Source organism: Manis javanica, chromosome 4, assembly GCF_040802235.1.
Source record: "Manis javanica isolate MJ-LG chromosome 4, MJ_LKY, whole genome shotgun sequence".
NCBI lineage: Eukaryota > Metazoa > Chordata > Mammalia > Pholidota > Manidae > Manis > Manis javanica.
This window is the reverse complement of record NC_133159.1, coordinates 111,002,293-111,146,471: the sequence shown is the minus strand read 5'-3', so window position 1 is coordinate 111,146,471 and position 144,179 is coordinate 111,002,293. Positions and strand designations below refer to the sequence as shown.

At 41.8% G+C, this 144,179-nt stretch overlaps 1 long non-coding RNA gene across 1 annotated transcript; it reads left to right on the top strand.

Moving 5' to 3' along the window:
* The first annotated feature begins 42,116 nt into the window (after nt 1-42,116).
* Nucleotides 42,117-84,595, top strand: LOC140848730 (uncharacterized). The gene is made up of 4 exons (XR_012129842.1): nt 42,117-42,252; nt 43,605-43,701; nt 46,523-46,619; nt 82,078-84,595. It is a non-coding gene; the product is annotated as an uncharacterized lncRNA (long non-coding RNA).
* Nucleotides 84,596-144,179: the final 59,584 nt, after the last annotated feature.

Genomic DNA, 144,179 nt, shown 5'->3' with positions numbered 1-144,179 from the left:
AGATCCATAAGTAATGAGCATACATGATAAGATTTGACATTTCCTTGCAGGGGCATAGACGGGAATTGGAGGAAATTTAGAGAATGAAATTGGTCAATATACATGTCTTCCAAAGAAATGTGAAAGGAAAAGGGGAGGTTAAAAGATTAGTTAGCACCTTTTCGAACAGGTTGAGAAGCTAGTTGGAATAACAGTACAGTAGACTATTTTAGTGATGGGCTTTATAGTCTGACACACCTGGGGCAGATTCCGGCTCTCTCACTTATTGGATGTGTGATCTTGGAAAGGGCACCTGTAAGTCTGGGGAGACGAAATCCCAGGGCAAAATACCTCTAAAAACCGAAAGCAGTCAAAAGGAGAAATAAAGTTTAAAATCCATTTATTGCTCACAAACTGCAGTCCCGTGCCATCTCTCTGTTCTGCTCCAGCAGAAGCAAAACTGGCCCTCCTCCTCCCCTCTCAGGTAAGCCCTCCTTGCCCTGGTAATTACCCATTGATATGGAGATGAACTTCTCCACCCCTGAGGAATGATGCAAATGCACTAAAGCCATACTTCTTTCCACCTCTGAACACCTGTTGATATGCAGATGTACTAAAGTCAGGCGAGATATTCTGGAAATGTTGCAATTTTACCCACAGCATCTGACCTTCCCAAATTTTTATTTCATCATTTGTACACTGAAAATATGTTTGTGATTTAAGGATTTATAAGAAATATATATCTGGTTATTCAGATGACCAAAATATATTTCTCAGGTGTATTTGGTCTTCACCCATAGTTCCTGAAATGCTGCAGAGCCATAAAGGTGAAAAGGGTGTCACGCTGTTGCCAAAGGTGACTTCTGGGCCCCACCCAGGGCAGGGCTGGTTGCCTGGGGGCCAACCACACGATTAGAAGACTGGAACAGTCAGGGTCTCCCTGCCACATCTTGGAGGGGGAGGTGGCCTGGAGGTTGAATCAGCCAAAGGCCAAGGACTTTGTCAGTCATGACTGCAGCGAGGCCTCCGTGAAGACCCGGGAGGACAGCCCCTTGGCTCTCTCTCAGAAAGATCCATGCTTGGGGAGAATCGCACGCATTTAAGGCAGGCCCCAGACTCCACAAGGACAGAGACTAGCTTGTTCAGGACCTCTCCCTGTGTATCTCCTCATCTGGCTGTTGATTCATACCCATCATTTCCTTAAGCAAACTGGTAACCCTGAGTGTCTCCCTGAGCTCTGTGAGCCACTTTAGCAAGTTAATTGAGCCTGAGGAGGAGGTCCACTGGAGCTCTGATCTGTAGCTGGCTGATGAGGGGCACTTGTGAGTGGCATCAGAATGGCGGGCTTGGGGGCAATCTTTTAGGACTGAACTCCAAACATGTAGAATCTGATGCTATCTCTGGGTAGACAGTGTCAGAACCAAGTTAAATCCTCAGACACCATACTGGTGTCAGAAAATTCCTTGGCATTGTGTGTGGGTAACCCCCGCCCCCCCCCAGTGATGGAATTGGTCTAGAGAACCCTACAAGAGTGGTGTTGTGAGACTCACATGAGAGAAGTGATTTAAAACCTAACACAGTGCAAACCACATAGTGAATTATTATTTTCCCTTAGGAAATATTATTACTATTATTACTGGTATTAAGTCTGGAGGTAGCCAAAATTCTGTAAACAAATATTTGCTGAGCACCTTTTATTGCATCCAGCACTCTGCCAGAGTTACCATTACTATGTCAAAAACAGCAAAAATTAAAGTAGATGGGAGAAGTTTGGGTACTGTTGTGTAAACCCATGGAGCTCACAAAGTAATGATGCCATTGCATTTTCTAACCAGACTTCAAGAAGGGAGAATGGAAAGGTGTTTATTTAAGTATGTATCTAATATTTCAGGGCATGAATATTTACAAAAAAGGAAGTAGACCGAAAGACTTAGGACCATGAGTGAAAAAGAACTGTGGCTATAGGAATGTAATATGAAATGAATGCTGTCTCTGATCTTGCCTTGGCAATAAATGAAATAATTTCTCAGGTACTAGAATACTTTTCCAAGAATACATAGAGGATAAAAAATCTTTTTTGAACATGAGAAAATGTTAGCATATGATTTAAAATTATTAAAGGCAAAATCTCATCTCTTTTCAAGATAGTATAGAATGGTGTTATATAACAATAAGAAGTATTAATTGGCACACAAAATTAAAACACTATTTAAGATATAATTTTGTGACAAGGGGACTATTCTCTGGTTTTCCATTCTTGGTGCCAGAGTATTGATGGAAGTATTTATGTGTCTCTTGCTGAAGACAGACGGGATCCTTAACATACCATTTTATGAAGATGTAAAAATCATTCTGAATGTCTGGTGCGCCTTCTGTAAAGAGAGACATATTTTTTGTACATTTTAAAAAACTTAAGTCTATACATTGACAGTATATACTTTTGAGTGGGGTTCTGATGCCAGTATCATATCTTTTCATGAAATGCTGGATGACCGTCCTTACCCAGGCTTCCAAGAGGAGGGCTGTGCTCTGGATCGCACCCCTCCTTGTGCTGTCCAAATTCTCCCTGTGTCCTATTACTATTCCCTGTCTCACTTGATTGTGGACCAAAGGCATAGGCTTTCTGTTAAAACCACCTAGATTCTGTTACATACATACTGTGTGATTGGGGCAATTTACTTAATCTCACTGAACCTGTTTCCTCTTCTGTGAGCCTGCTAAAATGATTACTTGCTTTCATAGGGTTGTTGTGAAAATTAATTAATATAATGCTGCAAAGTACTTTGCATTTTGCCCAACACATGGTAAACACTCAATACAGTGGGGGGGTTTGTGTTTTCTCTCCTTTCAGGGCTCTTATTGGTTACAAAATGCCTGGTCAATGAGTATTCAAATGAGAACTGCTCACTTTAAGTGCAGTCTTTACAGAGGTTTCCTTCACTAAGCTCTGCCAACTGCTAACTGCCTCTCTTACTGGAAAACTGTAACTTGAAAAATTTCCTTTTACTGTTAGGCCCTATGGAAGCTCTCTCTCTAACCTGGGTATCCTCCTTTAGCTGGGTACTAGAGTGAGTCTTGAGTGTTTCTTTTTGATACAGGGTTGTTTTTTTTTTTTTTTGCTAAGAAGTTTATCTTCCTTGAGGTTTGAGATAAAAATGGATGTCCACTGCATAGACTCTAAGACTTCCTGATCACAGCATTAAATGGGAAGAGAAATAAATAAAAACACTTTAAAATTTAAAATGTTTATTCTCAGCTACAGAAGCATTTATGGCAATGAGGGGTGGGGTAAATCAACGTGATGAAATTTAAGTCAAAAATAGCAAAAATTAAAGTAGATGGGAGAAGTTTGGATAAAGTCAAGGACATGCAAAGAACGAGAAGTTGGGATAGTAAAGACACCATCCCAAGAGCATGGCAGGCGCGGAGAAGAGAAGGCGGTGATTTAGAGAGAGGAAGGGGAGGTGAGGATGGTACCAGGTGCGGCCGAGGCAGAGGAAGTGCAGGACAAGTGCATGGAGCTGAGGCTGGTGGGCATCTGGGGGGACGGAGCCATGAGCTATAGATGTCAGGCGGCTCAGCAAGTCGCAGATGGGATGGGGGCTGTGAGTGTGATGATCTTGTAAACTGTGTATATGCTTTCTCTTTTGCATCTCCTCCCCTCCCCCCACTGTCTGGAGAGCGTTCTTCGCCTTGGGTGGGGGGGGGCCTGCAGATGAAGATTGTTTCAGTAGGAATACTAGGCGGGAGTGCCAGTGGAGGGTGGTGTGCTGAGGTGGTGGTGAGGGAGGGGCGAGAGTAGGTGAGGAGCAAGATGAAAAGAGAAGGGAAAAGAAAAAGTATTGTTTTAAATTAGCTCCTGGAATCTAAAGTAGGGTTTTCCAAGAAGACACAACTCTTGAAAGAGACTTTTTAAGACAAGGTAACTTTCTGATTCTTTCATTTACCATTATTGTATGAAGGCTCAGTGGACTGGCCCACAGAGGTGCATTTGATTGAAGTCCCCGCAGACGGGAAGATAGGCCTGAGTTCCAGTGAGAACCTGGGTCCTCATGTGAACTGGAGTCAATAAATTCCTGCCTGGTCCACAGGAGGGGCACAGGGGATGTTGGTTATGGCCTCAAGATGCCACTGGGGTACAATGATCAGGCCCCGAGGATGAAGACACCCAAGAACAGTTTGGGCTAGGGATTGGGTGGACTATTATAAACATGCCTCTGAGATTGTACAGGCTGGGTTAAAACAGCCTAGGCCACAAGTGCACCAGACCCTGTAAAAACCATAAAACCTATGAGGCTGGCCACACAAACCTTTAGTGGCTTTCTAAGTGGCATGTAAATGAGTGGTGAATGGCCAAGACAGCAGAGCAAAACTCTTTACAGTGATATTGTTTTAAAGAGCAAAGGTGATTTTGCGTTGATGGATACTAGTTTAACTAAAATCTACTGTCTAGATTTTCACAAAAATTGTGCTTCAAAGATAAATGTCTGAAAATACAGAGAGCATGGTATGTGAGATACAGCTGGTATGGTGGTAAAAAACAGGAATTAATTTAGGAGAAACTCCAGGATACATCATAAAATTAAGGCATACATTTTATCTATAACACACAAAGGCTTTGACTATTCAAAAGTATTTTTCTCTTTTAACCAGCCAAAGATACAGTATGCATATCACCTGAATATACAGGTGTGTTAGACCCATCAGCTCCCTATACCCCCAAGCAGCATTGCATAATGAGAACATTGCTTAGGGGTAAAATACAAGTGATGAAGGGAGAACTGAGAAACGAGGCCACCTATGGAACATTTACTGTGGGCGCTTCCATGAAAATGTTAACATTGAATCTGAAGGTGATAAGAGTGGAAGAAGTACAGGGAAAAGCAAGCTGAAGATGGAACAAGTCACAGTGTGTGCTGACACCCTCAATGGTAAAAGCCAGAGAAGGGCTGACACCTAATAACCAGCCTGCTCAACCCATTTGCTACTGAAAAATGAGCCTCAGTGAAGGACAGGTTGATGCTCACAATGGGCCTAACAGGGCTCTCCCTTTACGGGCACCATGCTCCCTTCTGGAGCTTTGATTGGTTCACGTGCTGGACTGCCAAACAATGGAAAGAAGAGGAGAAAAAACCTAACTACAGGGAGCCAAGATGTAGGTGTGAGTAGAGCAGTGGAAAACCCCCAAAACCATATATATTTTTGAAAATACAACAAATACAACTATCCCTAAAAGAGAGACCAGAAGTCACAGGAAAACAGCCAGACTACATACACACCAGTGAGAACCCAGCACCTTGTGAAGGGGGTAAGATACAAGCTGCAGCGTGGCGGGACCCGAGCGCCCCTCACCCCAGCTCCCAGCAGCAGGAGAGGAGTTGGAGTGGGGAGGGAGAGGGAGCCCAGGACTGCTAAACACCCAGCCCTAGCCATCCACACCAGAAAGCAGACACACAGTGCATGCATGGGGTACTGGAAACTAAGGAAACAGGACAGTAAGACCTGTGAGTGGGTCCCTGCAGCTGGTGCCCTGGGACAAAGAAAAGCGAGTGCTTTTTGAAAGTCTTAAAGGGACAGGGACCCCACAGTTGGACAGAAGTGCCCCAGCACACTTAGCCCGGCAGTTGGGAATCCCAGGGAATTCCGGGCACCCCAACACCTGGGCGGCAGCACCGCTCAGATGCCCCTCATGGAGATAAACAGCCTCCTGCCAATTCCCCCTCTGGCGCAACTCCGCCATAGCGGCAGTGGCCATGCCCAGCAACCACGGAGCTTACTCCACAGTGGCCGGGCAAGAATCAGACATCCTATTTGCGCACAGCTGCCAAGCACAAGCTGCTAGGCATCACCGTTCTTCCACGAGAGGAAGGGCACAAACCAGCAAGAGAGGACGTTCTCCCAGCTGACACACATGCCAGCTCCCCACAACTATCTCTTTCACTGTGAAAAGGCAGAAGAATTTGATACAGACAAAACTAACCCAGACATCCTGCCCTGAGAAGGAATATGGGGAGATAGACCTAACCAATCTCCCTGAAAAAGAATACAAAATAAAGGTCATAACCATGCTGATGGATCTACAGAGAAATATGCAAGAGCTAAGGGATGAAGACTGGAGGAAAATTACAGAAATGAAACAATCTCTGGAAGAACTTAATAGCAGACTGGATGAGGTACAAGGGGCTAATAATAGATAGAAATCAGAGAACAGGAATGCATAGAAGCTGATGCAGAGAGAGATAAAAGGATCTCCAGGAAAGAAAGAATATTAAGAGAACTGTGTGACCAATCCAAAAGGAACAATATCTGCATTATAGGGGTACCAGAAGAAGAAAGAGAAAAAGGGATAGAAAGGGTATTTGATGAAATAAGTGCTGAAAACTCCCCCAAACTTGGGAAGGAAATAATCAATCAGACCACGGAAGTACACAGAACTCCCAACAGAAGGGACCCAAGGAGGACAACACCAAGACACATAACAATTAAAATGGTAAAGATCAAGGACAAGTATGGAGTTTTAAAGGCCGCTAGAGAGAGGAAAAAGGTCACCTACAAAGGAAAACCTATCAGGCTATCATCAGACTTCTCAACAGAAACCTTACAGGCCAGAAGAGAATGGCATGATACATTTAATGCAATGAAACAGAAGGGCCTTGAACCAAGAATACTGTATCCAGCATGATTATCATTTAAATATGAAGGAGGGTTTAAACAATTCCCAGACAAGCAAAAGTTGAGGGAATTTGCCACCCACAAACCACCGCTACAGGGTATTTTAGAGGGACTCCTCTAGATGGGAACACTCCTAAGACTAAGAAGATGTCATCAGAGCAAATAAAATCACAGCAAAGACAGCAGACCAAACAAAAACTAACTAAAGACAAAAAATAAAATCAACTACCCACAAAAGCAGTTAAACGAAACACAAAAGAGCACAGAATAAAACAACCAACAAATAAAGAATGGAGGAGGAGGAATAAGAAAGGAGAGAAATAAAGAATCACCAGACAGTGTTTATAATAGCTCAATAAGCGAGTTAAGTTAGACAGTAAGATACTAAAGAAGCTAACCTTGAACCTTTGGTAACCACGAATCTAAAGCCTGCAATGGCAGTAAGTACATATCTTTCAATAATCACACTAAATATAAATGGACTGAATGCACCAATCAAAAGACACAGAGTGATAGAATGGATAAAAAAGCAAGACCCATCTATATGCTGCTTACAAGAGATTCACCTCAAACCCAAAGACATGCACAGATTAAAAGTCAAGGGATGGACAAAGATATTTCATGCAAACAACAGAGAGAAAAAATCAGGTGTTGCAATACTAGTATCAGACAAAATAGACTTCAAAATAAAGAAAGTAACAAGAGATAAAGAAGGACATTACATAATGATAAAGGGTTCAGTCCAACAAGAGGATATAACCATTATAAACATATATGCACCCAATACAGGAGTACCAATATATGTGAAACAAATACTAACAGAATTAAAGGAGGAAATAGAATGCAATGCATTTATTTTAGGAGACTTCAACACACCAGTCACTCTAAAGGACAGATCCACCAGACAGAAAATAAGTAAGGACACAGAGGCACTGAACAACACACTAGGATAGATGGACCTAATAGACATCTATAGAACTCTACACCCAAAAGCAACAGGATACACATTCTTCTCAAGTGCACATGGAACATTCTCCAGAATAGACCACATACTAGGCCACAAAAAGAGCCTCAGTAAATTCCAAAAGATTGAAATTCTACCAACCAACTTTTCAGCCCACAAAGGTATGAAACTAGAAATAAATTGTACAAAGAAAACAAAAAGGCTCACAAACACATGGAGGCTTAACAACATGCTCCTAAATAATCAATGGATCAATGAACAAATTAAAATAGAGATCAAGGAATATACAGAAAAAATTGACAACAACGCAAATCCCCAAATTCTGTGGGATGCAGTGAAAGCATTCTTAAGAGGAAAGTATACAGTAAACGAGGAATATTTAAAGAAGGAAGAACAATCCCAAATGAATAGTCTAACATCACAATTATCGAAATTGGAAAAAGAAGAACAAATGAGGCCTAAAGTCAGCAGAAGGATGGACATAATAAAGATCAGAGAATAAATAAATAAAATTGAGAAGAATAAAACAATAGGAAAGAATCAATAAAACCAAGAGCTGGTTCTTTGAGAAAATAAACAAACTAGATAAACCCCTCGCCAGACTTATTAAGAGGAAAGAGAATCTGCACACACAAACAGAATCAGAAACAAGAAAAGAAAAATCACAACGGACACCACAGAAATACAAAGAATTATTAGAGAATACTATGAAAACCTATATGCTAACAAGCTGGAAAACCTAGAAGAAATGGAAAACTTCCTAGAAAAATACAACCTTCCAAGACTGACCAAGGAAGAACACACAAAATTTAAACAAACCAATTACGAGCAAAGAAATTGAGGCAGTAATCAAAAAACTACCCAAGAACAAAACCCCTGGGCTGATGGATTTACCTCGGAATTTTATCAGACATACAGAGAAGACATAATACCCATTCTCCCTAAAGTCTTCCAAAAAATAGAAGAGGAGGGAGTACTCCCAAACTCATTGTATGAAGGCAACATCACCCTAATATCAAAACCAGGCAAAGGCCCCACCAAAAAAGAAAATTATAGACCAATATCCCTGATGAACATACATGCACAAAGTCAACAAAATATTAGCAAACCGAATTCAAAAATGTATCAAAAGGATCATACACTACGACTAAGTGGGGTTCATCTCAGGAATACAAGGATGGTACAACATTCGAAAATCAATCAACATAGTCCATCACATAAACAAAAAGGACAAAAACCACACGATCATTTCCATAGATGCTGAAAAAGCATTTGACAAAATTCAATATCCATTCATGATGAAAACTGTCAACAAAATGGGTATAGAGGGCAACTACCTCAGCATAATAAAGGCCATATATGATAAACGCACAGCTAACATCATGCGTAACAGCAAGAAGCTGAAAGCTTTTCCTCTGAGATCGGGAACAAGACAGGGATGCCCACTCTCCCCACTGTTATTCAGCATAGTACTGGAGGTTCTAGCCAGGACAATTAGACAAAACAAAAAAAACAAAGAATCCAGATTGGTAAAGAAAAAGTTAAACTGGCACTATTTGCAGATGACATGATATGGTACATAAAAAACCCTAAAGATTCCACTCCAAAACTACTGGAACTGATAACGGAATACACAAAGTTGCAAGATACAAAATTAACACACAGAAACCTGTTGCTTTCCTATACATTAACTATGAACCAATAGAAAGAGAAATCAGGAAAACAATTCCATTCACAACTGAATCAAAAAGAATAAAATACCTAGGAATAAACCTAACCAAGGATGAAAGACCTATACCCTGAAAACTACAAGACACTTAAGAGAAATTAAAGAGAACACTAACAAATGGAAACTCATCCCATGCTCTTGGCTAGGAAAAATTAATATTGTCAAAATGGTCATCCTGCCCAAAGCAATATACAGATTCGATGCAATCCCTATCAAATTACCAACAGCATTCTTCAATGAACTGGAACAAATAGTTCAAAAATTCATATGGAAACACCAAAGACCCTGAATAGCCAAAGCAATCCTGAGAAGGAAAAATAAAGTAGGGGGGAGGATCTTGCTTCCCAACTTCAGGCTCTACTACAAAGCCATAGTAATCAAGACAATTTGGTACTGGCACAAGAACAGAGCCACAGACCAGTGGAACAGAATAGAGACTCCAGACATTAACCAAACATATATGGCCAATTAATATATGATAAAGGAGCCATGGACATACAATGGGGAAATGACAGTCTTTTCAACAGATGGTGCTGGCAAAACTGGACAGCTACATACAAGAGAATGAAACTGGATCACTGTCTAATCCCATACACAAAAGTAAACTAGAAATGAATCAAAGACCTGAATGTAAGCCATGAAACCATAAAACTCTTAGCAAAAAAAAATAGGCAAAAATCTCTTGGACATAAACATGAGTGACTTCTTCATGAACATATCTCCCCAGGCAAGGGAAACAAGAGCAAAAATGAACAAGTGAGACTACATCAAGCTGAAAAGCTTCTGTACAGCAAAGGACACCATCAATAGAACAAAAAGGTACCCTACAGTATGGGAGAATATATTCATTAATGATAGATCCAATAAAGGGTTGACATTCAAAATATATAAACAGCTCACACACCTCAACAAACTAAAAGCAAATAAACCAATTAAAAAATGGGCAGAGGAGCTGAACAGACATTTCTCCAAAGAAATTCAGATGACCAACAGACACATGAAAAGATGCTCCACATCTCTAGTTATCAGAGAAATGCAAATTAAAACCACAATGATATATCACCTCACACCAGTAAGGATGGCTACCATCCAAAAGACAAACAAGAAGAAATGTTGGTGAGGTTGTGGAGAAAGGGGAACCCTCCTACACTGCTGGTGGGAATGTAAATTAGTTCAACCATTGTGGAAAGCAGTATGGAGGTTCCTCAAAATGTTCAAAATAGACATACCATTTCACCCAGGAATTCCACTCCTAGAAATTAACCCTAAGAATACAGCAGACCAGTTTGAAAAAGACAGATGCACTCCTATGTTTATAGCAGCACTATTTACAATAGCCAGGAATTGGAAGCAACCTAAGTGTCCATCAGTAGATGAATGGATAAAGAAGATGTGGTACATATACACAATGGAATATTATTCAGCCATAAGAAGAAAACAAATCCTACCATTTGCAACAACATGGATGGAGCTAGAGGGTATTATGCTCAGTGAAATAAGTCAGGTGGAGAAACACAAATACCAAATGAGTTCACTCATATGTGGAGTATAAGAACAAAGAAAAACTGAAGGAACAAAACAGCAGCAGAATCACAGAACCCAAGAATGGATTAACAGTTACCAAAGGGAAAGGGGCTGGGGAGGATGGGTGGGAAGGTAGGGATAAGTTCAGGGTAGAAAAAGGGGATACTCCGATTAGCATGTGTAATGTGTGGGGAGGGCTGTCCAACACAGAGAAGGCAATTAGTGATTCTACAACATCTTACTATGCTGATGGACAGTGACTAATGGGTTTTTTGGGGGGTTCTTGGTGAAAGGGGGGCCCTAATAAACATAATGTTCTTCATGTAATTGTAGATTAATGATAACAAAAAAAAACCTAACTGCAGATCTGCACCAGTCTTGTTTGTGAACCACTTGACCCCCTGGGCAGAGATGGGCATTATGCTTCTGCTGGTATTTGCAGGGCTGTAGGAATTCAATAATCATTAGCCATTTCCTGTTCACTGGACTGGATGCAAAACAGAATCAAGAAAGGGCTAGGTGCCGTCCCATCCTAAGAGTCTTGGGAGTTAACACTGATCTGGGCAGTATTTTTCCGTGAGAGCAGCTGGAGGTTTTTGGTTGTCTTTATGTTTTAGTTTTTTTGCTGAATAAATTACAAGGCTCATATTTGTAGTGACTGAGGATGGGATTTGGTGGATCCCCAAGTGTGACAGGTGTTTATTTGTGTTAAGCTAGGATAATTTGTTAAATGAAGTGGCCCTGGAATATAAAAATGGCCTTGATTCAACTTTTAATGAAAATATATGCAATTTGAAGTAATTAGCAGTTAGGACAATAACATCTGGTACTTTTGCAGGCTTATTTCCAGAAAATGTATAGTCTTCAGCTCTGTGACATGTACTGAACTCTATTAGCTCGGTTGCAAATAGTATCCCCCTCTCACTCTGCTGAGTAAAACACAGAGAGAAAGAGGGTAAATTATCTGCTCTGGACCAGTGATGTTAGCGGCATGGTTAGGATTAGAATATAGGGAAGCTGAACTGGTCCCAGGGATCTGGTCTTTGAGGCATAGCAGAAGCTACATTGCCAATGCCAACCCCTATTTGCTATGACTGATACCTGGAGAAATCTGTGACTTTAAGATATGATGTTGCTTTCATAAAAAATTTTTATCAGGTTATTCATTCATGGGTTATAGGTAATTCATGGGTTATAATTGTGAATGAAACCATTGGAGCTAATCATCTGTGATGATTAACATTAAATTAATACATGAGATGACCAAATAAATATGAGCAAATTTTGTCAATAGAAGAGGATACCAAAGCTGAATGGACAGCACAGCTTCTGGAAAACAGAGGACTTGCCAGTTGTCTACTGTAGGCTTTGCTATACATTAGGGAAGCCTGAGCACACAGGGAAGAGCATAAAATAAAGCTGCCTGTAAAGTCAGTTGATTTCTGTTTTGCAACAGAAATAACTGACTATATTATGAGCTAGAAGACTTGAGAGAGAAGCTTGCATGTGGATAATCTGCACACTCAAATGCTCCAGTGTGCATATGTTACACCAAAACCTTTGCTTCTCTCATCCACCTATGGAGGAAACCTGCATACATTATCAACTCAATGGTAATTTCATCGTCCTATAACACATGAAGAGCATATTGACAAAATACACCACAGGGTGTTTTGTTAGAAAAATGGAGGCCATCTGTGTTGTGGTATCTGGGTAGCACTTTTTTCTTCTTTGTTCTGAAGAGTAAATCGCTTTGTACTTTCTCACTTTCAGTGAAAAAGCACTCTGTAAATGGACTCAAATGCTCTGGTGAAGTTGTAACTGATGAAGGCACTGAGGCGAAGACGCTGTAGTGAAAAATGGGGCATGTCAAAGAAAAATGATTCATCATCACAAAATGCGGAAAAGCTGGTGTGAATCAGTGTGTGTATTGCAGGCTGTCAGTTGCCCACTTCCAGGTTTGTCCACAGCCTGAGGGAACTATATCTTGTCAGAAATGCTAGAGGATGCTAATCTGTCAACACGTGTCCAATGTCAAATTGTATCAGAGGGTTCGGTCTCCTTTTGGACTTCAATACTTGCCTGCTAGCTCTATAATATCCCCTTTGGTCAAATGAACTTTCATTTAAAAACTGTCAGGCTTTTTTGTATGTGTCTTTTCTCATAGAATCGGGAATGTGGTCTGATTCTCAAAAGCCACGTGTACTATTTACTTCTTTTTACAGTGAGCTTATTTTTTATATAAAATTCCAGTCTCTTTCCAGGCAACACAAAATCCAGCACACCCCATCCCTTCTGTGCTCCTTTAATAAGTACTTCCTGCCTGTATCAATGATTTTTCCCTTCAGCTGTGAAAGCCAACAGTTTTACCTTTGCCTGTTGTGGATTCTTTTTTTTTTATGTGAAAATGATATTTGGAAAGGGGTTTTATTTTGCAATTATTTCATTAACTATGACGCTGAATATTTATGTGGATTTATTAGCCATTTACTTTCTCGATGCAAATTGTGCTAGTTCTTCTGGTTTTGTATTGTGGAGTTGGAATTTTTTTTTAATTGACATGTCATTGGTACACAATCTTTTATTTGTTTCAGATATCTGGGGTGGATTCTTTACAAGTGCTACTCTCCTGCCTGGAGTGACATTTTTTCCTTCCTTCCATGCATGTTCTCTTTCTCTTTATCAGCAAATTAAATCCTTCTTTTAAGATTCATCACCTCACAGACCTTTGCAATTTCTTTCTACCAAGACTTTCTTTTCAGATTATATTTATATGAAATACCCAGCACATTCCCTTATGACAAAATATATTCCACACCTGGAAATTATAATGAACATTTTTTAAGCCTCCCTTTTAAATGCATGGATGAGTTCACAAAACACAGTATTTAGGGAGCAAGTGAATAAAAAGCCATAATTGACACTGTAGCATCTACTGCTCTGTGTGTGTGTGGGTGGGAGTCTGCATGCATGCACATGCATTCACACACCTGCATGTAGAAGCATGGGTGCCAATAGTCAAGATAACCTAGAGATTTAGATAGTAACACCCTGGAGGGATGGATGACAGGTCTTGGGGCCTGTAAGAACCAGAATTGGACCCATGTATAAAGTGGGACTCTTGAAGGGCAAATTCATCCATAAAAGTGAACTAGAACATAAATCTGCTCACCCACACAAAGACCAGGTCAGGCTTTTAAAATTAAGTCTGGTTGCTGAGGGATGAAATCTCTCCTGGAGAATTTCACGATCATTGGCTTCTCATTGCATGGACTTGTGGCTCAATACATACTCTCCATATGATTCATGAGCCCCTGATCTGAGAGTCAACAGGAGAAGTGGCTATGGGTCAGTGAAACCCACAGGTACCTGGAAAAAGCAAATAGCTGGCCAGGATACAGAGATTTTCTGCAGAAACAGATACTCTAAGTATGACCTCACAATCTAAAATTACAAAATTTTTAAGGAAAAATTCACTCAGAGCCAGAATCAGCAAAGACAACTATGAGGTTCATAACCTGAAGAAATTCAGATGTTATGTTTATCTGTCAGATAAACAGATATATTAAAATGATGAAAAAGTATAAAAGAACAAGATATGGATAGTACCAAAGAGACATACAGAATATCTGGAAGTTTAAAATGCAATTTAAATGAAAACTCAGTTTATTATATAGCTGAAAAGTGAATTAATGAAGTGTAAGATAGAGCTAAGTGTAAGAAGTAAATAAGAAGAAAACTATTAGCAATGTAACTCAGATAAAATTATGGATGACATGAACTAGAGATAAACATAAATAATAGACTGAGAGGCTCTAACATATATGTAATATAATTTCCAAAAGGAAGAAATGGAGTAGAATTCCCTTTAAAAGACCACACACATTTCTTTGCTATTACCACACATCCATTCATTCATCTACCTTTTATTTAATTCTTCCCTTCCATATATCCACTCAATACACAATCATTTAAATATATGCTTTACCTTTTGTATTATGTTATGTGCTGTGTACACAGAAATAAAAATATGATCCCACATTTATACTTCTGAAAGAGTTGCTTTATATTGTACAGTCATCCTTGATTGTTCAGAAACTCTCAAAGGGAGGGAAATAAAATTTATTTAGGATCTCAATTAGGGTACCATCTCAAATTCTGCAATACAAGTACAAAACAGTAAAGTTAACTATCCTGAAGGAAAAGGAAAGAATAGAGAACGACATTTGTGTACATATCTAGGCATGTATACAACACATCAAGGAGAAAATGTGCAGCTGGCATGAGCCATGGTGGACACAGCCAAGCACCTCAGGTTGCTGGGTTTCTCACTGAAGCTTTCACTCCAGAGGAATCTGAACTCTTGATTTCCAGTCTTAGACTGCAGACCCCTTATATTCATCTTCACCTCTTGACTTAACAGAGGCACCCTTGGGATCAACTGGGTTCTAACCATACTCCTTCAGGCCTCCATTTGTAGCAGTCACTCTATTTTCTCTAGGGAGACAGGACTAAATACCACCTTTTTGTCACTTCATAGTTCCCAGGACTAAGTGGACAGATGGTAGTTGCTCCAATTTAGTGGGATTATTGTTAAATCCTTTGATGGAAACATTTCTCCTTTGAATATTGAAAAGTCTGTCAGCAGAGTAAAAAGTCATGGGGATTGGAAGCAAATATTTTGTTGATGAGTTGCTGGGTATTACCGTAAGAAGTGTCAACCCCAACCACCCTTGGTGGTGGGAACCTTGTCTTACAGACATAAACTGATTCTTCTTCAGAACATTTACAGTATCCTGTAAAATATCATTTTAAGCTTGCAAAATACTATGTACTGGTTGACATGGTAACTGAATATTTAATAGGCACTTCCTGCTATATCTGGGTGATGGGGAAGCAGACATGACCAGTGAATTTTTTTGCATTGACTTATTCCTTTTTATAGTATACAGAAAGGACTTTCTTGGCCAAAACCAATGTTGGGTGGCATTTGTTGTAGATGGAAAAGCCAACCAGTCAGTCCATGGTTGGTGTTACTTGAAACTGTTCGAATTAGTTATTCTACCATACTGGAGCTTTCAGGTTCCATCACTGATGATAAATTTGCCAGCTGACTGGGACAGTAACCAAGATAATTGTAGTGAGAGCAGGTCTTTGCTGATGAGGCAGTGCATTATCTCTGTCCCTGCCACTGCAGTCAGTTGTTCAAAAGCCCATTGAACAACGATGGGCTGACTGGAGACAGCGGCTAATTGTTAACACAGGTTAGTTGAGCTCCTCTTACTAAGAACCGTCTCTTCAATGAAGGTGTTATAATCAGGGTGAATGTGAAACACAAATATTCTTGTCATCGATCTTCTGATCCTTTCTCTTCTAAGAGCTTGACAACCCATTTACACCAACCATCAAGATTTTCTCTTGGGCAATGTGGACAAAAAATGTACTTGAAGGTCTGCTAACTGGGAAGATCTCTCTCCTTCATGTCTCTTCAAGGCCACGCCAGAGTGGGCTCAAATATTGAGGTGATCCACCTCTGCTTGTGAGCCACAGATTTCTCTTCCATATCACTTAGTCACAGGGAAACTATGAATAAGTGTAATCTCATGAAATAAGCTGAGGGAGAGATGACAGCATGGGACATATAGCCCTACTGGAAAAGTGGACAATATTCTTTTCCAATTTTTTCCTTGAGGATCTTTTAAGGCAGGTCTCTAATATATCAACTTCTTCTTGATTGTGGAGTGTTATGCTTATAGCCAATTTTAATGCTAGGTAGATCTGAAAAGTCCAAGTTTATCATTGTCAACTGAGGTTCCTGATCATCAGGTGTTCCATGCTTAGCAGGACTCATCAGGTGTTCCATGCTTAGCAGGACTCAGCAAGCTGCTGTTTTCCAAATGAGTAATAGTCACACACCAAAGAGGGTGTGGCTTTCTTCCAGATTCTTGGGAGCTTTCACAGTGACTCTTCGACTGGACTTTCCCCAGGTTTAATGCGCTATCTTAATCAGCCCAAGGTATTTAATCTGCCATTGAATTGAATTGGTGAGTCATGGGTATCAAAGGGCAGAGCTGTTTGCAGTATTGCTTGGACAAGATGAAGATTCTTTTGCTCTGGGCTTTATTCAAACCAGATAGAGTATCAGATAATCAAATAAACAAGTTACCTTGTAATATAGTATATATAGCTTCTAAAATGCAAAGACACCACTAAGAATTATATGTACAAGATAATCCAACTTATTTTTAATTTTGGAGGGAATATCCTGTCTTGTGCCAGTCTGCTGCTCTGCCAAAAACTTCACTGGACTTTCAGATTCCTCTAATTTTCTGGAGCATATCTCCCATCTTCTGATGAACCTTTGCCTAACTTGGGCCTCTAGGCACTTGCTACTTTCTGCTCTTCAGATTATATTATTGTTATCATTAGTAAGGTGAACGAGTGAGATACCTTGTGCATTGAGAAAAAGTCAAGATCCCTGACAATTAAATTGTGGCACAATACTGGGGAGCTGATGTTTCCTGAGGCGGGATAACAAAGGTGTACTATCTTTTTTTCCAGTGGAATCTAATGGTTTCTAGTGTTTTGTTTGTTAAGATTGAAAAAAATATCACTGGATCAAAACCTCATTATCAGGTGCCATTTAGATATAAAATTAAAAAGATTACATCTGGAACAGCAGCTTTTGTTGGCATGATCATAGCTAAAGAAAGAGGAGATGGAATAACTAAAACATGCAAGATACAAGGCACTATTTGAGATTTCTGGATGTATATAAAAAAGTACAAAATACAATTTTTAGAAATGAAAAATTCAGTTGTTGAAAATGGACTGATGGGTTAAAGAGCAGGTTAGATAGAAGGGAAGAGAAATAAGTTAACTTGGAGATAGACCTGAAAGTAATTAACTAGAATGCAACACAGAAATAAGGAGGTATATAAAACATGAAAGAAGTGTTAAAATATATGGAGAATGGAAAGAGAATGTCTATGCCATGTTATTTGAAGTATGACATACAGAACAGTAGCAAGAACATCACTTGGGAGATTGTTAGCAATTGAGACTCAGCCTCGCTACTGACCTCTTGCATCAGAACCTACGTTGGTCAATAAAGACTCCCCAGGCGATTCATATGCACCCAAATGTTTGAAAAGCATGGGGTAAACAAATGTATACTCAAAATCCTGGAGAGATAAAGAGAATGGAGAAGAAGTGATGTTCAAGGAGATAATGATTACACATTTTCCAGAAATGATGGATGACATGAATCTATTTATACCAAGAAGAATAAACCAAAACAAACTTACACCTAGAAAGATAATAATGAAACTGTAGAACACCAAGACCCAAAAAGAATTCCCAAATTTCCTACATAGAAAAGACAGACTACTGACTTCAGCAGTGACTTCAACAGCAACAAGAGAAGCAAAAGACCATGGAAAAGTGTCTTTAAAGTGCCAAAAAAATAACTCATTTGTATCCACCAAAACTGCCTTCTAAGAATAAAGGAAAAGTAAAGGCATTTTCAGACAGTCAAAAATGGAGAGAAATTATCAACAGATTTATACTTAGGAACTTCAAAAGGAAATATTTAAGAAAAATGAAAGATTATTCTAGAAGGAAGGTCTGAGATGCAACAAGGAATTTGACTATTTAGCTACCTTATGTAAGTGGAATTATACAACATTGTCTTTTTGTGATTGGCTTATTTCACTTAGCATAATGTCATCTGTGTTGTAGCATGTGTCAGAATTTCTTTCATGAATAATATTCAATTGTATGTACATAACATATTTAGTTTATCCATTCATTTGTTGATGGGCATTTGTGTTGCTTCTACCTTGACTCATGAATAATTGAATCCCTTGTTAATAAGATGAATAATGGAGTCATAATATCAAATTACAATCTTCTACTGCTTATTTGATACACATACAAATGATTTTCCTTTATTTCTAGTGGGCAAACAATAAAGTTAGCAAACAAGCCTAAATCCTCTGACCCAAAAAGCAAGTTAGAACACTTTCATACTTCCATTTCCTTCTCTTGTTGAATGTTTACAAATTATTTGTGGGGAATAAAATTAAATAGTCACGCCTTTGAGATGCATAACTTTGAGGAACACTGATGACAGTTGAGCAAACTCAAGATTTTCCAAATGAAAAATTTCACGTGGTTGAGAAGTCTCCTAGTCAGCAATGCTTGCTTTTTGTATTTATATGTCTCCTAGCATAGTACATTACTAACTACACTACATTCTTGAAGTATGTGTTGACCTCCTCTGCTGCAGTGAATAAATCTTATCAGTCCTTGTTTTTAGTTTGCTATTGCTGCATAACAAATTACTACAAATTTAGAAGCTTACAACACATTTATGAGTGCACAGATCAAATGTCTATGTGGGTTCAACTGGGTCCAATGTCTCACAAAGCTGAAATCAGGGTGTTAGCTGGGCTGGGTTCTTATCTGGAGGCTCTGGGAAATAATCTACTTCCAAACTCATTCATATAATCAGAATTTATTTCCTTGAGGCTGTAAATCAAATGTCCCTGTTTCCTTGCTAGCTGTCAGAAGGCGTTGCTCTCTGCTCCAAAGTCAGCTTGCATTCCTTCTCATGGATCATCTCCATCTTCTAACCAGCAATGGCACATTGTTTTCTCCTGCCTTAAATTTCTCTGACTTCTTCTTGTGCTATTGTTTGGAAAAAGCTCTCTGATTTTCAGGGCTCATGTGATTAATTAAGGCTCACCTGGATTATCTTCCTATTTAAGGTCAACTATGCCATATAATATAACATAATCACAGGAATTCATAGATTCTGGGGATTATAGCAGAGAAATTCTGCCTACCTCAATCTACTTTCTCATCTCCCTCCCAAAATTCACATTCCTCTCAAATGCAAAATACATCCATTCCATTTCAAGTTTCCCAAGAATCACATCTCATTATAGCATCAACTCAAGAATTGAAGAATCTACTGATATGGTGGATAGTGTGGAGGCATTGAAGGCTTTTGAGAACTGGAGTGATACAATAAGAATTGTTCTTTAGAAAGTTAACCTATGCCAAAACCTTAGATTTCACACAAAATCTGACACTATCTCATGATAAGAAAAAAACAGTCAATCAATGACCTCAATCAATGAAACCCATTTATGAAAAACCAACAGCAAACATCACACTAAATTATGAAAGTCTGGAGGCCTTTTCCCTAAAATCAGAAATAAAATAAAGATGCTTATGCTCACCACTTCTATTCAACATTGTACTGGAAGTCTAGAGGGGACAGTTATGCAAGAAAAGTGGGGAAAAAGGCATACAGATTAGAAAGGAAGAAGTAAAACTATATTTGAAGGTAACATGATTTTGTATGTAGAAAACCCTGAGAAATCCACTAACATTATTAGAGATAATAAATGAGTTCAATAAGGCTGCAGGAGACAAGATCAATACATAAAATTTAATTCTATGTCTATACTCTAGTGGTGAGCAATTTAAAATTGAAATTAAGAAAACAATCCCATTTATATAGCCTCAAAAGAATAAAATACCTAAGAATGAATTTAGCAAAAGTGTGAAACTTGTACTCTGTAAACTATAAAGCATTGTTGGAAGAAATTAAAGAAGATCTAGATAATGTAAAGACATTTCATATTCATGGATTAGAGGACTTCATATTAAGATGACAATTCTCCTGAAATTGACCTATAGATTCAGTGTAATAGCTCTCAGTGTAAAAGAGCTCAAAAGTCAAAATTTTCTTCAGGAATTCACTAGCCAATTCTAAAATTCATATGGAAATTCAAAGGACCCACAATAGTGAAAATATTAAAAAGAACAAAATGAGAAGACTTCATACTTCTTGACTTCAAAACTTACCACACAACTATAGTAATCAAGACTATGGTACTGGCATAAAGATAGACATGTAGATCAATGGAATACAGTTGACAATTCAGAAATAAACCCTTACCTTTATGGTCAACTGATTTTCAACAAGGGTAACAAACAATTCAATAGGAAAAGAATAGTTTTTTCAACAAACGGTGCTGGGATAACTGGATAACTACATGCAAAAGAATGAGGCCGGACACTTACCTCACATTTTGAGTAGTACACAAAAATTACTCAAAATGGGTCATAGACCCAAATGTACAAGGTAAAGCTATTAAACCCTTAGAAGCAGACATAGGACTGTATCTTTATGACCTTGGATAGTCAATGGTTTCTTGGACATGACACCAAAAGCACTGGCAACAAAAGAAAAGTCAGATAAATTGGAATGCATAGAAATTAAACTTTTGTGTTTCAAAGAACATCAAGAAACTGAAAACACAAGCGAAAGGATGGGAGAAAATGTTTGTAAAACATTTATCTGGGAAAGGACTTATATCCATAATATATAATGAACTCTCACATCTCAAAAATAAAAAGACAAATAACCCAATTAAAAAGAGAAAATGATTTGAATAGACATTTCCCCAGAGAATAACCAAATGATCGATAAAGCACATGAAATTAGTCATCAGGGGAATACAAAGAAAAAATAGGAGATAATACTTGATAGTCATTAGGATGGCTATAATAAAAAAGACTGTATAATAATAAGTTACTGATGAGGCTGTGACATTAGGCAAATCCACAGAGACAGAGAATATTAGGGATTGTCTGGCTGAGGGTGGAGGAGAACAGGACTGCCTGCTGATGGGCATGAGGGTTCATTGGGTGACGGTGGAAACCTTTTGAAATTAGATAGTGGTGATAGTTGTACAAATCTGAGTACACTAACAGCCATTGGAATGGTACACTTTAAAAGTGTGAACTTTATGGAATGTGAATTATAACTTAAAGTTGCTAGAAAGATAAAAAGAAAATTTGACATGGCATCAGGTATGAGTGGGTTGGGGTGTTTGAAGGAGGTAGAGTAACAAGGTCATAGATGATTGATGGACTCTTTCTTAAGTTCAGGATTAGTGATGGCAATAGGGAGAAAAATGCAAGAACCATAATCAAAGGTTGACTTAAAGGAGGTGGCCCCTCTGGCAAGAGGAGTGAAAAAGGGAAGAATCTGCAGGCTTTGCCTCTGGGTAACTCGGAGAATGGATATGTACAGAGAAGCGAGTGAGAAGCTGATAGAGCTTGGGGTAGGGAGGAGTGGGCAATAATATGATGCTGGGATTGGAGATCTCAGTGGAATGTGAAAGTAAGAGAGATGGTTAAAAGTCACTGAGTACCCTTACTTAAATAATTTATATAGAACTTGCAGCTTGTCAGGTACCATTCAAAGCACTGAACACGTATTAATTCAACTTAACCCCGAGGTTAAGGACTACAACATACTTACTTTATGAGGTAAAGGATTACAGATATCTCCATTATACTGATGAAGAAACTGAGGCCCTGAGAATTTGAATAATTGCCCAAGGTAGAACTCCCATTCTTAACTTTGATATCCATACAGCTTTTCTAGATAACAGATACTAGTCACTTTAAAGTAATATTTGTATCAATTCACAATTATCATTCATTAGCTGTTCGTTTTACAAACAACAAATTCTCACAGAGTATATTGGTCTTGATGCATGTAACTTGTATCTGGAAATGAAGCCAACCATCTTGGTGGCAAATGCGCTGTCACTGGAGTTTGGCACTTCAGGCCAATGCAGATGGCAAGTTTTAGAGAAATCCCTGTATCAGCCAAGAGGACTGATGTCTTCTCATTTCCCATCTGAGACACTGCCATCCTTGGTGAAAGAAATTCTACTCTGTTTGTCTCCCTCTGACTTACATAATATATAGAGGATTGTCTTTCTGGAGAGCTTGAGATTTTACTTCTACCAGGGATTACAGTTGACCCTTGGACAATGCAGGGACCAGGGCTCCAAACCCTGTGCAGTTGCAAATTGATGTAACTTTTTACTGGCCCCAAACAGAACTACTGAAAATTTACTGTTGACCAGAAGCCTATGGATAACAGAATTGAACATATATTTTTTACATTATATGCATTATGTATAGTAATCTTGCAATAAAGTAAGTTAGAGAAAATAATTTTTTTGTCACAAACCTCCAAACATTTTTCCAATATATTTATTGAAAAAAATCCATGTACAAGTGGACCTGAGCAGGTGAAACTGTTTTCAAGGGCCAACTGTATTAATTTTGTTGTTTTCTTTTTGGTATAATTTCTAAAATCTAATTTGCAGAAGTTATTCTTTCTCACTGTATTCCCCCTGTTACTTAAAATGACTTACCTCTATCACTATGAGATATTTATATTTTCTTTACATTTTTTCAAAAAGAGGTTACCCTGTCAGGTGTGTATCCCTATGAATGATTTGGGGAAAGGCAGTCATGCACAGCCCGCTGAAGCTTGCAGGACAGCTTAAGAGTGTCCCTTGGACTGGAACTTGTCCTTCCCCAGAGATAAGAAACCATCGCAGCCTGCATTGGGCATATCCCCTTGTTTGGGAATCTCTTTCCCTGTTCTGGGTGTGATGAGTCTTCCTTGTTGTGCTCAAAGCATGTGCACGTGGCTATCCTTACAGCTGTATTTTGTCCTGGTGGGGAGAGAAGGAGGCTCTTCACCTGTGGCACAAGAAGGATGCAAGCAGACCTGTGTCAGCTGTGGGGCAAGAGGCACTGTGCAGGACCATTGTTTACTATTGAGGCTGATCTTGTTCTGACTCGTGTCTGTGTGAATAAAGTGTTGCTCCATCCAGTGTCTGTGGGAACCATGTCTTTCTTGGCATCTCTAACACCTACAAACCACACAGTGGACTGACATTCCAGGACTGCCATCCCAGTGGTGGGATCCTCACTGCAGTGGGGCTCCATCCCTGGAGGTGGTAACAGGTATGACCTGTTGAACAAGGGCTAAAAGCCCTAGCTACCTGAAGCAGCAAGAGATGGAATGCTGGAGAGTATTAGGCTTAATGTCCAGCCTTCAAGAGCTGAAAAGCAAAACCCAATAGCATTATTTTAAAAATGTAGATGAGCGAAAAGAAAAATCACCTGAAATCCGATCACTAAAACACAACTACTGATAAGTTTTGGGGCATACCTTTCCAGTTTTGTTTCTTCCTTTTCAAATATACTTTTCTAAAAGTTTTAAGTTTACAGAAAAGTTGCAAGGATAGTGTAGATATTTCCACATACCCCATTACCAGTTTCTCCTATTATTAACCTCTTGCATTAGTATGGTGTATTCGTTATAACTACTGAACCAATATTAATGTACTATTATTAATGTAATAATGTTCTTTATTCAGATTTCCTTAGTTTTTACCTAATGTCCTTTCCCTGTTTCAGGATCTCATCCAGGACACCACATTATATTCAGTCATCATGTCTTCTTAGGTCCTTTTTGGTGGTGATGGTTTTTGATGACCTTGGCATTTTTGAGTCCTGGTGGTTCATTTTGTAGACTCTCCCTTAACTGGGAACTTGGATGATGTTTTCCTCATGATTAGACTGGAATTATGGGTTTTTGGAAGGAAGACCACGGAGGTAAAATGCCATTCTGACTCCACCATATCAAGGACACGTACTATGCACATGACTTATTACTATTCACATTGACCTTGATTGTCCAGATGAAGTAATGTTTTCCAAGTCTCTTCATTGTAAAGTGGCTCTCCTCTCCTCCTCCCCACACTGTACTCTTTGGAAAGACGTTTCTATGAGCAACCCAGAGTATGGAGTGGGGACTTATGTTCCACCTCCCTGATGGTGGGGTGTCTGTGTGAATTATCCGGGATTCTTCTGCATGGGAGATTTGTCCCCTCTCTCATTCATTCATTTCAGTATGAACTTTATACTTGGGGTTGTAATCCAATTCTACATTTATTTGTTTGCTCAAAACTTTCTGGTTTTGGCCACTGGGAGCTCTTTCAGTTGGGTTCTTGTGTCTTTGACCTTTGACATATCCCAAAATCATAAGCTTTCTTTCTTTTTGTACTTTCTTACTTTCTGCTACTGCAAGATGGTTCTAGACTCATCTTCCTGGCCTCAGTCCTAGTCAGCCATTTTTCCAAGGAACCATGGTCTTTTTATTAGAAATGGTATTAGACAGCGAGATCTGGGTGTTAGGTGTCCTCTTTGATACTGCAGTGTCATTGATTTTAGACCCTTTCAGAGGGAGGACATAATGGTCCAGTTCTAGTATCCATGTATACCAGAATCAGAATTGCTAATGGCTACTCCTATGGGAAATAACATTAACTAGACTACAGAATTTATAAGTAATTTCTTTTGCCTTTATTCACCTTTATCTTACTGTTTTCACTCATTTCTAAAGTTACTTAACAAACATTTTTCCTCCCACTCCTTTTAGTGAAGTAGTTTCAGACATTTGTAAAACCCATGGATTTGTTTGTCACATTCTAGATCCCCTGCTGGGATCTCGAGACACTGTAAGTGATTTTTTAGGTTTGCATGAATTGAAGTTGCCTCTTTGTGCTGTGAAGTTCCATGGGCTTTGACAAGTGTGTTGTGTGTCCACCATTACAGTTTCATATAGAAGAGTTTCACTGTCCTAAAAATACCCTGTGTTCTACTTTCAACCCTCCTACCCTCTCCTCAAACCTCTGCCAATGACTGATCTTTTCAGAACTGTTTTTTCTTTTTCAGAAGGTCATAGTTGGAATCATGTAGTATATAGCTTGTTCGTCAATGACTGATCTTTTCAGAATTGTTTTTTTCTTTTTCAGAAGGTCATAGTTGGAATCATATAGTATATAGCTTGTTCAGATCGGTTTTTTTTTCCACTGAGCAAAATACATTTAAGAGTCATATTTTATGTCTTGATAGCTCATTTCATTTTATCACTAAAAAGTCCACATTTTGTCACTGAATATTTGACCAAAATTTGTTTATCTATTCATCTACTGAAAGACAAGTTGATTGCTGTCAATTTTTACTTTAAAGTTTCTATAAACATTCACATACAGGTTTTTGTGTTAAAGCTGCTATAAACATTTCCAATGCAGGATGTAAGTTTTCAAATCTTTTGGATATGCATCCAGGAGAGCAATTGTTAGCCTTGTAAGAAACTCTTCCCAATGGCTATACCATTTTGCATTCTCACCAGCATGAATGACAGTTCTTGCTGTTCCACATCCTCAACACCAGTTGGGATGGTTAGTTTTTAGGATTCTAACCATTATAACAGCTGGGTGGTGGGATCTGATTGTTCTTTTAATTTGTACTTCCTTCATGCAAACTGATGTTGAGCATCTTTACGTATGCTTATTTCCCATTTGTACATCTTATTTGGTGAGGGTGGCTGTTCAGATTTTTTGCCTATTTTTTTGATTGGGTTGTGTGTTTTCCTCTTGTTGAGTTTTAAGAGGTCTTTGCATATTTTGAATACAAGTCCTTTATGAGATATGTGTTTTACAAATATTTTCTCCCCCTCTGTGGCCTGCCTTTTAATTCTCTTAGCAGTACCTTTGGCAGAGCAGAATTTTTTGCTTTTAATAAAGTCAAGCTTTTTTCTTTTATGGATCCTGGTTTTGGTTGTGTATCTAAAGTCATCTCCAAAATCCAAGACCACAAAGACTTTCTCTTCAGTCATTTTTTATGACTACATATTTTACCAACATGAGATTATACTGTTCTGTAATTACTTTTTATACTTAATAATATATGTGAATTTTTTCAAGAATGTTTATTCTTCTAGAGCATCCTTGCATTGACTACTCATTATTCTGTTACACAGATTTACTAGTAAGCATTAAATTAATTCTCTAATGTTGAAAATAGTAAATTTTCAGATTTACTGAAATATTATAATATACACATTTCTCAAAGGTTGTTTCAGGTTTAAACTTGTTAGACTAAATAAGGAGTTCTTACTTTCTGGATTGAAGAAAGTGTCTTCCTTTTTCTCTCCTCTATTCCTTCCACAAGTATTCAATGAATCTAAGATAGTGTGAGGTTCATCAGAGGCTCACTCTTTTAGACTCTAAGGATGCCTCAATGAGCTGCAGTCCTTGCTCTTAAGGAGGCTCTGTGCTAGTGAAAGAGTTATGAAATAATAAATAATAGGACTTTTGAATATAATCATTATAATGAAGGAGTCAAGGGAGGGTAAGGGGTGATAGACTGTGGTTCCAGGGACTCAAGACAGGAGAGATAACAGACACACTAGAAACCAATAGGTCAGCAGAAGACGGGTGAGGGGAAGGAAAATCTGGCTGAGATTGCTGGACTGTGGCTGTGAGGGTAAAGAAAGGGAGGGCTAGTAGGTTATGGAAAGTCGAGTGTGAATTCAGAAGCTGTGGGTGAGCAGTATCCCCAGTGTGACCATGGGAAGGGGCAGATGGAGGGCCTGAGGCTGCAGTCGGTAGAACTCTGAGGTGAGTCATGAGGCTGGAGCCCTGGGTCAACAGCCACCTAAGGCACAGGGCATTGGGGCTGTATTTGCAGTGCTGGGGAAGAATTTGAGCCAGGTCAGTAAACTGTTCAGAATAGGGTGGAGTGACTAGAAAGCAGATGTCACAGAGGTGAGGAAAGGTAAAAGTGGTTTAGTGACAGGGCAGGGTCCATCTGAGCAGGGATTATCATTCAGTAGTGAAAACCAATGGTCTGGAAGTGGCATGAGTAGTGAAAGGAAATGCTGCCATAACGAAACACCACAGACTGAATGGCCAGATGCTGGGAGCTAATTTTGCTCACATCTGGAGGTCCAGGAGCTGGCAGGTCTGGTTTCCTCTGGGGCCTTTCTCCTGGCTGGCGGCTGGCTACCTCTGCCGTGTGTCCATGGCCTTCTCTACATGCACACCTCCCTGTCTGCTCTGTCTGTCCACAGCTCCCCTTCCTGTGACAGCGCCGGTCAGCCTGGAGCAGGCCCACCCCACCACCTCATTTTAACTTAACCACCTCTTTAAAGGCCCTATTTCCAAATAAACTCTGAGGTGCTGAGGGTTAGGACTTCCACCTGTGAATTTGAGGAGCACATAATTCAGCCTATGATAGCCATCAATGTAAGGAAATTAACATGAGTAAGACTCTACCACCTAATTTTTAGGCCCCACGTGCCAAGTGTCCCAATAATGTCCTTTATAGCAAAAGAATCCTGTTCAGAATCTGGGTTGCATTTAGTTGTCATATCTCTTTAGTTTTATTCCATCTGCAACAGTTTCTTAGTTTTTCCTTCACTCTTATGGCCTTAGTACTTTTGAAGTTACAGGTCAGTATTTTTGTAGAATGTCCCTAAATTGGAGTTGTCTGGTGTTTCTTCATGATTTGATTCAGATCATACATCTGCAGCAGGAATAGCCAGGAGGAATGCTGGCTTCTCCTCATGGCATCCCATCAAGTGGCCCCAGTCTGCATCTGTCCCATCACTGGCCATGTTCACGCTCATCACCTGATCATGTTAGTGTCTGCCAGGCATACCCATAGTCTTGTTCTTCTTCCTTTTGTAATTACCAAATATTTTGTTGGGATGTGCTGTGAGACTATGTAAATACCAGTTCTTCACCAGATGTTCAATCTCCTTGTTTATTTATAACTGTATTGCTTCAGGTTTTCCTAGCTCAGTGGATTAAACTCCCTTATTACTATTATTTATATCGAGGGTCTAAATTGTCTCAGATATGACCAGTAGTAAGCTCTTCAAAATGATTTCCCAGGTCTTTATGAAACATCTCACTGATTCTGTGAGTGTTTCCTGGCCCAAGATGCTCCAGGCTGATCTCACGTTTCCTGTTCCAGCCCTGAGATTGACTGTTTTACCGGAGGGCCCTGGTTCTTCTCAGTGAGGAATGGTGTTTAGACATGTTTTGAAAATAGTATGTCTAAACTGATCTGTATTAATGGTATTCTACTGTAACAATATAAATACCATTATTTATTCATCCTTGGCCTCTATAGAAATTTGTGATTTGAATTGATTAACAATAATCTTTCTGTGATTATTCACTTTAGTATTTTTACAGGAGAATATACAGATATAATAATGTGTATAAAGGAAAGAACATAATCAGATATCTATATAGAAATTAACACAGATGAGCCCTAGTTCTACAATTTACTTCTAAGAAAGAAATGAGATTCATTTCTTTACAACAGGGCAAATTAGATAAGAAATTCAATTAGTTTCCTAAATCTTGCTTTCATCCCTCAAATCAGTTCATCAGAGATGTCACCTTGCTTCTCTCTGAGTCCACTGCTTGGATTTGGAAGGAGGCCAAATGTCAAGCAGGTTTGTATGGCCACTCCTCAAACTATAATATGAAATGTGGTCTGTGTTTAGAATGCAATTGGAACACATTGATCTGGAGTGCCTCTCCTCACAGAAGCACAACTGCATCTAAGTTAAAAACACTTGATTCTGAAAGGGTGCCTCTTTTATTATATTTACCATCTTTTACTGAGAAAGTATTTCTAATTTTTCTTGAATTCTCTTTGTATTGAAGCAGTTGGAAAAATTACTTGCTTATTTCTATTCTTGGTTTTGAAACTGCTCTTTTTCTCTTTCCCCATCCTCCACTATGCGTCCCACTTCCGAGGGTCCTCCCTCTCATGCCTTTGGGGGTTAGCTCAGACCCTCTCTGGACACGGCTGGAGTTGTCAGTGGTGGGAAAAGGGTGACTGCCAGGAAGCCTGCCTTCATTTTAAGTCTAAGCAGCTTGACATTCTTTTAACTTACAGTCTTGTCAGAGATGGCATGAAATATTTAAGCTTTGTTACTGATTTCTGAGATCAAACACTGTCAAATTGTGTGGAAGATGATGAGACCCAGGAACTTCTTTATAATACATGTTTTTTTTTAAAGTTTTTCCTTTGGGAACTGTGACCAGGACCTCCTAGAAATGGATTTTATTGAGAACTATAAAAATATGTGTGTAGTCCATGTGAAAAATTACCTATATCTGGACAATTGGACAGTTAGAAAAAGCCTAGTGGGTATGTTATCAAAAAATGTGACCTTCAAATCCTAATCCTTACGTATAGTTTTCTCATAGTTTGTGATAAATGATGTGATAAGAATGAATTTAAAAGGGAACAGACTGTCAAATAACTTTCCACTTGTACACTTCTTTGGACTCTGACTCAGGAATCATCTTTCTCTTATAAGGTATATGATGAACTTCACTGTTTATGCTGTAGTTAATATCCAACATTAGTCTGGTTCTTTTAAGTTGTTTAGGGATTTGTCTAAAGAAATGCTCAAAATATACTGTCTGATACATAAACTGCTTAATTTAAAAGTCAATGGGAATTAAATCATCCAAATACACAATAGAAAGTATAATTAAATAGCAAGTCAGAATTTATTTCTTCTTATTCTTCATTCTTATGAAATACAAACCAGGTCCTTAGGTTAGCAGATATTTACAAGCTAATGTGTGCGTGAGATTAGCAAATATACAAACCTATTATCATGCATTAAGATCCTTTTTTAATTTCAACAAAGAAAGTTTTTTGTCTACATCAATTCAGGTGCTGTAACAGAATTCCACAGACTGGTTCATGAACAACTGAAATTTATATTTCACAGTTTTGGAGGATGGAAAGTCCAAGCTCAAGACAGCAGCAGATTGAGTGTTCACAGATGGCCACTTTTCAATGTGCCTGCATATGATGCAAGGGTCCAGAGAATTCTCTGGCATCTCCTGTATAAGGGTACTAATCCAATTCACAAGAACTTCACTGTCATGACCAAATCGCCTCTCAAAGGCCAAGACTCAAAATACCAAACGTGGGAATTAGGTTTGACATAAATTTTGGGAGGAAACATTATTTAGAAATGTTTTTTATTTAGAAATCATGTCCTTTTTTATAAATAACATTTAATATATCTAATATAGCCTGTTCCAGAAGGCTGAATGATAGCTACTATAGCTCAGTTCTGGCTACCATTCACTGAACATATACTACTGTCTTGCCAATGGGTTTCAGCCCCCGGCAAGTTCACTATGGATTTAGTGTGACCAAATAAATGGCAGTAAAATCTTTCTTTGAGGTGAAAGGGTTTATTACCTGGCTTGTTCTACCTCTGCCTCTACCCAGAGCAAAGGGCCAAGCTCTCTGCTGAGTGCAACAATAGCTTCTTGCCTAAAGTTGAGGAAGCAATAGCCTAGCAACAGGCCAGTTACATCATAAAGTGGTTTAAGTTCATTGAGGATCCTGGCTATAGGAACCCCAATTTCCCCACACTGCACCCCTCCAGGATTCTTGCCTTCCAATATACATGCTTGTAATCTTCAGCAATGGTCCTTGTGCGAGAAAGCTGGAGCACTGTACCCAGATTCTACAACAGCAACAGAGGATAACAACAACTTAGAGATAGTAACAAAAAACTAATATACAAGATTTTGATACAGGCAACAAAAATTATAATAATCGTCAAGCCAGAGGAGATTCCTAATCTACAAAGACCTTAGGGGCAATAATGAACAACAAATTAGAGATAGTAACAAAAATTAAAATGCAATCTTTTGAACAAAAAGCATAACAAACCTCAAGTCAGAGGAGGTTCCCAATCCACAAAGACCTTAGGGGCAATTAGACACTTTTTAATGACACCCACATAGGCAAATCTTGTCCATCAGGTAGGATGCATGAGAGACAGTGGTCCTGTGATAAGACTGTAGCAGGAAGGGGGTCCCTTCCAGGTCTAGTATATCATACTTTTACTCCTCTCCCTATGGGGGCTACTGAAGGGTCTATATATAGTGCTATTGGAGGTGCATGCACTGGCCATATGATAAAACAAAGTTCCCAGGTAAAATGCTCCTACCTTCTGGCCATTCAGGATATACTACTGTGACCTTTGGGGGCCACACTGCTGTTATTTTAGGAATACACAGGAGGCCAGCTTCCAGGCCTTATCCCCAAGGTGCCAGGAGAGCCAGCCATCATTGGTCCATGTGTCAAAAGGTCCAAGGCCACATCCACTCACTGGAGTCTCTGGGGTTCAGTGCAGGTGGCGCTGGCAGCAGGATGTTATTATGGTGGCCGCACCTTGGCTTCAGTGATTCTTCCTTGCTTTGTACTTGCGGTTGTATAGGGGAGGTAGCCATCTGTGTTAACATGTCTATGGGGCTCAGGGCTCCCTTTCGGGGTCTCTCTGCTACAAATGGTTCAAAAGCAAGTTCTTTCTACTTTCCACTAGTATATGTCACTGGCCCCAACAAACGCTGATGTTCTTTACTCAAGGGGCTACTAGAGAGGGCACTATGCAGCTGTAGGTAAGCACCCCATTTGGCTAGTGTGGGTGTTTGTGCCACACCACTCCTTGGGGATATTTCAGATGCTGGGTCTTTATTTTCTATACAGCCACTGGGTGTGCTTTCAATACAGGAGGAGCCAGTGCCTCTGGCACCACCCCTTCATCCTGCTCCAGCTCCTCCATTTCTGGGGCTGATGGCACCTTTCTCTCCCCTCCCCCAAGTGCTTCCTCTGCTACAACCTTTACATTCTCTACTGTGCCTCACAACAGTGCTACTTCAGTCTTCAGAAGGTCTCTTACCTACAGTTCAATGCTTTTCAGCTGACGTTCTCATGCCACCTCTGCCTGTGCATCCTTTTCCTTGATAGCCTCTTCCTCCTTCAGAGCACCTGGCAGTGCTTCCATCTCACCTCCAATGGCACCTTGCTGCCAGTGCTCTCGTGCTGCTTCCTCTTGCATCAATGCCGTTTCCCTTCTCAGGGAATCCACAGAAGAATGTAGCTCGTGTTCTCATGCTGCCATTTCTTGGGTCTCCTCTGTAGACTTTTTTGAGACTGTGAGAAGCAGCCAACCCACAGGCCCTGCTGCCTCAGGGGCACTCTGTCTCTCAAAAGACCTATTTACTATACCAAGGGCCACTCCTACTGCCTCAGGTGTCACCTCAACTTGCCTCCAGTCCTGGGGTGGGGCCCAGTCCTCTAGAAGGCAAGCCACCTCAGACCACATACCCATTGGGGGATGATCCACTGCCTCCCCATTCACAGGGGCAGCCTGCTGAAGCACCCCTCCCAGAAGGGCAGCCTGTCTTTTTCCTTGGTCAACAATAAACCCTGCTAACTATGCCAATTGTCTTGCTAATGGGCTTCAGCCCCGTGCAAGTCTGCTATGAATTCAGTGTGACCAAAGAAATTGACAGCAGAATAACCTTTGGGGTGAAAGGGTTTATTACCTGGCTCGTTCTCCCAGTGGTAGGTTGAGCACTAGCATCTCTGTCTCCACCCAGAGCACTGGGCTGAGCTCTCTATATACTGCAATAATAGCTTATTTTCTAAAGGTATGGAAGCAGTAGCCTAGCAACAGGCCAGTTACATCATGAGGTGGTTTAAGTTCAGTGAGGATCCTGGCCATAGGAACCCCAACCTCCCCAAACTACTTGTGGGACTTAGTCCAGCACTTGGTGTTTAAGGAAAAACTGTAAATATTTGGCTTAAACCAAAACTTTTAAAGGGAGTAGAAACTCCTCAGCTTCAGAATCGTGGTGACTTGACAACCAAGGAATGGTGGAACAAACCGCAGACCCGTCTCCAAGAGACCATGTTTGCTCTCACCAAGGGGACCTCAGGGCTGCTTCCTTGAGGAGCACCATGAAGATGGGCCCTGCAGAAGCACCAGGTCCCCTGGCCCGCAGTCCTAACCCAACCAAATCAGACACAGCTTCCAGAGCAGCCATGCCATTTACCAGGCATTCCTACTCTCCAGGACGTTGCCTGATGAGAACCAAGGGCCACACCTTCGTCTCCTTCACTGGCTCCTCCTCCACCCCTTCAGTGCAGGTGCTGTGCCCTGCACACTGCCGTCTGGACCCTTCTCTTCCCCGCTCTCTAATAGCAACCCTAAGCAAACACCTACCCTCCCACAGCCTCACTTACTAGCTATATGTGGAAACTCCGACATTTACATGTGTACCTAGACTTTCTTCCTAGCTACAGACCAAGGTATCTGTTTATTCACTTGGATATTTACTATGTAACCCCAAACTCAATAGGTTCAAAACAGAGTTACCAATCTTTCTCCTGAACACTCTTTTCCTCCAGGCTTCCCTAACTCAGAACATAGCACCATAATTCTCCACTTTGCTTCTCCGGGTTTTATTTTTACCTTCTGTTATTGGATGAATTCTGTCAAAAAATTATTTTGACTAACTCCAAGTATCTCAGAATGTGAAAATATGTGGAGATAGGGTGCTTAAGGGGTAATTAAGTTAAAAATAAGGCCATTCGGGGAAACCTCCTACATTGCTTCTGGGAATGTAAATTAGTTCAAGCATTGTGGAAAGCAGTACAGAGGTAACTCAAAAAACTCAAAATGGAAATACCATTTGACCCAGGAATTCTACCCCTAGGAATTTACCCTAAGAATGCAGCAGCCCAGTTTGAAAACCACATATGCAACCCTATGTTTACTGCAGCACTATTTACAATGGTCAAGAAGGAAGCAACATACTTGTACATAAGTAGGTGAATGGATAAAAAAGAGGAGGTACATATACACATGGAATATTATGCAACAATAAGAAAAAAACAAATCCTACCATTTACAACAACATGGATGGAGCTAGAGGGTATTATGTTCAGAGAAATAAGCCAGGCAAAGGAAGACAAGTATCAAATGATTGCACTGAGCTCTGAAGAAGGATAACCAAGAGAAACTGAATAGGCAAAACAGCACCAGATTCACAGAAACCAAGAATGGACTAATAGTTACCAAAGGGAAAGGAGCTGGGGTGGATAGTGGGGGATGGAGGGATAAGGGGAGAGGAAAAGAAAGTGTGCATTATGATTAGCATGTAAAATGTGGGAGGGGGTCACAGGGAGGGCTGTATAACACAGAGAAGACAAGTAATGATTCTACAGTATCTTACTATGCTCATGGACAGTGACTGCAATGGGGTATCTGCGGCATCTACGTGATGGGGAGAGTCTAGTAAACTTAATGTTACTCATATAATTGTATATGAATGACAGAAAAATAGACAGGTAGATAGAGAGAAAAACATGAATGTATGAATGAATGAATGAATGAATACGAACATTCATACATAAAGAATGCAGCAGCCCAGTTTAAAAAAGACACATGCACCCCCATGTTTATCCCAGCACTATTCCCAATAACCAATCTAAAATTATAAAAGCAACATTATGGTTACTAGACTGCCCAGATCATCAAGTCCCCCCCACCATACCCCATTACAGTCACTGTTCATCAGCATAGTAAGATGTTATAGAATCACTACCTGAATTCTTTATACTATACTGACTTCCCCAAAGGACTCCCCCCAACATTACGTGAGCTTATTGTAATGCCCCCTTTCCACCCTTCTTCCTCCCTTCCCAACCAGCCTTCCTAGTCCCTTACCCTTTGGTAAATTGGTGATGGGGGGAGTGTACTAAACATAATGTTACCCATGTAACTGTAGATTAATGATAAAGAAAGAAAGAAAGAAATAGTACAATGCAGAAGCCCAGTTTAAAAACATGTGCACCCCTATGTTCATCAAAGCACTATCCATAGTAACCAACCTCAATGTCCATCAATAGATGAACAGTGGAATATTACACAGCCATATGAAGTAAAAAAAATACCATTATATGCAAAAACATGGAGGGAGTGAGAGGGCATTATACCCAGTGAAATAAGAAAGGAGGAGAAAGACAAATATCAAATGATTGCACTCACCTCTGCAGAAGGAGAACCAAGAGAAATCTGAAGAAGCAAAATAGCACCAGATTCACAGAGGCCAAGAATGGACTAACAGTTACCAAAGGGAAAGGGATTGAGGTGCATAGGTGGGAATGGAGGAATAAGAGGTGGGGGGAGAATGTGCACATTATGATTAGCATGTATAATGTGGAAGGGAAGAGAAGATAACTAGGAATTCTACAGTATCTTATTATGCTCATGGACAGGGAATGCAATGGTGTATCTGGGGGCATCTTCTTGATGGGGGGAGCTTTGTAAACGAAATGTTACTCATGTAGTTGTAGACTAATGATAAATACATAAATAAATAAATAATTAAGTAGCTATCTAACTAAAAACATACATACAGAAATAAATAATACAACATAGCAGCCCAGTTTAAAAGAGATATGTGCACCCCTATGTTTATTACAGCACTATGCAGAATAGCCAAGGTAAGTGTCCATCAGAAGATGAACAGCAGAATATTATTCAGCCATATGAAGAAACACATCCTACCATTCGCAACAATATGGATGGAGGTAGAGGGTATTATGCTCAGTGAAATAAGCCACACAGAGAAAGAAAAGTGTCAAATGATTTCACTCACCTGTGGAGTATCAGAAAAAAGAAAAAGAGTGAAGGAACAAGACAGTAGCAACCTCACCGAACCCAAGAATGGACTCACGGTTACCAAAGGGAATGTGACTGAGGAGGATGGGTTGGAAAGAAGGGAAGAGAGGGAAAATGGGGCATGACGCATAGCACACCTAATGTGGGTGGATGGCGGGCATGGGGAAGGCAGTATAACACAGTGATGATCAGCAGCACTTCTACAGCATATTCCCGGGCTGATGCGACAGGGACATTTATGGGCTATGTGGTGGGGACTTGATAATGGGGGTAGTCTAGTAAACATGACATTGCTCATGTAACTGTTTAGTACTGACTCCAAAATAAAAAGAAACACACAGTACCGTGGCTGAGGATTCCATTTTCCCAGATGCTGTCAGTTGGTCAGTGTCCACGACACCGGAATCACAGTTGCTCCTCGCAGCATACACATTCTGTCTCTAGGAAAGAGGCACCACTGTGACATCATGGAATCTCCAGGCAACAGTGCTGCTCTTGCAAACTCCACCCCCAGATGGCGGGCACTGCCCAGCCGTGAGGAGCTGCATCATCTTAGCAAATATTAGTGGTTCTTGCCTACATATATATATATATATATATATATATATACATATATATATATATATATACATATATATATATATATGTATATATATAATGATTTCACTCATCATTGGAGTATCAGAACAAAGGAAAAACTGAACAGCAGTCTCACAAAACCTAAGAATGGACTAAAAGTTACCAAAGGAAAGAGTCTGGGGTGGATGGGTGGGAATGGAGGGATCAGGGCAGGGGGAGCAAAGGACACATTAGAAGTAGCATATCTAATGTGTGAGGGGGTGCACAGGGAGGGCTATACAACACAGAAAAGACAAGTAGTGATTCTACAGTATCTTACTATGCTGATCGACAGTGATGGCAATGGGGTATCTGGGGGGGTGGGGGCAATGAGGGGACTCGAGTGAACATAATGCTACCATGTAATCGTAGATTAATTATAAGGATAAATAGATATAGATAGATAGATGTTACATAGATGAAGGTTAGATGATTAGACAGAAAGATAGATAGATAAATAGATAGAAAGATAGATAATAAATGAATGAATGAATGAATACATACATAGATACATACATACATAAAGAAAGAAAGAATGCAGCAGCCCAGTTTAAAAAAGACACGTGCATGCCTGTTTATCACAGCAATATTCACAATAGCCAAGCTGTCTATCAGAAGATGAGCAGTTGAAAATTTTTCTGCCATATGAAGAAAAGAAATTCTACCATTTACAACAACATGGATGGAGCTAGAGGGTATTATGCACAGTAAAATAAACCAGGCAGAGAAAGACAATTATCAAATGATTTCACTAACCTGTGGAGGCGGAGAACCAAGAGAAACTGAATGAGAAAAAGAGCACCAGATTCACAGAACCCAAGAATGGACTAACAGTTACCAAAGGGAAAGGGACGGTGGTGGATAGTTGGGAATGGAGGGATAAAGGAAGAGGGAAAGAAAGCGTGCATTATGATTAGCATGTATAATGTGGGAGGGAGGTCACAGGGAGGGATGCACAACATAGAGAAGACAAGTAGGGATTCTACAGTATCTTACTATGCTCATGGGGAGAGTCTAGTAAACATAATGTTACAAATCTAATTATACATTAATGAGAGAAAGATAGGTAGACAGAAAATAAATGAATGAATGAATGAATATGTACATACATACATAAAGAATGCAGCAGCCCAGTTTAAAAAAAACACATGCACCCCCATGTTTATCCCAGCACTATTCACAATAACCAATCTACAATTATATAAACAATATTATGGATACTAGACTGCACAGATCATCAAATCCCCCCCAAAACCCATTACAGTCACTGTTCATCAGCATTGTAAGATGCTATAGAATCACTACATGAATTCTCTGTACTATACTGACTTCCCCGTAGTACTCCCACCCACATTACATGAGCTAATAGTAATGCCTCCTTTCCACCCTTCTCCCTCTCTTCACAACCAGCCTTCCTAGTCCCTTACCCTTTGGTAAATTGGTGATTGGGGGAGTGTACTAAACATAATGTTGCCCATGTAATTGTAGTTTAATGATAAAGAAATGAATGAATGAATGAATGAATGAATGAATAAATAAATAGTACAATGCAGCAGCCCAGTTAAAAACAACATGTGCACCCCTATGTTTATCACAGCACTATTCACAATACCCAACCTCAGTGTCCCTCCATAGATGAACAGAATATTATTCAGCCATATGAAATAAACAAATCATATCATTTGCAAAAACATGGATGGAGGTAGAGGGTATTATGCTCAGTGAAATAAGCCACACAGAGAAAGAAAAGTGTCAAATGATTTCACTCACCTGTGGAGTATCAGAAAAAAGAAAAAGAGTGAAGGAACAAGACAGCAGCAGCCTCACTGAACCCAAGAATGAACTCACGGTTACGAAAGGGAATGTGACTGAAGAGGATGGGTTAGAAAGTAGGGAAGAGAGGGAAAATGGGGCATTACGAGTAGCACACATTATGTGGGTGGGCAGCAGGTATAGGGAAGGTGATGATCAGTAGCACTTCTACAACATATTCCCGGGCTGATGAACAGTGACTCTTACAGGCTATGTGGTGGGGACTTGATAATGGGGGTAGTCTAGTAACCATAACATTGCTCAGGTAACTGTTTAGTACTGACAACAAAATAAAAAGAAGCACACAGTAGCTTGGCTGTGGATTCAATTTTCCCTGAAGCTGTCAGTTGGTCAGTGTCCATGACACTGGAATCACAGTTGCTCCTCACAGCACACACATTCTCTCTCTAGGAAAGAGGCACCACTGTGACATCATGGAATCTCCAGGCAACAGTGATGCTCTTGCAAACTCCACCCCCAGATGACGGGCACTGCCTAGCCATGGGGAGGTGCATCATCTTAGCAAACATTAGTGGTTCTTCCCTACATATATCTATATGTAATGATTTCACTCATCATTGGAGTATCAGAGCAAAGAAAAAACAGAAGAAGAAAATAGCAGCAGTCTCACAAAACTCAGGAATCGACTAAAAGTTACCAAAGGGAAAGAGACTGGGGTGGATGGGTGGGAATGGAGGGATCAGGGCAGGGGGAACAAAAGACACCTTAGAATTAGCATATATAATGTGTCATGGGGGGCATGGGGAGGGCTGTACAACACAGAAAGGACAAGTAGTAATTCTATAGTATCTTACTAAGCTGATGGACAGTGACGGCAATGGGGTATCTGGGGGGACCTTGGTAATGAGTGCAATCGAGTGAACATAATGTTACCATGTAATTGTAGATTAATTATAAATAAAGATAAATTGATATAGATAGATGATAGATAGATATAGATGATGGTGAGATGATTAGACAGATAGAAAGATAGATGATAGATAAATAGATAGATGAAAAATAGATAATAAATGAATGAATGAATAAATACATACATACATAGATACATACATACATAAAGAAAGAATGCAGCAGCCCAGTTTAAAAAAGACATGTGCACACCTATGTTTATCACAGCACTATTCACAATAGCCAAGCTAAGTGTCCATCAGAAGATGAGCAGTGGAAAATTATTCTGACATATGAAGAAAAGAAATCGTACCAATTACATCAACATGGATGGAGCTAGAGGGTATTATGCTCAGTGACATAAACCAGGCAGAGAAAGACAATTAGCAAATGATTTCACTAACCTGTGGAGGTGGAGAACCAAGAGAAACTGAATGAGCAAAATGGCACCAGATTCACAGAACCCAAGAATAGACTAACAGTTACCAAAGGGAAAGGGACTGGGGTGGATAGTTGGGAATGGAGGGATAAGAAAAGAGGGAAAGAAAGCATGCATTATAGTTAGAATGTATAATGTGGGAGTGGGGTCACAGGAAGGGTTGCACACAGAGAAGACAAGTATTGATTCTACAGTATCTTACTATGTTCATGGACAGTGACTGCAATGGGTTATCTGGTGCATCTTCGGGATGGGGAGAGTCTAGTAAATATAATATGACTCATCTAATTTTGTACTAATGACAGAAAGATAGATTGGTAGATCTATAGATAGAAAGACAGAAAATGAATGAATGAATGAATGAATATGTACATTCATTCATAAAGAAAGAAAGAAAGAATTCAGCAGCCCAGTTTAAAAAAGACACATGCACGCCCATGTTTATAGCAGCACTATTCACAATGACCAATCTGCAATTATATAAGCAACATTATGGTTACTACACTGCCCAGATCATCAAGTCCCCCCCATATCCCATTACAGTCACTGTTCATCAGCATAGTAAGATGCTATAGAATCACTACGTGAATTCTCTGTGCTATACTGACTTCCCCATAGGAGTCCACCCTACATTATGTGAGCTAATCTTAATTCCCCTTTCCACTCTTCTCACTCCCTTCCCGACAAGCCTTCCTAGTCCCTTGCCCTTTGGTAAATTGGTGATGGGGGGATTGTACTAAACATAATGTTACCCATGTAATTGTAGATTAATGATAAAGAAATAAATGAATGAATGAGTAAATAAATAATACAATGCAGCAGCCCAGTTTTAAAAAAAAACATGTGAACCCCTATGTTTATTACAGCCGTATGCACAATAGCCAACCTCAGTGTCCAAAACTAGATGAACAGTGGAATATTATTGAGCCATATGAAGTAAACAAATCCTATCATTTGCAAAAATATGGAGGGAGCAAGAGGGCATTATATTCAGTGAAATAAGCCATGAGGAGAAAGACAAATATCAAATGATTGCACTTGCCTGTGCAGAAGGAGAACCAAGAGAAATCTGAAGAAGCAAAACAGCACCAGATTCACAGAGGCCAAGAATGGACTAACAGTTACCAAAGGAAAAGGCATTGAGGTGCATACGTGGAATGGAGGAATAAGTGGTGGGGGGGAGAATGTGCACATTACGATTAGCATGTATAATGTGGAAGGGAAGAGAAGGCAAGGATTGATACTACAGTATCTTACTATGCTCATGGACTGCAATGGTGTTTATGGGGGCATCTCCTTGATGGGAGGAGTTTAGTAAACTACATGTTACTCATGTAGTTCTGGACTAACAATAAATAAATAAATAAGAAATAAATAAGTAGATACATAACTAACTAAATACATACATACAGAAATAAATGATAGAATACAGCAGCCCAGTTTAAAAAAGACATGTGCACCCCTATGTTTATCACAGCACTATATGCAATAGCCAAGAAAGTGTCCATCAGAAGATGAACAATGGAATATTATTCAGCCATATGAAGAAACAAATCCTACAATTTGCAACAATATGGACGGAGGTAGAGGGTATTATGCTCAGTGAAATAAGCCACACAGAGAAAGAAAAGTGTCAAATGATTTCACTCACCTGTGGAATATCAGAAAAAAGAAAAAGAGTGAAGGAACAAGACAGTAGCAACCTCACCGAACCCAAGAATGGACTCACAGTTACCAAAGGGAATGTGACTGAGGAGGATGGGTTGGAAAGGAGGGAAGAGAGGGAAAATGGGGCATGACGCGTAGCACACCTAATGTGGGTGGGTGGCGGGCATGGGGAAGTTGATGATCACTAGAGCTTCTACAGCATATTCTCGGGCTGATGGACAGTGACTCTTACGGGCTATGTGGTGGGGACTTGAAAATGGGGTAGTCTATTAATGATAACATTGCTCAGGTAATGGTTTAGTACTGACACCAAAACTAAAAAGAAACAAACAGTAACTTGGCTGTGGATTCCATTGTCCCTTATGTTGTCAGTTGGTCAGCATCCCCAACACAGGAATCACAGCTGCTCCTTGCAGCATACACATTCTCTCTCTAGGAAAGAGGCCCCACTCTGACATCATGGAATCTCCAGGCAACAGTACTGCTCTTGCAAACTCTACCCCCAGATGGTGGGCACTGCTCAGCTGTGGGGAGCTACATCATCTTAGCAAACATTAGTGGTTCCTGACTACATATATCTATTCATAATGATTTCACGCATCATTGAAGTATCAGAACAAAGATAAAACTGAAGAGGAAAACAGCAGCAGACTGACATTACTGTGAGTAGTGCTGTGATAAACATAGGGGTGCGTGTGTCTTTTTTAAACTCAGCTGCTGCCTTCTTTCTTTCTGTATGTATGTATGCATGTACTTTTTCATTCATTCATTCACTATTTATCATCTATCTATCTATCTATCTGTGTTATCCTTCTGGGGTTAATATACAGTTAGATACCCCTTTGCAGGCACTGTCCATGAGCATAGTAAGATACTGTAGAATCAATACTTGTATTCTCTGCATTGTGCAACCTTCCCTGTGAACCGCCTCCCACATTATACGTGCTAATTGTAATGCACACTTTCTTTCCCTCTCCCCTTATACCTCTACTCCCAACTATCCACCCCAGTCCCTTTCCCTTTGGTAATTGTTCGTCCATTCTTGGGTTCTGTGATTCTTCTCCTGTTTTGCTCTTTCAGTTTCTCTTGGTTCTCCACCTCCACAGGTTAGTGATATCATTTGATACTTGTCTTTCTCCGCCTGGTTTATTTCACTGAGCATAATAACCTCTAGCTCCATCCATGTTGTAAATGGTAGGATTTGTTTCTTCATATGGCAGAATAATTTTCCACTGCTCATCTTCTGATGGACACTTAGCTTGGCTAATGAGAATACTGCTGTGATAAACCTAGAGGTGCACGTGTCTTTTTTAAACTGTGCTGCTACTTTCATTCTTTATGTAAGTATGTATGTATGCATGTATGTATGTATGTATTTATTCCTTCCTTCATTCATTCATTTATTACCTACCTATGTACCTATATTTCTATCTAATCATCTAACCATCATCTACATGAATCTATCTATCATCTATCTATCTGCATCTATTTGTTTATTTATAACTATTCTACAATTACATGGTGACATTATGTTTACCTGAGTCCCCCCATCAACAAGGTCACCCCAGTTGGCCCATTGCTGTCACTGTCTGTCAGCATTGTGACATATTGTAGAATCACTACTTGTCTTGTCTTTGTTGTACCGCCCTCCCCGTGCCCCCCTCACACATTATATATGCTGATTCTAATGTGTCCTTTGCTCCCCCTTCCCTGATCCCTCCATTCCCACCCATCTACCCCAGTCTCTTTCCCTTTGGTGTCTTTTAGTCCATTCGTAGGTGTTGTGAGACTGCTGTTCAGTTTTTTCTCTGTTCTGATACTCCAATGATGAGTGAACTCATTATATAAATACATATGTATATATATACATATATGTATTCAAGAACCACTAGTATATGCTAAGATGATGCAGCTCCCCACGGGTGGCCAGTGCCCACAATTTGGGGGTGGAGTTTGCAAGAGCATCACTGTTGCCTGGAGATTCCACGATGTCACAGTGGTGCCTCTCTCCTAGAGACAGAATGTGTGTACTGAGAGGTGTAGCTGTGATTCCGATGTCGTGGATACTGACCCAGTTGGCAACATCAGGGAAAACGGAATCCAGAGCCAAGGTACTGTGTGTTTCTTTTTATTTTGGAGTCAGTACTAAACAGTTACCTGAGCAACATTATGGTTATTAGACAAGCCCCATTATCAAAAATCACCACATGGACCATAAGAGTGTCTCTTCATCAGCAGAGGAATATGCTGTAGAAGTGCTGCTGATCATCACTGTGTTATGCTGCCTTCCCCATACCTGCCGCCCACCCACATTAGGTGTGCTACTCGTAATGCCCCATTTTCCCTCTCCTCACTGCCTTCCAACCCATGCTCCTCAGTCACATTCCTTTTGGTAACCATGAGTCCATTCCTGGGGTCGATGAGGTTGCTGCTGTCTTTTTCCTTCACTCTTTTTCTTTTTTCTGATACTCCACAGGTGAGTGTGAAATCATTTCACACTCTTCTTTCCCTGTGTGGCTTATTTCACTGAGCATATTACCCTCTACCTCTGTCCATGTTGCCACAAATGCCATTTCTTCATATGACTGAATAATATTCCACTGTCATCTTCTGCTGGACGCTTACCTTGGCTATTGTGAATAGTGCTGTGATAAACATAGGAGTGCACATCTCCTTTTCAAACTGCACTGCTGTATTCTATTATTTATTTCGGTATGAATGTGTTTAGTTAGTTAGCTAGCTACTTATTTATTTGTTATTCATTTATTTATCATCAGTGTACTACTACATGAGTAACATGTAGTTACACTAAACTTTCCCCTCCTGGTTTATTTCACTGAGTATAATGCCCTCTTGCTCCATACATGATTTTGCAAATGGTATGATTTGTTTACTTTATATGGTTGCATAATATTCGACTGTTCATCAACTGATGGACACTGAGCTTGGGTGTTTTGAATAGTGCTGGGATAAACAGGGGTGCACATGTTGTTTTTAAACTGGTCTGCTGCATTCTACTACTCATTTTTTGTTCATTCATTTAATTATCATTAATCTACAATTACATGGGTAACATTATGTTTAGTACACTTGCCCCATCACCAATTTAACAAAGGGTAAGGGACTAGTAAGGCTGTTTGGGAAGGTAGGGAGAAGGGTGGAAAGGTGGCACTATGAATAGCTCACATTGTGTGGCGGGGATTGCTATGGAGAAGTCAGTATAGCACAGAGAATTCAAGTCGTGATTCTACAGCGTCTTACTGTGCTGATATACAGTGACTGTAATGGGGTATGTGGGGGGGACTTGATGATCTGGGCAGTCTAGTAACCATAATGTTGCTTACATAATTGTAGTTTGGTTCTTGTGAATAGTGCTGTGATAAACATAGGGTTGCATGTGCCTTTTTTAAACTGGGCTGCTGCCTTCTTTCTTTCCTTCTTTCTTTCTTCTTTCTTTCTTTCTTTCCTTCCTTCCTTCCTTCCTTCCTTCCTTCCTTCCTTCCTTCCTTCCTTCCTTCCTTCCTTCCTTCCTTCTTTCTTTCTTTCTTTCTTTCTTTCTTTCTTTCTTTCTTTCTTTCTTTCTTTCTTTCTTTCTTCTTTCTTTCTTTCTTTCTTTATGAATGTATGTTTTCGTTCATTCATTCACTATAATCTATCTATCTATCTCTCTGTCTTATCTTTCTGTCATTAATGTACTATTAGATGAGTAACATTATGTTTACTAGACTCCTCCCATCAAAAACATGCCCTCAGATACCTCATTGCAGTCACTGTCCATTGTAAGATACTGTAGAATCAATACTTGTCTTCTCTGCGTTGTGCAAACCTTCCTGTGAGCTGTCTCCCACATTATACATGCTAATCGTAATGCACACTTTCTTTACCTCTCCCCTTATACATCTATTCCCAACTATCCACCCCAGTCCCTTTCCCTTTGGTAACTGTTTGTCCATTCTTGGGATCTGTGATTCTTCTGCTGTTTTGCTCTTTCAGTTTCTCTTGGTTCTCTGCTTCCACAGGTTAGTGATATCATTTGATACTTGTCTTTCTCCGCCTGGTTTATTTCACTGAGCATAAGAAACTCTAGCTCCATCCATGTTGTAAATGGTAGGATTTGTTTCATCATATGGCAGAATAATTATCCACTGCTCATCTTCTGATGGACACTTAGCTTGGCTAATGTGAATAGTGCTTTGATAAACATAGGAGTGCACGTGTCTTTTTAAAACTGTGCTGCTACTTTCTTTCTTTCTTTCTTTATGTATGTATGTATGTATGTATGTATGTGTGTATTTATTTATTCCTTTCTTCCTTCCTTCATTCATTTATTACCTACCTATGTACCTATATTTCTGTCTAATCATCTAATCAACATCTACATGAATATATCTATCGATCATCTATCTGCCTCTATTTGTTTATTTATAACGATTCTACAATTACATGGTGACATTATGTTTACTTGACTCCCCCATCACCAAGTCACCCCAGTTGACCCATTGCTGTCACTGTCCATCAGCATTGTGACATACTGTAGATTCACTACTTGCTTGTCTCTGTTGTACAGCCCTCCCTTTGCCCCCGTCACACATTATATATGCTAATTCTAATGTGTCCTTTGCTCCCCCTTCCCTGATCCCTCCATTCCCACCCATCTACCCCAGTCTCTTTCCCTTTGGTGTCTTTTAGTCCATTCGTAGGTGTTGTGAGACTGCTGTTCAGTTTTTTCTCTGTTGTGATACTCCAATAATGAGTGAAATCATTATATATATGCATATATATATATATATATGTAGGCAAGAACCACTAATGTTTGCTAAGATGATGCAGCTCCCCACGGGTGGCCAGTGCCCTCAATCTGGCTGTGGAGTTTGCAAGAGCATCACTGTTGCCTGGAGATTCCACGATGTCACAGTGGTGCCTCTTTCCTAGAGACACAATGTGTATGATGAGAGGTGCAGCTGTGATTCCGGTGTCGTGGATACGGACCCAGTTGACAACATCAGGGAAAATGGAATCCAGAGCCAAGGTACTGTGTATTTCTTTTTATTTTGGAGTCAGTACTAAACAGTTACCTGAGCAACATTATGCTTATTAGACTAGCACCATTATCAAACCCCACCACATGGCCCGTAAGAGTGTCTCTTCATCAGCACAGGAATATGCTGTAGAACTGCTGCAGAGCATTACTGTGTTATACAGCCTTCCCCATGCTCGCCGCCCACCCACATTATGTGTGCTACTTGTAATGCCCCATTTTCCCTCTCCTTCCTGCCTTCCAACCCATGCTCCTCAGTCACATTCCCATTGGTAACCGTGAGTCCATTCTTGGGGTCGGTGAGGCTGCTGCTGTCTTTTTCCTTCACTCTTTTTCTTTTTTCTGATACTCCACAGGTGTGTATGAAATCATTTGACACTTTTCTTTCTCTGTGTGGCTCATTTCACTGAGCATAATACCCTCTACCTCTGTGCATATTGCTGCAAATGGTCATATGCATTTCTTCATATGGCTGAATAATATTCCACTGTCATCTTCTGCTGGACGCTTACCTTGGCTATTGTGAATAGTGCTGTGATAAACATAGGAGTGCACATCTCCTCTACAAACTGCGCTGCTGTATTCTATTATTTATTTCGGTATGAATGTGTTTAGTTAGTTATCTAGCTACTTATTTATTTGTTATTCATTTATTTATCATCAGTGTACTACTGCATGAGTAACATGTAGTTACACTAAACTCCCCCCATCATAAAGATTCCCCCTGATTCCCAATTGCAGTCACTGTCCATGAGCATATTAAGATACTTTATATTCCCTAGTTGTCTTCTTCCCTTCCACATTATACATGCTAATCCTACTGCCACATTCTCCCCCTCCCCCTGCCACTTATTCGTCCATTCCCACCTATGCACCTAAATCCCTTTTCTACTTGGTGACTGTTAGTCCATTCTTGGGCTCTGTGAACCTGTGCTGTTTTGCTTCTTCAGATTACCCTTGGTTCTCCTTCTGCACAGGCGATAGCAATCATATGATATTTGACTTACCCCTCCTGGCTTATTTCACTGAGTATAATGCCCTCTTGCTCCATCCATGTTTTTGCAAATGGTAGGATTTGTTTACTTCATATGGCTGCATAATATTCGACTGTTCATCTACTGATGGACACTGAGCTTGGCTGTTTTGAATAGTGCTGGGATAAACAGGGGTGCACATGTTGTTTTTAAACTGGTCTGCTTCATTCTACTACTCATTTTTTTGTTCATTCATTTATTTATCATTAATCTACAATTACATGGGTAACATTATATTTAGTACACTTCCCCCATCACCAATTTACCAAAGGGTAAGGGACTAGGAAGACTGTTTGGGAAGGGAGAGAGAAGGGTGGAAAGGTGGCACTACGATTAGCTCACATTATGTGGTGGGGATTGCTATGGGGAAGTCAGTATAGTACAGAGAATTCAAGTCGTGATTCTACAGCGTCTTACTGTGCTGATATACAGTGACTGTAATGGGGTATGTCGGGGGGACTAGATCTGATCAATGTAGTAACCATAATGTTGCTTATATAATTTTAGATTTGTTATTGTGAATATTGCTGTGATAAACATAGGGGTGCATGTATCTTTTTTAACCTGGGCTTCTTCATTCTTTTTTTCTTTATGTATATATGTACATATTCATTCATTCATTTATTGTCTATCTACCTGTCTGTCTATCTTTCTGTCATTAATATACAATTAGATGAGTAACATGTTTACTAGACTTCTCCCATCATGAAGATGCCCCCAGATACCCCGTTGCTATCACTGTCCATGAGCATAGTAAATGCTTTAGAGTCACTACTTGTCTTCTTTGTGTTCTGCATCCCTCTCTGTGACCCTTTCCCACATTATACATGCTAATTGTAGTGCACACTTTATTTCCCTCTGCCCTTATCCCTCCATTCCCAACTGTCCATCCCAGTCACTTTCCCTTTGGTAACTGTCAGTCTATTCTTGGGTTCTGTGAATCTGCTGCTGTTTTGTTTGTTCAGTTTTTCTTTGTTCCTATACTCCACATATGAGTGAAGTCATTCAGTATTTGTGTTTCTCTGCCTGACTTATTTCACTGAGCATAATACCCTCTAGCTCCATCCATGTTCTTGCAAATGGTAGGATTTGTTTTCTTCTTATGGCTGAATAATATTACATTGTGTATATGTATCACATCTTCTTTATCCATTCATGTCCTGACGAGCATTTAGGTTGCTTACATTTCTGGTTGATTGTAAATGGTGCTGTGATAAACAAAGGACTGCATCTGTCTTTTTCAAACTGGGCTCTTGCATTCTTAGGGTTAATTCCTAGAAGTGGCATTCCTGGGTCAAATGGTATGTCTATTTTGAGCATTTTGAGGAACCTCCATACTGCTTCCCACGTTGGTTGAACTTATTTACATTCCCACCAGCAGTGTAGGAGGGTTCACCTTTCTCCACAATCTTGCCAACATTTGTTGTTGTTTGTCTTTTGGATGGTAGCCATCCTTACTGGTGTGAGGTGATATATCACTGTGGTTTTAATTTGCATTTCTCTGATAACTAGAGATGTGGAGCATCTTTTCATGTGTCTGTTGGTCATCTGAATTTCTTTGGAGAAATGTCTGTTCAGCTCCTCTGCCCATTTTTTAATTGGTTTATTTGCTTTTAGTTTGTTGAGGTGTGTGAGCTGTTTATATATTTTGAATGTCAACCCTTTATTGGATCTATCATTAATGAATATATTCTCCCATACTGTAGGGTACCTTTTTGTTCTATTGATGGTGTCCTTTGCTGTACAGAAGCTTTTCAGCTTGATGTAGTCTCACTTGTTCATTTTTGCTCTTGTTTCCCTTGCCTGGGGAGATATGTTCATGAAGAAGTCACTCATGTTTATGTCCAAGAGATTTTTGCCTATTTTTTTTTGCTAAGAGTTTTATGGTTTCATGGCTTACATTCAGGTCTTTGATTCATTTCTAGTTTACTTTTGTGTATGGGATTAGACAGTGATCCAGTTTCATTCTCTTGTATGTAGCTGTCCAGTTTTGCCAGCACCATCTGTTGAAAAGACTGTCATTTCCCCATTGTATGTCCATGGCTCCTTTATCATATATTAATTGGCCATATATGTTTGGTTAATGTCTGGAGTCTCTATTCTGTTCCACTGGTCTGTGGCTCTGTTCTTGTGCCAGTACCAAATTGTCTTGATTACTATGGCTTTGTAGTAGAGCCTGAAGTTGGGAAGCAAGATCCTCCCCCCTACTTTATTTTTCCTTCTCAGGATTGCTTTGGCTATTCAGGGTCTTTGGTGTTTCCATATGAATTTTTGAACTATTTGTTCCAGTTCATTGAAGAATGCTGTTGGTAATTTGATAGGGATTGCATCGAATCTGTATATTGCTTTGGGCAGGATGACCATTTTGACAATATTAATTTTTCCTAGCCAAGAGCATGGGATGAGTTTCCATTTGTTAGTGTTCTCTTTAATTTCTCTTAAGTGTCTTGTAGTTTTCAGGGTATAGGTCTTTCATCCTTGGTTAGGTTTATTCCTAGGTATTTTATTCTTTTTGATTCAGTTGTGAATGGAATTGTTTTCCTGATTTCTCTTTCTATTGGTTCATAGTTAATGTATAGGAAAGCAACAGGTTTCTGTGTGTTAATTTTGTATCTTGCAACTTTGTGTATTCCGTTATCAGTTCCAGTAGTTTTGGAGTGGAATCTTTAGGGTTTTTTATGTACCATATCATGTCATCTGCAAATAGTGCCAGTTTAACTTTTTCTTTACCAATCTGGATTCTTTGTTTTTTTTGTTTTGTCTAATTGCCCTGGCTAGAACCTCCAGTACTATGCTGAATAACAGTGGGGAGAGTGGGCATCCCTGTCTTGTTCCCGATCTCAGAGGAAAAGCTTTCAGCTTCTTGCTGTTACGCATGATGTTAGCTGTGCGTTTATCATATATGGCCTTTATTATGCTGAGGTAGTTGCCCTCTATACCCATTTTGTTGACAGTTTTCATCATGAATGGATATTGAATTTTGTCAAATGCTTTTTCAGCATCTATGGAAATGATCGTGTGGTTTTTGTCCTTTTTGTTTATGTGATGGACTATGTTGATTGATTTTCGAATGTTGTACCATCCTTGTATTCCTGAGATGAACCCCACTTAGTCGTAGTGTATGATCCTTTTGATACATTTTTGAATTCGGTTTGCTAATATTTTGTTGACTTTGTGCATGTATGTTCATCAGGGATATTGGTCTATAATTTTCTTTTTTGGTGGGGCCTTTGCCTGGTTTTGATATTAGGGTGATGTTGCCTTCATACAATGAGTTTGGGAGTACTCCCTCCTCTTCTATTTTTTGGAAGACTTTAGGGAGAATGGGTATTATGTCTTCTCTGTATGTCTGATAAAATTCCGAGGTAAATCCATCAGCCCAGGGGTTTTGTTCTTGGGTAGTTTTTTGATTACTGCCTCAATTTCTTTGCTCGTAATTGGTTTGTTTAAATTTTGTGTGTTCTTCCTTGGTCAGTCTTGGAAGGTTGTATTTTTCTAGGAAGTTTTCCATTTCTTCTAGGTTTTCCAGCTTGTTAGCATATAGGTTTTCATAGTATTCTCTAATAATTCTTTGTATTTCTGTGGTGTCCGTTGTGATTTTTCTTTTCTTGTTTCTGATTCTGTTTGTGTGTGCAGATTCTCTTTCCTCTTAATAAGTCTGGCGAGGGGTTTATCTAGTTTGTTTATTTTCTCAAAGAACCAGCTCTTGGTTTTATTGATTCTTTCCTATTGTTTTATTCTTCTCAATTTTATTTATTTATTCTCTGATCTTTATTATGTCCATCCTTCTGCTGACTTTAGGCCTCATTTGTTCTTCTTTTTCCAATTTCGATAATTGTGATGTTAGACTATTCATTTGGGATTGTTCTTCCTTCTTTAAATATTCCTCGTTTACTGTATACTTTCCTCTTAAGAATGCTTTCACTGCATCCCACAGAATTTGGGGATTTGCGTTGTTGTCAATTTTTTCTGTATATTCCTTGATCTCTATTTTAATTTGTTCATTGATCCATTGATTATTTAGGAGCATGTTGTTAAGCCTCCATGTGTTTGTGAGCCTTTTTGTTTTCTTTGTACAATTTATTTCTAGTTTCATACCTTTGTGGGCTGAAAAGTTGGTTGGTAGAATTTCAATCTTTTGGAATTTACTGAGGCTCTTTTTGTGGCCTAGTATGTGGTCTATTCTGGAGAATGTTCCATGTGCACTTGAGAAGAATGTGTATCCTGTTGCTTTTGGGTGTAGAGTTCTATAGATGTCTATTAGGTCCATCTATCCTAGTGTGTTGTTCAGTGCCTCTGTGTCCTTACTTATTTTCTGTCTGGTGGATCTGTCCTTTAGAGTGACTGGTGTGTTGAAGTCTCCTAAAATAAATGCATTGCATTCTATTTCCTCCTTTAATTCTGTTAGTATTTGTTTCACATATATTGGTACTCCTGTATTGGGTGCATATATGTTTATAATGGTTATATCCTCTTGTTGGACTGAACCCTTTATCATTATGTAATGTCCTTCTTTATCTCTTGTTACTTTCTTTATTTTGAAGTCTATTTTGTCTGATACTAGTATTGCAACACCTGATTTTTTCTCTCTGTTGTTTGCATGAAATATCTTTGTCCATCCCTTGACTTTTAATCTGTGCATGTCTTTGGGTTTGAGGTGAATCTCTTGTAAGCAGCATATAGATGGGTCTTGCTTTTTTATCCATTCTATCACTCTGTGTCTTTTGATTGGTGCATTCAGTCCATTTATATTTAGTGTGATTATTGAAAGATATGTACTTACTGCCATTGCAGGCTTTAGATTCGTGGTTACCAAAGGTTCAAGGTTAGCTTCTTTAGTATCTTACTGTCTAACTTAACTCGCTTATTGAGCTATTATAAACACTGTCTGGTGATTCTTTATTTCTCTCCTTTCTTATTCCTCCTCCTCCATTCTTTATTTGTTGGTTGTTTTATTCTGTGCTCTTTTGTGTTTCGTTTAACTGCTTTTGTGGGTAGTTGATTTTATTTTTTGTCTTTAGTTAGTTTTTGTTTGGTCTGCTGTCTTTGCTGTGATTTTATTTGCTCTGATGACATCTTCTTAGTCTTAGGAGTGTTCCCATCTAGAGGAGTCCCTCTAAAATACCCTGTAGCGGTGGTTTGTGGGTGGCAAATTCCCTCAACTTTTGCTTGTCTGGGAATTGTTTAAACCCTCCTTCATATTTAAATGATAATCATGCTGGATACAGTATTCTTGGTTCAAGGCCCTTCTGTTTCATTGCATTAAATGTATCATGCCATTCTCTTCTGGCCTGTAAGGTTTCTGTTGAGAAGTCTGATGATAGCCTGATAGGTTTTCCTTTGTAGGTGACCTTTTTCCTCTCTCTAGCGGCCTTTAAAACTCCATACTTGTCCTTGATCTTTACCATTTTAATTGTTATGTGTCTTGGTGTTGTCCTCCTTGGGTCCCTTCTGTTGGGAGTTCTGTGTACTTCCGTGGTCTGATTGATTATTTCCTTCCCAAGTTTGGGGGAGTTTTCAGCACTTATTTCATCAAATACCCTTTCTATCCCTTTTTCTCTTTCTTCTTCTGGTACCCCTATAATGCAGATATTGTTCCTTTTGGATTGGTCACACAGTTCTCTTAATATTCTTTCTTTCCTGGAGATCCTTTTATCTCTCTCTGCATCAGCTTCTATGCATTCCTGTTCTCTGATTTCTATCTATTATTAGCCCCTTGTACCTCATCCAGTCTGCTATTAAGTTCTTCCAGAGATTGTTTCATTTCTGTAATTTTCCTCCAGTCTTCATCCCTTAGCTCTTGCATATTTCTCTGTAGATCCATCAGCATGGTTATGACCTTTATTTTGTATTCTTTTTCAGGGAGATTGGTTAGGTCTATCTCCCCATATTCCTTCTCAGGGCAGGATGTCTGGGTTAGTTTTGTCTGTATCAAATTCTTCTGCCTTTTCACAGTGAAAGAGATAGTTGTGGGGAGCTGGCATGTGTGTCAGCTGGGAGAACGTCCTCTCTTGCTGGTTTGTGCCCTTCCTCTCGTGGAAGAACGGTGATGCCTAGCAGCTTGTGCTTGGCAGCTGTGCGCAAATAGGATGTCTGATTCTTGCCCGGCCACTGTGGAGTAAGCTCCGTGGTTGCTGGGCATGGCCACTGCCGCTATGGCGGAGTTGCGCCAGAGGGGGAATTGGCAGGAGGCTGTTTATCTCCATGAGGGGCATCTGAGCGGTGCTGCCGCCCAGGTGTTGGGGTGCCCGGAATTCCCTGGGATTCCCAACTGCCGGGCTAAGTGTGCTGGGGCACTTCTGTCCAACTGTGGGGTCCCTGTCCCTTTAAGACTTTCAAAAAGCACTCGCTTTTCTTTGTCCCAGGGCACCAGCTGCAGGGACCCACTCACAGGTCTTACTGTCCTGTTTCCTTAGTTTCCAGTACCCCATGCATGCACTGTGTGTCTGCTTTCTGGTGTGGATGGCTAGGGCTGGGTGTTTAGCAGTCCTGGGCTCCCTCTCCCTCCCCACTCCAACTCCTCTCCTGCTGCTGGGAGCTGGGGTGAGGGGCGCTCGGGTCCCGCCACGCTGCAGCTTGTATCTTACCCCCTTCACAAGGTGCTGGGTTCTCACTGGTGTGTATGTAGTCTGGCTGTTTTCCTGTGACTTCTGGTCTCTCTTTTAGGGATAGTTGTATTTGTTGTATTTTCAAAAATATATATGGTTTTGGGGGTTTTCCACTGCTCTACTCACACCTACATCTTGGCTCCCTGTAGTTAGGTTTTTTCTCCTCTTCTTTCCATTGTTTGGCAGTCCAGCACGTGAACCAATCAAAGCTCCAGAAGGGAGCATGGTGCCCGTAAAGGGAGAGCCCTGTTAGGCCCATTGTGAGCATCAACCTGTCCTTCACTGAGGCTCATTTTTCAGTAGCAAATGGGTTGAGCAGGCTGGTTATTAGGTGTCAGCCCTTCTCTGGCTTTTACCATTGAGGGTGTCAGCACACACTGTGACTTGTTCCATCTTCAGCTTGCTTTTCCCTGTACTTCTTCCACTCTTATCACCTTCAGATTCAATGTTAACATTTTCATGGAAGCGCCCACAGTAAATGTTCCATAGGTGGCCTCGTTTCTCAGTTCTCCCTTCATCACTTGTATTTTACCCCTAAGCAATGTTCTCATTATGCAATGCTGCTTGGGGGTATAGGGAGCTGATGGGTCTAACACACCTGTATATTCAGGTGATATGCATACTGTATCTTTGGCTGGTTAAAAGAGAAAAATACTTTTGAATAGTCAAAGCCTTTGTGTGTTATAGATAAAATGTATGCCTTAATTTTATGATGTATCCTGGAGTTTCTCCTAAATTAATTCCTGTTTTTTACCACCATACCAGCTGTATCTCACATACCATGCTCTCTGTATTTTCAGACATTTATCTTTGAAGCACAATTTTTGTGAAAATCTAGACAGTAGATTTTAGTTAAACTAGTATCCATCAACGCAAAATCACCTTTGCTCTTTAAAACAATATCACTGTAAAGAGTTTTGCTCTGCTGTCTTGGCCATTCACCACTCATTTACATGCCACTTAGAAAGCCACTAAAGGTTTGTGTGGCCAGCCTCATAGGTTTTATGGTTTTTACAGGGTCTGGTGCACTTGTGGCCTAGGCTGTTTTAACCCAGCCTGTACAATCTCAGAGGCATGTTTATAATAGTCCACCCAATCCCTAGCCCAAACTGTTCTTGGGTGTCTTCATCCTCGGGGCCTGATCATTGTACCCCAGTGGCATCTTGAGGCCATAACCAACATCCCCTGTGCCCCTCCTGTGGACCAGGCAGGAATTTATTGACTCCAGTTCACATGAGGACCCAGGTTCTCACTGGAACTCAGGCCTATCTTCCCGTCTGCGGGGACTTCAATCAAATGCACCTCTGTGGGCCAGTCCACTGAGCCTTCATACAATAATGGTAAATGAAAGAATCAGAAAGTTACCTTGTCTTAAAAAGTCTCTTTCAAGAGTTGTGTCTTCTTGGAAAACCCTACTTTAGATTCCAGGAGCTAATTTAAAACAATACTTTTTCTTTTCCCTTCTCTTTTCATCTTGCTCCTCACCTACTCTCGCCCCTCCCTCACCACCACCTCAGCACACCACCCTCCACTGGCACTCCCGCCTAGTATTCCTACTGAAACAATCTTCATCTGCAGGCCCCCCCCCACCCAAGGCGAAGAACGCTCTCCAGACAGTGGGGGGAGGGGAGGAGATGCAAAAGAGAAAGCATATACACAGTTTACAAGATCATCACACTCACAGCCCCCATCCCATCTGCGACTTGCTGAGCCGCCTGACATCTATAGCTCATGGCTCCGTCCCCCCAGATGCCCACCAGCCTCAGCTCCATGCACTTGTCCTGCACTTCCTCTGCCTCGGCCGCACCTGGTACCATCCTCACCTCCCCTTCCTCTCTCTAAATCACCGCCTTCTCTTCTCCGCGCCTGCCATGCTCTTGGGATGGTGTCTTTACTATCCCAACTTCTCGTTCTTTGCATGTCCTTGACTTTATCCAAACTTCTCCCATCTACTTTAATTTTTGCTATTTTTGACTTAAATTTCATCACGTTGATTTACCCCACCCCTCATTGCCATAAATGCTTCTGTAGCTGAGAATAAACATTTTAAATTTTAAAGTGTTTTTATTTATTTCTCTTCCCATTTAATGCTGTGATCAGGAAGTCTTAGAGTCTATGCAGTGGACATCCATTTTTATCTCAAACCTCAAGGAAGATAAACTTCTTAGCAAAAAAAAAAAAAAACAACCCTGTATCAAAAAGAAACACTCAAGACTCACTCTAGTACCCAGCTAAAGGAGGATACCCAGGTTAGAGAGAGAGCTTCCATAGGGCCTAACAGTAAAAGGAAATTTTTCAAGTTACAGTTTTCCAGTAAGAGAGGCAGTTAGCAGTTGGCAGAGCTTAGTGAAGGAAACCTCTGTAAAGACTGCACTTAAAGTGAGCAGTTCTCATTTGAATACTCATTGACCAGGCATTTTGTAACCAATAAGAGCCCTGAAAGGAGAGAAAACACAAACCCCCCCACTGTATTGAGTGTTTACCATGTGTTGGGCAAAATGCAAAGTACTTTGCAGCATTATATTAATTAATTTTCACAACAACCCTATGAAAGCAAGTAATCATTTTAGCAGGCTCACAGAAGAGGAAACAGGTTCAGTGAGATTAAGTAAATTGCCCCAATCACACAGTATGTATGTAACAGAATCTAGGTGGTTTTAACAGAAAGCCTATGCCTTTGGTCCACAATCAAGTGAGACAGGGAATAGTAATAGGACACAGGGAGAATTTGGACAGCACAAGGAGGGGTGCGATCCAGAGCACAGCCCTCCTCTTGGAAGCCTGGGTAAGGACGGTCATCCAGCATTTCATGAAAAGATATGATACTGGCATCAGAACCCCACTCAAAAGTATATACTGTCAATGTATAGACTTAAGTTTTTTAAAATGTACAAAAAATATGTCTCTCTTTACAGAAGGCGCACCAGACATTCAGAATGATTTTTACATCTTCATAAAATGGTATGTTAAGGATCCCGTCTGTCTTCAGCAAGAGACACATAAATACTTCCATCAATACTCTGGCACCAAGAATGGAAAACCAGAGAATAGTCCCCTTGTCACAAAATTATATCTTAAATAGTGTTTTAATTTTGTGTGCCAATTAATACTTCTTATTGTTATATAACACCATTCTATACTATCTTGAAAAGAGATGAGATTTTGCCTTTAATAATTTTAAATCATATGCTAACATTTTCTCATGTTCAAAAAAGATTTTTTATCCTCTATGTATTCTTGGAAAAGTATTCTAGTACCTGAGAAATTATTTCATTTATTGCCAAGGCAAGATCAGAGACAGCATTCATTTCATATTACATTCCTATAGCCACAGTTCTTTTTCACTCATGGTCCTAAGTCTTTCGGTCTACTTCCTTTTTTGTAAATATTCATGCCCTGAAATATTAGATACATACTTAAATAAACACCTTTCCATTCTCCCTTCTTGAAGTCTGGTTAGAAAATGCAATGGCATCATTACTTTGTGAGCTCCATGGGTTTACACAACAGTACCCAAACTTCTCCCATCTACTTTAATTTTTGCTGTTTTTGACATAGTAATGGTAACTCTGGCAGAGTGCTGGATGCAATAAAAGGTGCTCAGCAAATATTTGTTTACAGAATTTTGGCTACCTCCAGACTTAATACCAGTAATAATAGTAATAATATTTCCTAAGGGAAAATAATAATTCACTATGTGGTTTGCACTGTGTTAGGTTTTAAATCACTTCTCTCATGTGAGTCTCACAACACCACTCTTGTAGGGTTCTCTAGACCAATTCCATCACTGGGGGGGGGGCGGGGGTTACCCACACACAATGCCAAGGAATTTTCTGACACCAGTATGGTGTCTGAGGATTTAACTTGGTTCTGACACTGTCTACCCAGAGATAGCATCAGATTCTACATGTTTGGAGTTCAGTCCTAAAAGATTGCCCCCAAGCCCGCCATTCTGATGCCACTCACAAGTGCCCCTCATCAGCCAGCTACAGATCAGAGCTCCAGTGGACCTCCTCCTCAGGCTCAATTAACTTGCTAAAGTGGCTCACAGAGCTCAGGGAGACACTCAGGGTTACCAGTTTGCTTAAGGAAATGATGGGTATGAATCAACAGCCAGATGAGGAGATACACAGGGAGAGGTCCTGAACAAGCTAGTCTCTGTCCTTGTGGAGTCTGGGGCCTGCCTTAAATGCGTGCGATTCTCCCCAAGCATGGATCTTTCTGAGAGAGAGCCAAGGGGCTGTCCTCCCGGGTCTTCACGGAGGCCTCGCTGCAGTCATGACTGACAAAGTCCTTGGCCTTTGGCTGATTCAACCTCCAGGCCACCTCCCCCTCCAAGATGTGGCAGGGAGACCCTGACTGTTCCAGTCTTCTAATCGTGTGGTTGGCCCCCAGGCAACCAGCCCTGCCCTGGGTGGGGCCCAGAAGTCACCTTTGGCAACAGCGTGACACCCTTTTCACCTTTATGGCTCTGCAGCATTTCAGGAACTATGGGTGAAGACCAAATACACCTGAGAAATATATTTTGGTCATCTGAATAACCAGATATATATTTCTTATAAATCCTTAAATCACAAACATATTTTCAGTGTACAAATGATGAAATAAAAATTTGGGAAGGTCAGATGCTGTGGGTAAAATTGCAACATTTCCAGAATATCTCGCCTGACTTTAGTACATCTGCATATCAACAGGTGTTCAGAGGTGGAAAGAAGTATGGCTTTAGTGCATTTGCATCATTCCTCAGGGGTGGAGAAGTTCATCTCCATATCAATGGGTAATTACCAGGGCAAGGAGGGCTTACCTGAGAGGGGAGGAGGAGGGCCAGTTTTGCTTCTGCTGGAGCAGAACAGAGAGATGGCACGGGACTGCAGTTTGTGAGCAATAAATGGATTTTAAACTTTATTTCTCCTTTTGACTGCTTTCGGTTTTTAGAGGTATTTTGCCCTGGGATTTCGTCTCCCCAGACTTACAGGTGCCCTTTCCAAGATCACACATCCAATAAGTGAGAGAGCCGGAATCTGCCCCAGGTGTGTCAGACTATAAAGCCCATCACTAAAATAGTCTACTGTACTGTTATTCCAACTAGCTTCTCAACCTGTTCGAAAAGGTGCTAACTAATCTTTTAACCTCCCCTTTTCCTTTCACATTTCTTTGGAAGACATGTATATTGACCAATTTCATTCTCTAAATTTCCTCCAATTCCCGTCTATGCCCCTGCAAGGAAATGTCAAATCTTATCATGTATGCTCATTACTTATGGATCTTCCCAGTGGTAGGCTGGTAAACATTTAATAATTGACTTTTAGCAGGATTTTGAGAGGAGCTCTGATTTGTACTGTTTGTCTGGTTTCCATGGCATAAATTCTGCTACCATGGAGTATTTCAAGCCACCAAGACGATGTCACTGATCACACAGTTGGAAAAAGATGTGCACAACGTACTTTCTGTATATGATGCTGGTGTTTCAGCACATCACTAGCTCCTCCCCCATATTGGCTCATAAAGCTGAAAAAAATTTTTTTTAAGTCCTGTCAGGAATAGTTTTGGATGATGTCGGTAAAATTGCAATATTTCCAGAATCTCTTGCCTGGCCTTAGTGCATCTCCATATCAATAGGTATTTCCAAGGGGTGGAGAGAAATAGTAGCTCCATATCAATAGGTGACTACAAGGTGGGTGGGGGGCATGGCCACACCTGGACTGGAAAGGTTTGGTGGGGTCCTTTTGATGCTAGGGTTCTTGTTTGCAGAGTCAAAGAATGAAGTTAGCAAATACCCAAGGTAGGAGAGCCAGGGCAGAGGCTTTTACTGAGAGATACAGTAAGAGGACAGAGCTCCTGGCTCAGGCCAGGAGGGGACAAGAGAGCCCAGGGTGGAATGTTGTCTAGGGGATTTATAGTCAGTTGAGAATTTTTGGGAACTGAGGTCTTAGGATGTGGACTTGTACCACCTGCCCTGCCCTCAATGTGGACTGGGTTGTTGTCTGTTTGCTAGAGCTGTTTACAGTGAAGTCACAGGCTATGCTGAGATACCCTTGTGGAACACTCAAACATTCCAGGTGATGTTGCTCCTAGCCTTTTGACCTTTAACTGATCTCACTGAAGATGTCTATATCCCTGGTCTGTTATCTTTACCCTAGAGAATTAATGTAACCTTGACTTTGCATAATGCTAAACACAGAGTTTCAATAGGGACTTTACATTGTTACATTGCTTTGACTGTAAATCTCCTGCTTTGCTTTTTTTCGGAGGCCCTCACCCTACTCTGACTGCACCCACAGTCCCTGTCTCACTTTTGCAGCTGGGTCATGAGAGACATAGACAAGCAGGACTAGATGATTGCTTACAAGCAATAAATGGCTTTCTCCCACTTTATTTCTCCCTTTAACTGTTTTTGGCTTCAAAAGTTTATTTTCCCCAGGCTGGGAATGCATTTTCCCCACAGAGTCGCAGATAAGTAACTAATAAACACTCAAATTTGTTCTAGACACCTACATGCTGTTTGATGAACTAAACTTATTTTTTGCTCCTCTAGACCAGTGGTTTTCAAAGTGTGGTCCCCTGGAAACTTGTTACAGGGCAAAATCTGAGCCCTCCTCCAGACCTAACAGAATTAGAAACTTGATGAGGGGACATCAGAAATCATTGTTTTAACAAGCCTGCAGGTCATTCTGATGCCTACCAAAGTTTGAGAACCACTGTTCTGAATTTCAAAATCTCACTTCCATTTCAGACCATGAGGTAAAAAAGTCAGGGTAAGGAATACTAAGGAGGGAAGCCCAAGACCAATTTTAATGGGAAAAAGGGTGGGATCCTGGTCACAGTTCTGGCAAGGAAGTGTGTAATGCAGGCTGCAGAGAAGAAAGGTCTCACTCATGTACCACTTACCCAGTTACCATTTACATCCAAGTCAGGAGAAGGGATGTGAAATGGACCTGCAGAAGATCTCCCTAGAAGAGAAGAAACTCCTTGACTTTTTGAGACTAATCTCAAGAATTTGATCTGCAAGGGCCGCTCTCAAACCCACCACTCCTAAATCTCAGACTCCACCAGAAGAGACCCAAGATATACTGTTTTAGCTACTTTACTCCCCAGCAGAAGGAAGGTAGGTGTTGGCCTCCCCAATCCCCACTACAGCCCAGCCAAGGAAAGACTGTCACCACTCAGCCAGTCAGCCAATGGGAAGCCACAATACATGAGTCAGCCAGTTTCTTCCAATAGACTTTTTGCTTAGGACAGCCCTCCCAACTGGGCTCTGCCTCTGTAAAAGCGTGGCCCTTTCCTTTGTTCTGCCGACTTGCCAATGGTTTGCCTACCTTGCCATGTCTTCAATTGTAATTCTCTGCTGTTCCCAGATAAAACTGTTTTTGCTGGTAAATATTTTAGGGCTAACAGCAGATATCAAGGAGAGAACTGATCTGACTGGAAAGCCTCTCTCTTTAGCATATAGCTGAGAAACATCTGCACTGAACTTAAATGTTAAAACACAAGCTTCCTACCCAAGCTGGTTTTACCTGGGGATGATTTTTGTCTACTTATGTTTACCATATGCTTGCATCAGATTTTCCTGTAGGGCTTGTGAAAACAAAGACTGCAGGCTTTGCTGCCGCACCCTCTCCAGTTCCTGGTTCAGTAGTTCAGAGGCGGGTTCCATAAATTTGCATTTGTACCAAGTTCCCAGTGATGCTGCTGCTGCTCATCTAGGAACTATACTCTGAGAACTACAGGCCCTACCTCCATGCTCTAAGTTCTGTCCCCTTCTGTGCTGGTTTTTGAATTGCTAAACAGCTATTGGGTTTTACCCAGAGGCTGGCCTGATGGAGTGGTAGGTGAGGGGACATGTACAGTGGCACTGGCAATAGCAAAGCTTTCTCCTTGGTGGAGACATGACTGCAAAACACTAACACAGTTTAATTAGAGCCATAATTGGTACATTGCATAACATTTTTATTTACTCTGCTACATCTGATTTTATACTGAAGAGGCATTTACTGCAAGCTATTTTTAAAAGAAAATTTTCATAATCAGAGAATTCTTTGTAAGTGTAACCAATTTTAGCTTATGGGAAGGATTTTCTAGAAATCAAAATGTACACTGACATCAACATACAAATATTCCAAAAATAAACATTATGCAATTTACAAGGCATTCATTAAAATTCTAATATTTCTAGCATCTCATTCAGGAATAAGCTATTCTTTCTGTGTGAAGACTCAGTGTTCCTATTGTTGAAATGACAATGGCAGCAGAGTCGTCAGTGAAACCTGTCTTCTTCATTCTGTTCCTAACCCCATAAATACAAATAGCATTCATTAAGTTTGCAGATGGCATCAAGCTAGAATAGAAATTACCCCAAAGGAGAAAGAAAAATTTTAATACAGCATGACATTGATAATTTGGAGCAAAGAAGAGCAAAAATAACAAACATTACCTGAGCAAAATACTGCTTGAAAAAGAAAATCCAAATTGCAAAATAAGAGGAAGGCCAATATACATGCAAATTTTCCATATATTTATTCATTTATTCAGCAGTTCATTGTGAAGCACCTATTATTCACTAGGTTCTGGGGATAGAGTAGTGAGCAAAACAGACATTGTCCCTCTCTCGTGGAGATCACAGACAAGAAGGGAGAGAGGCCTTAACAAGTAAATAAGCAAGGAACTTAATTTCCAATTGTGATAAGTGTTTTAAAGGAAAAGAGCAGAGTAATAGGAAAAAGAACACACTGGTGTGTGAGAGAAGATATTATTTAGGTAGAGTGATTAGGGAAGCTTCTCTGTGGAGGTGACATGAACTAGAACAGAAAAGATGAGAAGCAGTCAGCTTTGGGGAAGAGACTGTTCTAGACAGAGAAGACTATTCCAGGACAATGAATACCCTTTCGGTAATTCCCTGGGCAGAAAAGTTCTTGGTGCATTCCAGAAACGGAAGGAAGGCTAGTGTGGCTACAGCATAGTGAAAAAGATGATGTGGAAGAGAAGGTATGCCTCCCTAGAGCTTCAGTCCCTGGCTGATTCACCACAGATTCAGTAGACTTGAGAAATGATAACAGAACGTTCTTGGGGTAAAAGGGTTTATCTGGCTTTATTCTCATGGTGGTAGGTCGAATACTAGAATCACATCTGCATTCAGCAGTCCGCAGGTCTGTAATCCTCCTCTCTGCCTCAGCCAAGTGCACTGGGTGGAGCTCTTTACATAGTGAGTCAGTCAATAATAGCTCATTGCCTATGGGTGTGGAAACAGTAGCCTTGCAGTAAGCCAATTTCACCAAGTAATTCAGAGTGAGGATCCTGGCCATAGCAAATTGCATTTTCTCCACAGAAGGCATTCAGGTAAGTATGCATTAGCAGCATGATAACATTTCAATGCAGAGGATCAGCAAACTTCTACAAAGGGCTTGATAGTAAATAGGCTTTTATGATTCACAAGGTCTTTGTCATAAACACTCAGTTCTCCAGCTATAGCAAGAAAGCAGCCATAGACATTGCTTAAATGAATGCAGTGGCTGTGTTCTAATAAAACTTTATTTACAAAAACAGGTAGTGGGTGGACTTAGCCTGCAAGCCAAATTCTTTCAGTTGCTAACCCCTGAAAAATGTAAAAACAACCACGATACTATACTAGAAAACTTAAGCAGGAGCAGGAAATCCATCTTCTAAATGAATCAGCATCAAGGAAATATCTTCCTTGGGCTCCACAGTTAAGGTGAAATGATAAAACATCCATGGGTTCTAAATACTGATTGTGGACAAAATGAAGGTTTCTGTGGCCAGGATTCTCACCTGGCCCTGGTCGGCTAACTCACTACATACTTGTGGGCAATACGTTGCTGTTGACTCTATATAAATAGCTCTGCCCAGTGGCCTGGGCGACACAGTGGCACGGCTGCAAGGCTGCAAGGCTACAAGAGAGTGGAGATGAGACTGGAGTGGTGGCAGCACCCAGGACAGAGACTGAGATGCCTGTGGGGCTAGAGAGGTCCGGAGGCAGGGACAGGCTTGCTTAGTGCAGACTCACTCTGAGTGAATGGGATTCTAGTGACTGACCTGCCACCGTGGGAATGAAGTTGGGTATAACCCTTTCACCCCAAGAACGTTCTACTGTCATTTCTTTGGTCACATTGAATCCATAGTGAACTCTCCTGGGGCTGAAACCCATTGGCAAGACACTGACAATTACAGCTTACTAAAACTGACCAAGTAAAAAGTTTAAATGAGTTGATTGATTCAATGTGAATGACAGAGAAAAGATAATAAAATAGTTTTTACACGTTGGAAGTGTTATTTTGCTGAGGGTGTGTCCAGGTCTTTTCAATATTCACTGAGTAGAAAGATATGGGAATCAAAGAGAAGGGAAACATGAAAAGCAAGAAGGAAATGGAACTGAAACAACATAACCACCTGATGAGGTGAAAACTTGTAAACAATAGTCTCCTCCCTGCTCCGTGGCAGACAAGTCTATTCAGGAGTAAAGGAATATTTTAATCACTGTCTTTTAGGTATACCACTGTTTAAAGGAATGCCATGTTGTAGACTTTTTTCAAGGTAATAGCTGCCCCAGATACATCTTCTTTTAAATACTACATTTTCCTTTTCAAATAGAAGTCAGCATGTATTGATCAATTGCTACATGGCAGGTATGCTAAGCACCTTACATGCATTGTCTCATTTAATCCTCGCAATACTCCTATAAGTCAATATTATTCTCACCTTCATTTTACTAAAAACTGAGTCCTTGTCATTACTGTCCTCACTGCACAGAAAACTTAAACTTGAGGATATTAAGTAGTTTTCCCAAGGTCAAATAGCTAATAAATGCTAGACTCAATTTATGTTATTTTTAAAGTGAAGCAGATTAAGTGGAAAAATAGCTGTATTTACATGTGTTTTTAAAATAGCACTAGGTAATATAAATCATAAAATTTCCATTGTGTTTTCGAAGAGTCAACAGTTAGAATGTACTTTGACTTTTGCCTGCTTAGTCCATTCATGTGGGGAAGCTGGGGTTCCTATGGCCAGGATCTTCACTGAATTTAAACCACCTGATGATGTAACTGGCCTGTTGCTAGGCTACAGCTTCCACACCTTTAGGCAATGAGCTATTATTGTGCTATATAGAGAGCTTGGCCCAGTGCTCTGGGCGGAGGCAGAGATACTAGTGCTCAACCTACCACTGGAGAACAAGCCAGGTAATAAACCCTTTCATCTCAAGAACATTTTGCTGTAGATTTCTTTGGTCACATTGAATTCATAGCTAACTTGCCTGGGGTTGAAACCCATTGGCAAGACAATCCACAACTCTGTAAACATTTTGAAAAGATCAATATTGTCCATGTGTGTGCATATTATGTGAAGAGGATTAAATCTTGGACCATTCTGAGATACAGATTCATTTTTCTAAGCTTTCCAAATATCTTTTGTAGTACTTAGGGATTTAAATTTCTTTAAAAATAAGTAAGCACAGTCGTTTTATCACCTCTAATACTTTCAATACATGAAGTATTGGGGGGTTTGATTCTATTGTCTCTCATTCTGTTGGTTCTTACTCCTGTGTATTATTTCCTTATGTGGTTAGATATCTTTTACTGTAAAATGCTCATTGCTTCAGAAAATTGTTTGTGAGAATTCTTTGAGGCCTAGAATGCAGGTGCATTCTTCCAGGAGTGGATTGGGATGTAGTTGTGCCAAGTATAAGGCCACTTTAAACAAAATTCACAGTCTGAGTTTTATTGGATTGCATATCTTGGAGTTGGGGCTGCAAATGTGTTGGGATCAACTTGCTACATCTCAGGTTTCTCACTTTCCATTGCTGCTTGGTGTCAAGTTAAAATCTTTGCATTCTCAGAGGGCATGAGATGAATATTTCTGGTTTACCTTTCACTTTGAGGTCCCAACATTACGCAGAAGAGTCTACTATTAGATTTAACATCTTGGGCTTTGTCTTGTGTGGGGAAGTTGGGGTTCCTATGGCCAGGATCCTCACTGAACTTAATCCACCTGATGATGTAACTGGCCTGTTGCTGGGCTGCCGCTTCCACACCTGTGGGCAATAAGCTATTGTTGCGCTATATAGAGATCTTGGCCCAGTGCTCTGGGCAGAGGCTGAGATGCTAGTGCTCGACCTACCGCTGGAAAACAAGCCAGGTAATAAACCCTTTCACCCCCAGAACGTTTTGCTGTCGATTTCTTTGGTCACAGTGAATCCATAGCGAACTTGCCCGGGGCTGAAACCCATTGGCAAGACATTTTGTTTTGCACACTTTTAGGCCAGCTGGACAACCCACCAAGACCTGAAATTGTCCTCCAGGCAGGATTGGCTTCAGGGATTTGCTTAGCTCCCTGGGGTCCCATCTTCACTTAATTTTGGCTTAATAATTCTGTTGTCTTGTCCATTCTTTGAGGCTCTTAAAAAGATGTCTTTTAAATATTTTGTAGCATTTTAGATTGTTACATGGTGAAGAATTAACCTTACTCAAAGAGATGTCTGGCCTTTGCTCTTGACTCTGGTGAGGTGATCCCTAAGCCTTGGACTATACTGTCTGGTAAGAGTGTCTTGGTTTCCTTAGGAGCCTTGAGTCACACCAGTAGTCCAACAATGTGATTCAAGGTGGGGACTCTGAGTTGACTTGTATCAGCTTTGGAGGGATAGGCCTTGCATGCTGTCAATTAGGTCTAAGTGACTGAGCTCCAAAAAAAGCTCTGGATAATAAGGCTCAGGTGAGCTTTCCTTCTGGCAATACTCTGTGCATATTGTCTTATATCATTCTGGGAGAAATTAACTGTACCCATGACTCAGCTTCACACGTGGAGCTCCCCTTGATTCTGTTCCATGCGTCTCTGCCCTTGGTGGATTTTAATCCATATCCTTTTGCTGTAATAAAACATAATGAATTTAACAGCTTTCAGTAAATTCTGTGAGTACTTCCAGCAAATTATCAAACCTAGCAGTACCTTGGGGAGCCCCAAACTTGCAGTTGGTGTCAGAAGAAAGGACGGTCTTGGGGATTTCTGTACCTCTACAGTTGTTTTCAGTGGGAAGTTTTTACTTTAAGTGGAAAGGTAGTCTCATTCCCTAGTAAGCCATATGATTAGAAGTGGAATAATTAGGAAGTGCAGCATTTTTCTGTCTTTAATTCATGTGTATATATACAACTGTTTACTTGAGTTGAGCAATATGACTGAATTAATTTTAATCAAAATGTCAGAATAGGCTTTTATGAATACAGCTTAATCAAATACTGACTGAATGGTTTTTCAATGAACCCAAATGCTATCATATGTGTGTGAGTATATATAAATGAAACATTTGTATATATGACTGTGTGTGTATGAATATACCTGATTAACAAAAAGCACTAGATTAAGAGCCAAGAAACATGGATTATACTTATAGTTTTGATTTTACTACTTTCTAGAGAAGTCAGCCTTGGCAATTTGCTTCTCTTCTTTGAGTCTATTTCCTCATAAACCCAGTGGCCTAGGTCAGGGGTTCTCACTGGGAGTGACTTTGCCTACTGGGGCCATTTTAGAAATTGACTGGGATTCTTTTGGTTGTCATAACATTGGGGGGGGGTGCTACTGGCTTTTGGGGAGTACAAGAGATATTAAATGTTCCATGACAGAACTATTCCAAAAAAGAATTGTTCCATATCCTGGATAACTGTTGGATGTTTTATCAGACACTTTTTTAGGTGAAACATCTGTTTATAATTGTCTGAGCTTGAATCTATTTTATACATAAGAACAATGTGTGTTTTTGCAGATTTTAGTACACATGGGATTTTCAGGTTTATAACTGCTATATAAGTTGAGGGAAGACTGCGCATTGTCTTGTTGGCACTTTTGCAGCAGTGCAGCTCGTGTCTGAGTCACTGAGCCCCCCCACCTGTGTCAGTCACCGAGACCCCCTACCTGCATGAGTCTGCACTGGTGGCTCCCAACTCATCATGCCAAACACAGACAACTTGGCTAAGCCCCACAGGGTAGTCCTAAACTGGGCTTTTACATATTGAAATGCAGGTTGTTATTATAAATCACTTCCCTTTTTTGTTGAAAAATCACTTTTTGAGTGACTTTACTTCATTTTCCTAATTTTTTTCCTTCATTTCCTTGGTATAACAGTTCATGCATTATGATTTTTAAAAAATTAATTTCGTATGTAGATTATATCTGTGGGTTTCGTTTCTGTGTGGTGTCATAATCTGTCAAATTGCTAGCAGTACACACACACAAGCACAAAATAGAGAGTGCCTTGGAAGCTCCCTTTTTTTGTGAGAAGATATTCCACATTAAGGATATGCCAACATAAAGAATTCTATAAACTCATTCTTCCTTCATTCAGTGAATTATCCTGGTTTGGGTTTTGTTCAGTGAAAACCTCTGAGTATGCTTCTAAGCCATCCTGCCTCTTGTGTCTTCATAATCACCTACTCCCTCAAGTTGTGGTCTATAATAAGGATGACCCTCTGGTTCAGAAAAGAAGAAAGGAACTTATAAAGTCCATTCCTAAGGGTAGCCTCTGCTCAGGACCCAGGGAGTATATCTTTATTTCAGCCTAATTCTTTCAGTGAGCTTACTATTAAGCAGCAAAGTCACTGATGAGTAAACAGTGCTCATCAACACAAAGGACTTGTAATCTAACTTGGGTTACAGCATAAACCCAAAGGCTATGACGTGAAGCAGGGAATGGAAGGGTCTCAAGTGCAAGATAAAAACAAGATGCTTGAGTGGGGAGGAATGAATTGATCTGGAAAAATGAGAAAAGGTTTGAAGAGGAGGGATGGGGTGCTTCAGGCAAGGGGCATGCCATTAACAAGAGGTGCGGTGCAAGAGTAAGACAGGCCATGGGGAAATCTGGACAGGGGCCTCAGAATGTGAACATCAGAGAGCAGTCGTGTGCAAAGTGAGCCAGAAAGGTGGGCTGGGACCGTGGTGGAGGGCCTCGCGGGCCTGCTGAAGAGCCTGGGCAGGATTCCGCAGGCAGTTCTACTCGGAGCCATGAAGTTTTGAGGAGAGTGATATGACTGGAGCTTTAGTTTTTGAAAATTTTCTACTGGCCTCTGCAAGATGCACTGGGAACCAGGAGGAGAGAGGAAGAAAGAACTTCTGTTAGTAAGAGGTTGTACTAGCCCAGGTGAGATTAGCAAGTGGGAAACAGAGCAGCTGAGCCAGATGAGAGAGGTCAGAGGGAGGGACCAGCAGGAGGAGGATTGGGAGGCAGGAGAGGACCTCACTCCAGGGGCTCTTGCCTGGTTGCAGGGTGCCTGGGATGGCGCAGTCATCTGATGCCAACAGCCCCCAAGGAGGGCTGCCCAGGAAGAGGGAGGTGACAGCTTGGTTTTTAGACCACTGGGATTTGAAGGGCAGATACTATACTCCTGCAGAGATGTCCAGCAAGTTGTTAGAAAAAGAGGCTGAGAGCTTGATGACGGCCTGTCACTCCTCTATCGCCCTCTCCTCCATCACAACTGAAAAGTTAGAGAGCACTGTAGTTAAGAGCTCATGCTCTGGACCTGACTGCCCTACAGTGGAATTGCAGCTCTGCTTCCCTCTAGCTGTGATGTCGGGTGAGTTAACGGATTTCTCTAAGCCTCAGTTTCGTCATCTATAAAATGGTGATAACAGAAGTGTCTTCTATGTAATGTTTTGACAAATAAAGGAGTTAGTACCAGGCATGTAATAAGTGCGTAAAAATGTTACCTGTTACCAAACGAGGTAACTTACCGTTCCCCAAACATACTCTGACCTCCAGTCATTTTCCCCTGCTGCTGTTCTCAGTTTAGGATACATTCCAGTCCTGACCCCACCCCATCCACTGATGGAATTCGTTACTGTGGTTCACCTTATTCCTGACTTACGACCTTGAAATCCTACTTTCTCTTGACTTGAGCAGGATTGAAATTTGGAATTATCCATGAGATAAGAGAAGTTTGCACTCTCACTGGGATATAAGCTTTATCGAGTATGAAGAGGAGAAAATTGAGTGCTTGGGAAGCCCTAACCAAGTTGATGACATCTGATGTTCTCTACCCTTTTTTTGGGGACAGCTGAAGACTGTTTCCTTGGTATTTCTATTTCAGATTCCTCCTTGGCAGCATTTTCCCAGGTGACAAGTGCTACCAGTCAAGTTCTTTCCTGCTAACTTCCACCCACGCTTTGTTTTGGCAAGTGTAACCTGCCTGGGAACTGCAGAGATGCTACTTTGACAGCCCTGATGCCAAATTGGAAGAAACACCGTTCTCTGGGAAATTAAGAGTTCAGAAGGGCCATTAACTTCAAAGGATGATCTTAATTTTTTTTTCAGTTAACTGAAACAGTAGCTCAATGTCTTTCTTTGGATTTCTACTTATTACAGTATCTTTCTTTTGTTTTAGAACAGTTTCTGAAGCAATATAATGAAAATAACCTTTACTTTTTTAGCTGCAAAGAGAGAAGTGTAAATTATTCCTTACCCTACTTTCCTTTTAGCACATACAAAATCCAGTGCTTACTCTGCCCCAATAAATCAAAACTTCAAAAAGGGCAAGGCAGCTCACCAGAGAACACAGCTTCCACTGACAAGACAATGAGATCCTGTGTCTGTCATCTCTAGAATTAATAAGAGATGAAGTGCCACTTTACACAAAGTTTCCAAACCAGGTCAGGAAAGAGTCCAGACACAGAATGGATTTATAAACCTTGTCATTATATTTATCTAAGACCCTCTAATCCAGTAAAGATGGGATTTTATTCTGTATTTTGTAGCCATGGGTAATTGCCTTCAATGCATCCCCAATAGGACCAAAACTTATTCATCTTAGTTTTGAAGACTATATTTTCCATAAAAGAAATACATATTCTTGAGCTGGAACTGATAAGGAAAATATTCCTGTGAGGAAGTGATATTGGACATAAATCTTGGAGGATGTAGAAACTTTTAACAGCTACATAGAGGCATAAACATTTTGTACCTGTTTTGTAAAAATGGATTGATTCAAATCAATCCTGCCCTATTGAGCCACCTTCCCTGGTTTTCCAATATTAACATCCCTAATGGAGTAACTAATGAAGCAAACACTGCATTCATTGTCTACATCAGACATCATGCTAAGCCCAAGTTAAGAAGATGAATACATAAAGCACTGGGCCTTCCTTCAAGGAGCTCTCACCCTCAAAAAGTTCAACTATTACTTAATTGTATTACACATAATAAAACACATGAATTGAATCATTATAAATTGATCCTGAAGTTGAGTTGGAAGCTCAGTATGGAAGTTTTGCATCATAGCAATTTTCTCTGTGAAATAAAATCAAATGTCCTCAGATACAAAGACCACTTTTCCAGGACAGAATATAGTTGCAAAAATCAACCTGATCCAATAAACATTAACCATAATCATAGCCACAAATTTAGCAATTCTATATAATTCCTTGAAAACTGAAAAATAAAAAATGGTTTCTGTTTATGTTATAGCAATTCTGTAAAGGTAGAATAGTAAAAAATATAGTGTATATGTGTATGTAAAATATATGTGTTTGGCTTCCCAGCTTGAAGCCAGACAATGCTACCATCTGCGATTTCTGGCCTTAGTTCCTATGAGGGACTAAGAAACTTCCTGGGAGAAACTAATTTCTAAAGAAGAGAGAATCCTGTACATGGGCTTGGTTCAAAATGGTATTTTAGTGTGTGGCACTCAAAATCTGTCTTAAAGTCCAGCCACTGGGCTGAGATGGGGGTTTCAAATTTTAAAAATTGATAAAGCAGTTTTTCTGAAAACTCTGTAATTACAGCCCCTGGGCTGCAGGGAAACACTGCTCTAGGACCCACGCCAGCAGGCAGCACAAACGCAGAGACTGCTGTTCTCCCTCCATCCGCACCCTGCACAGCTGGGCTGGGCTTGTTGAAGTTTCTGAGACCGTTTGCCTCCTTTTCCTCCCTCAGCAGCACCCAGGACGGGGAGGCACCACACCTCACCCCAGACAGCCCCACCGTGGTGCCTCCACAGGGGAGATCACCAGCATCAGATGGTGCTGGGTTTAATAAAAATAGGAAGAAAATGGCAGATGTCATGAGGTAGATGAAGGATGGCAGGTGACATGTATGGGCTCCCCACCCCAGTGTCCCCTAAACATGTGTGATTGGAATATTTTGCAGGTCATTGCAGGGCTTTCAACAGTAGGTGGGGATAAGAACCAGAGAAATACGGTTCAATGCTGCCCATCTGACCGCATCTGTCCATGTCGTCCCTGCGCTGGAGGGGACTACATGGACTACAAACACAAGTCACTCAGACATTAGATCCCAATTCATCTCAAGCATATGCTGAATTATTCTCTAAGAAGAAAAGTGCTCACCTATCTGAAATTTGGTAACATATTCAACAACTTCTTCCCCATCTGTGTTATTTCTGCTTGAGTACCCATATATTACACTGCTGTGACCCCCAGCATAATTCTGAACATAAGTGAGGGGGGAAAAACACACAAGAGAATTGAGACTGTCAGGGAATAGTTCTCTCACCATGAAGACTGTCCAGTTCTGAGAACCAGTGACACTGAGCAATGAGGAAGGCTTCCTGGTAATCTGGAAATTATGTAGAAGGGAAATGGAACTTCAGTCCAGAGGACTACCTGGAGGATGCTTGGGTCAGAAAACTTCTGGGTTGGATTCCTCTTCTCATTTAAGGATTTTGCAAAAGCTTTTCTGCTTGCAAGAGAAGACTCTGGAAAAGAATTCGTTTTAAAAGAACTGTGTGAAATTCTTGACATGGGTGATCCCATACTGTGTTAGAGCAAAGCTGACTGCAGATGTGAAAGTATGTATTCTATTGTACTTTTAATGGCCTTCAAAAATTTAAAGGCAGAACAGGTAAAACCATGGGCAAAGTCCTTTGGTCCAGACATCCTGTGACCATATTGCGGGACTGGCAAGCTTCTTTTTGTTTTGCTGCAGTAGGTCTTCCTTTCCTCTTCTCAGCCTGCTTTGTGCTCTGCTGCCCGACTAATTTTTCTAAGGCATCATCTTCACCACGTCATTCCCCTGCTTAAAGTATCAGGAAAATAACTTCATAGGCAATGGCCTGGAGGAGTGGCAGAGAGCAGCAAATTTATAGAATAACAATCGTAGCTGAAATGTATTGTGCACTGTGTGCCAGGCGCCGTTCTAAACACTGTGCATGCAGTAACCCACATGATATTAAAAAACCCATATGAGATAGATGCGATTTTTTTTATCCCATTTTAAAGATGGGGCTAAGGAACTAACTAGCCCACAAGCACACAGGTGATGCTTCAACCCGGCAGTCTGTCTCTAGGATGTTCTCACTCATAGCCACTGCTTTCAAGTCGTAGAGCTCAAGAGGCCCTCAGGAGGGCAAAAGAAAAATGCATTTCCTGTTCGTGTGGCGCTCTGCCCCTGAAAATTTAAGACAGAGAACTCTGGTTTCATGACAGCGTTCAGTGCGTTTCGCAGTCCAAGAACTCTTTCCTGTCTTGTCTCATCCATTGTTCTGTCTTAGTCCCTTGAGTCCCTTGAATCTAGCCAAATGTTCTTACTGTTTTGAATACTGTTCTTCCTGAATGTCTCTGTCTTCTTGTCTTTCCAAATCTTAGCTCTCTGAAGGCCCACGACAAATCCCGCCTCATCCTAACAAGGCCGTCTTCCCCGACCACACCGCCGGGAGGGGCTTCTGTGGACCGCTGCAAACACTGGGGTCCATACCTGTAGTTTGGTGTCACCATCCAGGGCTTTGTAGGGTTCTCTTCTTAAGTGCTTTTCCTCACATCCACTCTTAATTTTAATTTCATCAAAAAGTACGTCTAATGACAATACACATTTCAGAAACGCTTTGTTAGCCATGTAAGAATATAACCATGGGATGTTCCACAGCAGTGACCTTTATTAAGAGGATATTCCTGGGTTCATAGACTAAAGCAGAGAATAAAACACAAGTATTGAAATGTGCTCTTCTAAAATTGCCTTGAACAATTATCACAAGGTTGAAAAGATACACAGGAAATGCATTTTATTGACCAAGTTCTGTTGGTTTCCTCTAGTGATTTTTAACACATACATTTCTAATTTACTGGTGCTTTCTTTGAAAAATTAAAAAAGTATATTCAACTTGCTTTTCTTTTTTCATTTCATTATTTTTATTTTTTTGGTATAATTAATCTACACTTACATGAGGAACATTATGTTTACTAGACTACCCCCATCACCAAGTCACCCCCACAAACCCCATTACAGTCACAGTCCATCAGTGTAGTAAGATGCTATAGACTCACTACTTGTCTTCTTTGTGTTGCACAGCCCTCTCCGTGCCCCCCCCCCACATTATACATGCTTTTGTAATGTCCTCTTTCTTCCCCCCACTTATCCCTCCCTTCCCACCCATCCTCCCCAGTCCCTTTCCCTATGGTAACTGTTAGTCCATTCTTGGGTTCTGTGAATCTGGTGCTGTTTTGCTCATTCAATTTCTCTTGTTTCTCCTTCTCCAGAGGTTAGTGAAATCATCTGATACTTGTCTTTCTCCACCTGGTTTATTTCACTGAGCATAATACCCTCTAGCTCCATCCATGTTGTTGCAAATGGCAGGATTTGTTTTCTTCTTATGGCTGACTAATACTCCAATGTGTATATGTACCATATCTTCTTTATCCATTCATCTACTGATGGACATTTAGGTTGCTTCCGTGTCTTGGCTATTGTAAATAGTGCTGTGATAAACATAGGGGTGTATCTGTCTTTTTCAAACTGGGCTGCTGTATTCTTAGGGTAAAATCCTAGAAGTGGAATTCCTGGGTCAAATGGTATTTCTATTTTGAGCATTTTGAGGAACCTCCATACTGCTTTCCACAATGGTTGGACTAGTTTACCTTCCCCCCAGCAGTGTAGGAGGGTCCCCCTTTCTCCACAACCTCACCAACATTTGTTGTTGGTCTTTTGATGGTGGCAATCCTTATTGGTGTGAGGTGATACCTCATTGTGGTTTGAATTTGCATTTCTCTGATGATTAGCAATGTGGAGCATCTTTTCATGTGCCTGTTGGCCATCTGAATTTCTTCTTTGGAGAAGTGTCTGTTCAGCTTCTCTGCCCATTTTTTAATTGGATTTTTTGCTTTTTGTTTGTTGAGGTGTGTAAGCTCTTTATATATTTTGCTTGTCAAGCCTTTATCGGATCTGTGATTTACGAATATATTCTCCCATACTGTAGGGTATCTTTTTATATGATTGATGGTGTCCTTTGCTGTGCAGAAGCTTTTCAGCTTGATGTAGTCCCACTTGTTCATTTTTGCTTTTATTTTCCTTGCCTGGGGAGATATGTTCATGCAGAGGATGCTCATGTTTATGTCCAAGAGATTTTAGCCTTTGTTTTTTTCTAAGAGTTTTATGGTTTCATGACTTACATTCAGGTCTTTGATCCATTTCAAATTTACTCTTGTGTATGGGGTTAGACAGTGATCCAGTTTCATTCTCTTATATGTAGCTGTCCAGTCTTGCCAGCACTATCTGTTGAAGAGACTGTCATTTCCCCATTGTATGTCCATGGCTCCTTTATCACATATTAATTGACCATATATGTTTGGTTAATATCTGGAGTCTCTATTCTGTTCCACTGGTCTGTGGCTCTGTTCTTGTGCCAGTACCAAATTGTCTTGATTACTGTGGCTTTGTAGTAGAGCTTTATGTTGGTGAGTGAGATCCCCCCCCCCCCCCACTTTATTCTTCCTTCTCAGGATTGCTTTGGCTATTTGGGGTCTTTGGTGGTTCCATATGAATTTTTGAACTATTTGTTCCAGTTCATTGAAGAATGCTGTTGGTAATTTGATAGGGATTGCACCAAATCTGTATATTGCTTTGACCAGGATGGCCAGTTTGACAATATTAATTCTTCCTAGCCAAGAGCATGGGATGAGTTTCCAATTGTTAGTGTCCTCTTTAATTTCTCTTGAGTGTCTTGTAGTTTTCAGGGTATAGGTCTTTCACTTCCTTGGTTAGGTTTATTCCTAGGTATTTTATTCTTTTTGATGCAATTGTGAATGGAATTGTTTTCCTGATTTCTCTTTCTGTTATTTCATCATTAGTGTATAGGAAAGCAACAAATTTCTGTGTATTAATTTTGTATCTTGCTACTTTGCTGAATTCAGATATTAGTTCTAGTAGTTTTGGAATTGAGTCTTTAGGATTTTTCCTTGATGTATTTTTGAATTCAGTTTGCTAATATTTTGTTGAGTATATTTACATCTATGTTCATCAGGGATATTTAATCTGTAAGTTTCTTTATTCTTGGGATCTTTGCCTGGTTTTGGTATTAGAGTGATGCGGGCTTCATGGAATGAGTTTGGAGGTATTCCTTCCTCTTCTATTTTTTGGAAAAATTTAAGGAGAATGGGTATTGTGTCTTCTCTATATGTCTGATAAAATTCAGCAGTGAATCCATCTGGACCAGGGGTTTTGTTCTTGGGTAGTTTTTTGATTACTGCTTCAGTTTTGTTGATGGTAATTGGTCTGTTTAGATTTTCTGTTTCTTGGTCAGTCTTGGAAGTTCGTATTTTTCTAGGAAGTTGTCCATTTCTTCTAGATTTTGCAGCTTGTTCGCATATAGATTTTTGTAGTATTCTCTAATAATTGTTTGCATTTCTGTGGGTTCTGTTGTGATTTTTCCTTTCTCATTTCTGATTCTGTTGATATGTGTAGATTCTCTTTCTCTCTTAATAAGTCTGGCTATTGGTTTATCTACTTTGTTTATTTTCTCAAAGAACCAGCTCCTGGTTTCATTGATTTTTTTCTATTATTTTTTGTTTTCAATTTGATTTATTTCTTCTATGATCTTTATTATGTCCCTCCTTCTCCTGACTTTGGACTTCATTTGTTATTCTTTTTACAGTTTCAATAATTATGACTTTAAACTATTCATTTTGGAATGTTCTTCCTTCTTTAGATAGGCCTGGATTGCTATGTACTTTCCTCTTAGAAGTGTCTTCACTGTGTCCCACAGAATTTGGGACTTTATGCTGTCAGTGTCATTTGTCTCCATTTATTGCTTGATCTCTGTTTTAATTTGGTCATTGATCCATTGGTTATTTAGAAGCATGTTGTTAAGCCTCCATGTGTTTGTGAGCCTTTTTTTTTCTTTGTACAATTTATTTCTAGTTTCATACCTTTGTGGGCTGAAAAGTTGGTCGGTAGAATTTCAATCTTTTGGAATTTACTGAGGCTCTTTTTGTGGCCTAGTATGTGGTCTATTCTGGAGAATGTTCCATGTGCACTTGAGAAGAATGTGTATCCTGTTGCTTTTGGGTGTACAGTTCTATAGATGTCTATTAGGTCCATCTATCCTAGTGTGTTGTTCAGTGCCTCTGTGTCCTTACTTATTTTCTGTCTGGTGGATCTGTCCTTTAGAATGCCTGGTGTGTTGAAGTCTCCTAAAATAAGTGCATGGTAAAATAAGTACTGGTAAAATAAATTCTGTTTCCTCCTTTAGTTCTGTTAGTATTTGTTTCACATATATTGGTGCTCCTGTATTGGGTGCATATATGTTTATAATGGTTATATCCTCTTGTTGGACTGAGCCCTTTATCATTATGTAATGTCCTTCTTTATCTCTTGTTACTTTCTTTGTTTTGAAGTCTGTTTTGTCTGGTACCAGTACAGCTACACTGGCTTTTTTCTCCCTATTGTTTGCATGAAATAACCTTTTTCCATCCCTTGACTTTTAGTCTGTGTATGTCTTTGGGTTTGAGGTGAGTCTCTTATAATCAGCATATAGATGGGTCTTGCTTTTTTATACATTCTATTACTCTGTTTCTTTTGATTGGTGCATTCAGTCCATTTACATTTAGGGTGATTATTGAGAGGTATGTACTTACTGCCATTGCAGACTTTAGATTTGTTGGTACCAAAGGTTCAAGGTTAGCTTCTTTACTATCTAACTGTCTAACTTAACTCACTTATTAAGCTATTGTAAGCACAGTCTGATGATTCTTTCCCTCTCTTCTTATCTCTCCTCCTTCAATCTTTATATGTTAGGTGTTTTATTCTGTGTTCTTTTGTGTTTCCTTTGACTCCTTTTGTGGGTAGTTGATTTTATTTTTTTGACTTTAGTTAGTATTTGGTTGGTCTGCTTTCTTTGCTGTGATGTTATTTTCTCTGGTGACATCAATTTAGCCTTAGGAGTCCCTCTATAACAGTCCCTCTAAAATACCCTGTAGAGGCGGTTTTTGGGAGGCAAATTCCCTCAACTTCTGCTTGTCTGGGAATTTTTTAATCCCTCCTTCATATTTAAATGATAATCCTGCTGTATACAGTATTCTTGGTTCAAGGATCTTCTGTTTCATTACATTAAATATATCATGCCATTCTCTTCTGGCCTGTAAGGTTTCTGTTGAGAAGTCTGATGATAGCCTGATGGGTTTTCCTTTGTAGGTAAACTTTTTGCTCTCTCTGGCTGCCTTTAATACTCTGTCCTTGTCTTTGATCTTCTCCATTTTAATTGTTATATGTTTTGGTGTTGTCCGCCTTGGGTCCCTTGTGTTGGGAGTTCTGTGGGCCTCCATGGTTTGAGAGACTATTTCCTCTCACAGTTTGGGGAAGTTTTCAGCAATTATTTCTTCGAAGACACTTTCTATCCCTTTTTCTCTCTCTTCCTCTTCTGATACCCCTTTAATGCAAATATTGTTCTGTTTGGATTGGTCACACAGTTCTCAATATTGTTTCATTCCTGGAGATCCTTTTATCTCTCTCTGCATCAGCTTCTCTGTGGTCCTGTTCTCTGGTTTCTATTCCATTAACAGCCTCTTGCATCTCTTCCATTCTGCTCTTAAGTCCTTCCAGAGATTGTTAGGAGATTGTTTTATTTCTGTATTCTCGCTCTGTACTTGGTCCTTTAACTCTTGCATATTTCTCTGCAGATCCATCAGCATGGTTATGACCTTTATTTTGAATTCTTTTTCAGTCAGATTGGTTAAGTCTATCTCCCCAGGCCCTCTCTCATGGGTTGTCTGGGTAAGTTTTGACTGGACCAAATTCTTCTGCCTTTTCATGGTGATAGAGGTAGCGGTAGGCAGGTAGCATGTGTGTCAGCTGAGAGAACAAAGTCATTTCCTGCTCGCTGGTTGCCTTGCCCTTCTCAGCTGCCTGTGTCAGTTACCCACACTCCTGGAGCAGCCTCTGGGTTAATTCCCTAAGCTGCTATGGGCGGGGTCTCTGTCAGAGTACAACAGAGCCCTGCAGAGAGTGGCAGGCATGCTGGGTGTGCTCTCCTGTGAAAGCAGCGACACCGCTGGGCAGCTGTGTGCTGGCTGAGGCCTTTGGGTCTGGCCTGGGCAGCTGTTCAGCAGGCTAAGAGTCTGGGTGACTGCTGGGGTCATGGCTGCTCCTGAGCTGTTCTTTTGCCACTGCCGCAGGCTCGTGCAGGCTGCTCCCGGGCCCCTCTGTCACTGCCGCCACAGGCACACATGGGCCAGTCCTGGACCCCTTTGGTGCCACCGCCACTGGTGCACATGGGCTGCTGGTCCTGGGCCCCTTTGGCACCACCGCCACCGGTGCATGCGGGCCAGTCTGGGGCCCCTCTTGTGCTGCCACTGCCCATGCATGTGGGCTGCTCCCAGGCCCCTTTGGCACTGCTGCTACTGGCTTGTGCAGGATGCTCTCCTGCTTCTGGGCCAGTGTGTCAGGGTCCACACAAGTTGGGGGAATGACTGGCAGGCTGCTTATCTCCATGAGGGGCTTCAGAGCTGCATTGCCACCCAGGGGTTAGGTCACCTAGAGTTCCCTGGTACTTCCAGATGCTGGGCTGAGTTTGCTGGGATGACTTTGTCCAGCTGTAAGGTCCCTGTCCCTTTAAGACTTGCAAAACACACTTGTTTATCTTTTGTCCCAAGGGCACCGGGTGCCAGGACCCACTTGCAGGTTTTGCTTTTCCATTTCTCTAATATCCAGCACACCATGCACCATGTGTCTGTGCTTTTGGTGTGGATTACTAGAGCTGGTTGTTCAGCAGTCCTGGGCTTTCACTTCCTCCCTGCTCCAACTCCTTTCTTCCCACCAGAAGCTGGGGTGAGGGGTGCTCATGTCTCACCAGGCCGTGGCTTGTATCTTACCCCTTCGTGTGATGCTGAGTTCTCACAGATGTACATGTAGCCTGGCTGTTGTACTGTATCCACTGGTGTCTCTTTTTAGAATAGTTGTATTTGTTGTATTTTCAAAAATATATATATTTTTGGGAGGAGATTTCCACTGAACTACTCATGCCACCATCTTGGCTCCTCCTCCACCTGCTTTTCTCTTCAATAAATTAATTTCTGTCTGTGCTGGATGAGAAAGTAACTGAGCTATTTGTTTTGAAGGTTTTCTCTTTTGTTTACATATTTTTTAAATTGATGTATCATTGGTATACAATCTTATATTAGTTTCAAGTACACAACACAGTGTTCAACAGTTACCCGTATTATTAATTCCTTGCCCCACTAGTACAGCTTCTGTCAACATAGGAAGATGTTTAAAAATCACTGTTTATATTCTTCATGTTGTACTATCCCTGTGACCAACCTACATTATGATTGAGAATTTTAGTGCTATTTTTAATTCTTGACATCAACACATCTCAGATTCTCTTAATATTTGGACTAAACTTTATGATGATCACATGAACAATAAATAGTGCCCTTTGTTGAGTTTATTATTCAGAATATTTGCAGGTGTGTGAAGAGCTGTAACATTATTTTTTGGAAAGTGTAAGTGGATGGTTTATTTTTAAGTCCAATACACACAATTATGGAACATAAAATTAATGATGTCTAATTTTGATACTGTTAGCATCCTATAAGGAGTAAGTTTGAATGAAGGGGCCACAGACGTACCAACCATTATGTCTTGATTCTGCAAGGAAGTGTGGTAGGAACAAGGCTGATACTTGCAGTTCATTTTCCTAGAAATGGTATTGCCTAGGCAGAGGGAGGGAGGTGGGCTGGGGAGAGGTACTGGTCAGAGAAATATATTTCCTGTTCCCAAGCACTGGTTTCCTAAGACTCAGTGAAGAAATAGAGATTGCCTTAGTTTATGAGCACTTATAAAATGCTGTTTCTACAATTCCTTTTCTAGCAGAAAGCCTGCTATGGCCTCCTCAGGCCTGGAAGGGTTCTGGATAAAGGGTAATCAAGTCCTACTTTTCTTGCATTTAGAAAAGGTTCAGCCAGAAACTCCAAATGGACAATCTACAGCTGCAACTATTTTAAATTAATTGCCCATTGTGGTGTTCCTGATTTGGGCCTGGTAGATATTCTGAAATTTGCAACCAATACATTAATAAACTGTTTATAAACAAATTATGGCAATGAAAATCATTATTTTCTTTGCCTCCAAAAACCATAATGAAATGAGGGGAAAGTTGAAATTCACAAAATGTTAGAAGAGAATGCAGTATTGAAAGATTTATAAATAGAAACTAATCAGGATGGAAGAAAGATGAACAACGGTAGTGGAATTTTGTCAGCAGCAGCTCCCATTCTGACCAGAGAGGCTGTGCAAGGTCCCTGGGGGGTTGGGGCAGAAGTGCCCTCTGCTCATCGGGCCTTGTAGCCAAAGGGCCTGAAAATAAATGCAGGGCCCTGAAAATATGTTTCTTAATTCATCCATAACAGGATTGAGAATAATTGTTATTCTATTCTTGAATGAAAATGGACCCCTATTTTAAAAAGAATAGTACAGGTTGGGTGCTTTCTAAAATGGTTTGAGCAAGTATTTCTCTGCCATTTTTCTTAAAACTAAGGAACTTACTTCTTAAAATAATTTATTTCTGTGTAACACCCTCCCCGCCTTTTCCCCAGGTTAAGGAATAATGATGAGCTCTGGTTCAGCAAATAAGAAGGCGTGAAGCATTTCAAGAGGCGAACAAAGAGAAATGGCGATATGAAGTCACTCTGAGTGCTCGTGATTTAAGAATGTGTAGATCTCTTAGATAAGCAGTTAGTGGGATCCACCGCTTTGATGTGTAATATGTACATGGCATCCTCACATTGCTGAATCACACCGAAATGTGGGTCCCAGTTAATCTTTGTTATACATTAAGAACAAAAACAAATATTCCAGGGACAGCTAGGCTGGCTTTATCTGTCTTGCAAAACCGTGTAACCTTGTCGGCACCTCTCACTGCAGGGGCTTCTGACTGGGTCTACTTACCAAAGTGGTTACTGCAAGGCTCATTACACTTGAGGGCCTGGTACTTGCCAGATTTTTTGTGATCAATGGAATCAAACAAGCTTTGCTAATATTGGTGTATACTTGCTTCATCAAGCTACTTTTGGCAGAATGATGTAGTTCCTACTCAATTTGTTGGCATTTAATCACGTATTTCCACAGTCACTCTCAATGGAGTTAAAATGTTTTGACACATATGTATTAAAGTCATACAGACACTTTAAGCACAACTTGGACTCCCCTGCCTGAAATAGCGAGCCTCTCTTCACTCTCCCTTTACCCAGCTTTCCTTTTCTTGAGGTACTTATTATTTCCACAAATTATCATAATAAGATACAGTATTTCTTTTTTATCTGCTTGCTTTCCTGAGAATCTAAGCTCCATGACGGCATGGACTTTGTTTTATTGACCCTATGGGCACATAGTGTCCATAACTGCCTGGCATGTCATAGGTGTTCAATAAATACATGTTAAATGAACAAACTTTGAGATTGGTTGCCAAAATGGGTGGCCAATAAAAGATTTCAACAGGATCCATCTACTCTAATTGTAACACATGTGAATAAGTTCACAGAACCCACTTATTTATAGCAGTTCTGAGAGATACAAAAAATGGCCTGGACATTTGGTGTTTTACTATGCTTCTGGTCCATGCCGACTCTCTTGTTTGTTTGTTTTATGACTGTATTAATCCCATCATTAGTATTCAAGAGCTTCCATGGAACGATTAAGTTCCTGGGCTTTGGAGTGAGCATATGTGGGCTCAAAACCCAGCTCTGCATCTTACGGTGCAACTGAAATACTCACCTAACCTGTGTGGCTCATCATGATCCTTATATAAAAATAGAATATTAAGAGTTCCCTCATAGGCTTTTTGGGGGATTAAGAGAGATAGTACATGGAAGTACATAGAACAAGGCCCAGAGTACAGCTAAAAATAAATAGTACCTGTTATTACATGTATTTTGACTGTCATGTGGATTACTATTTCTGGGGTTTCTACTTGCCTTTTTTATTTTCCTATTTCTTTCCTTAAATTATTTTCAAACCCTGTATCATGTTTTTCTTGCCTCATGCCCAGTTATTATTAAGACATGCGTCATTATATCTCTATTGGGACTCCATCTCCCACAGGCTTCCTGCAGACCCTCCGTCCACCGAGGCAAACCGCCCAAGTGGCTCTCTTGTCTTGCTTTTGCCGTTGTCTGTAGAAGGGCACACTAGTAGTGCCTACCTGACAGAGTGGGGAAGAGAACTGGCAGTACACAACTGCACACAGTTGCCAAAGCTTGTTTCTCAGGCTTATATCCTCTGTAACAGTGGTTCTCTACTGGGGTTGATTTTGGCCAACAGGGAAATGTCCGTAGACATTTTAGTTGTCACAACTTGGGGAGGAGACTACTGGTTGCTGTTGGGTAGGGGCCAGGGATGCTGCCAAACACCCTCCACTATGCTACACTGAACCAGAATCTGTCACCCCAAAATGTGCCCTTTTGGCATAAGGATTATTTGGAGCTAAAGACAATTGAGAACCAGCAGAGGCAGGAAAGCTCTTTACCACCCCTTAACTGCCTGAAAATAAAGTATAAATCCTGTTTTGTAAAGGAAATTTACATTCATAAGGACATTTCCTTTTGTAAAGATGTCTCTGTAGTAGGGAGAGAGCTGTTCCAGGAGACAGTTCTTGCCATCTGAGAAACTCTTCTTTGCATAACCAGACACTTATCTACTATATATTTCCTTCCCTCCTTTCTCATAATTCTTCTCCCTGCCCAGAAGCCCAAACTCCCTTTCTTTCTTTAGCCTAAGATGGTATATAAATCTCAATCATCTGACCACCTCCTTGAGCCTCATTTCTTTGTGAAACTCCTGTGTGGATGTATGTCATTAAACTATTTTTCCCTCTTGTTAATTTGTCTTTTTTCTCCATTTGATTTATAAGCCCCTGCCATTGAACCTAGAAGGGAAGATGGAAAAAGATTTTTCTTCCCTATACCACAGGACAGTCTCCTACAAGAAATAATTATCCAACCCAAAATGAGAATAGTGCTGAGGTTGAGAAATCCTACTCAAAACTAACACACAGCAATCTAAAGCATGACAAGTGGGCACGGTGTTTGGGAGTTTAGCAGCTTAAGAGAAGCCTTGCTAATTCTCTATGGCTGTGAGTCTTGGTCATATCACTAAGAGGTTTAGTGTTTCAAACTGTGCTTAATAAAGGGACTCTGCAGGATCAAACAGTGGGCTTTATTCCTATGTCAGTCACCAGTTACAGAGCTAGAGTCCTTCACCACTGCTTTGCTGGCAGGACACGTGTTTTGGTTACACTTACCAGGAAAAGGAAACCATGAAAAAAAAGATCATCAATCACAATGCCAACTGACACCTGCAATAAGAGTGTTAGGAAATTAGGGGTCACAAAACTTGGGTTTCCTTGAGGGAAGAGTTATTAGGTGATCTGTAGGCCAGGATACCATCAATAGGTTTGCAAAACAGCAGGTGTAGGTGCAAATTCACACTGTTGTTCTTATGCAGAACAGGACAGGAGGATCAGCCTGTCTGCATCCCAAGCTGGGCTCTGAGCTGTGTGCCCACAGGCCAGTCCCAAACCTCTGCATAACGAGGAGCTGGTCCGGGGCTCCACGGGATTCCCTCTAGCTTTATCATTCTCATTCAATGGTTTCTTCACCTTCTGCTCTCATACACAGGGATTAAGGCAACTGTAACAGGATGCCAGGAGGCATACTTATTGATTTGTAGCAGTATTTGGTAAAGGAAATACAGAACAAAAGGGACACATAGATGCAAAAACCTTTAATGTGATAATCACTCATTCAACAAACATTTATTTACTGAGCATTTTTGAATAAGGAATACGAAATTCTGTACTTTTTTAAAAATTTGATTTAAATGAACCTGAGAAGTTGTTTGTATGTTTATTTCCTTGGACTATCAGCAGTTAGCACTTAGTTTCATCAGGTAAGTCCCTCACTGCATTCCACATAGGACAGATGGGTCTCCACCAGCTAATATGCTTCCCAGTGGTGCTGACACAGCACAAATGTGAATATTCCTCTCTGTGGGAAACAGACTATAGCAACTAACTTCTTAACTATATTAACTGTAACTAACTATATTATCTAACTTCTATACTTATCTCGGCCTGCTACTACACAACTTTCTTCCCAGACATGGTTCTTCAAATATTTAAAGTTAACTCTTAGAGAAAAATATGCAAACAAGAAAACTCAAAACTTCAATTCAACCCTCCCATTCTGCAGCTCTGGCTCTTGTCTCTAGTTGTTGCCCACTGAGCCCACCGCCGGCCTGTGCTGTGCTCTGTGCTGCAGAGCTGTCTGCCCGGGAGAGGAACGCCTCAGCTTCAACAGTCACTTCTTCAAAAAGGCCACCTGGAAGAGGACGAAAAACCCAAGATGCTTTCTTTATAGAGTGATGAAATGGCTGAACACACTTCAAATCAGAATCAGGTGAATCTGGTCAATAAGGATGCATGCTGACCTAAAAAGAAATGACTCTTATTTGGGTCCGACATTGACACTTTACAGTAGAAGCCAATTGGTCCCTTTTAAATGAACCAAGTAGTAATTAAAATGATTTACATGCACTTTAAAGAAAAAAAAAGTTTTAATTGGCACTGAAGTTGTATTGCTGTAATCTAGACCTCTTTCCTATTGGTTCGAACTGCTGTTTGAACCTTCCATATGCAGAGTTCCCATCCCTGAAGATTCCTGAGCAATTCCAATTCCTCCTCACTATCGGTGATCACACGAGCCTTTCCTCAGGTCATGCCAATGATCTTAATCACAGTCAATTATATTTATTGTGCTTGTCAGTAGCAACTACTCTTAAAACACTGTGTTTAAAAAATTTTAATTTCATACAGGTCTACATACAAAATATTTTTATTTAGGCTATTGAATGAGGCTCACATCAAATGCATCTAAGTTCACAATAGTTTCAGACAGCAGAGAAACTAACATAATTGAGTCAATCATAAATGTTCAAAAAATTTTAGTTCAGAGGTGATGAATTGGGAACTGTGCCAATACAGGACAAGAGTGGACTGTAGATCAGAGATGAAGCTGGGGAAGTGTGGAGGGTGGGGAAGCTCATTCTTGGCTTTTTTGGAGGGGGGAGGGAGTGAACAAAAGAAGTAAAAACATTCTACTCTTGGACAGTTGGTTCTTAAGTCCCCAAATGCAGTCAGAGGAGGTGGGTCTTTAAGGATCCTGTTAAAAGAAAGTGAAAAACCAAGAGTCACTCAGAGCAGAAAGCACCTGCTTTCTGTGGAGTGATTCGGAATGCGATGCTCTTCATACAGTGCCTGGGAGCAGGCACCTGCTGAGTTTCCACATCAACTTCCTGTTGACTTTCTATATCCAGTTCTGCAGTTAGAACACCAAAGCTGAAAGAGCAGGCTAAGAAGAAAGGGCAAGGTTCCTAACCAAAATGTAAACATGGAAAAGTGGTACAAACCTCCAGGGCTTACTGTGAAGGTTAAATGAGATAATGGTTTTGAAAGTACATGCATTATTCCCTCTTGCCTCTAAGCTGATAAGAGGTATTAGGAGCCCATGAAGATACCAGCCTGAGAAAACAGTGGGTCCTGTTAGGGAATGATCACAGAATTACAGGGGAAGGTCACAAAGTCTGACCTCCAGATAGTGACCCTGTTAAGGGATATTCTGCTTCTGTAAGACCAGTTTGCAGGGATCTTCTAAGAAGACAATGCGACTGCTAATACTCAGAAAACAGTAAGACAATGGTTCAAAACCAGGTAGCTCTTTTTAATTCTGAAAACTTCTATGCTATGGAGTATTCCAACAGGAACCATTCAGAATAATGACAATACTGATAAATGTCACCACAAAAGTGGTTAATAACTTAAGGTTCGGAATAATATAGACCAGTGGTATCCAACCTGGGGTGATTTTGCCACCAGGCAACATTTGGCAGCATATGGAGTTATTTTTGGTTGTCGTAAGTTGGGGGATGCTACTGGCATCTATGGGGTGGAGGCCAGGGATGTTGCTAAACATCTTGTCATGGACAGGACAGCCCCATAAGAAAGAATTATCAGTTCCCAAATGTGAAAAATACTTAAATTATAGACATTGCATCTGAGAACTAGAACTCTCATTTACCAGTTGTGTGACCTTCAATAACCTTGTTAGCCCCTTAGCCTTTCCTCATGTGCAAAATGGGATTATATAACAGGACCTCCCAAAACTTGTGAAATGTCAAGCCTATTTTGACTCCTTTCATCCTCAGCGCATCCTGTGACTTAGATAAAGGAGGCATTTGAAACTTTGTTTTACAAAAACCAGAAGCTCAGGAAAATTTAAGTGACTTGCTCAGGATACAGAGAATTAAGTGATAAAGATGGGTTTAGGAAGAAATCTGACTCCCAAGAAATGCTTTTCCACTGTAAGTTTACAGATGAATGAGATAAAATGCAGAGTTTAGGGACTTCTACTCTTCATTACTGCCTCAAATACCAAAGATTTGTTTTCTTTCGCATGCCTGTGAATATGAACTCAAGATGGAGAAAACTATAAGCTGTTTAAATAATGCAAAATAGTGCATTCAGAAAGAAAAAAGGATATCTGTAAATTAATTTAAACCTCCCATCAAAAAGGAAAAACTTTAATGTTTGAGATAATAATGTCTTTTCTTCATCTCTAGTCTTTATAGTTTCACCTGCCAAGTACATTCTGTATTTTGTAGGACTTAATAACAAGAAACTGCAATCATCCTTGGGAACAGGTACTGTACAATGCATTTTTGCTTCTTTTTATATAAAACACAGTGAATTAACATATTTCAGATGCTGATTTTGTGTTCCCTAGCTTTGATCTATGACAGGAAACATTGCTTTCCCTAAACTGCCACTTATTTTAAGAGAGTATAATTTTATTTTGTTCCATATACTGAGAAAAATCTCCATATGTCATCTTTTTAGTTTTATTCTTGAAAGTAAAAGTCTTAAATCTTTTCAGAGTATATGAATACAGTTACATCTTCAGGCTTCATGGTTACATTTCTGGAATACATACTTACAAAAACATAAGTGATTACGAAAAACAAGGGAAGACGGCTCTTTCACAGTGGCCCTAAGGTCTGTGGCTCTCCATGTCCTGTCACCTGAATTCTGTCACTTGGGAATGGAAAGAGGGAGAGGGAGTTACAGTGTCTAAAAATAATGTGTCTGCTTTGAGTCATCATCTGAAGACAATCTTTGAAAATCAAAATAAACCAGGCCAGGCTGATATAATAGCTGGCCAAATGTTAGGTTTACTATGCTCCAATACGTTTGTGTACTATGTTAAACATTTCAAATTTTTCTTTGATCTTAGTTAACAAATTTTTATTTTTAAATTCTATTCCTCAACATAGATTTAGAATTTCAGTCAATAAAAAGGTGTGCTGTCAAGGCAGGCTGCAAAAGATACAATTAACTTGAAAAAGAAAAGGCGACATCAATGCTTTGGGATGTACAAAACAAGACAGATAAAACTGTAAAGTATTGGAAAATGTTAGTTGCATAATAATTGAGGGTTTTAGAAAAGGCTCTTTAGAATAAGCATAGCCATACACAAAAGTTCCTTTTAAAGAGTACTGTGAACTTAAAAAAGTAAATATATGAAACTATGCCTTCAATCTGTATTTTTGTCTTGGTATGGCTAATGTTCAAAGTTATGTCTTAAAACAATGCTTTTATGTCATGGAAAAGAGAATTTGTACTTTATATTGTAAAACCCAGTTATTAAGCTCAAACTTCATTTATAAAAATAAAATATACAATACAAATGTAAATATAAAAATAATAAAAGTGACTTTTTCAAGCACTTATCAAATATATTTGATGTCTTAAATAACACTGTGGTTAAGTGATTTTTACTAGTTTAGTAATTCAACACTGACCAAGCCCACACAGATGATACCTAGATTCAACTTTTTGAATTGGATAAATAGATATTCTCCTCTCTGGGCTAGCTGGCTGGCTGGCTGGCTTCATTCATTCAATTAATTCAATCACAAGGACTGTCTGTGTGCCAGCGACTGTCCCAGGCACGGACCACACTGAGAAGGCATTCCCTCATGCCCTCACGGTGCCGACATGAGAGGGGGACAGTCAAGTAATGAGACTATTCCAGTAAGGTGGGGTAAGTGTAAGATGGATGCCTAATGCCCGCTGGGAGAAAACAGCCTATTTTGGGGTTATGAAAGGAAGACTTCTGAGGCAGTACTCTGAAAGAGGTAATTGTTACTCTAGTTATGAATATTGCATTGGCAAAGAGAGGCAGTAAAACCTGGCATAGCACAGAGCGGCAAACACTTTTCCCACTAAAAGACGCTGGCTTGCTAAATGAATTACTAGCAAACAGGAAGGATGGAACATAAGATCAAAGATACGAGAAGCAATACAAGACTGATGTTTCTTCATCTCTAGAGGGGGCTGAACATATAGACCAATGAAACACTTACTGGGCCTTGATCCTATTCAATACAGCAAGTAAGTTCCAGACAGAAGCCTCTCATCACTTCTTTCAGAATAAGTGGTGGTGGGAAGTATTGTTGGCACTAGATGCTGCTATTTATTGTAACACCAGTGAATAAGCAATTCTGATGCCACCACAGAAGCTCCCAGTTACATAAAGCAAATCCAGTAACTCTGCGAATGATAGCAAACCCACGGGAGCGAATGTTCATATGGCAACAGTCCCTAGGTGTTATATAAAAATACATGATTGACTCAAGCACAAAACATTTGTTAAACGAAATAATTCTATACTCTATGCTACTACAATAAAGACACTATCGCTCATAAGTCAAACATCGTTTTAATTTCTCATTCCCATGGACTACTACAGAGGGGACTTGGCCCAGGGGCACCGTGGCCCCACTGCAGCTCGGGAGGAGGATGGTGTTTCGACAGTTTCCACTGAGCTGCCTCCACTGGCAGCACGCCTCTGGCCAAACAAGTTATTCAGAAATAGTTATTTCATTTTCTTCAGAAGTGAGGGGGTGTTTTCCTACAGTACTATTTAACTGAAATATTTGTCAGCAAAACCACTGTAATAAATAATATTTCAAAGAAGCCATGCTCACTCTTACCTAGATTTTTTCACATTGAGAAGCACGGTTGTTGAAGACAATATACTTGGAATATCAGTACAATGAGATGTCCCAGAAGGGGACCTACACCCACAAGGGGAACAAAATAGTTTTTCATAGCAAAAGAAAGTTTCCTATCATTTAAACATATTTATTTCAGTGATTATTTTTAAATTCCTGCTTTAGCTATAAATATTAATTCTTCTAACAGAGATGTAACCAAGGGAGATACCTGCCAGGTCAAGCACTTTCTGACCCAGTGTCGAGGATGGAGGAGGGACTAGCTTGTGAGGTTGTAGCTGTGGACCCCACTAGTTCACAGTAGAAAGGAACCATGAGCACATCACTTAGAGAGCAGTGAGATGCTATAGTGAGTGTTCCTGGGGCCAGAACTATTCAGGGACAGGAGGGCAAAATTCTGTCAAGTAGCAAGAATAGCACAGGGTGATGTACTACACTTTTTAGGGAAAGGGTGGAGGAGGAGCCCTTTAAAGTGGTCTTGGACAATTTTGGAACCAAAAAAGGTCTCAAATTTGACTTCAAAGTAAAGGCTACCACAACAGCACTAGAAACAAAATCTGGCAAAGAAACAAAATCTCCTGTACATCAATGGGGGCATTATAAAATGGTACAGACATTCCAGAAAACAATATTTAGTAGCTTCTTTGAAAACTGAACATGTAATTACTATGACATAGAAATTTTAGTTTGGGACATTTATCCCAGAGAAACAAAACTTTATGTTCATACAAAAACCTGAACATGAATGTTTACAGCAGCATTACATCACCATCATAAACTGGAATCAGTCCAGATGGTCAGACAAACTGGTACATTTACACCACGGAATAACAACAATACCAACAGTGAAGTACTGATACAAGCAACAACTTGGAAGAATGTCCAGGGAATTATGCTGAGTTTTAAAAAGCCAATTTCAAAATATATATATACTACAGAATTCCATTTATATAACATTTTTGAAATAACAAAATTTTACAGAGTACAAGTGGTTGCTGGGGTTGGGAGAAGGAGTGGAAGGTGTGATTATAAAAGGGCAACAGGAGGGACCCTTGTGTCGATGGACCTCTGCAGCATTGTGACTGTGGTGATGGACAGACAGACACAGGTGATAGAGCGGGAGCGCCATACATGCGAGCACACATGCGCGAATGAGCAGAGGCAAAACTGGGGAAGGCTGAGTATGGTGAGCGGAGCTGGGCCGCAGGCACCACCGGCCCTGCCTGCGGTAGGATGCTCTGTAAAGCGTTACCACTGCGGGAAACCGGGAAAAATGTACTTTAGATTATTTCTTACAACCACAAGTGAATTACACCTATTTCAATAAAAAAATTCAACTAAAAGTAATGCTACAATACTTGGCAAATGATCTTGACTAGCTTACTTCAACCTAGTTACCTCTACATGTAACTTTGAGATGCATTATTCACACTTACTCACATCGATGTTCTGGTCAATGCATCACTAAGATCCTGTTTTCCTCCATGAAATGACCTGAGTAAGCCAGTAATTTAAGTTTGGCATGAGTCTTTAAGCAGATGGTTATAGTGAGACAGAACACCGTTATATTTTAAATGCGTGTGCTGACAGTATAGCACTAAACACTCAGGTTACACACAGTATCACCTTAAAGCTTAGTCTATATATGAAGGACTTATTTAAAATAGCCCACTAAGCACACTTTTTTGCTTTTTCATTGCCCTGGAGTAAATAATGAGGAAAGATTCTGGCATTTTTAAAGACCAAAAATGCTACAGAAAATTTTCCAGACACATAATAGGCACTCAAATAAATTCTTTTTCAGACTGAACACATTAGACTAAAAGCCAAATTTTAATTTTAAAAGAACATTGCCTTACAAACGATTTGAGGAAACAGCAAAAAAGCAAAAGGAAACATATGCTATAATGCCCTAACATAATTATCATGAAGGTCTATTTCCATATAGATTTAAGATGAATTTTTTCAGGCTAGTTATCATATGTGCATATTTTTAATACCATAAACATTTTTACGTGCTGCTCAGGAAGTTTTTATTCTTATTTTAATAGCTGCAAAATAGTCCATCATAACTTAATCCATTACAAACCTAAATTGTTCTCAGGTTTGGTAACATCATAAGCAATAATGAAATAATTATGGTAATGTTTATAGATTTTCTTCCATATGTCCAAATATTCCCTTAAGATAGAATCCCAGAAATGGGATTGCTAAATTGAGAAGTATGAATATTACTATAAATTGATGCATACTTTTTTCAATGAGTTTTACCAATTTGCAATGCCACCAGCATTGTTTTTTTTTGTAATTAGTACTAATAAAAGGAAAATGACATCTCAGTGCCTTTTTAATTTATTTAATTGCTATGGGTTTGAACATTCTTCCAAATGTTTAATAATTACTTTTCTTATGAATTGGTTAATTGTGAACTCACGTCCTTTTTCTTACCTGCCAACAGGTTGTTTAATAGTTTGTATAAGCTTTTTAGTAAATGCTAATACGATTTTCATGCAGTGAAGAAATTAAGTGCAAGTCATGGTCTCATCTAAAAATCCTTACAAATCTACTTGAATTAAATATCTAATTTAACCATCTCCAAATTATAAATGAGGAACCAAAGTTCAGAGAAGTTAAGCAACTTTTGTTCACAGTAAGCTAGTAACAGGGCTGGGTTTTGCAATCAGTCTTCATTTCCAAGCTTAGTATTCCTTCCATTCTAAAAGCTCCTTCTGTCTAATTATGTAAGAGATAATAGCTGTAGTAACTACAGTTGAAGAAAGAATCCATAATTTCCAATTTTAAGTCAGATTTAGCAGCAGTTGGAATGATGCAGGCACTCTGTTTTTTAAGAAGAAAGTAGACTACTTCTTTTGGATTAGAAGTAAGGAAGAGAAAGAAGGGAAAATTCAAATTAAAGCCCCTCTTGTAAAGAGAAATTCTTTGAAGAGAATTATTCTTCGAAGAAGAGATGAGAAGGCTCTGGCAAGCGAGGAGAGCCTACAGATAGATGAGAAATGAGCATGAAATCTCAGGAAGGAATTTTTGTCTCTAAGTTAAAGGAGGATGAGTTATAGAGTTATACTGGCATAGTTTAGTCAGTTCAGTAAAAAAGATTATAACTTGGAATAATCAAATAACAGTTAAGGACAGGCAAGAAAGGGACCATTTCTTATTTTCTTTAGCCATTTGCTACTTAGGCTTGACTTTGAAAATACAATATTTAAAAACATACAAATCTTTAAAAAGGAAAACATGCAAATATATCCATTTTAAAATAAACACCATGTATTTCTTAAGCCTGTTATTTGGAGTTGTTGGAAATAAACAGGGATCATAAAACTCTAAATCATTTTAAAGGAGGGGTAGAGAATGGCACATGAGGATTTTAGAACTACAAAATGAAATAAAAGTAAATGCACTGACAGAAAACAATGCCATGTGGTGTTTTAACCACGAGCCTCAGCCTTTTTACTTTAAGCCACATGGAAAGCAAAGGGGAGTGGGGTGGCTCTTTTATGCACATCTGCTCATGGCGCTTCTCCAAGAATGGCTTATGGGACTAGAGAAAGGCATGTAGTAATCAAGGTTCAAAGTGGAAAGTTTTACACCCAACATCTAAGCTCCAGGAGGATCTAGGAGAATCAGGTCGGTACCAGAAAGGTGCAGAAAGGGGAACTCTCCTTGGTATGGGAAGACCGGAAAGTTGGAGACAGAGCCTATTAAACAGAGAGAAGTAAAAATAGATTAGCACGAGAAGGCACACATTAGAGGCTATGGGAAAGTAGAGATCCAGGTTCCGGACTGAAGGGAAGCTGAGACTGAATCCCCTCAACGCCTGTGAGCCGAACGACCACTTAGAGCCTCAGCTGCTTCTGGGAGGGCTCAGTATGATAAGGGACATAAATGGCTTGGCAAACCTTGGAACAGACGAGGCCCTCAATAAGTGGAAAAACTTGTTATTATTTTTTTATTATTACAATACCTAAATGTTTTGTGTATTTTAGATATTGCTACAGATGCATCTTTTCCTCTGCTGTTCATACATGAATTGTTGTTTAATTATTTTTAAAGGAGGAAGCACAAATGGCTGATTGTATATATAAAATATCCAAGGCTTAATTAAATAAGGCTTTATTTTGTTTATACTACCTAAGTAACAATAACATCTACCGGTGACAGGTACTAAAATTGCAGACATAGCATCTGAAGTAAACACTGCAAAACCTATAATGTTGCAAATATAAGAATGGAGATGGCTTAATGTAAAATATCACCTGCTCCATGAAAAATTACTTGTAGCCCAGAGGCCTCATATAACTTTATGATGGGGGTCTCCAAAAGGGGTGTAACAGGTAGCACTCCTAGAGATCAACCAGCACATCCTTGGTTACTGACGCAATCTACTCCTTTAGAAATTCAGCTCTGAATCTGAGATCACTGATTACACAATGGCTCTTTACTACATGAAATTATTTGACTGAATTTACAATAATTAGGCCCTTACCAAATATACCCAACTTATATCACAACACTAACCAGAAAGAAGAATCTGACCGATTATTCACCAAGACACTCTGTAAAACAGTTGGAATGAATGAATAGATATAAATACGACCATAACCACTTAATCATTAGTGTATTACAATTTGGAATGGACTTTTCTGGCTATTGAGGCATCAAGTATTTGGAAATGATCAAAACTCAACTGTTTTGTTAGGAAATACTTTAAAATAAGCTCACTGTCATAAAATGCTAGCCTCTAACTCAGAATGAGACCTGGGTCTTGCCTTCTTTCCACAGAAATGCAAGTTCTATGAGTTGCTATAACTGAATAATTTGCATACTTCAATGCAAGTCAGAGCTGGCATAATATATAGACAGCTGTAAGAGAAAATGTGGCTGAAGGGGACAGCTAAGGGAGAAAGAATATATGTGTTTTCCAGAGGCCACATACTCAGGTGGCCCGGCCTTCATGCCTTAGTCTTGTCATCTATGAACAGGGGCTTCCCCCTCCCCGGGTCGGTCTAGGGCTGTGCCAGGCTCTGCAGCGCTTGTGACCAGCCCCAAACAGGCAAACGCTGCCCACACGGGGGTCCAAGAAAGTTTAGTCAAAAGCCCTCCCCACATTCCTGAAATTCATGGTTGTTAAGCTGCAAAATTAACATTACATATCTAGGGTTCTTTATAGCGAGATAAGAAATAATTTCCTCAGGATTAGAGGCGTTTTGAGAGGTGACAGAAAGATAAATTTTGATGAGATGAGAGTAAGTAGCACAACTTGTCCAAGTCATAAGGCCATGAGAAAAAATACACTATGTTTTGGCAGAGAGTAGAGAAATTTTGAAACTCATGTATTGTTTTAGGTGTCTTTAGCACAATTAAATTGCCAACATGCTATGAATATAAACAAGTATTCCATTAAGTCTGCTGTGCTCTCAGAACTATTCCATTTGGCATATACTTAAAGATAAGGCTTATAAACATTTTTGAAAAATGTTTTCTGTTTTTTACTGATTTGGGGGTAAAAAATTTCTTTGAGGTCTTCATCTTTCTAGGGTGTGAGAAATAAGTGGGCTCAAAAAGGGGGTCCTCGTCTCTCCTTTTTTCCCCTTTGCTTTTTATTTTTTGAAGAAATCAGATCTTTTGCCCTGTCAGGTTTCTGCAGACTAGAATATGGTGACTCTTTTTGTTTCTGTTTTTAGTGTTATTATAAACTCATAGATTCATAATATATCTGACATGCTTTAATCTAATGCAGTCATTACTTTTATTGATGCTCAAGTTGTCCCGTCTTTGTCACTGGACTTCTTCGACTTGGAGTCTAAGCCCTGCTGCTGTGATCCTAGGAGTTTGCAACGGTTTGTGTTTGTTCATTTGTTTTCTGTCTTCAGTTAGGACAGGACTCTGCCTCATCTTACACGTTTCTTATCCTAGACATGGAATCAGCCATTTTCCCAAAGACCTGGTTCCTTTAGGGGGAAACGGTGCTTAGAGATCACGACGTACCCTGGACATGTCACTCCACGTGCACACACACACAAGCCATGCCCCTTCTGGGGGCCACCAAATCCCTTTTCAAAGTGCAGCGAGAAAACACCCTGCTTCCAGGGCCCTTGTATCCTTTCAGAAGCCAGATGCTGAATTACTCAGTTTCAGAGAGGAATCTTTTTGTCTGGTTAGCTCAAGAGGACAGGCTAGAAAAATACCATCTTAGCAACAAATTTTTTTGTTGGACAGAAACTAAGAACAAAGAAAACCCCAGAGACCCCTTTCCACTGAAAGTGAAAGGAAATGGCTATGTTCTGTTACCAGAACTTAGATGGAAGAAGGAATCTTTGTTGATAGAAAACAATTTTTTTGACTGGGTAAAGTTGTTGCTGTTTGAGTAAAAGAAAAATGCTTCCAGAAAATAACTCACCAAGAACTCCCTTGGATATGGAATTCTGAAGGTGCCTCACACGCTACCTGTGTGGGGACAGGTCCCTGATGTTAATTTGTTTGTCGAGTGGCAGAAGGATGAGGAAGGGCCAGCCGCTGTGTGGAGGATGCAGGAACTGGAAACCTCCCCAAAGAAAATAAAAGTAGTTTGTATATGTCTCTGCCTAACCAGGAGTATTTCTGACCTCACTGATGGAAAATACTCTCTAGCCTAACAGTAAGTTTGGAAACAGAAAAGAAAACAAAAACAGAAAGGTATGTTTCACAGTTTTTATAATTTAGGCCAAATTTATTCAGATGACAAAAGGTTTTTCAGTCCCTGACATTTCTCAGTGGCAGATTCCTTTAAATTTTTTAGAGGATATGAAAGGGAATATGGGGACTCCTAGAAATAACAATAGAAGACTTGGGTTCTTCAAAATAGAAGATAAATAAGCAAAAAGTACCTGAAAAGGTGCTCAATATCCTTGGTCATCAGGTAACTGCAAAGGATAATCTAAATTAGATACCCATCAGAATAGTTAGAATTAAAAAGAGTGACAACACCAACTGTCATTGTTGATGATATGGCATAAGTGCACTTCTCTACCTCGTTGCTAGTTGCGTAAAATGGCACAGCCACTTTGCAGAAGTGTTTGGAGGTTTATTAAAAATTAAATATACAGGTACCCTACAACCCAGAAATTCCATTCCTAGATATTTACTGAGAGAAATGAAAATATATGCACAAAAAGACCTTATCAGACTATTTACAGCAGCCTTATTCAAAATAGTCCCAAGCTGGAACAACCTAAGTGTCCATCAACACAGAATGTATTAACAAATTGTGGCATATTCATAAAATGTAACACTATTCTGTAATAAAAAAGAACAAATCACTGATAAATGCAACATCATGTATAAATTATACAAATATTATGTTAAGTGAAAGAAACTGGACAAAAATTGTACACACTGAATGATTCAATTTATGCAAAGTCCAAATACAATTAATCCTTGAGCAACATGGGGGTTGTGTCCTGACACCCCCACAGTTGAAATCCATGTATAACTTTTTGATTCCCCAAAAACTTAACACCCTACTATTGACTAGAAGCCTTACTGAAACATAAACAACTGATTAACACATAATTTGTATGTTAATTTGTATTATATACTGTATTCTTACCATGAAGTAAGCTAGAAAAAAGAAAACATTTTTTTAAATTGTTGCAATCTCCAAAGAATTTTCCAACGTTTATTGTAAAAAACCTGCATAGAAGCGGACTTGTGCAGTTCAAGTCTACGTTGTTCAAGGTCAACTATACAGCCAAAATGAACTTATAATGACAGAAATCAGCGACAGTGGTTTGGGGGAGAAGGCAGGATTAACAAAAGGTCCCAAAGGGAACCTTCTGCAGGAATGGATATATCTTCTTTTTGGATGGTAGTTACATTGCTGTTTATCAGTGGGTGTTAACCAAGGATGATTTTGATCCTTGGGGAATGTTTGACAAAACTTGGAGGCAGCTTCTGATTGTCATGACTAGGGGGATTCCACTGGGGGAGGGATGAACAGGACAGATTCCTGCAGCAGAGAATTACCCAGTCCAAGTGTCAGTAGTGCCAAGACTGAGAAACCTACATTTTATATATATATATATATATATATATATATATATATATATATATATATATATATACGAAAGCTCATCAAAGTGAACAATTAAGATCTGCATATTTTACTGAATATTAATTATTAACAAAAGAAAGAAAGGAAGAGAACCAGGCCCCCCCCTCTCCTCACCCCAATGTGTAGGTGAAGAAGACTGGAGGAAGAAACACCATATTTCAATCCTATGAGTTCACCTGCTTGATAAATGCCTTTGATACCCAAATTGCACCCAATTAATCTTTACTGAACTAAAAAATATTGGGGGAATTTGCAGTTTGTGGTTCTATATGTAAGGAACTTGGAAATTGCCACAGTATCCTAACAAGTAAAAAGCTGAACAGACTAGTGTCAACAGCAGTTCTTGGATCAATAAGAGAGAGGATACAGGGCAAAGCATTGCCCCGGGATGGGAGGGACAGGAGGATACAGAGAACCGTGCTTACCAGAGCAGAAACTGCTGAGGGCCCAAGCCAGGGCAGGGAGACCTGAACTGGCACCTGATGACCTGCTGAAAGCTCAGCACGACGGGTCTTGGAGGGAACAACCCCAGGAATTCCATCGTAGTGGCCCCCATGCTTCTGTGAGGTTTACTCGCAGGAGCTCTACCTGGTTCTCACAGTTAATGTTGGAGCTCTCTGTTTGTCTTAACAAGGTCTGCCCTCAGGGGCACTAGTTTACCAGAGCCTAACCTGCTGGGGCAATATCAGAGCCTAAGCAAACAGGGGGAAGGGAAATACCCATCTGCAGCACACTCTAGCCCTCCTGTCCTACCCGAAGAGGGGGGAAAAACTGAAAAACACTTGTAAAGTTCACAGCCCAGAGAAACAGGCTCACTGAACAACTGAGACCTCATGATAGGACAATTGATGCTTCCCCTCCCACCACACGTCACCACTACATTGCTAAAGGCCAAATTACAGCAGTTCCTTTTTCCCAGTACATCATGCCTGGGTATTAAGAAAAAATTACAAGGCATACCAAAAGTCGAAAACACAATTTGAAGAGCCAGAGCAGGTATCAGGACAGACATGGCAGAAATGTGGGAAACATTAGGACTGAGAATTCAAAATGACTATGATTCATATGCTAAGACTGTAACGGGTAAAGCAGATGGATGTATAATGTAAGCAGATACATGAGATTCCTAAGAAAGAACCATGATAAAATGTTATGAATCAAAGAACTGTACCAGAAATGAAGAATGCCTTTGATGGACTTTGAGTAGACTAGACCCAGCTAAGGAAAGAATATCTGAGCCTGAGGAGGATAGATCAATAGAATCATTGAAAACCGAAAAGCAAAGAGAACACTGATAGAAATAAATAGAACAGAATTCCAAGTACTGTGGGACAACTATAAAAGATGTAAATAGGTGTCATGGGAATATCAGAAAGAGGGAAAGCAACAGAAGAAATATTTCAAACAATAATTACTGAGAATTTTCCCCAAATTAATGTCAGACAGCAAACCACAGATACAGAAAGCTCAGAAAATATGAAGCAGGATGAATGCCAAAAAAAAAAATACAAAAAATCCCACCACCTACACCTAAGTGTATCATTTTCAAACTACAGAAAATCAGAGATAAAGAAAAGATCCAGAAAGAAGTCTGAGGAAAAAAGCACCCGACCTGCAGAGGAACAAAGATAAGAATTAGATTCAACGTCTTCCCAGAAACCATGCAAACAAGAAGAGAGAATGAAGTGAAACATTTAGTATCAAGAGAAAAAATCAACCAACCTAGAATTCTGTACCCTGCAAAATAATCCTTCAAAAGTGAAGAAGAAATAAAGATGTTTTCAGACAAGAATTGAGGAAATTGTTGCCAGTAGACCTGCCTTGCAAGAAACGTCAAAAAAGTTATTCAGAGAGAAGGAAAATGATACAGGTGAGAAACTCAAATCTACATAAAGGAAGGAAGAACACTGAAAAAGGAGTAAGGTAAAATAAAACATTTTCTTTTTCTTAACTGGTCTGATACCAGTTTGGCCAAAGTAATAGCAACAATGCATTTCATTATGTATGTTTTTTATATATGCATATATATACACATACATACTTACAATGCTCATATATAAGTGAAACAAATGATAGCTATGATACAAAGGACATGAGGGGGGAATTAGGATTTTTTATTATAAAGTACTCAACATTAGTTATGAAGTGGTATAGTGTTAATTTGAAAGTGGACTTGGGTTTAGTTGTAAGTGCAAATTGAAAATTCAAGGTCAACCACTGAAAAAGGTAGAAAAAAGGCATAACTGCTATGCTAAGGAGGGAAATAGCATCCTATAAAATACTCAGTTAAAACTACAAAAGACAGAAAGAGTGGAAGGCAACAACAAGATCAAAGAAAAAAGGCAACAAATACAAAACTAACAAATATGGTAAGCATTAGATAAAGCGGATAATTCTCCAAGAAAACCTAACAATCCTTAATGTGCATGTGCCTGGTAACAGAGCATCCAGGTATGTGGGGCAAAAACTAAGAAATGCAAGGAGAGAGAGATGAATTCACTATCAGCACTGGAAACTTCAACACCCTCTATCATAGATGGCTAGATCTGGCAGACAGAAAATCACTAAGGGCAAAGCAAAACGCAGAAAGACTACAAATCAGGAAGAAAAAGATAGGAAACCTGATTTTTTAAATGGGTGAAAGACTTGGGCAGACACTTCATAAAAAAAGGAGGCCCACAGGCCTTGCAAAGGTGCTTAACTTCATCAATTAGGAGAGGAACCAAATTAAAACCACAATGAATTAACACCACACTTACCAGACTAGTTAAATGAAATAGAACATGCCCAATGGTGTTGAGGATTTGGAGGAACTAGAATTCATATACCCCTGGTGGGAGTTTAAGTTAGTACAAATACTTTGGAAAATTATTTGACAATATCTTCTAAAACTGAACATCCATAATTCTCCTCCTAGGTAAATATCCACCAAAAGTGAGAACACATGGGCACTGAAAGATCATAGAGGGCTGTTCACAGCAGTACTACTTGCAATAGCTCCAAACCAGAAACAATCTAAATGCCCATCCATAGAAGAATGGATAAAGTGAGATATATGATATATATTCATAAATGGATATACTATACAGCAATGAGAACAGAAGAGCTACTGCTACATGCAGTTTAATGTTGAAAGGCCCAAAAAGTTACATTCTGTACAATTCCACTATTTAGGAATAGGCAAAAATCAACAGCAATGACAGAAGTCAGGGTGGAGGCAGACCTTTGGAGGATGGAGTGCACACTACATTTTTATTTCCTGATCTACAAGCTGGTTAAATAGATGGACCCTCTTCTTAATAATTTACTGATGAAGATTTATGTATTTTTCTATATATGCATTATACCTTAATGAAAACTTGACAATAAAATGTCAAAAAATATTAGGAGAAAGATGGATGGGGTGTGGGAAATCATCTCAATGATTCTTCTTCCAAACACCCTCCCTGGCTCCACTTTTGTCTACTTGTATAACTCACACCTGGACTACTCCAAACTTTCTGAAGGAATTAACTTTGGCCTCAGGGAAATCTTGACACAGACAGAGCACAGTCCTGGGGTATTAAGTAGCGTGAGAGTGGAGCAGAGCCTGGCACAGGCTGAAGGTGAGTCAGTCCAGGTCTCCCAGTAAAGCTCAGTGCTCGCTCACCCAGCCCTGGGACGCCACGCCCTTCCGGGCCTGGCTCTGGCTCAACCAATCACGGAGTCTGCGGCAGCCAGGCAGCTGGGTGAGGACTTCCAAAGGGTCTTCCCTTTGTCCCACAGAACACAGCAACCAGCTGGCAACTGATTCCTACTGTTCTCTCTGAATTTCAGAGAAAACTTCTGGTACACAGTTAAAAGGTATTCTTACATGGAAAGAAAAATGGACCCCAAAATGCAATGCTGTGAACTAGTTTATGGTAGAGGCACTACTAACTCTGGTGTTTGCAGAAAACAAGTATCTCATGACTCAAGTTGCTAAAGTTGAATTTCATGTACATTTTTCCCCTTGGGGGAATCTGAACTGTATGATATTAGCCTCCCTGCCAGTGACTTTCTGGCCTTCCGTAATGCTTACAGTGGTACCCAGAATACATTCTCTGCTAAGCCTGGAGGCAGCCCTGAGTCAGCCTTTCCCATTACCTGTACAGCTAAGTCATTCAAGAGAACTGCCTCTGGAAGAGATGCTGCACAGCTCCTTCAATATTCTGGCCTTCTCCCCTACAAGAATTATTTGCTGGGGTAACAATGAAAGATGCTAAGAATTAGAATTGGATGATAACAATTTTCATTTTGAAAACAACAACTTAAAGATGACCTCAATTATCAAGTGATTTAAAATGTGGGAATTAGGCAGATGGTGACACTGACAATGTGAATATTGTTCAGTGTTATTCTGAACACTGAGGTAGAGTTTGGATCTTAACAATGACCATGGTTCACCAATATTTCAAGTGCTTGCTTTCCCTGCTTCCATCCCCTGCTTCCCAAACAAACAAAAACAGACTTGCATGTGGAATGGTAATGCCTTTTCCAAATGTCTGTATACCCTTCAAGGTCTCCAACTTTTCCCTTAAGTTTAAATTAACTGACTTTTAACACAAGCATTCATGTTTGCTTTCTTTCCCTTTAAATGGGAGTAGCTGCTTTAACTTTTGGGTGGGGCCAACCAGTCTCCCAAGTTAGAAGTACTGCCCACAAAAACTTTCTCATTCACTTACTCTTGGAAGCCTGACACTCTACACTAGTCTCTAACCTTCATGTTGATTGTCCAGGATTTAAGGTCTAAGAGCAATGAAACCTATTAGCTAAATTCTTTAGGAAACTTGACAACCTCACACTGTGCAGTCATTCCTGTGGGCATGTCTGCTCCACAGTGGGGGAATGAAATTGGATACAACCCTTCCCCTACCTACCAACTTTACTGTGTAAAATGGCACTGAGTTTTAGAGGTGGTAGGCAGTTGGACAAGAAAGGCAACCTTACACTTGGGTCACCATCCTCAACATATTTAAACATTCCAATTGTATATTCATCACCAGTTAAACACTTGAACTGATTCCTGAGAGCTGCTTTTTAGAATGGGATTCAAAGGACAAAGCACCAAGTGATTAATTCCCAAACATTACATGTGACAAAGCTCCATTGATATGTCCAACAGCACTTGCTCATGCTCACAAGACACCGAGGGGGACCTCACGCCTCCTCTCACTGACACCTGGTGTTTTAGGTTTCCCAATTTAAAAAACCATTCTTATCCATCTCCTGCTCCCAAAACAAACAGAAAAATCAGACTTACATGTGGAATGGTAATGTCTTATCCAAAAGTCTGTATATCCTTCAAGGTCTTGCACATGGGGGGGTTTCAATAAGTATTTATTGGTTGAAGTGAATAAATTCTTGAGTTAGTGAATTATGCAACTAGAACCCAAGTTTAGTACTCTTCTATAGGAGTGTCAAAGGAAATATTTTATAGGATGGAGCTAAAAGGAGATTGGAACTTTGCTATTTTCAACCCTGGTCCTCTACTATTTCCGTGTTGCTGGGCAAAGCACCCTGGCCAGAAAATGATGGTGCCTAGGACACTAAGCTTAAAGCTTTGCCCAGCATTGCCTCACAAGCCTCAAAGTTGAGATCAAAAGACAGAGACCTCACTGTTATTCCTAGCTCTGTAAAGCAACAGCTATTGCAGAATGGGGTCCTGAGGATTTCATGGTGATCCTGTTTCTCACAAAAGTTATTTGTTGGGGTAACATTCTAAGATGCCAAAAATTAGAATTGGATGATACCAGTCTTCATGTTGAAAACACAAACTTGAACATGACTTCAATCAAGTGATTTAAAATGTGGGAATTAGGCAGGTGGTGACACTGACAATGTGAAGATTTTTCAGTGTTATTCTGAACACCGAGGTAGAGTTTGGATCTTAACGATGACCATGGCTCACCAATATTTCAAGTGCCTGCTTTCCATGCATGTTTTGTGTCATCCTAGTCTATTTAACTCATAAGATTTAATCCCAGGAGATCACCTATATTTAGAGAGTGGTGAAGCATTCTTAGAAGACAAATATAGACATAATATGAAAATAATTAATGTTTATCCTCACGAGGCCACCTACACCAAGATGCTTGGGAGCAGTTCACTATTGCCGTAACATCATAGAAGGATGGCAAAACCTTTCTCTTATCTGCAGAAGTAGATCACAGCAAGAACATTTGGCAAAAAAGCTCAGAGTGGACTTGAATGGGTTTGTGCCACGATCTTCTCATTTTTTTCACCTCAATGCAAGACTCAATCACTGGTTCACTCTGTACTTACTAATCATCTTCAAACATGATAATAGGACCAGAATGAGGCATCAAAATGCAGTATTTGGGGACACAGCAAAAAGCTCCATTACGAGAATACTGCTTTTACATTGACTAAAAGGAGCTCGAACATTTGAGGCAACCACTGGTTGTCACTGTTGTGCTCAACTTCCAATGACATGAAAACAAAATCTATCATAAATTAGCACACTTATCAGGAGCTGAACTAGGCAACATACAGCACAGACTAAAGGTCATAGCATTTCCCACAGCAACCTTTCAGACTTTGCATATGGCTCACATGTGGGACAACATTTTATTTCTGTTGAGACTTCTATGTAAACTCAACACTCAGACCTTGCACAAACAATCTGAGTTATGCACATTTCACTAGTGCTGCTATCTACTAGAAAATGAATGAAGAAGGTAGAAAAGAGGGATCTGTGGTAGCAGGAAGGGGGACATAAAATTCACACTGAGAATTTTGTAGTGCCAGAAAATGTCACCAGGGGGCACTGAAACCCACCTCACCGAAAGCTTTGTGCTCTCACTGGCCAGAAAGGCCCCACCTGCCTCTTGTTCCAACAGCTTTCTTTGCTTCAAGCTGCATCAGGCGCTTGGGTTCACGGGCTCCCTGCCTGGACTCTCTTCCTGGCAAAGACACAAAACTGTCTCCGGGAAACCAAGCTTTGCTCCTAACTGTGTGCTCTTACTGACTTCCATTTTTGAAAAACATTTGCTCTGAAGTTCTGGTAAAGGCTAGAATATACTCATTGGCTCCAACTCTGAGTTATTCACTTGGCGAAGTCCTTCCTCCCTCCCCCCGAGATGTACTAAAAAGCTTTCCTCCATCGCTTTTTTCCCTTTACTTTCTTTTTGCTTAGAGCAATCCTATTTCATTTTTCACAGAATATGATTTTCTGTGTCCACTTTATCATTTTTACTCCTCTTAGTGTCATTAATGACCTTTGAGCTTTGTCAGTTATTCCATGCTTTTCCCTTCCATATTCACCCTTATTTTTCTCATTTTAGAACCAAAGGACAGTTGTACACTGAGTAAGTTATAAAGTTGTGTCCCAGTTCCCCTAGGGCCAGTCTTCTTCCTTGAGCTATTAAGTTGGAAAATGGCTTTTTAAAAAACATCAAGGCTTTGTCACAGAGCAGGTGCAATCATTAAGATGTAAAATCAGTCTTTTCCAACGAAAGTGATGTGATACTTGTAACTGAACAAAGGGACTTAGGAAATGGCACATAAAAAACCTATCAGGGGCTTTAAATAGTTATATGCAAAGTTTTATGATATTTTCTTCCTGGAATGTAGACAATAAAGCCATACTGGTGTGGAGTGCTGTAGCTTTGCTTTCTGGATTCACTATTGCAAAATCAGTTCATTTAAACTATCGAGAATGACTTGTTTTCCATTCATGCATGTATCTGTGTGGCCATCCATTCAGCACATTCACTGGGTTCCTCCAATTTGTCGGGCAGAGGGGTGAATTGACTCAAAACCAAAAAAAACAAAACAACAATCTTTTTTTATGCTGAGAAACATGTCAATGGTTGTCCTTTATTCTAGGTATGCCACTTAATCTCCTAGCTGTATCTATTGCTGCTCTATACTTCACTGTTTAACAATCAAGATATTCTTGACCTCCCAACATCTTCAAGAATGCCTGTTGGTAACAAGAAAATAAGGAGCAGGAATTCAAAGCAGTTAGTAAAAAGAACCTGAGCCCATCCTTGCTCATTCTGAGAAGATACTGGAAGTTGCTTTTTATTTTCTTCTCATAAGATGATCTTCATCCCAAAGGGCTGCTATAGTTTTATCAGAAACCCTGAGTAGACTGTCCACCTTTTCCTTCTTTTACAACCTAAGAAACACTCTCCCCTCCATTTTTCTCAGGTAATAAAGAGTTGAGGGCATCTACTTGGAAAAAATAAGTTTTGAGTTTAAAGAATGTTCAATAACTTGGGATGGGGAAAAATGAGAAATAGCAAAAAGCAATCTATTCGGTCATTTTCACCCAAAATTAGAACATCATGGCCCTAAGACACAAGCCTAAATAATGTTGTTTGTGTTGCATTAAGCTTAAGCTATAATACAGCAAAAGCAAATTACAGGAGATCACAAAATTATAACATTAGCAGTAGCTAGCATGAACATTTTGGCAAGCAATCAATCACTCTACAGATGTAGGATAAACATCAGGATCACAATCTGGTCCTGTGTGAGTTTGTACACAACTTGTGTATAAAAATATCTCAAAAGTAGGTACCATACTGAAAACTGACCGCCCCACAATACATTTGTATATTTGAGGTTTGATGTTCCTCTTTTGTTTTTATACCCTCATTTAACGTGTTTATGAAGGATGGCAGAGCCCAGGGCTCCAGGGGTCAGGAGAGATTGGCAGATTCAGCTTTACCTCTCCCTGCTCTCCACAACTATAACCATTTCACTTGGCACCATGGACCCCTAAAATTAGAATTTTTAAAGATATTCTCTCATTGTATAGCTGGGTTAATGGCCCATCAATGTTGCGGGTATTATAAAGTATATTATAAAAGTATAAGATGATGTTACTGTTTTCAAGGAATTTGTGATCTCACTGGAGGCACTGGACATACATTTAAGCAGCCGTCAGTGATAGTAGGTGATGGTGGCCAGAGCAGGGAGCATTGAAGACACAGGTGTTAATCCCATTGTCTTCTTTGGTAGCCTTTGGTACCTAATATAAAGTGCCAGTAATGGAAGTTCAGAATTAGGAATAGGCACAGGGATAAAAGTAACCATTTATTTAGCATTTACTATATTCCAAGTACTTATTATATGTTAACTGACTTTATCATTACCATAACCATAAGGTAAGTAATACTATTAATGTAGAGGGGAATGAACAGTCTCAGAGATGTGTTTTGCCTGAGGTCCTACAGCCAGCATGTGCAGGGTTTGAGTTTTCACACCACATCTGCTGATTTCTAAGTCCATGCTCCAATCCTCACTGTTAAGTCCTGTCATTTTCTAGATTCTGTAAATGTGTTAACATACCTATGATGGTGTTTTGTTCAATTATGAAATACAGCAAAGCTTATGAAATGTCCAGATACTTCTGCAGAAACTTACTAACATTTAAGAATGTAATAATTTTTTAATTCTCATGTTACTGTATCTTAAAGACTATTAATATGCTGTCTTTAAGGTAACACCAAAGACCACAGTGCACACATTATATTTAACTTCCATAAGTTCACATCAAGGGCCAGCAGATTAAAATATATTATTTAGCTGTTTTATTTAGCTCTGATGAATGGAACACTGAGTTGAATTTGAGATTAAGTACTGGGATAGATAAATGCAGAACTAGTCCCAGTGAAAGAAGAAAATCTAATAAAGATCTAACAGTACTGTTAGAAGAATATTATTATAAACAAATAACTACATACATTTCAAATATCAATTTTAAATAGGAAAAACAAATACAAGGCAATCTATCTCCAGTACAAAGCAAGTGTGCCCACACTCACCCAGCTGCCACCTGCTGCTGGAGGAATGCCTGCAGGGGCAGCACATTCACCTCTGGCCGTGGCAGCTGATTAGGGGGGTTACATGTAATTCCTGTGCATGTTCAGCTGGACCTTCTAGTGCCAACTTTAGTTTTAGCTTATAGGTACCCCTGCTTTTTCAAAGTTTGAGTTAATGCTGTAAGATAAATTCCAATAAATTCCAACCAAAATAAGCAGGTAAAGAGAGACAACAAAGGGCCAAGAAGTTTATTTGAACACAATCCCCAGGTGATGTTCCATGGTCTGAAATACAGGCTGGGGAAGTCACTTCCAGCAGGGCAGGCAGCAAGTTTTTAAAGAAGGCAGGGGTAAGTAGAGGAAAGGTGTACAGTGATGTGAGAATTTGCTCATCTTGGGTATGTGGGGGTCTCTCATTGGCCTTTAGCCAGGTACTGGAAAGTTGCCACTAATCTTTTAGCTTGGAGGAAGGGCTCTAGTTGGGAGGGTTATCCGATCAGGCTCTAGAAAGTTGTCAGAATGGAATCTGTTGGTCTCTTCACCTCATTTGGTGAGGCCTGAGCTTGTCCATCAGGTTCACCTCTTCTCCTGATGCTTCCAGCCTTAAATTCCAGCCTTTTGGTCATAATGGGTGATGATGACTTAATCCGGCTACTTCCAGCTGACAAGGGGTGTTGTGGGGGGGTGGGGTTAAGGCTGGTTAACGGCCAGAGGGAGCTCAGTAAGGAGGGGTGAGTACTTGTGCAGCAACAGTTGATTAACTTTTGTGTGTGAAATTTCTACCATGCACTGTTGAAGGAACTTGAAAACACATGGGCAATTAAGAGTAAACCACAAACTGTTATTAAGGGGCCTAGCAGAAGCATTAGCCAGGCCATTATGGGAGACTGAAGCCACCCATAAGGGCCGCTTTCAAGTACTCGTGTTTTGTGGAGGTCTTTTTGTAGTTATGGTAGTTTTTTTATGCTTTGTTCTACGACCCCAGACTCATTAATATAGTAGCAGCATTCTTCCTGCAAGAAAATACAGATTCCACCCTTTTCTGCAGTAAGCAGATCTAAGGCCCACTGATTTTGAAGGGTGACCTGGGCAAGGGAAGTAAGTTGTTGCTGGAGGGAAATAAGGGAGGTCGAGGTTTCTCCCAAGGTTAGGCTCACTCTGTCGTCTAACGCTGCCAATTGACTTGCTAGACCCTGAGAGCTGACTAAGCTATGGCCTAATGCTCCTGCCCCTGTGGCAGCCATGGCCACTGCAGTAACTAGGCTCACTCCCACTAGCTCAGGTGGAAAAACTGCCCTCTTCTGTCTAGTGTTTTGATATATAAACCATTTGTCTAGTGCCTGTCTTACCTCAGGTTTGCTGTACAATGTTAGTTGGGGCACCAGCATCACCAAAAAGTACGGTCCTACCATGGTGCTGTTGATGCATTGGGTAAGCCTATTATTGCACCAGAAGAACCTGCCCCCTTGAAGGGAGATTGGAGTGTCTACGGTTCCCTTTTGTTGACATTGGCTTCCCATTGACAATTCTGAGATGGTGGAATGCTGGGTCAGGTAGCAGGTCAGTGGGGATGATGGTTCTTCACGCCATTTTCTGGTGGCCCTGGACCTATGTCAAGCTTCTGGCTTAAGGTTCATTTTCCACATCAGTACCTCACTTAAAGGGAGGCCGCAGTCTTTTTCAGAGTTTACTGGTTGAGCCTGGAAAAAACTAATGGGAACTGCCGCCACCGGGGGCGGGGGTGGGGGGGTGTTGGAGGGAGGCACAGAGGAAACAATCAGACACATTGCTGAGGATATATGAAGCATTAAGGAACTTCATTGTTTCTCTAATGACTCCAGCCCAGGAAAGTGGTGCTCCTGCTGGTCTTACAGAGTGGGGGTAGGGGTCTGACTGAACCTTCTGTTTTAGTGCCTGTTCTGTTTTTAGAACATTACTTGATACCTGTGCCTGGATGTTTAGAACTTCCATGAGAGTGGGATTTACAGTGGCCCATTCCCTCTTGATGTATACTGTGCCCCGTGGGGACCATTGGTAACTATTGTATAGCTTGCCCTGTACTCCTTTTTCCCAGTGTGGATCCCATGGGTCACTAATGGTAATGTATAGCTTATCTTGTATTCTGAAGAACATGTTGTCAGAGACTCCTCTTGCTGTTTTTTTCTACTGCATGAACTCTACATGTGTCTAGCTCAGGATGACATCCCCCACACATGTTAGACTGGAAAATACATGTATGAGAGATTTGGTCATACAGAAAGCACAGCATAGGGTTTGAGAAAGTGTTTAAGATGTCTGTGTGTACTGGTATTTGAATCGGTGCTTGACAACCTACACGTGGGCAACTTTGGGTGCCTACTTCTCGGTTGATTCCATAAAGAGTTAGTTGGAGCTTAAACTTCCATGCAGAATAACTCTGCCTGGAGACCACCAGGCTATTCATCTGGCTGGTTGTACTTTATATGACTAACCTGCAGCTTAAGAGGACCCACCTCACAAGACACCCACTCATCATGTCTGGGTACCCATTTAAGCCTAGAAAGGTGATACCAGGAGGAGTGCCCGTGTAGTTTGACTGCTGAGGGCGTAGTGAGGATTACTGTATAAGGTCCTGTCCAGCGGGGTTGGAGAGATTTTGGCTGGAGTTCTCTTAGGAGTACCTCGTCTCCTGGCTGAAGGATAGCTACATCTCCTGGGTTGTTGGATGATGTAGGTCGGGGTAGGAGCTGGTCTGCATGCTCCCTAAGATGTCTCAACAGTGTAAAGTAAGGAAGGTAGGAGGCCAAAGGAGGAGAGGTAGTGGGCAGGCCTGTGTTTAGTAAGAAGGGCCTGCCATACATCAGCTCATATGTGCTTAGTCCAGCCTGTCCCTGGTAGGCAGCACGCAGTCTGAGCGAGAGCGATAGGGAGAAGATTGGGCCATGAGAACTTTACCTCTAGAGATAGCTTAGTTAGTTGGTCTTTTAAGAGACCGTTAGCTCTTTTGACCTTACCCAACGATTGGGGGTGGTAGGGTATATGGAGGTTCCAGGTGATATTGAGAGCCTTGGCTGTTAGCTGAATGACCCGAGAGATGAAAGCAGGCCCATTGTCCGACTGTAGTGAGGCAGGCAGGCCAAAGCAAGGGATGATATGCGCCACCAATGTCTGTGCCACTACCGAAGCTGTCTCTTGGCTGGTGGGGAAGGCTTCAATCCACCCTGAAAAGGTATCAACCAGAACTAGTAAATACCTGAGCTTTTTATGCTTAGACATGTGGGTGAAATTGACCTGCCAGTCCTGTCTTGGGATGGTTCCTCTCATCTGGTGGAGGGCCATCTGAATCTTCAGAGCACCTTGAGATGAGACATGATGACAAGTAGTGCAGGCTTGGTGCACCTGATCTATGGCCTTGCGGAGACCATAAGGGGCAAACATGGGGGAGAGAAACTGGTGCATGGCTTCCGGCCCAATGTGTAGAAACTGATAAATTTTGGATATGACGTTTCTGCCTTGGGCATGGGGGAGGGCAATTCATCCCCCGAGATATATCCATCCCTGATTTCCCAATGTCCCCCCTTGATGTAGAAACAGTCGCCATTCATCATCAGGGTATTGGAGCAATAGAGAGGGGATAAGAAACAGCACAGAGGGTTGCCCTGACCCGGATGTTAATTTTCGCGCCATGGCATCTGCCAACGCATTACCTCTGGTTACTGGATCATTTCCAATCTGATGTCCCTTACAATGCATGATGGCCACTTCTTTGGGGTCTTGTAGGGCCTGTAGCAGGCAGCTGATAGCCCTACCATTGATGATCAGGGTTCCCTTAGTGGTAAGGAAGCCCCTTTCTTTCCAAATTGCAGCGTGAGTGTGTGTAATTAGGAAGGCATATTTAGAGTCAGTATAAATTGTGGCCCTCTTCCCAGCTGCCAGCTGTAATGCCCTGGTAAGAGCTACTAATTCGGCTTTCTGGGAGGTGGTCCCAGGTGGGAGTAGGTTTGCTTCTATCACCTGTGACAGAGTCACCACTGCATAGGCTGCCTTTCACACCCCATCACTCCCCTTCACCAAGCTTCCATCCATGAAAAAGTCAAGTCAGGGTCTTTGAGGGGCACGTGCTATAGGCCCTCTCTAGGTTTCCTAAGAGCCTCTACAACTTCTACACAGTAATGAGTGGGCTGATCTGCCTGATCACTGATGGGAAGCAAGGAGCCTAGGTTAAGGGGTGGAGAGAATTGTAGGGTTATCTGCAGATGTTCAATGAACAGAAGATGGAATTCTTGTACCGTTGAAGGACTCAAGGAGGCCAGGGACTTATGACTCATAAGATCCTGTAACCGGTGTGGGGAATACCCAGTAATGGGCTGTTGGAGGGTTAATTTCAGGGCTTCTCAGGCCAGACTTCCTGCAGCTGCCATGGCTCAGAGGCAAGGTTGCCACCCCCTGGCAGTGTATCTAACTGTTTGGAGAGAAAGGCAATGGGATGATAGCCCAGCCCCACTGGCTGTTCCAGCACTCTGGTGGCCACTCCTGCACTCTCTGATGTATATAGAGTAAAGGGCTTAGTTAAGTCAGGGAGCATCAACGGGGGGGATAAAAGCAATGCATCCCGCAACTGATTGAAAGCAGAAGCCACCTCGGTGGGTGAAGTCAGCGGCCCAGTAGGAGTCTCCGTGGCAGCCACATAAAATGGTCTGGCCATAAGGGCAAAGTTAGGCTCCCAGTGTCTGAAAATCCCCACCTAGAAAGGATAGTATCTCAGCTCCTGAAGTAGGTGGCAGGAGAGCTTTAATCGCAGCCACTCAGTCCGTCATCAGGGCTTTAGTGGTGGGAGTTAGAGTTAGCCCGAGGTATGTAGCCTGAGGTAGGGACAGCTGTGCTTTGGCAGGGGATACTCTGTATCCCATGTCTGCCAGGAAATTAAGAAGGGATGTGGTGTCCAAGACCGAGGCCTCTTTTGAGGGGCTGCAAAGTAAAAGATCATCCACATATTGGAGGAGAGTACTCTCACCCATTGAATGTTGTGAGAGGTCCTCTGCCAGGGCCTGTCCAAAAAAATGGGGGCTATCTCTAAAACCTTGAGGTAGAACTGTCCAGGTCAATTGTCTAGATTGACAGGTGTCAGGGTCTTCCTACGTAAAGGCAAATAGCAGCTGTGAGTCTGAGTGGAGAGGTCCAGTGAAAAAGGTATCTTTAAGGTCCAGTACAGTAAAATGAGAGGTACCAGAAGGGACCTGAGACAGAAGAGTATATGGGTTAGGCACTACTGGGTGTAAGGGAATAACAGCCTTGTTAATTATTTGGAGGTGATATGCTCCAGAAGGCTTTTGTACCGGCAAGATGGGAGTATTGCATGGAGAGTTAGTCGGTACTAAAAGCCCCTGTGAGAGTAGATGATTAACAAGAGGCTGTAGTCCCCTTCGATGAGCCTGAGAAATAGGAAATTGAGGCCGACAAGGGAAGTGGGATGGGTCTTTAAGGCGTATTAAAACCGGGGTGTGGTGGGTTGCCACCACAGGGGTGGAGATGTCCCGCACGACCAGATTAACAGCACTCCAGGAAGTCGGGAGACTCAGGTTACTGTTGTCTAAGTCTCCTTCGCCGACTGTCGGGAGCCATAGGCCATAGAAACAATGGTCTCACCCTTTTTGCCTAGGTCTCTAATTTCTCAAGCCTGCCCCATTTACAAAGATCAATTGACCCAGTTTGCGATTAGACCGCTGGGATAGAGATTAAGCAGCTGCCGTGATAACATCTCCTCCTTAGTAAAACATTCTGTCTTTTCTCAGTAATCCCCCACCCATGATCTTTTCCAGAGAACATTCTTCAGTTAGGTATCCTAGCAACCTAGATAACCCTTGCCACTTCAGCTGGGGCTGTTTCCCCCTCCCAGCTCCTATATAATCTACCTTGTAAGAATAAACTTTGAGACCTTGATCAGACTATCGACTTGGTCTCCTTCATCCAGGTTAACTTCCCCTCGAGCCCTTGTTGAACTCCCCGCCAGCCGGGGCAGCCAACCAAAGCAATGAGGGAGTTTCTGGCATCCTGTAAGCATTTAAAAGGTGGGAGGGAAATAGAGCAAATCCCATCCTAACAGAGGGGTAGGACAGGAAGGCATGACTAGAAAGGAATGGGTAAACTGGATGCCTTGGAAGGTGCAGGCCACCCTGCCCATCTCTAAAGGCTTGGAAAGGGTTCCCATGACCCCAACTATGGAGACTTTGGCAGGGTTCAAAGGCCCTTTAAAGGAGGGGAGAACAGAGTAGGTAGCTCCCGTATCACCCAAGAAGGAGATGGGCTTACCCTCTACCCACAGCTTGGCCCTGGGCTTGGTGAGGGTGATCGGGGTGTGCTGAGTCAGGGCGTCTTCAATCTTTGAGGATGCCCAGCAGGTCTGAAGGGTAGTCCTTCGAGAGCATCCACCCCCTGCGGGGCTCTGCTGCTAGGGGAGGACCACCACCAAGTTGACAGTCTACTTTCCAATAACCTCGCTTACCGCAGCTGAGACATGATCTGGTCGGTCTGCGTGGTTGGTTGGGGCACTTCCGTGCCCAGTGCCCTTCTTTGCCACACTGAAAGCAAGGGCCTGGAGGTTCAAGTCTTTGGGGACACCCCAATGATCTACCCAAGCTGGCCGCAGAGCAGCTGTTATGGTGCGAGTCTGTTCTGCCATTTGGGCAGCTGATCTCCTCTCGCTCTCGTCCTCTCCGGCATGAAAAACTTTAAATGACATATCTACCAGGTGTCCTAGAGGGGTCTGGGGACCATCCTCAGCCTTTTAAAACTTGCACCTGATGTCGGGAGCCAACTGAGTTATAAAATGCATGGCTAGGGTCAATTTTAGTAAAAGCTCCTAGAGTTTCTTTTAGGCACTTGAGGAATTCTGATGGGTTTTCATCAGGCTTCTGGGTAATCTCTCTAAGCTTATCATAATTGATAACCTTTTGGGCAGTTGAGTTCATACCTGCCAATAAGTAGTGAACCATGCAATCCTGGCACACCTCACCCTCTGGAGTATTATAATCCCACATGGGTTCCTGTAGAGGAATAGCTTCCCTTCCCATAGGTTCCCACTCATCTGTGGCATGGGTTTCATTGGCACAGTGCTGTGCTGCTGCTGTGACATGGTCATATTCATCTGGAGTTAGAGTGTGGATTGGAGGTCTACATGCACATCATGCCAGGTGAGCTTATAAACTCTAGTGAGATATTTAAACTGCTTAGCGAACATTATGGGGTTGGAGGAAAAGGACCCCAATCGCTGTTCTACTTGGGATAAGTCTGCCAGAGAAAAAGGAACATGAACCTGCACTACCCCTTCAGCCCCTGCTACCTCCCTCATAGGAGCCATCACATGAGCTTGAGATCACTGTGACTTACAGTGAGTTACAGGAGGACTAGACCATTTGGGCTCCAGCCATGGTCAGTAAGATGGTGGCAGGTTCAAAGGAGGGGATGGAGGGGGTGACCTTTGCAGTGGGGGATACAACTTGGGAATCGATGCAGAGCGTGAAGGTAGGGGACTGGGGTATGGGGGAGTTTTATCTGTTTTATCTGAAGTGGAGTCGGCACCTGTGGAGCAAGATGGCAGCGCGACTGGAAGAGAAGGGGAACAAGATGGTGGAGAAACCAGAAGAGAAGGAGAACAAGATGGCAGAGAAACCAGAAGAGAAGGGGAACAAGATGGTGGAGAAACTGGAAGAAAAGGATAACAAGATGGTGGAGAAACTGGAAGAGAAGGAGAACGAGATGGTGGAGAAACTGGAAGAGAAGGGGAACAAAATGGTGGAGAAACCAGAAGAGAAAGAGAATGAGATGGTGAAGAAACCAGAAGAGAAGGAGAACAAGATGGCAGAGAAAGCAGAAGAGAAGGGGAACAAGATGGTGGAGAAACTGGAAGAAAAGGATAACAAGATGGTGGAGAAACTGGAAGAGAAGGAGAACGAGATGGTGGAGAAACTGGAAGAGAAGGGGAACAAAATGGTGGAGAAACCAGAAGAGAAAGAGAATGAGATGGTGAAGAAACCAGAAGAGAAGGAGAACAAGGTGGTGGAGAAACCAGAAGAGAAGGAGAACAAGGTAGTGGAGAAACCAGAAGAGGAGGAGAACAAGATGGAGGAGAGATACATTGAGGAAGGGATGTGGCCCCAGCGGTGGGCCTGGAGGAGTGGGAAGGTGGGTAGCTGAGATCCTATGCCGATTCCGTCAGAGAAGAGCCTCCCAGTAATAGGAGGGGGAGAGATCGGCAGTCTTTGGCAGAGGCCTGGGCTAACAAAACTTGGGAAGGAGTACACTTAACACACAAATCTGGCCAGGTGCGCAGAGTCCAAAAAGCCTACACATATGGGATTTCACTCCACTTTCTGCTCCAATGTCAATAATTAGTTAAGTTGGTGAGGAGGCCAAAATCAAAAGTTCCCACAGGGAGCCAGCAAGATTGGTTGTCCAAGGGATACTGAGGCCACACCTGAGAGCAAAGGAAGACCAGCCTCCGTTTGTGAACTTCCCAGGACAAATATAGAGAAGCCAAATTAGAAATGAGACACTGCAATGGGGTCTTGGCCTCTGCTTTTGAGGGCTGGTTCCCCATGTCTGCATCATCCCCCAACTAATCCCACTGAGAGGAGTGCCCAGCATCCCTAGCACACCAAGTCAGGGGAGACATCCTGGGAGCCTGGGTGAGGGACATCTCCCAAACTGCAGGACCAGGGGCCAGATGCTCCCATGGACATAGCTACGATTTCTAACAGACCAGGTGAAATGGAGTTAGGAAGGGAAACAGACAGGGAGAAACTGAGGAACTCACTGGAAAATAGTCCATGCAGCAGAGAGCAGGCTGAGGTCTCAGGTCAGGGAAGGAGGGGTGGAGCCACCGGTGGCTGGTTGGCGCCCTGCGCTCATGCTTCTTTCCGGGATTTTGGTTCCAAATGTAAGATAAATTCCAATAAATTCCAACCAAAACAAGCAGGTGAAGAGAGGCAACAAAGGGCCAGGCAGTTTATTTGAACGCAATCCCTGGGTGATGTTCCACAGTCTGAAACACAGGCCAGGGAAGTCACCCCCAGCAGGGCAGTCAGCAAGCTTTAAAAGAAGGCAGGGGGAGGCAGAGCAAAGGTGTACAGTGGCATGAGGATTGGCTCATCTAGGGTACATGGAGGTCTCTCATTGGCCTTTAGCCAGGTACTGGAAAGTTACCACTAATCTTTTAGCTTGGGGGAAGGGCTCTAGTTGGGAGGGCTATCCGATCAGGCTCTGGAATGTTGTCAGACCAGAACCTGTTGGTCTCTTCACCTCATTTGGTGATGCCTGAGCTTGTCCATCAGGCTCACATCTTCCCCTGATGCCTCCAGCCTTACAAATGCCACTTTGCTTTTACGAAATACCTACCTTAGTATCTGTTTATGCTAACCAAAAATTCTGAAGAGCATTTTCACTTTTATGAAGAAAAGCAAAAAGTGAAATAGCGCTCATCATTTATTTTGTAGTGAGTCAAAGGCAGAGCACACTCAGAGCAGTGAGAGTGGTGACCCCAAGCTCCTTCCCTGGGAACTGCACTCAGCACCTCAGCATCAAGATGCCATGGCTTTGAATGATGGTCTGTGAACATCTGTATTTTACCACAATTTATTTTGTGCACATGTTGGCAACATGTGTCCTAAGGTATCAAAAAATCCTAAGAGAAGTTACTTTTTGGCCCTAAGAATGCTAAAAAAATTTTACATATAAGTTCATGGCAACTGCTCCTTCACTTTGCACCATTTTGGCTTATGAAGGTTTCATAGGAAGGCTCTATCTCCAGTTACTAGAGGACACCTGCATTACATTACAGAAGGAGCCTTTCATTGTATCTACCCAGCTTTCTGCACTTGCATCATCCCATTCAAAAGCAGACGCTGATGTTATTAAAAGCTGATTTCCACCTACTGAATCTGAAAATGAACACTGATGCTCATAGAGAAGGGACCCACGGGGGCACTTAGAAGACAAGGGAAACATATAAGCTTCTGCCTCAGAAATCCTGCTCTAACCTCCTTTTCCAAAGGTTCTGAGACAAAATTATTTCCAAATTGGAGAACGCATTTCTAATTGTTATTCCCAGCACTGAAATGAAGAAACAAATTCTTACCCAGAAATAAGTTCCCACCTTCTCCTGAGAGATTACAGAAGCTCAGCTGGGAATAAAGGAGAAGGCGAGGAGGGCAGGACTAGTGCAGCAGAGCTGAGACAAATGTTGAAAGAAATGAGGTTAACTTCTTAGTTTTATATTTCCTTTTGGGTCTTTCAATTTCTGAAGGAACAGCGCTCATTTATGCTTCTCCTAGGGAAATACAAGTAAAGGGTGAGCAACACTTTTATTTCCCAAATCTTACAGTCACACGAACCCTTCATATATCTGAGCTTTTTATGCTATTTATATGCATGACTTACTATAAAGGTACGAGGTCTTCAGTCATTTTAGAAATGAGAAAATGGTGGCAGCAGGTATTAAGAAACACATCTTAGTTTACTTGATGAAAGAGTTGGAAAATAAAAAAGACCAAGCACTTTCCAGAAGAGGTTCCTAGTTTAGCTTAAGACAATTAAGGTGCCACAGAAACCTAAGGTTTGGTGTAACAGGATGACTGAATGAGATATAAACCAGTGTACCATGTTCTTTGCTCCTGTGGATTCATTCACAAAAGGATTAAGAGGCAGTTTTGCAAGAAAGGGGGCATTATGAATAGCATGTATAATGTGGGGGGCATGGGGAGGGCTGTGCAACACAGAGAAGACAAGTAGTGATTCTATAGTATCTTACTACACTGATGGACAGTGACTGTAGTTGGGTTTGTGGGAGGGACTTGGTGAAGGGGGGAGCCTTGTAAACATAATGTTCTTCATGTAACTGCAGATTAATGATAACAAAATTTTAAAAAGGCAGTTTTGCTCTCCTCTCCCATACTCCCCCAAGTGCACAGGAAGGGCAGAAGAACGAAGTGAGTCCTGGCCTCCCTTACCTCTCCTTGAGCCTGCAGGACAAAGTGGACTTCTTGAGATGCAAGTTAGGGGTGGGGTGGACTGGTAAGTGCCAAAGTGGTGTATCTTTTCTTTGGCCTGGCTTTCAAAGTACCAGGCCCTGGAGGGAAAAAGACCATAAGGGTGCCAGTGGGTATCTGGGAGGTGGTAACACAGGTCTCCATTACCAACCTGGCAAAGAGGGAATGAGAATGCCAGGAAAACAGCCTACTTGTGAGTTTGGGCAGTGTGTCTTTCCCAAAATCTTTTTCCTGATTTTCCTAGACCAACAGAGACTGGTTACTATAGGGGAAAATGGATTAGTTACTTTAGGAGAATGAAAACATGAGAAAAACAAACATGCATTATAGTTTCTATTTCATAAACCTGGCAAACAGGATACAGTGCCATGCACAGAAATAAAGGTTCACTGTAAATACTCACTACTTCAGAAAGCAGTACTTAAAACTTCACCCTGTGGAATCACTGTACTAAGAAATCACATTTGCCATGTCTGATTCATAACATTTAACTGGAAAAAAATTAGTAAAACTTTCAGAGACGTGCATATATGGATACTAAAATCAAAATGCCAGACATTGTGGGAGAGAAGTATTTCAGTATGAATTATGAAACAAAAGGACTCCACATCTAGCAATTAATCTCTAAAGTCCTTGGCCAAAGTTTCCCTTCTCATCCAGGCTGACAAATGTGTCTTGGTCTTTGAATGCCAGAAAAATCATTGGGAGGTATTCTAAGAGCAAGTTTTTTTAGAGGAGGCAAAGAAGTTAAGGAGGCGAGGTCAACTGCCTTCAGTATTCCTTTGATATGCTTATGTTTATAACTGCAAAAACACAACTTCAATGGAAATTTGAGATGTATTACACATTTTTCTGTCTTTTGTAAGAACAATGTACCAGGCCTAAAAAATATTGATCAAACATAACTTAACCATTCCTGAGGATGCAAGATCACCACTGTGAATTGCCTGTCAGTTGTGTGATCTTGAGCAAACTACTGGAGCCTCTCCACAACTGGGCATCCCAGCATTTGCCAAGGGAATGACAGTATCTACTTTAAAGATTAGTGACAGTGGATTAAATGAGATCATCCCTGGAAAGAACTTACCATAGATCTCTTGACACTACAAAGAGACCTGTAAAGGAGTGCAGAGAGCATCAAGAGTCAGGAAAAAGAACTAATAAAACTTAGCTAAACCTTAACAGCAGACCATTCCGGAATAGTAAGAGATTCAATGTCTAAACTTAGAGAGAGGCTAGATCAAAGGAAGAGAGAGCGAGAGGCAAGCCAAGGGCTATTTGAATCCTGGTTTACTAAATCCCCATGGTTTACAACCCTGATATCCACCCTGGCAGGGCCCTTGCTTATTTTTATACTGCTTCTCACTTTAGGTCCCTGTATCTTAAACTGCTAATAGCCTTTGTTAGGGAAAGAGTGAGTGCTGTTCAGGTGCTAATGCTGAGACGCAGTATCATTCACTCACACAGCAGGAAGAAACAAACATTCCATGATTGGAATGGTCAAAGGAAAGTGGGGAAATGTAGAATCTAAGCATTAGTAAGATTAGTAAATTAGCATAAGCATAGCCATCTTAGAAACCTAGAAACCATTTTCTGAGGGTGTGACTCAGGAAGAAAAAAAAAAAAAACCTGGGCCTGGGTAAGGCCTTGAAAAACAAGTTAATCATGAGCACCAGGTGGTGGGCAGCTGTGACCCTTGGTCAGCTAACCTTGGTCAGTTAATCTTACATACCAAGCTTATCGTGCAGAACCTCCCTAACCATTGAGGAGTAGTCTTATACTGCCCTTGCTTAACCCCAGGATGTATGTCTTGCAAGAATAATGTATAATTGTGGAAAATTACTATGAGTTAAGTGCTTTGAAAATGTTATATAAACCCTTGGCTCTGAGTGCTCGGGGTCCTTGTTGAGACCCGCTGCATCGGGCTGACACTTGGACCCCAGCTAGCTGGCTGAATAAAGACTTTGCTTGAATTTACATCTCTATGCTTGCGTAGTTTGTTCTCTGGAGAAGCCTTGGAAGCCCAGACCCTAACAGACCCAAATAGCTACTGCTACTTTTTAACATATTGAAACAGGGACTGTGGATGTAGTCAGAGCAGGGTGAGGGCCTCCGGAGGGGGCAGGGCAGGATATTTTCAGTCAGAGCAATGTAACTACATGCAAGGAAACCCCCCTGCTAAAACTCTATGTTAAACATTGAGCTCTAGAATCATTCTTCAGTGAAATCAGTTAATGTTCCCCAGATGAAGAAGAGTAGCACATGTTTTATTATGCTAACCATTTATAGTCATGTGTAAGGTTCACTTTAGCATACTAAAAGACCCAGGCATATTTGCTGTCTTTCCTCCTTCAGATCTGATGAAGTGATTTTGCAAACTGGGCACCTAATTTAGCAAGTAAGCCCAGGCATAAACAACACAGTAAAAGACAGGAAGGATTCCACCTTAAAGATAAGATTGTATTTTAATACCCAAGAAGTTAAGATGTTAGAAATTCTTCACTTACTCTTTAGCAAACAATGCCTCAGCCCACCTATGGGGGCTGAGCAGGTGGCCTTGTTTCATATGCTCCCAGACCAAGATGCTGGTATCTCAGGGAGAAATCATCAGAGGAAGTTGCTTGTGTTAAGTTAATTCTAAATATTCAGGGACCACTTAACAAGTCCACACCCCTAAGTTTTTTTCATGTTCTCAAAAATCCTCAGCTGCCTATAAAACCCCCTAGACAATGCATCACTAAGGACTCTCTTGTCCCCTACTGGCGTGAGCTGGGAGCTCTGTCCTTTCACTGTATCTCTAAATAAAAGCCTGTACCTTGCTCTCCTACCTTGACCATTTGTGAAGCTCATTCTTTGGCTCTGCAAACAAGAACCCTGGCATCAATATTCCCCTGCTCATTACTGTGATACAGAAAACTGAGTTGACCTGAGTTTAACTTCTACAGTTAACCAAATAAGACTTAAAACTTATTACTTTTTCTCTTAGGCAAAAAATAAAAAATAAAAAAGGGCATTTAATTCTCATTTATTCCAATAAGGCAGACTTGATGTCAGAAGCAGCCCTCTCATCATGAAAGACCAAAAATGCTGAATAAACACTAAAAATAAAATCATTTAAACAGCTGAATTGTCAGGACAATAACTGAATCCTCTAAGGTAGGAAAGAATCCTGAACCTCCTGGTATGCTCGGCTGAGGAGAGAGTTTTCTCAGAGGCCTCTGCCCAAAACCAGAAGGTCCAGGCTGGAGCATGAAGTCTGACCTGTGGAATGCTGGGGTCAGACAAGCCTGGGACCCAGGAAACAGTAACTGGATCAGAGACCCCAGAGAGCCCACAGGCCTGCGGATCCCCACCACCAAGCAGCTGGGCAACAGCCAGAGTTCTCTTTTGCCACTTCAACTCACTGTCATCACAGAGACCAAGAGGTACCCCTGCCATGGCAGCCTGGGCACCACTCCACCGGGTCTCCAGAGATGAGATCTCTTCCTCCTGAGGCTGCCTGCCCTCTGCTGCAGTAGCAACTCTGATATTTTCTTTGCCTTCCTTCTCGTTTTCCCAGTCATTTATTTCATCTGCCTTTTTGTCTATGAAAACACAATGCTGGGATAGTCAGGATGCAGGCCATAAAAGGGATGTGGTTTGCCTGCCTTTGGAGGTTGGTCAGAGTGATTAAATTCTCAACTTTCCAGAAATCAATTTGTCAAAATTATCTCCTATCCATGTAAACTGTGACACACCTTCTTCTTTGACAGAGACTACAGAAACATGGCCCCTTGCCTTGGCTGTGGTGTTAAGACCCTAGTCCCAAAGAAGCCCAGGCTCAGACAGGGACACTACTGAAGCACTGTCTACCAGCTTAAAGACTGGAAAAGCCTCAGGGTTCATACAAATACTCATACACAGGAACATTATGTGGCCATTAAATACTATGTTTGCAAATCACCTTAATGGCCAGGTAAACTGTTCACACAAATAAAACATTAAGGGAAAAAGCAATATCAATACTATTTATGACTGAATATCATATAGATATTATAAATCATTTTTCAAAATGGTGGAAGTCAACAGCATAACTGTTAAAAGCTACAGACTCTGGAATGAGATCAGGGTTTGAATTCTAACTCTATCACTTTCTAGCTTTGTGAATATGGACAACTTTTTAAATAGTTCTGTGACTCAGTTTCCTCATGTAACAAATGTAGATAATTATAGTACTTATATTAGGGGCTCTTGAAAAGATTGACTTAATAATTATAAAGTGTTCAGAACAGGATTATCACACAGTAAATCTCGATAAATATTAGTTGTTATTGAATGAGATGGGGAACTGTTTATGACATAAATGAAGCAGGATTTAACATTATACACAGCATGATTCTGGTTTTGTAAAAACAACTGTCCTCCTTCTCTCTTAGACTGATGTCCCCGATGCCAAGCATGCATGCAGAGAAAATACTGCAAAGGAACCCCACACAGTGCCATCTCTGTAGGATATGACTCAGGGAAATTTATTTTCCTTTTCAGATTTTTTAGGTTTTAAATTTTCAACATTTTTGTATCCATCTTTTAAAATGAGAGAAAAATGTTCATTTTTGTTAAAAGGACCCTGTTTCTTCTAGTTGAATCATAGCACTCCTCAGGGCTTGCTTGCTTGTTATCTTTGGAGACCCAATTTAGCAACATGACTTCCAGATTGGCAGATAAGAGTACGATGACTAAAGGAAAAATATCAAAGAACCAGAATGTTGTGTAAAGGAAAGAATATCAAAAACGAAAAACTGGCAGGTTCCCACATCATGGAGGAGAAAAAGAATTTCAGTATTTCCATGCAAAGAACCAGATCGGACAGTGAAGAGCCAGCATAGGGTTGAGGGTGAGGAAAATGAGTTTTTAATCCCCTTAGGTTTAATTTGCTTCGGTTTTGTGTTTATGACCCAAAAAGTCATAATGTCCTATATATATATATATGGACAAAACTTGAATGATAAGGACAAGGGACATAGGTATGTCTGAAATACAGCAAAATTTACCTTAAAAATAAAATATATGATTTGAAGAAGGAGTAATAAACCAAAGGCACCTCTCTTTTAATTTGAACATATTTTTGTCTTTATGAATCAATCTACTGTAACAAAAATGTCCCAGGAGTGCTGTCTTATCTTCTGCCTGCCCAGCACCTTCTGAGGAATTTCTGTTTCTCTAAAACAGAGCCAGAAAACTTGTTTCCCAGCCTTTTACGAAGTCAGATCCCCACTGTGGGACCCGGCTCACCACCTAGATGCTCTGCTCAGCACTCAGCTCTGGAAGTGAGGGACTCGAGGAGGAACCATGGGAAACCCGTCCTCCGGTGACTCTGGAGGCAAGCCTCAGCCTTTTGGAGGGCAGCAGGGTAGACACCTCTGTCGGCGAGGTAGTGGTTATTTTCCCTAAAACCACCTGGATGGCACACTGGGTTCTGTTTCTGGCTGCATGCTTAAATACCTAACATCCTTTAATAAGTTCTGTTTCTGCTCAAACTAGCCAGAGTAGATTCTGTTTTTTTAAGGACCCTGACAATGTGAGGAGTGATGATAAATGCAGCATCTAAGATAAAATGAGAGGAATAATGGTAGATGCCCCACAAAATTTCAAAAATATTAAATAATTAGTACTTCATTCACTGGTCCTTTACTATGTTCTTACTAAGTAGGGACCAAATTTGCATTTACATAAAGCTGGGGAAACTTTCCCAAGATCACACACCTGGTAAGTTCATGATAGAAGTGGTATTTATATCCATGTATTTCTAACTGCAGAGTCTGAAGTCTTGAAACTGACAAAACACACACCCCATAGGGGATATAAAACAGAAGTCTAATGATGACACTTCAAAAATATTCCCTAAAGAGGAAAATTGCAGCTTGTTTTATCCAAGCTCTCAGACTTTTCAGTTCACTTCACTGTAACTTCTAAACCTGAATGTAGAAATGGAGCAGAATCCATGTTAAAAATGAAGAATGCAAAATTTGGTCAGATACTAAAATGGATCCCGGGAGCCACATATATGAATGACTTTCTTGAAGAGCCAATTCCTATCAACTAAAATCAAAACAAGCTTACAAATCTCTCACAGACATCTGTAAACATTAGTAATGATGTTATATGTATTTTAAAAAGTAGAACAGGAAATAGTATGATGAACTTTTAAAAATACAGTTCAATTTAACCTGATTTCTGCAGTCAGCTCCATACTGCAAATTGCTACCTTTTCGTGGGAAATTTGCAAATGTATTGGGAAGCTTAAAAAGATCTTTTAACACCTGTTTTAGGGACATCAACCACCTTATATTAGCCCCTCTGCACATCTGGGAAAAAAAGATTCACTTACCAAGTCTGCTCAAATTTTAAAACATGAAAGCATCCTGTTAGGGTCTAGGATTCCGGGGTTTCCCAGAGAACAAGACACACGGACACGGAGATGAAAATCCAAGCAAAGTCTTTATTCAGCCAGCAAGTTGGGGTCGACAGCACCTCCCCTGACACGCAGGCCGAGTCCGAGCTGCTGACCCCGAAGCAACTTTGGGTACTGATTATATAGGATCTTCACAGCAGTTACACCAAAGCCCGCGCAGTTCTACAACTAATAGGTTTAAAACACACTCTATATTGTAACCAATGGGAAACATTGTAACCTTTTTAGGGAACGCGCCAGTTGCCTGCCTGCTTCAATTGTTATCTCTTGCTTACCCAAGCATGTCTATGTGACTTATCATGGGTTACATCCCCAGGTGTTCCCAGGCTGTTGCCCACTTCTAGTTATCTTAGGGTAGGCGCATTTCTCAGAAGCCTCGGGTAATTTACACAAGAAAAGACTGGGTGGCTCTCGCTCTAGGCAGTCAGGTTAAGTGTCATTAATTCTTTTTCCTGACTCTTGATGCTCTCTGCACTCCGTTACATTTCCCACCTTTTCTTGATCAGACTAAGGAATCTTCCGCAGCGCTGTCTAGGGCCTGATATTTTTGGTGAAGGACCAGGAGTTGGACGGTGTCAAACCTCTCTTGCACAAACTTAAGCAGCCTGTTTATTATACACGGGCCAATGGTAAGCAAAAACAGCAGGATGATCAGTGGCCCTGCAATGGCCAAGAGGAGGGTAGCAAACCATGGCTTGTGCTTGAACCAAGACTCAAACCAGCCTTCGCTGCTGCTGCTTTCATATTCTTTATGCCGCCTGTCAAGATCTTTTTTTTAGTTTGGCTAAGGAATCTCTGACTGCACCTGTCTTATCTACATAGCAACAGCATTCTTCTTTTAGGGCTGCGCATAGCCCACTTTCTTTTAAGAAGAAGAGGTCCAGGCCTCTTCGGTTCTGTAGGACCACCTCTGACAAGGAGGTGAGGGATTGCTCTAGGTCTGATATTGACTGTCGGAGTTTTTCTAGGTCCCTGTCGACTGCTAGCCTCAGGGCTGTGAGCCCTTTTTCCCGCGTCACAAGGGCTGTGACCCCAGTGCCTGCCCCTGCTATCCCTAGGGGGAAGAGGGTCCCAGTGGTCAGGGCGGTAACAACCTCCCTCTTGCTCCGGTGGAGGCTCAGCTTTTCTTCCCAATAAGAAAGGAGAGATTCATGAGAATGATACATTAGGCGAGGTAGAATGGCCACCAGCACACAAAACTCACTGTTAGCATTGAACACAGAGGTGGATAGGGCCAGAGTGAGGCCTGTCTTTGAGCAGAGCTACCAGCCCGAGGAGGGTATAATCCACTTTCCCTGCTCCCACGTAGTGTTATTATAGGAGGAGCATAACTGGCTCTGGGTTGTCGGGACTGTGCCTATACACGTACCAATGACTGAGACTTGAGCGATTGTAAGTCCCCACGGTCTCCTGTCCCAGTAAGTGGGATGGGAGTTGTTGATAGTGTAGAAGCCATTTATCCTGATTGCCTCATAGAAGGGGGGTGAACCTGGGTAGCATAGCCAACAGGGATCGGTGAGGGAGGAAGTGGTGTGGTTAAGAGTCTCTACTACTGCCTGCACCATTTCCCACATGGGATTATCTAACCTGGAGGGAGTGTGCTGGGCCCATAACCCAGAGGTCGATGGACCCGGTCCTCTCGTGGGCTCTGGAGCAAGCGTTCTGGTCGGCATTTTCTCATCCTTTTTGCTCAGGCTCTTGTCCTGGATTGAAGATTTCTGGGGATTTATAACTGGGTTGGGACTTATGGCGGCGGTGGGAGTTGACACGGTTAATTTAATGATGAGGGTCGAGCCGGCATGCCCCCTATATTTATAATACACCATTCCCCACGTTAGTCCATATATCTAGCGCGGTACCTCAGTGTTTTTGTCCGTCTCGGTGAATTGAACTCTTACCCAATCCTGGTCCGTTTTGTCACAAGCCTTGGTTTTGTAAAGGGTCACAGGCTGGTGATGAGGGATGCCCTTGTTGACATAAGTAAATTTGACAGAATTGATTTTTGTAACTGTCCATCTCCAATCCCCATCGTTCGAGGTTACGCAGTCCCAGCTGGCACAAAAGAAGTCATGCCCCCCCCACAGTGCCTTCCTTTACCTGTTCCTGGGCAAGCATAAAACCTGTGGGAGGGACCCAAATTTGAAGGGACGGATCCGTAAACAGGGTTGATCTGCCGAAAGCAGAAATACAGGTCAGGCCACCAGCTTCCAATTGGCGCACTGTGTTGTGTGGAGTTGATGACTTCCCCATTGTCGCTATCAATCAGCATCCAGGTCAGGTTCCTTGGTTGATGGGGGTTGGTGCCTCTGATCCTCACAGATGTTGCTCTCATGAAGATCCATACTAAGGAGCTTATTAGCAGGATCTCTTTCATCTTCGGCTTAAGTGTAGTTTTAGGGGATTGGCAGGATGCTGCTGCACCTTCCACTCTTCTTTTTGGCTCCTTGGATTGTTACGAGGTAGGATCAGAACGTGGGTGTGGTGCACCCATGGAGACGTACCATCAACCTTGAGAGCAGTGGGGGTGGTAAACAATACAACATAAGTTCCTTTCCACCTGGGCTCGAGAGTCTTCACTTGGTGTCTTTTGACCCATACCATATCCCCTGGGACTATGCCATGTTCCGGGCTCAGAATTTTCCCGCCCTCATAATATGCTCTGATCAGGGGCCAGATTTCCTGCTGCACTTTAGCAAGAGCTTGCAACACATTCAGATAGTCAGGGGATGGGTCTTCTGCACTGGGAAGCTGCATTCGCCGGGTTATGGGTGGAGGGGCCCCATACATTATCTCAAATGGAGTTAAACTATGTACATAGGGGGAGTTCCAAGCGCGGAAGATGGCTAAGGGAAGGAGGGTCACCCAGTCCCCACCAGTCTCCAATACCAATTTAGAAAGGGTCTCTTTCGGGGTCCGATTCATTCTTTCTACCTGCCCAGAGCTTTGTGGGTTATAAGCACAATGTAACTTCCAATCTACTCCCAAAGCTAGGGCTAGTCCTTGCAGAATTTTGCTAATGAAAGCCGGGCCATTATCAGAACCTATTGCTTCAGGGACCCCATATCTGGGGATGATTTCCTCAATTAATCTTTTTGCTACTACCTGGCTAGCCTCATGCTTGGTTGGAAAGGCCTCCACCCACCCAGAGAAAGTATCTACTATAACCAGCAAATACTTATATCCATACTTCCCTGGTTTTATTTCAGTGAAGTCTATTTCCCAATTCCTCCCTGGAGCCCTCCCCCTTTCCCGGGTACCTGCCGGGTGCAGCCCTCTTGGGGCTGGTCTTAGCATTGCACAGCTACTGCATTCTTTCGTGATCTGACGAGCTGCCTCATTCTGGTGGGGAAACACCAACTGCGCGGACTGGAAAAGGCTGAGCAGCTTTTTCCTGCCTAGATGAGTGGACTTATGCAGATTAGCAAGCATGTACTGCCCCAATGCTTCTGGCAGGATCAACCTACCTTCTTGGTCCCTACTCCAATTTCCCTCCCCAAACACTTTTCCCAAGACTTGTTTCTTAATCCACTCAAGATCCTGGGGGGAATACTCAGGTTTGGGTGGCAAGGCGGGCAGTTCAGGTATGGGTATTTTGAGGGCTGCAAGTACAAGGGAGTTCGAGAGGGCTGCCCTCTTAGCTTCCGCATCAGCATGGCTGTTGCCAATGGCCTTAGGTGTCTTCTTTGATTGGTGGCCTGGTACATGTATAACTGCTACCGCTTTGGGTTTTTCGACAGCAGCTAGTAGTCTTTGGACTTCTTGCAGATTCCTCAGTCCCTTCCCTTCCGCGGAACGGAATCCTCTTTCTCGGTAGATGGCACTGTGGACATGGACAGTGCCAAAGGCATATCTGCTTTCTGTGTAAATGTTGGCCCGCCTGTCTTCTGCTCTTTCCAGGGCCTCAGTGAGAGCAATAAGTTCCGCCTTCTGTGCTGAGGTGCCAGGGGGCAGAGCTGCGCTCCAGACAACTTCCCCATCATGGGTTACTACTGCTGCCCCTGCTCTCCTGACCCCCTCCTGCACAAAGCTGCTCCCATCCATATACCAATTTAGCTCACAGTTTGGTAACAGTGTGTCTTTCAGGTCTGCTCGCACCTGGATAATTTCGGAAAGGATGTCTCTACAGCCATGGATGGGGGTCGTCAGATCTGGGTCTGGCAGAAGGGTGGCAGGATTTAGGGTTACCGGGTCAGAGAAGGCGATTCGTGGAGAATCTAGGAGGAGCCCTTGGTAGTGGGTGAGTCTTGTGTTCATCATCCATGTTTCTGGAGGATGCTTGAGGATCCCCTCTGAGGTATGTGGGGCTGTTACTCTCAGGTTCTGGCCAAAAGTCAGCTTGTCTGCCTCCTTTACCAGTTGAGCGATAGCTGCTAGGATACGCAGACAAGGTGGCCACACAGAGGCCACTGGGTCTAGCCGCTTGGACAAATAGGCCACAGGACTTTTCCACGGGCCCAGCTACTAAGCCAGGACTCCTTTAGCCACTCCCTTCTTTTCATCTATAAACAGGATAAAGGGTTTTTCTGGGTCTGGCAGAGATAGGGCGGGGGCCTGGAGGAGAGCTTGTTTTAGTCTGTCAAAAGCCTCTTGTTGTTCCTGAGTCCATTGCCAGCCCGGCCCTTCTTTGGTTGCTTCATATAGCGGTGGGGCTATTTCTGCGTATCCTGGAATCCAGAGCCTGCAAAACCCGGCAGAGCCAAGAAATTCTCTCACTCCCCGAGGTGAGGAAGGGACGGGGATAGTCAGGATAGTTTGTTTCATGGCCTGCGTTAGCCACCTTGCCCCATTAGATATTTTGTACCCCAAGTAGACTACTGACCTCTGACAGATGTGGGCTTTCTTGGCGCTGGCTCGATATCCCAGTTCGCCCAGTTCAGCCAGCAAGTTCTCCATGACTTCTTCGCACTCTTCACGGGTTTCTGTGGCCAGCAACAGGTCATCCACATGCTGCAGCAGTGTCACACAGGGGTGGCTCCTGCGAAAGGGCTCCAGGTCCTGGCTTAAGGTTTCATTGAATAAGGTGGGAGAGTTCTTGAAGCCCTGTGGTAGTCTAGTCCAGGTAAGCTGCCCTTTTCTTCCCGCCCCTGGCTCTTGCCACTCAAAGGCAAACAAAGGCTGACTAACTTCAGAGCCTGGGATATTAAAGAAGGCGTCTTTCAGGTCCAGAGTAGTATACCACACATGCGTGGGTGGCAGGTGGCTGAGTAGGGTGTAAGGGTTGGGCACTGTAGGATGGATGTCTTCTACCCTCTCATTGACTTTCCACAAGTCCTGCACTGGTCTGTAATCTCTACTGCCAGGCTTCCTCACTGGAAGCAGGGGCGTATTCCATGCAGATTGGCAGGTTTTAAGGATTCCAGTCTCCAACAGTCTATGGATATGGGGTGCTATCCCTTTCCTAGCCTCTTTTGGCATTGGATATTGCCGGACCTGGATGGGTAGAGCCATGGCTTTGAGTTGAACAACGACCAGGGATAGGTGTTTAGCGAGACCAATTCCTCCGGTCTTGGCCCATGCAGAAGGGAACCTCTGTAACCAAGAGTCCATTCTCCCCGTCCCCCCTTTTCTTGATCTGCCTGAAACAGACGATGTTCGTCGACCAGGGACAGAGTTAACACATGCGCCAGTTGTATGGGCTGCCCTTCTTTGTCCATGATTTTTATCCCTTCGGGTTCAAAATGAATGTGCGCCCCTACCTTGGTTAGTAAGTCTCTACCTAACAATGGTGCGGGGCTCTCAGGTTCGACCAGAAATGAGTGAGAGACTTGATGCCTTCCTAGGTCCACTTTCTGTTAGTAGTCCAGGCACATTTCTTGGACCCTGTCACTCCCTGGACTATACTTGTGCGTCCTGGGTTCAGGGGACCGTGGGCCTGGTTAAGAACTCAATATTGTGCCCCAGTATCTACCATGAACCCAATGGAAGTCCCCTCCACACACAGGGTTACCCAGGACTCGGGGAGGGGTGCCTAGCCCCGTCCTCATCAATCCTCCTCTCCTAGGTGCAGGGTCTTAACAGGGTTCCCTCTTCCTTGTTCCCTCCTTTGGGGGCACTCCCTCTTCCAATGTCCATATCTCTTACACAGGGCGCATTGATTTCGTCCTAGTCGGGATTGGCGGGGTCCTGTTCCTCGAAGTGGCCTAGGGCCCTCCTTCACCCTGGCCAGGAATGTCCTGGCCATCTCCTCCCTCTGCTTCTTGTTCTCCCTCTTCTGAAATTCTCTGTCTTCCTTCCTATTTTTCTCCTGCATTACCCATTCTCTTTCCTCAGCCTTTCTTCTCTATCCTCCAGAGTTTCCCTAGCATTGAAGACCTTCTCTGTCTGCTGCAGCAGTTCTCTAATAGAGATCTCCCCCAGGTCCTCCCGCTTGTGGAGTTTTCTCCAGATATTGGGGGCTGCCTGGCTGATGAATGAGAGGACTACAGCTGATCTATATTCCTCTGCTTCCGGGTTTATGGGGGTATACTGCCTGTAAGCGTCAAACAGCCTTTCCAGATACGCGGCTGGGCTTTCTATTTCCCCCTGAACAATAGTTTTTACCTTAGCCAGGTTAGTGGGCCATCTGGCGGCCGCCCAGAGACTGGTCATCAGAGTATGGCGGTAGACCCGGAGACGCTCCCTACCTTCTGCAGTCCCAAAGTCCCAATCCGGGCGCGTAAGTGGGAACACCTCATCGATGATGGGCTGAAGGGTAGTGGGTCTTCCATTCTCTCCGAGGACAATTTTCCTGGCCTCATTGAGGATATGCTCTCACTCTTCCGTCATGAAGAGAGTGCGGAGCAATTGCTGGCAGTCGTCCCATGTGGGACGATGGGTAAACGTAATGAACTCCACTAGACCTATAAGACACTTGGGGTCCTCTGAGAAGGGAGGGTTCTGAGTTCTCCAATTATAGAGGTCACTAGATGAAAAGGGCCAGTATTGATATTGTTGAGCGATGCGTGTACCGATGGCACGCACAGGCAGAACCGGCACTGCTCCTTCTGAGGTGGAGGAGGGAGCCTCCCCTTCCTGTTCCCTGGCCCCCTGAGGCCTTAACTGAATTCCTCCTATTCTACCTGGTGCCCAGCGTGGGGCCAGGGTGGGGGAGTGTGGGGAAGCTCTTTCCGGCCTCTTGCCTCCTTCTGCTGAAAAGTCTGGGGAAGCTGCGGCCGCCTGGTTCCCGCTGGGCTCCCCAGCCTCATTTTCTATCCTCCCGGCAGCTTCACCCCTCTCCTCCACATACGGGGGTGGCTGCCCAATCAGCAGAAGGGGGTAGAGAGGAGAACTGTCGGGGAGGACAGGCGGCGCACTCGGGCGCACAGGATTTCTGGCCCTGCGATCGGAGGGCTTTAATTTTTCCTGAGCAACTAGGATGGAGGTCTTTAGTGGGTCAGTATGAGGTTTCCCCACCAAAAAGGGCCTCGGCCAAGATGGAGGATTCTCGGCTAGATTTTCCCAGACCAAGATATAGGGGAGTTGGTCAGAGTGGCCCTCAGGGTCTGGTCGGGAGATAATGGTTTTGACTTTGCCGATAAGGTCCAGGGAAAGAGACCCCTGGGTCGGCCAACCTACTCCAAAGGAAGGCCACTCGACTGAGCAAAAGGTGTTTAGCTTACCCTTCTTGACGCCAAGGCTCATATTTAAGGCCTGTTCCTTGACCTTCGGGAAATGGGAAAGGATCAGACTCTTAGGAGTAGCCTGAGTCTGACCCATAGTGAAAAAGAAGAAGAAAAAGAATATGAGGGAGACAAAGGCGAAGGATGAAGATGCCACTTCAAACAAGATGACTGTTGTATGTGCTTGTGAACGGGTGCTTGTCGTTGCAGTTTTTCTTCTGCAGGGGATGCGAATTTATCTGGGATTCGTGGCTGTGACCCCCTTATCCTGTCATGGGAGTCTTCTAGTGGCGGGCGCCCTAATGACTCTTAATTGCCCGACCCGTGCCCGCGGGGAATGATGTAGTGGCAGAAAGGAGGAACGGAGAGAGGAGGAGAACCTTAGAACAAGGAAACTTAAAATGAGAAGCGCAAAAAAATATATAAACTGAAACAAAAACACAATAAAACAATCAATGATAACACCAAGCACACATATCACATCTGATCGCACTCATTCGGACCGGTCCTTCTTTCACTCTGGTGCGCACCACTCTCACCACTTTCAGGATCCTCAAAAACTCTCGTGATTCTCCCAAAAAGCGTCCACTCAGACTGCCGCAGGGTGATGAGCTCGATCCTTTCCTCCTCGGGTGCCAGGTTCCTGCTGATCGGACTTGCTTTCCTAAGGCCAAGTCACTCAGACCCTAGGGCCAAGATTAGTCACCTGGACTTCACCCAGGGTCACTAACCTGGGGGCCAGGACTACCAACCCGGACTCTCTCATTCGGGGTCACTAACCCAAGACCATACACGGAATGGCAACTCCCGCTTTATAATGGACTTATGCAGACACGAGGGGGTGACCGTCAAATTACACTGCCCCATCCGGACAATTAGACCTTGCCTCCAGCCATCCTTTGTTCTCAGGGAAGCCGCACGGATCACCGACGAGCCCCCAAATGTTAGGGTCTAGGACTCCAGAGTTTCCCAGAGAACAAGACACACGGACATGGAGATGAAAATTCAAGCAAAGTCTTCATTCAGCCAGCAAGCTGGGGTCTACAGCACCTCCCCTGACACGCAGGCCGAGTCCGAGCTGCCGACCCCGAAGCAACTTTGGGTACTGATTATATAGGATCTTCACAGCAGTTACACCAAAGCCCGCGCAGTTCTACAACTAATAGGTTTAAAACACACTCTATATTGTAACCAATGGGAAAAATTGTAACCTTTTTAGGGAACGCGCCAGTTGCCTGCCTGCTTCAATTGTTATCTCTTGCTTACCCAAGGATGTCTATGGGACTTATCATGGGTTACATCCCCAGGCGTTCCCAGGCTGTTGCCCACTTCTAGTTATCTAACTTAGGGTAGGCACATTTCTCAGAAGCCTCGGGTAATTTACACAAGAAAAGACTGGGTGGCTCTCGCTCTAGGCAGTCAGGTTAAGTGTCAGTTCTTTTTTCCTGACTTGATGCTCTCTGCACTCCAGTACACTCTTTAGCACACTAAAAGGCCCAGGCCTATGTGCTGTCTTTCCTCCTTCAGATCTGATGAAGTGATTTTGCAAACTGTGCACCTAATTTAGCAAGTAAGCCCAAGCATAAACAACACAGTAAAAGACAGGAAGGATTCCACCTTAAAGATAAGATTGCATTTTAATACCCAAGAAGTTAAGATGTTAGAAATTCTTCACTTACTCTTTAGCAAACAATTCCTCAGCCCACCTTGGGGGCTGAGCCAGTGGCCTTGTTTTATATGCCCCCAGACCAAGATGCTGGTATCTCAGGGAGAAATCATCAGAGGAAGTTGCTTGTGTTAAGTTAATTCTAAATATTCAGAGACCACCTAACAAGTCCACACCCCTAAGTTTTTTTCATGTTCTCGAAAAATGCTCAGCTGCCTATAAAATCCCCTAGACAATGCACCACTACAGACTCTCTTGTCCCCTCCTGGCATGAGCCAGGAGCTCTGTCCTCTCACTTTATCTCTAAATAAAAGCCTGTACCTTGCTCTCCTACCTTGAGTGTTTGTGAAGCTGATTCTTCAGCTCCACAAACAAGAACCCTGGCATCATCTTTGGGGGCTCATCTGGGATAACTTTGGAGGTGAGTGTATCAAGCCTGCCTTTTCTTTTGCTGTCCTTATAGAAGGAAGCCATCTGTGGCACACAACATTGAGCGCTCATCAGCCACTTAAGTGGGACTAGCCTAGCTGCCCATTTCAGTCTCAAGTGACAGGTTTCCCTGAGTCTCACTCAGTGGATCCCCCATCTCCCTTGGGAGGCCGGGAATGTCAGATGAGTGGAGGTCAGGATTCCCTTTCAGAGGCATCTTGGATGTGAGGGACTGAGGAAGTCCGTGGGCAACTGCAAGAGTCTACGCTGAGGCTACACTTCAGTGGCTTCTCAAAGGCCTACGTATCTGGAATCAGACCCCAACAGCCCAACTGGGTATCCATGAGGAGCACCTCTCTGTCTCTGCCTCTGACTTCCAGCCTGCTTCTTCAGGCCACCCTGGCCTCTGAGTGAGGCAGGGGGTGGCCCTAATTCCCTTCTAACTTCATCAATTTCACAGAGCCTGATGCTCACCACCATAAGGTAGGAGATCCACACTCTGTTCTTATTCTTAACTAAATGCTGTACTTTTTATCTCATTGTAAGATAAACTGTAGCCAAAATAAGCAGGTGAAGAGAGGCAACAAAGGGCCAGGTAGTTTCTCTGAATGCAAAATCTCGGGTGATGTTACACAGTCTGGCTATCACGGGCCGGCGAAGTCACACCTGATCAAGGAGGTAGGGTCTTATAAAGAGTTAGGAGGGAGAGGAGTGGGAAGATTTCCTAGGGGGCATGGAGAGGTATAATTGGCTAAAGGTGATATAATAGACAAGTAGAAACTTCTTTCCTTCCAAGAGGGAGGAGGCTGACATCCGGGTCTTAGTTGGCACATCAGAAGGATGGAATTCAGGAAGAGCTGTCTCCTTTCCATATAAGGCACGGACCTTGGGGTCTGGTCTGTTCTCCTTTTATGGTATCTCTGTTGTGTTTGCATGTCCTTGTTTTTCCTTCCTCCAGCCTCACTCATAAAAATGTGTCTGGGCACCGGTTCGCCACTTAAAAGACAATTCGCATTGGCTATGAGTCTTAAGTCTCAGGTGAAAGGTTTCCCAGTGTCTGCCGCTCCTTGATCCCCCACCTCCAGATGAATGGGAATGTCGGGGAGTGGCTGAGCTGATTTTCTACTTTCCTATCCTAATCTGCACACTCCAAGGGCAGACCTGACTAGTGGACAGTGTTCCCTGGATCTCTGCTCCAGCTGATTGATCTGATGGTGCTGAGTGAACCTCTGGTTAGGCTGTTGCCTATGCAAGAGTCGCAAATGACACCTGACCTCTTGTCTCATAGATCAGATTTCTTACAGTGGGTGACTAGCTGGATAATTTACAGGCAGTGGCAGAAACTGCCACTGGCGTTTGAGAGTATATCCCCCCCACCCATAAATGTCCGTGGGAGCCCATGAAATTTATTTCTGCCCTTAGCAAAAAGTTCCTTGCTCTCCATTCAAAGCAGTCCTCTTAGGCCTGCACCACTTTCTCCTGTGTAAAGTAAATGATGTCTGTAAAGTAATCAAGCTGAAACCTGAGACCAACATGTAAATGGCTCTATTCTGCTGATCTTCTTTCCTTTGAGGCAGTTGTCCTGGGGCTAGGCATTTCCTTTTCTGCAGCCCTGGAAAAGCAAAACAGGCTTGTGATTTAGATCAGAGCTCTGGCAGCAAGAAGTCACACAATCCCTGCACTTATCAGACAGGCAGGGGGTGCTCAAAGAAAGGTCATGCAGAGAAAACTAGGGTAATTCCCAAAAGGCATAAAGTTGGAGCACACTGGTAAGGTCCCACTAAATCCAGAGCTCTGAGGCGGCTCTTGCTTAGTGGGAAGGCAAGAGGAGAATCAAGGCAAGATGCAGGCCATGCTGGTAAGGAGTGGTAAAATCCAGTAGGCCTGGCAGAGGAGGTGACTGACCACTGTCACCTAAGCTCCAAGGTGAGGGGATGCCCTCACAGAGAGAGAGGCTGACCAGGTGCTGGACACCCATCTTTCTCTCTCTCTCTTTCAGATGGGAGCAGCCTCTTTAAGGTTAAAGCCAGATATGCCTCTGGCATCCATTCTGAAGAACTGGGAGCGAATTTGATCCCCAGACCCTGAAAAAGTGCTTTATCTTCTGCACACAAGCCTGGCCTCAATACAAACTCTCTGATGGAGAGGCTTGGTTCCTGAGAGAAGTATGCAATGTAAGAAGGTTATGCAGCTAAATTTATTTTAATGCAAGGAAGGAAAATAGTCAAAAGTCCCGTGAACTACTACAATATGGAACTAGTTTTGTAAATTATTTTGGTAGAAATCTATTCTACTTATTGCGTTCATTATCTTAAAAAATTGAGAGGTTTTTAAACTAGACTCCCTGAAACAGAAGAAATGTATCTTCTGCAATACAGCCTGGGTTTAAATGACTGGAGCTAGAATTGTGCTTGCATTTCATTTCCAGCCCCCTGGACACACAGTCGCTAGCAGTTCAGAACCTTCATCAGCCCTGTTAGTCTGGGGTCATCTCAACCCTAACTTAGTTATATAAACTGCTTGCCTGTAGAGTGTGTTCTTGAAAACAGATACTTTTAGTCAAATAAGCTAAAAGGAAAGGCAATTGGATATCAGTAACTCAACTCTGTGTGTCACTTTGTGTATATGTTCTTTATATGAAGAGTGTTGCTAAGTGTAGTCATTATGTCTCAGTCTGTATGTTTGTGTGTCTAAGCGTTTAGATGAAATATTTTTCTACCTCCGGATGGTATTAATGAAATTGATTTAAAGACAAGCGCTTGTGAAAATTGGGCATTCTAAAACTTTCAGAGAATTCTAATGGAAAATATTAAGCTATAATGCTAATTTAAGTTGAACTGAAACGGACATGTCCTTATGGTTATCAGCTGCCTAAGTTTACCTAAAGTCATTTAAGTTGATGTTATTTGCTAAATCTTTCAAGAATAAAATGCTTAGAGGCTTGACTTTGTCTCATATTCAGTAAAGGTTTTGTAAGTAGTCTAGCATAGTTGTTAAGAATGAGTAAACTAAATGTAGCAAGTGAACTTCTTAATTAATAATTGTGTGTTACAGTGTGTATACCTACTGTAAGATCTGAAGAATCAAAAGTTAGCATAAGTACAGCCATCTTAAAGGCTTAAATACCACCCCCTAACCTAGAAGGAGGAAAATTATTAGAATCTGTTAGTCAGTCAGTGTTAAATGTAGTGACCTTTAATTAGCTGACCTCAAATCAGTTAATCATACACACCAAGCTTATCTTACTAGAACCACCCTAAACATTCCGAAGGTAATCTTATCTAACCAGACCCCAGGATGTGGCCCCAGGCAAAGATTTATGTGTCTATGAAAAAACACTGTATTGTGATTGTGGAAAATGTTGCCCCCTTTGAAAATGCTATAAAACCTTCTGGCTTTGTGTGCTCAGGGTTCTTGTTGAGACCCGCTGCATCGGGCTAACTTGGACCCCCGCTAGCTGGTTCCTGAATAAATTCCTCTTGCTTATTGCATCAAGAGATGCCTTTCGTGAGTGATTTGGGGCGGCGTCCTCCTCTGGGAGAATCCAACACTACCTACAGCTTGAGAATCTTTGTGGTAACCTAAAACCTTAGAGTTTTGCTAAGTTAAGAAGATATACTTTGTGCTTAGTGAGAGATTGTGCTGTAAAGGAAAATTTGACTATTTTCCTGGTTACAGAAATTATAAAACGTTCATAAATTTGTCAATCCAAAGAATGCTAGTGTAGGACCCCAACCTCCCTGAGAAATAAGTTAGCCTAAGAGTAGCCATCTTGAAGCCCAAAAAGCCATTCTGATATATGACTCAGAGGGAACAACTGAAACCAGGTAACTCCTCTGGAAAAACAAGTTAATCAATCATGACTGCTGGCAGCACTAACCTTTCGGTTAGTTAAACATAAAAGCTGACCCTACCTTGCTACACCCCCAGGACGTGGCACCAACTCAGAAATCGTAGGTTTGAAAAATTACTGCCTTTGTAGTATTGTTATCTTGCTTTGTAGTATTGTTATCTTGTTACTACAACATAATCGGTAACCATGGTAAATCTCTAGGGCTGAATGCCTCAGAAAATCCTATATAACCACTTAGTTGTAAGTACTCAGGGTCCTCGTTGAGACCTGCTGTGACAGGCTGACTTGGACCCCAACTAGTTGGCTTCTGAATAAATTCCTCTTGCTTGTTGCATCAAGAAACGTCTTTGGTGAGTGATTTGGGGCGGCGCCTTCCTCAGGGGAATCCAACATTTGGGGGCTCGTCCGGGATCGGGCGTCCACCCCGCTTCACTCCCGAAGTCGCTCTTGGAGGAAGAGGTAAGATTAGTGGCGCCTTGAGTTGTATGTGTTTTGTTTTCTGTTTCAGTGAGACCGGTCGGAGTTCTGAAGGGTACCCGCTGTCTGGCAGCTGTCTCAATCCCGTAAAGGGGCTGTGACTGCGGTCGGTAGACGTACTAGAGCACCGCAGGCTGCAACCCTGGGGGACGCCCCAGGGAGGTTGGGAGGCCAGGGACGCCTGGTAGCCTCCCGTCTGTTTTTCCGGCAAACTGAACCTGATGAGATAGGGTTGATTTTTGGGCGCCGAGAATATCAACCCTCTGATTCCTTTCGGTTTCTGTTCGAGGCTCTGAAAAGAACCAAAAGCGGCCGCTGTGTGTCTAATCTGTGTGTGTCTTTGTTCTTTGTGTCCTTTACGTGTCTAATTATTGTTATACTGACAATGGGACAGACAGTGACGACTCCCCTTAGCCTGACGCTAGATCATTGGACGGAAGTTAGAGCGAGGGCACATAACTTGTCAGTAGAAGTGAAAAAGGGACCATGGCAGACTTTCTGTACCTCCGAATGGCCCACCTACAATGTTGGGTGGCCCTCGGAGGGGACTTTTGATCTCCCCACCTTATTAGCAGTAAAAGCTGTTGTCTTTCAGGATTCGTCTCAAGGACACCCGGATCAGCAACCCTACATTGTAGTCTGGCAAGAGTTGGTGGAGAACCCACCACCCTGGGTAAAGCCCTGGGTGCAAAAGAAAATGGGCCCTCGAGTTTTAGCTGCCCAGACTCAACCTCAGAAAAAGGAAAAGGAAACTACCAAAGTTTACCCTGATACTCAGGATTCGCTTATAAATGATGATCCCCCTCCCCCTCCTTACCCTCCTGCCCCTACGGCACCTCCGGTGCCCCCACCCCCAGCACCCTCAGCACCCTCAGCACCCCCAGCTCCGGCACCCTCAGTCCCTGATGCTGAGGCAGTAGGGCAGGCTCCGGGACCTGCCCAGGGCACCCGGCGCCGCCGAGGGGTCATCTTGGACCCACCGGGTATCTTTCCTCTCCGTTCTTATGGAGTTCCCATCCTTGGAGAAGAAGGGGAACCACCTTTCCAACCCCTGCAATATTGGCCCTTCTCCTCTGCTGATTTGTATAATTGGAAAGCTAACCACCCTCCCTTTTCAGAGGAGCCACAGAAACTAACTAGTTTAGTAGAGTCTCTGATGTTTTCCCACCAGCCCACCTGGGATGACTGTCAGCAGCTTTTGCAGGTGCTCTTTACCACGGAAGAGAGAGAGAGGATTCTCCTGGAGGCACGGAGGAATGTGCCTGGAACCGACGGACGGCCTTCGCAACTCCCTCATGACATAGAGAGGGGGTTCCCGTTGACTAGACCCAACTGGGACTTTAATTCTCCAGAAGGTAGGGAGCGACTAACCATCTATCGTCAGGCTCTGGTGGCAGGTCTCCGTGGGGCCGCAAGACGCCCCACCAATTTGGCCAAGGTAAGAGAGGTCAGCCAGGGAGCCACTGAAGCACCTGCAGTATTCTTAGAGCGCCTGATAGAAGCCTTCAGGCGGTATACCCCCTTTGATCCCACTTCTGAGGGGCATAGTGCTTCAGTGGCCCTTGCCTTTATCGGGCAATCGGCACCCGACATTAAGAAAAAGCTTCAGAGATTGGAGGGCTTACAGGATTTGTCGCTGAGAGATTTAGTGAAAGAAGCAGAGAAAGTTTATCATAAGAGAGAGACTGAAGAAGAGAAGGAGTTAAGGAAAGAGAAGGAGAGAGAAAGTAAAGAAGAAAAGAGAGATAGGAAGCATGAGAGAAATTTAACAAAAATCTTGGCCGCAGTAGTAGAAAGTAAGGGACGGCCGCCCTCTAGTGGTAGAACTAGTAAGGCAGGGTCCCTGGGCAACCGACCTCCTTTGGATAAAGATCAGTGTGCGTACTGCAAGGAAAAGGGGCATTGGGTGAAAGATTGCCCTAAGAAACCACCACGGGGACCTCCGAAGAAAGTGTTGTCCCTGCTAGAAGATGAGGACTAGGAAAGACGGGGCTCGGAACCCCTCCCCGAGCCTAGGGTAACTCTGAAGGTGGAGGGGCAACCCGTTGAGTTTCTGGTAGATACCGGTGCTCAACATTCAGTACTGACCCAAGCTAGAGGCCCCCTTTCTAGTAAAAAGTCTTGGGTGTTTGGGGCCACGGGTCAGAAACAATATGCATGGACTACCCAAAGAACAGTGGACTTAGGAGTGGGACAAGTAAACCACTCATTCCTTGTTATACCGGAATGCCCTACACCCTTGTTGGGAAGAGACATCTTGACCAAAGTCGGGGCCCAAATATCCTTTCAGACTGAAGATACCCAAGTGACTGATAGCAAAAAGAGACCCTTGGGCCTAAGCATTCTGTCTATAAAGTTAGAAGACGAGTACCGCCTTTTTAAGGAACCAGAACCCTCCCGAGTTAATCAGAGGTGGCTCAACCAGTTTCCAGGGGCCTGGGCAGAGACGGCAGGTATGGGACTCGCTGTAAACCAACCCCCGGTGGTCATAGAATTAAAAGCCTCAGCCTCACCAGTAACTGTGAGACAATATCCAATGAGTAAAGAAGCCAGAGATGGGATTAGGCCCCATATCCAGAGGCTCATAGAACAGGGAATATTAGTAAAATGTAAATCCCCATGGAACACTCCCTTGCTGCCTGTAAAGAAAGCGGGAACAGGAGATTATCGACCAGTGCAAGATTTGAGAGAAGTTAATAAGAGAACACAGGACATTCATCCCACTGTGCCGAATCCTTACAACCTGCTAAGCTCTCTGGCCCCAGAAAATACTTGGTATACAGTCTTAGATTTAAAAGATGCTTTCTTTTGTTTGCGCCTGCACCAGAGTAGCCAACCGCTGTTTGCTTTTGAGTGGAAAGACCCCTCCACAGGAACTACTGGACAATTGACCTGGACTCGCTTGCCACAAGGATTCAAGAACTCACCTACCCTCTTCGACGAGGCTTTACACCAGGACTTGGCCTTTTACCGAGCCTCCAACCCGCAGGTAACCTTGTTACAATATGTTGATGACTTACTGATAGCCGCTCCTACACAGGAAGTCTGCCAAGCGGCTACTGAAGCCCTTTTGACTGAACTTACTAGGCTGGGGTATAGAGCATCTGCCAAAAAGGCACAGATCTGCCAACCACAAGTGACTTATTTAGGGTATTCCCTGAGAGAAGGGAAGAGGTGGCTTACTGAAGCCCGGAAGCAGACTGTGACGCAGATCCCGGTCCCTACTACTCCGCGCCAAGTCCGCGAATTTCTGGGAACAGCAGGGTTCTGCAGATTGTGGATACCCGGATATGCCACCTTAGCCGCCCCCCTGTACCCCCTAACCAAAAAGGCAGCCCCGTTTGTTTGGGGACCTGAACAGCAACAGGCCTTTGATGAAATCAAGAAAGCCCTCCTGTCGGCACCCGCTCTGGCCCTGCCAGACGTAACTAAGCCATTCGTCCTTTTTGTGGATGAGCGGAGTGGAGTGGCTCGGGGAGTGTTGACCCAGCAATGGGGGCCTTGGAAGAGACCTGTCGCCTATTTGTCAAAAAAATTAGACCCAGTAAGTAGTGGATGGCCTGCCTGTTTGAGAGTAGTAGCGGCTGTGGCCCTCCTAGTTAAAGATTCTGACAAACTGACACTGGGACAGAAACTTACTGTAGTTGCTCCACATGTGTTGGAGAGTGTAATTCGGCAACCACCCGAGAGATGGATGTCGAATGCCAGAATGACTCACTACCAAACCTTACTCCTGAATCGTGATCGAGTAGAGTTTGCCCCCCCTGCCATCCTAAACCCGGCCACTCTGCTCCCCGATTTGGAGAAAGAAGTGCTTCACACCTGCCAGGAAATTCTGGCTGAAGAGACAGGAACCCGCCAGGACTTGCAAGATCAGCCCTTAGGGGGAACGAGACTCCTGACTTGGTATACAGACGGGAGCAGTTACATCATAGATGGTAAGAGAATGGCCGGAGCTGCAGTAGTAGATGATGACCGAGTTGTATGGGCCAGTGGACTCCCAACGGGCACCTCTGCACAGCGAGCAGAACTCATCGCCCTGACTCAGGCCCTAAAGATGGCAGAAGGTAAGAGACTTAACGTCTACACTGACAGCAGATACGCCTTTGCCACTGCTCATATACACGGGGCTATTTATAGACAGAGAGGGCT